Source organism: Watersipora subatra, chromosome 5, assembly GCF_963576615.1.
Source record: "Watersipora subatra chromosome 5, tzWatSuba1.1, whole genome shotgun sequence".
NCBI lineage: Eukaryota > Metazoa > Bryozoa > Gymnolaemata > Cheilostomatida > Watersiporidae > Watersipora > Watersipora subatra.
Genome location: NC_088712.1, coordinates 55113001 through 55257179, shown reverse-complemented (window position 1 = coordinate 55257179; position 144179 = coordinate 55113001). Strand labels below are relative to the sequence as shown.

At 34.0% G+C, this 144179-nt stretch overlaps 8 protein-coding genes across 8 annotated transcripts; 5 read left to right on the top strand and 3 right to left on the bottom strand.

The window, feature by feature from the left end:
- Positions 1 to 4740: 4740 nt before the first annotated feature.
- LOC137397487 (acid-sensing ion channel 1C-like) lies at positions 4741 to 19590 on the bottom strand. The gene is made up of 12 exons (XM_068083779.1): positions 19564 to 19590; positions 18790 to 18899; positions 18551 to 18680; positions 16780 to 16931; positions 14677 to 14858; positions 11444 to 11580; positions 10946 to 11044; positions 10457 to 10628; positions 9017 to 9079; positions 8546 to 8686; positions 7182 to 7292; positions 4741 to 4898 (listed from the first exon to the last, which is right to left on the bottom strand). The coding sequence occupies exons 1-12, from the start codon at positions 19588 to 19590 to the stop codon at positions 4741 to 4743; spliced, it is 1482 nt and encodes a 493-aa protein (XP_067939880.1).
- A 14867-nt stretch (positions 19591 to 34457) lies between these two features.
- Positions 34458 to 35456, top strand: LOC137397486 (protein GVQW3-like). Its single transcript, XM_068083777.1, has one exon. It carries the CDS (start codon positions 34458 to 34460, stop codon positions 35454 to 35456), a length of 999 nt encoding a protein of 332 aa, XP_067939878.1.
- A 3649-nt stretch (positions 35457 to 39105) lies between these two features.
- On the top strand, positions 39106 to 64661 carry LOC137397485 (acid-sensing ion channel 1C-like). Its single transcript, XM_068083776.1, has 10 exons — positions 39106 to 39219; positions 41535 to 41680; positions 45747 to 45928; positions 48307 to 48443; positions 50360 to 50458; positions 50775 to 50946; positions 52944 to 53006; positions 53516 to 53653; positions 54121 to 54231; positions 64330 to 64661. The coding sequence occupies exons 1-10, from the start codon at positions 39106 to 39108 to the stop codon at positions 64659 to 64661; spliced, it is 1494 nt and encodes a 497-aa protein (XP_067939877.1).
- A 4075-nt stretch (positions 64662 to 68736) lies between these two features.
- On the bottom strand, positions 68737 to 71328 carry LOC137397484 (cytosolic 5'-nucleotidase 1A-like). Its single transcript, XM_068083775.1, has 4 exons — positions 71286 to 71328; positions 70555 to 70717; positions 69048 to 69189; positions 68737 to 68910 (listed from the first exon to the last, which is right to left on the bottom strand). Exons 1-4 carry the CDS (start codon positions 71326 to 71328, stop codon positions 68737 to 68739), a joined length of 522 nt encoding a protein of 173 aa, XP_067939876.1.
- A 49-nt stretch (positions 71329 to 71377) lies between these two features.
- Positions 71378 to 72199, top strand: LOC137397483 (protein FAM200C-like). Its single transcript, XM_068083773.1, has one exon. It carries the CDS (start codon positions 71378 to 71380, stop codon positions 72197 to 72199), a length of 822 nt encoding a protein of 273 aa, XP_067939874.1.
- A 12379-nt stretch (positions 72200 to 84578) lies between these two features.
- LOC137397482 (octapeptide-repeat protein T2-like) lies at positions 84579 to 90526 on the bottom strand. The gene is made up of 2 exons (XM_068083772.1): positions 90473 to 90526; positions 84579 to 84890 (listed from the first exon to the last, which is right to left on the bottom strand). Exons 1-2 carry the CDS (start codon positions 90524 to 90526, stop codon positions 84579 to 84581), a joined length of 366 nt encoding a protein of 121 aa, XP_067939873.1.
- A 10132-nt stretch (positions 90527 to 100658) lies between these two features.
- On the top strand, positions 100659 to 118137 carry LOC137397481 (uncharacterized). Its single transcript, XM_068083771.1, has 9 exons — positions 100659 to 100697; positions 102134 to 102209; positions 103315 to 103701; positions 114257 to 114418; positions 114566 to 114778; positions 115382 to 115582; positions 115759 to 115795; positions 117308 to 117360; positions 117464 to 118137. The coding sequence occupies exons 1-9, from the start codon at positions 100659 to 100661 to the stop codon at positions 117568 to 117570; spliced, it is 1275 nt and encodes a 424-aa protein (XP_067939872.1). The 3' UTR covers positions 117571 to 118137.
- A 4763-nt stretch (positions 118138 to 122900) lies between these two features.
- Positions 122901 to 124520, top strand: LOC137397480 (piggyBac transposable element-derived protein 4-like). Its single transcript, XM_068083770.1, has one exon. The coding sequence runs from the start codon at positions 122901 to 122903 to the stop codon at positions 124518 to 124520; it is 1620 nt and encodes a 539-aa protein (XP_067939871.1).
- The last annotated feature ends 19659 nt before the right edge of the window (positions 124521 to 144179 follow it).

Here is a 144179-nt window from a genome sequence, read left to right as displayed (position 1 = left end):
CTGTCGCTTAAGCTAGATGTGATATAATTTTATTGTTGATTTGGTATAGAATTAATGAAAGTCAAAGTTGTGTAGCAACAATTATTTTGTAACACGCCCTGAGTATTTTTATGGGTGCGGTGCATACTTTTGCAGACACTTGACTGGTCTCTACCTACATACGTATAACCTCGGTATGAACTTGGTTGGGCTTTCAGGGGCCACAGCTATCTATATTTTTCAATTTTCAATTTAGCTGTGGTAGCTTAAAAAATGCATTTCAAAAATTTGAAAAGCTTCCAAAGGTAAAGTTTTTTTAGAAATGAAAATTGAAACAAGTATTACTATTTTGTATATAAAAGATATCTTTAATTAATGATTTTATGTGCACTTATTAAATAAAAATGCTCATCTCTTTTTGAGCAGCATAAGCTGCTTAGATTTAAATCTGAATTTAGATTTAGATCACTAAAATTACCAATAAAAGGTTGCTTTCGCTCCAACATGGCTTTTGCTGGTAATTTTCATTTTAAGGGGGGTTAATCCAGATAAAAGATGCTCACTCAACACTTCAGTTTGACAAGACTAAATGGTTTTACTTTTTCCAGAAAGTACCACTGACTCTAGCCAGCTTACAAAAGAGGCAGAGGATTGCACAGCTCCCATAAACCTGTAGTAAGGTTAGAAAACAAGCCATCTTTTTAGAAGTACTTGAAGCGAACATAAAATAAAATGGTATAAAATGTGATCTTGATTGAAAACTGCTTTTTGACTGTGTATCCCTATATTAATTCATTAGCTCAGAGTGATAATAAAAAGGAAAAACAAAATTACCTAAATCCCCTAGCATTAAAAAATGGTTTCAGCCTAAATTGTTTCTTTAACTAAAAGGCTTTAAACATTCTGCCACCATTGTCAAAACAGTTTTTTTTAAATGCTACATTCAAAGCAGAATGGAAGATTTAAATAATATTATGTTTTTATATTTCTTTTTAAAGTCTCTATTGGTTTTCAAAGTTGATAAATAAAATTCCAAACAGCATCTTTTTCAATTTTAAACATTTTTTCAATTGCAAATAAAAGTGACGGCATCGAATTTTAATTTACATAATTTTTAACCAATTTTATTTAAAAAAGGTTTTCCTCTACTTTCATTTATCATTGACCAAGCACAAATGTTTCAATGGTAGGTACGCTGGCTTAAAATCAGTAGGTCAATGGTTCAAATCACCGGATTACCATTGGTGGTGTTAAAAACGGCATCCAGTCACAATGCAAAATCTCATCACTTGCCTGTGCTAAATCCCATGCACAAATTGTCACAATATATTTAGTTTCAGAACAAATTTGGTTTGAAACAAAATGACATACATGCAACAGACAGGGAATAAATCTTGGTAATTAAATTTGGTTCTTTAAATTGAAGCTTTTCTGGTACATTTAACATCAAAGGCTTATTTAAGTCGAAACAGACAATACAATACCATGTGTTTTATTCTTTATCTATTCATATTAAAATAATAAACATTGAGTAATGCAAGAGTATGTTACCGTAGTGCTCACAAAATATTGAATCAAACTTGAATCACATTTTGTAGTTTATCTTAAGACCAACAGAATTATTAACTAAGTATAGCACTGATAAAGAGTTAAAAAGAAAATATGGGGACTGAGTATTTAATGTTGAACAAGCTGGTGAAATTAACTGGAAAAAAAGATGAAGCTACACAAAGTAGAGACATGTCACTGAAGCGATACTTCCATGCAACAAACATGAACGTATAAAAACCCAAGCAAACACTGTCAGTAAGAGGAAAAGTGGCTACAAAGATTAGCAGACGTCAACTTTTCAAACTGATTAGATATGCATATGTTTCAAGCAACGTTTTTTGTCTCTGTGGATAATATCATTCCCAACTCTTCTAATTATACAATTAGTTAGAAAGACAAGAGAGCGAGCTTTAGTAGCCGTTTTTCAGACTGGATGCTGTCAGCTACCAAAAAACCCACCCACTCCAAGACTCGAGTGAAAAGGATGTCTGTCAACTTTTTCTTACCTCCTTTAAATACTCGCAATAACGGAACAGATGTTCAGCGGTTGCTAAAATGTTCTGTTTACATTTGGCAAGCAGAACATCATTTTCCATTTGTCAAGTGTACCTGTAAATGGTACCTGTATGTAAAAAAGTACCATTTTTTACCATCTTATGATCTGCCAGGTTATGTTTTCACTTTTGCCATGCTTCTTCTCTTGAGCACAGACACTACAGGCCAAGTGCCAAAACATTGTGTGTAAGTAAAACATGTTAATAAAATTTACTTCATATTAACATTTTACATCTAAATTAAAAGCAAAATTACATAAATTAACATGCTAGGTGCATTATGGGATGCATTGTAAAATAATAGTAATAAGACTATCGCTAAAAAATCTTTGAAAGCCAAACTTTATACCTCGCCTTTAGAACTTAAATTTTTAACTATGAAAAGGAAACAAGTTTGAAAGATCTGCTAATAACGTCCACTAAAGCACAGGTTTCAAGTTGATATTGGTCTACCAATATTACATGTATATACTTTGTACTAAAATAAAGATTATCCTAAATTTAATAGAAGCTGTAGATACATTTAAGAAACATGGTTTTGTGGTAAAAATACAAGGTTTTGCTCACAATGTAATTTTCTTTAGATTGAAATGTCTGCTAAAAGTAGAGTTCATATTTACCCATATATCTACTTCAGTTTGTCATTACATAATCATGTACTATGTACTTATATCTAGTACATATGTATTATGTACCTGTATCTACTTTGCAAAAACATTTTCTTCTTTATTTTGCTATAAATGTGTTACACCAATTTTATTTTATTAATAAACAAAATCATGACTTGTGTTTATCAAGAGCACATTTCGCTGTTGTTCCCTTTCTTGTGTGAATCCATAACATTAATACACAACACTTCTAAAAATAATGTATAAGAAAAACAATGAACTGCTGTATCAGTTCAAGAGTTTGTTCCTATATTTAGTTCTGTCAACCAGATAAAGAAGGGTTTACATAAGCAAATACAAGCTGATTATCTGTTTCTCTTCTAGTGAAAATATTGTAAAAAATAGGAAAGGACACATAGTATATTAGGCATAACTGAAATTACTTCAATCATATTGATTGCAGTACTTCAGATTGATAATATAAATTTAATCTTCTTCAATCAAAACAAATCTAGTTTAAATAAGTAGAATCAAACATTGACTGAAATAAATTTTAGTTTTTTGGTAAAGTAAAAATTCAGGGTGAGTTTAGATTCATATGGCTTTTGATGTATTTTAGAAGAGAAGAGATTTATTTTGGTAAATTTCAGAATATTACGTTACAATTGTAAATTTGACAAATGCCATTTGAGTGAAATTACAAGAAATTGATGAAAGCTAAGTTCTGACCAGCTACCACGATAATATAGCTAGCAGCCTCCCGGTAGAAAATGTGTTTTTTTAAATAAATATAAGCCATCAATGTTTGTTAGTTAGACAGTGAAAATTGTATGTTTATTAGAAATAAACATCAGCGCACAAAAAAAAAAAATTTATTCATATCATTCAACTTGCCAATGTTGAAAAAATTAGGTTTACAGAAATACCTTGAGTTAAGAGCGTCTCATAATACTGGCAACTATAAAAACAGGAACACTCCTAGCAGGTTTTTGCTTTGAGATAAGAGACAAGTTTGAGATACGAACCCCCAAGATGATTTTCTATACTACCACTAGGTAGTTGAGTAATTTAGCAATTGCTTATGAGAACAACATGGCTAAGTCTAAGAATTTCAGTATGGCTCAGTAAGCTCTAAAGTGCCTTTAAAAATATGGCTAAAAAGGAAAGCAAAACCACGTAGGAAAACCAGAAAGATAAAATAAAAAAGAAAAATGAAAATAAAATTAAAAGAAGTTAAATTAAAGTGTAACTTAAAAATAAAACTCATTTCAAGTGGTTGTATTTTATGCAAGTTTTATATATTCATACTGTAGGACGTTCAGGAATAAATAACCACAGGCTAAATAAACTACTAGATGTTATAGTTACTGAAAACAATGGCTACGGCTTAGACGTCTAGAAAACGTCTAGGATATAAAGTGACTGGAGACAAAGCTGACGGCCTCTTGTGATCTTGAGTTCACGGTGAGTGATTAATTGCTCCCCTGAGCAATATAACAGCAAGGTTCATCTAGGTAACATGTAACAAAAATTAAATGTTATATTACGTAGTCTCACAGAAGTGTAGTGTACCTAACATGTCGCCATAAAATCTCCCACACACTTCTGCAGCTGCTGGTGTATGTCTTGAAGATAAAAATTCTATATCGTACTGTTCATAAACATGTTGTATTTTATTGCAAATTATAACAAGCAGCTAGGTGCTTGTTAGTTTACGAACATATATTTAGGAAAATAAAAATATTACAAACATGTTTTTCCTTTGTAATATCTTGTTTAATAAGTTTTTCGAAAAGGTGGAAATATATTTATTTGCATTCAGTAGTTTTATATGGGAACAATTTGATTTGAACTGTGAACTGATATGAACTGATATATGATCTCAGGCACGTAATGCATCAATCCTGTTGAGTTGTCTAAAAGCTGCTTGGCAAAAGGTGAACTTTACAATGATTAAAGTGCTTCATTCGAACTCAGCAAAACATCCGCTCATTTGCAGTGCCAGTCCAAAACCACCTTTTATTTTGTAGAAATGTCTGTTTTGGTCATCAATAAACTATTTTGTTTTCTTTAAAGACAGTAACGGAGTTCCGGGCATTTCTCTTCAGTATCAGTAGCGAGAGCTTGATAAGACCAAATTCTATGAACTCTATAAGGGTTAGGAAACTTGCCCCAAGGCAGATTCCAAGTGTGCCTCCAAGGTTTGCTGCAAAATATATAGTAACTACATGTATATGTACTACCCAGAGTTGCCCAGGTAACAAAAAAGTCTTTGAACAGAAAATAAATTTTTATATAACATTTGCCATTTTAAATTGTAAGTTAAACATCGTGAGATGATTTTTTATGTAGTTGAAATAAGTTACTAAAAAAACAACTGTAAAGGTTTTCAAGCTTTGCCAAACAACAGTAACTTTCAAACTACATGTCATGAGGAAAAGGTGTTATGCAGGCCAACTAACTTAAAAATAAATAAAACACCTGTACAGGTTTTCAAACACTCAAAAATTTAAAATTTCATAACTTGAAAGTAGTGTTTCATTAAAATAAATTTAAGGAAAGCTAAAAATGCAAAAGTGTTTGAATGTAAATGTGAAATCATGAGCGAGTAATGACAAAATATAGTCTATTTTGTTACTATTACAATCCAATGTTATTTGTTTTACAGTTATATGATTTCAGTTCGTGTCAGTGTTGGCATGCAAAAATTAGCATGTCAGTAGGCTAATACCGTAGTCTATAGGTACTAATCATCATCATTAAAAATAGTGCCTAAATACTATGTTAAACCCGGTAACTATAAGTACCTACAATGACTTTAGTGATTTTTGTGGTCACGATATGCATCCCCAAGATAATATAACATTACAATGTACTGCGTAGAGAGGTTTTACCTTCGAGCCATACGTATAACATTAACCCTGAATCTAACTTAAATGAAATTAGTTCACTAAACACATACTTGAAAGAAGTTTTACAATGTATTGTAGTAAACCTTAAACTTTTAACGTTAATTTTTTGATGGCCAAACATTGTAATTTTTCCGGAAACCGGATATAACGTGTCACGAGTACGGATAACTCGCCATGGAAGGTTCAGCGATGTATATATTTTAATAACATATATAGTTGGTATGAAAATCTATATATATATATAAATATATATATGTATATATATATAGATTGATGAAAAAAGTAAATTGCAGAGAACCCAAGTCCTAATTCATAGAAAAATTGGAATTGCCATCATTAGACAGCTTCATTCATGAATCAATTGTCACTATTACTCCTTTGATAGCGATTTAAAAAAGATAAATGAGATTCAAAAGTTGATGCATGAAAACTTATGGCCATAAAACTGTTTCTTATGAAAAGCGCATTTTGGGGCATTTTCAAATAATTACACAATGTCTCACTGACTAATCATTTATGATGGTCTTTTATCAAATCGAAATTCATTATTAAACACGCTTAATAAAGTAATATTTGTTTGCTACTACCTAATAAAAAAACATTGTAAAGGTTATCTAGCTATGAGCTGTTTAAACAAAATCTCTTATTATTTGTATATAGATATATATATAGATATATATTTATGTATTTATATATATATATATATATATATATGTATATGTATACATATATATATATATATATATATATATATATATATATATATATGTATATATATATATATATGTTTATATATATATATATATATATATATATATATATATATATATATATATATATGTATACATATTTATAAATATATGTATACATATATATAAATATATGTATATATACATATATATATGTATTTTGATATATACATATATATATACAAGTATATATATTTATATATATGTTTTTGTATTTATATACATGTATATATATTTGTTGTATAGCTATATCACATAGTATGTATAACTGTATAGCCATTCTTATACGATTTATACTGACTAAAGTGAAAAGAAATTTTATACCTTATGCAAATATATAACTGTATCAGCAGTATAGAAAGAGGTTTATGTACTACTACAATGTGGGCATCCTAACTTGAGATTCATCAAATTAAATCAATTTTTAAATGAACATTCAAAAAATATTTTAATTTAAATAAGTATCTGTCTAACCACATATAAAGTCAGATTTCTAAGTTATTTCCACCTGCAGATTGTACCGTGATCAAAGACGATTTAATAGTAGTCACTGTATTACGTAGAGGCTACTCACACAAAAACCAAGATGCAATTAAAATTAATAATTCATGTTTGTTGTGGACTTTCTGTTAGCTAATTTGTTTTATTACGCGTTGGACTGAACGAGAAAATTTTAAATAAGTGTCAAAAAAACTGTTTAGTAGTTGTTGATGGTGTCAATTCCTAAGTTATGTGCATTTCGATGCAAACATCATCTTGATCGGAAAGTCTTTTCAACTTATCTCTTAGTACAACTTCCCAAGGTACATTTTGCAGACTTTTACTTACCAATCATGTCTATTCCTGTGTAGGCGATGCTTTCTTCAAGGTACTCATATGACATCTCACCATAGTAGATATTAATGATCAAGTAATTTTCTTTCCACTGTTCTATACATTCTTTAAACAAACAGTTAAATTAAAATCATTTTAATGCTGTCTAGTTGCTATCATAAATGCAACTATACAGCCCATGTTAGTATTTTTTTCAATGTTTTGCAAAAGTTTATTCGATTTTATGCCTTCCTTGTTAAAACTTATAATTTTTTTTAATGTTGCTCATATTTCTTTTAGTAAATTTTACTTTGAGTATTTGAAAAGTTCATTTGTGTCTTGTTACTATTTCAACTAATACCATAGTTTAAATTTGATTCTATGGCTAGGATCAGTGATCGATGTCATTTACTCGTGAGTACACATTTTATGGGCAGGGTTTTTGAGTTATTAAGAGTTGCCTACACATACCATCTAAGGTCTGATATTGGATATGTCTTAAGAGTGTGCAATTTAATTTTACAGATTTAGTTATTATGTACAGTGTAAATAGCGAGTTGTAAATATTAGTAAAAAAATTTCAACCCTCAAATACTGACTTATTTCCTGTTGCCAAGCTTTAAGAAAAATATATGAAGCTCTATATGATCAGCATATATAGCTAAAAATGGAAAATTGTTGGCCAAGACATGACTTTATACCACAAAATGGTAATGAACTGCAGTTTCTTATAAAAAGTTTCAATCAAGAACAAATAACATCTCTTAACGCTTGTGTAATTTAACAATAAAATATGTGTTGTTTGTAATGTAATGTTTGTTGACAAGTTATCGCAAATAGGAAATGCTGTGAAAACTTAGCAAAAACTGTTTTATTTTATTTTGAAGTAAGTTTTAAAGATACTTATGTTAAAACTTATTTTTTAGGTTGATTTTATTATTTTGTGGTAGAGCTGTAGTGCCTCAACATATCAAACCACTGATTTTTATTGCACACAAAAGTTTTTAAAAGCAATCCTTTTTATTCCTTTGTCATGTTGAACTTCCTTTTTTTATCCATTGTTGCGACATTGTCAAAAAAATTGCAAGCAAACACATAACTTGGTCAAAGAAAAAAAATCACAAGAACAAATATGTCTCGCACACTGGTAGTAGATGTTTCCTTATAAACAGTTTTAACAGTACAACTCAGCAGCTACATAACTAGTTTGCTCAACATTAGTTAAAAGAAACAGGTATTTTGTAATAATTGTCAGAGTGTTCATAATTGTGCTTTTCTTGTAAACATTCCGGCTGTTACGCCATTTTACACCATGACGAAGTGATCGATACATAAAGTAAACACAGATGTTAGTGTTACTACTGTAGCCCTCTACTCACCAGCATCACAGAGAGTTGACTCTTTGTTCCAATGTGGGCTGGGAAATCTGTTAAAGGACAGGCCAGCGGTGTAGCGAACTTCATGACAAACAGACTTACACTTGCAATTTTGCAGCAGCTCCGCATTTACAGTGAACTCATCTGCACAAAAAGAATAAAGACGCACACTAAATTATGTAGGACATTTTCTTTGAAAGATAAATTGCCACAACAATAAGTATTGTTGCATTAAAACGTTTTATTCTAAATTTTTTTCTAAGAAAACAAATTATTGTTTTTCATTACTAAAATAACTTAAAGCTAACGTTACAATATGCTACTAAGTTGGTAAAAATCTTGTCAACACCGCAAATTTAGAATTTTAAGCGTGAAATGTAAAACAGATGTAAAACAGAAAACAGTTAAATATTTTTACCAAACTCAACTTTTCTCCTTGTGACTATGGCAAAGGTAAATTAAACAGGTACTTACTTTTAGCTGTTATCCCACACTCGATCATCTCTTGAATGGTGCATGTCTCTGAGCCATTTAGTGCTGTCAAGCAGAATGCACAAATATCAATATTAGTACTTTAAGTAAATCCATTACTTTCAAACCAAATTAAACAAAGCAATTTGGCACATTGCCAATTTGGCAATGTGCAAGATGGCATATCATGCAAAATATATATATATATATAATATATATTATATTTTATACCATACTAAACAGACAGCCAGCTCGACCACTGGCATATGACTATGCAAAGGCCAACATCAAAGTTTCGTCAGACTGGACCCCTGATGGAATGGCAGCTAAGCATGCACTGAGCATGTATTTGATACTACAAACTACTATATACTACATGGAGCGTAACTCTGTCTAACAATTATCGTTACAGTATAATTTGGCGTAAAAATCTATGCAACTTATTTTTTCACCTCAAATTTGACTAAATTTGTTATATTTAAGGTATTGAATGGCTATTTGCATTCATGAAATGACATCGCCTTTTTCTTTGACAACCAGAAGCGACTTCACTGGCAAAGCAAACAGCTTTTAATAGAGCCGCTGTGGATGGATTTTTCGCCAAGCTCTCTGACATAATGCTTAGGTATGTTAACCTCTATATGCAATATCACAAACTATGAGTCAAAGGAATTAACATTTTGTTTTGTTAGCTGCAGCAGTTTTTTAATTGTTGTTAATTATTCCAGTTCTGCATTTTGTTTTAAATTATTTTAGCTTTGGGTTTGTGAGTGTAAATGTTTTTGCTGCACAGTTTCATTGAAGGTTGACATCTTGCACATTCTTAGACACAGCTTCGAAGTCAGACAAATACACTGCAATATATATATATTAACACATACAACAAAAATATACTTTGTTTAAAGCTTGTTGTATTACTTATTTCATTGATTATTTAAATAAATCAACTTGTAACATAAAACTTTTCTTTTTGTTAACCAAAAATCTGCTGGCACTGCTTACCCTTGTCATTGGGTAAGTTGTGTTGGTAAAATAATGATTTACTGATAATTAGTCAAAGCAAGAAGGCATACATGTTAAAGTAGGTGCCTATAATGAATAAAGCAACATATTTAACTACCTTCTAAAAGTAACTTAATAGAAAAAAGCTAATATTGTGAGCTCATTCAAGAAAAATCCAAAAAGTGGCACTACTTAACCCACCTTCCCTTATACAGGTTATCTTATTCACTACACACTCTGCCATAACATTCGCTGCACTTTTTCACAAGAAACCAAAAATATGTCCAACTTATCAGTGAGATAGAAAAATCTTAATGTATCTATGATACTTAAATAGCAATAACAGTATTAATCAGGCTACAAGTTATTCAATGCGTGGAAAAAAGAAAAATTTCAAGAAAATCTTATCCGTTATCATAAAATGCATTAGGCTGTACTTACGAGGATCAAATATATCTTTGCATCCACATTTTTTAATAATGTGGGAAACTTTGCATTCACTCTTACACGCTGAATAGGAGTATACTGAGTAGTGATGTAAAGGGTTTGGTAGATTATCAGTATCAAAGCAATCTGCCTGCCCACCATCAGCGTATGGAGGTTTTCGTTTTATCTAAGAGAGACATGCAGTATTATATTACCGAAATGAAGCTTACCAGCCTCTTTTTATAATATTTAGCAGCTAGTTCAGTAGTTCTACCATTACCAAAAGAAATCAAAGCAAACAATCATAACCCTAAAAGTTAATTGCCAAATCATCCTTTTTTGTCTAGTAAGCTTACTTTCATTGCAAAGCCATAAAAGATGGCTTTGGCATTTTAAAGCAAACGTGCTAAATTGTATAAATTTCATTTCAACTATTCATTTTCATACTTTTAAAACTTTTTTTATCAAATTAAAACATTTAATGTTGGAATCATGACACGCTACCTCTTTTCTTTGCACAAGAAACTGAGTTTCTTGGCCTGGAGAGATTCCATAGCTTAGCTCTGTCATAAGGGGAACCTGGGAGGCATCATGTAAGGCAACCTAAAATAAACCCATTTTAAAATACTTATTTACACTTTCATTAAAGAATTGACTTGCAAGCCAACAAGCAGTGCTACAAATTATTAGTGTATATGCTATTCTTAATAAAATATTGATCTTTAAAAATTGTACCATTGTTAGGAGACAGATGATACATGTACTTCAAATTCAGAGCATAATGTTGCCATTCTATATTTTAACACCATTCAGTTTGCAATGAAGTTGCTTTACGAATTGTACCAAAGTTTTGCAGAAGTTTTTTTGCAAAGTGCTGGTTGTTGATTTGGACCAATTATCTTAAAAAAATTGATCAAAAAATAGTGAAAAAAAAATTTTCAGACTCTAGTTGTAAATAAAATATATCCAAAAGATTTAGTTGAAATATTCATCGTTACTTACAGAGAAACCTTCAGAGTAAGAATATGGCCCGATGTAATACTCAGCAACCATTGTGTTCAACACAAAACTTACTCCTCCGCTGTAACCTGGTGTGTGAGTCAGAAAGTTTCCATTATTGTTAAACTGAAAGCAGTAGCCTGAAATATTCAATTGAGTTATTACAGAAATAATTAAACTGTCAGGTTTCAAGAAAATTCCTATAAACTTCTTATTCATAACTCAACTAGTACTCTGTCGGTATAGCGAGTCATTAAGGGTCCTCAGGTAGAATAACTATGTATATAATTATTCTAAAATAAAAGAGATAGTTGATTGGTGTTGTTGTTAGATAGTCGATATGCCATGCTAAAAGCTGTGACTGTGAATCCTACATGATGCAACCTACTTTCCAAACTTCCAACTAGAAGCTATGGAAAAAAACAGGAAAATTTAGCTCTTATTATAGTAATTATTGTATGGCACTACTCAAAGTTCAAATAAACAGGCTTTAATGAGTAAAATGTTCAAACTGTAAACTCTCAATTTTTTTTATAAAAACATCGTCACATTCACTCTATGTTATTATGGTTTAAGATAAAATATAAAAATTGGTGATAAAAAGTATGCGTTTGGGTCACTTTATGCAAGCATGTATTATACACATATATATAAATAAATTAATTAATTAATATATGTATTGCCCTGCTCAAAATTTAATTACAGAGGTCCTACTAATTATTAAAAAAGGTTATTAAATGCTATTATAATTATTAATGTTATTAAAGTGGTTCACTCTTAGCTTTTATCTTAGCCGATATATATGGTCACATAGGTACTTATTTGACATTGTCTATCATTACAGATTAATATATAAAAAAATTATATAAAAGTTATATTTTTTGCAACAATTTGTAAAAGACTTATTCAATACTTTGGTTTTTTGTCGACATTATTAGTTTTGACAGAGTTTATTTACGAACTTATAGCCGTTTGCTTTGGAACGTTTGTTATATAATTATTGCCCCAGAAACTCTGTATGATACGGACACTGTTGCAATCTAACTAAACTTACTCAGGTGTTGGCCAGATAGCAGTCAGAAAGCCTTTGACACTTGAAAGGAATGATGATGAAACTTTAGAGTGGCTTTCTCAAAATAGTTTAGCTATGAAACAAACGCCTTTCAAGACTTATTCAAGTCATTTTCCATGAAGTTTTTTGCTGAAAGCGCTTAAGAAGTTAAGGAGTTCAAGTGAAAAGTATATTTTGAACTTCAACTTGGCAGTGCCTATACCGTGTCCAATTTTACAATTAAACATTTAAATAGTTTAAAACTGGCCCCTTTCTACCTTGAGCTCTTTAATTAAAGATACCCCAAGAAAAGTCAGAAAACACTTTTTTTCTCACAAGATTTTCGTTGTTTGGTTGCATATAATATTTGTTGTGTTTTACTAAGTTTTACTGACAGGCAGTTTGAATACTCTGAAAAAATATCATTCTTCACATTGCAAAAAGTTTAAGCCCATTAGTGACCTATTATAAATCTCTAATGGAAGTTAAAATTTCTACTATTAAAACTGTATTTAAAAGCAAACGTTAAAACAAGTTGGGTGTTTCTTGGCATTAAAAAACAACATGAATTCTAGCGATAGGTTTTTTAGCAAAATACTTCTTTAAATGTTTTACTTGTGGTATAGTCCTAGTCTAGCTGTCTTTTAAAGCCGTGTGTATTACAGACTATAACATGATTGCCTTCCTGTTTTGACTAAAAATACTTATAATGTAGTACTGAAATATTTTATTTAAATCATAAATGCATGTTAAATGCAAAGAAAAACTGAAAAGGGCAAATTAACGTTATGATATCATGTTTTGACTGTGTCATTAGTGTGTAATAGCATTATTGGTTCTATCTACTGGTTGATTTTCAGGTTTACAGATTAGCTGGAGCAAATCCTATTACAATTATTACCTTGGTAAATAAACATTTAAGTTTTTTTAAAGCAGGAGAAAAAACGGAGAAGCCTAGCAGGTATCAATGGCGGAGTGCCAACTTTGCTGCTTTTGTTCTAATATTGACGAATGCTGGTTCACAAAATGTCACAAAATTATTCATTGATTAGATGCCCTGTAAAGCGAAGGCACCATCAAGGCAATTTGAATACTTTGGGAATTATTGCAGCTGTCAAAACTCTCCCAATAGTTTGCGTTGGGAGAGTTTGACAACTCAAACTTTTGACAGTCAAATCTTTGAGTTTAGTTTGACAGCCAAATGAACATGAATGTTGCATAAGTGTCCAGTAAAACAATTAGTTAATCCATTGAAATTCAAAATTAACTCTACAATAACTATTAAACAGTTTATGCTGGAAAGTTTATTGAAGTGTTTGCAAAGTGATATCAATTGTATCATCAAATCAATTCTGACATTAAAAATAATTTTGGAAAATTTAAGACTTATAAACTTTGGGCTGAAACAATCTGTCATTATATGACTCTAATAAATTCTCATACAGTGATTCTGTAGCAACACATGTGTGCATCAGTGTCAAAGCACTGCTCTTAGTTGTCAATTAGATCGTGTTTCCATGGGCGCTATTGTAACCAAATTTATGTGCCCTTTGTCAAGGTTGACGAACCACCTTGGCATTTGTCTATGACTTTAAGAAATCAAACAAAAATGAAGCTATAAAGCAAAATCAGGACAAGACTTATGCACACAAAAGCAACAGAATTGGTTGCCAAGGCCGTTTCTATGGTACAAGAAGGACAAGTCGCACATGCATTACTTGTATTGTAAACAGCAACACTGAAATGCGACAGAGTAAAAGCTATATGGCTGTTTCCATGATAGCATTTCAACGCCATATTGGATGTGTTGCTGCATTATCACTCTAAAGAAACTTAGTGAAAAGAAAATCAAAATGATTTGACAAAGTCTTGGTAAAAATGAAACTGTCATTGTTCTATTCCTTCAGCGATAGCTGGAATAGAATAATTAATTGCTGAGTTCTTTAGTAATTATTTATATTTTTGTGTGCAACATTAGATAATTTAAATTAAATTCTCTGAATGAAGTTTTGTACTTTTAAAACCATGTACTTAGTGAGCTGTTGCTAGAAAGCATGGTAATTCAATTATGCATACAAAAAAATTCAAGTCTGAGCAAGATATTTTATCAACTGCTACCAAGTGAGACTGTATGAGTGCTATTCAAAAATCGTTTGCAACCAACTTATAGGTTTAGCATGCTAACCTGCATCAGTGTCTACGAGGTCTATTATCTGGTCACAAGGCAATGGTTTCCCCTTCACTCCACAATAATTAAAGGTTTCATTCAAACCATGAGCTATGCTTTTTAAGTAAGCCTCCGTTGTTTTTGCTGGATTCCCACTTTCCGTTGTAAGATGTTTAAGTGCTGGGTCACTCCAGTTATACCTGTCAATTTTGTTAATAGTGATATACATATCTGTCATTGTAGTTGAAAATGTTAGCTTTAGCATTTGTGAGATGATATTCTATTTACATAGACATGTCAGTTTTACTATTAAACAAGTTTGGGTCACTCCAGTTGTCTATCAATTTCATTTTTGATAAAAAATCAAAATTCTTGTTATACCGATCAATTATACCGGTAGTAGTGTATTAGCAGCCCTAGTTAAATCCGCCAGTCACCGCAGTGGTAAGGTTTTAGGTCACATCCTTGTATTTCTTCAATGAGTAAATGATACAGTGACCTGAATATTATCTATTACAAATCTTCTTTAGCTTTTAGAATATTCGGTTCATAGTGAAGTGGTTTGGATTCGAGTCCCAGCGAAAACTGGCCGTAGTCTTTAAAAAAGTTGATTTTATATGCCTTGGTGTTACATTCATTGGTAACTTTTTGAACATTTTATTGCATCCATATAATCCTTGCTATACAGCCTGACATTTAAAATATTAGTCCAGATTGACACACGATTTTTAATTGCTTCATTCAGCATATGGTCACTTATAGTGGGAATTGTAAAATAAAACTGTAATACTGGCTACATCGGAAAAAGAAATGGTAATTCACATTAACTGCAGCTACACATGAACTGGGAAAGGTCAACAGAACACTGTTCTTAATGATCATCAATTTTTATGTCATTATTTTGCTGTTTGCTCATATATATATATATATATATATATATATATATATATATATATATATGATGATTATTGCATGGCAATATGAAACTATTAGTAATAAAGTTGTTTTAAACTTAACTTTAACTTTCATTTTTACCCAATTTTATATATATATATATATATAGATCCATAAATAAAAACGTAAGATTTGAACAGAGTGCTCAATGATAAAATCAGAGCAAGATAAAATCAATAAAACAGACTATAACTTTAGATAAAACACTTTATTACTAGTAGTTTCATGCTTGGTAAGAGCAATCCTCAGATGAAGTGTTAGCACCAGTTTTGGTTACTTATATACAGCTGGAACTATGGAAATTACTAAAACTTCATAGCTGGAAGATCTGGATTCACAGAAGCATTAGGTTTTTAAATTGGACAGCAGAAACTTGTTAGCATGTCTGCAGGCGCTGACGAGTTCAGTGCGCTTGCTCAATGAATCAAGGTGTGGCCTGTATATAATATAAAATTTTTCTTGTAGACACAAGATACAGTTTTTAGAGCCATTGGCCAGCGGTATGGACTGCTCCAGTATTCTCCTGTTAATGGAATAGTTAGTGTTTGAATCCTTCAACCGCCATATGTGCTTGCTGAGTTCAATGGCAGTTCTTTTACTTTGTTGTGTAAACAACGCTTTATGATTGTTATAGCGCGTTTTAAATGAAGTTTCTGTTAAGCCAATGTAGTTAGCTTCACCATTGTGAGAGGTGACAGTGGCTTGGTAAATTATCGCAGACTGCAAACATTTCTCCTGTAGTGGGCAGTTGGCTTTCACACGATAGTTGCAAGATTTTGCTGGTGAATTTTTCCTGGTAGATTCAAAAGTTTTTCAAGTCATTTCAAGCGTTTCAAGAGCGTGAAGCAAGATCCCCGCTAAATCCAAGCTCCTCTGGTAAGATTTGCTAAGTCGAGTAACTCTGACTGTAGAAAAAAACTTCAAAAGCTGGAGTAAACAATATTTATTCCTTGTTTAATTATTGTGGTAACAATTCTGGCTTTCTGACATTGATGATATACATGTTGGTTGAAATGCGTAATTAAAAACTCAATTGGCTACATATAGAAAAAATATTGTTATACCTTCATAACTGACTACTAATCATTCTTACGCAAACATCACCTTTTAGCAATGACGTTTGTTATTCATGTCAAAAAAATTATTTTAACACAGCCTGCTACCTACCTGTCTTCAGCATCAAAGTTTTCATTAGCATTATTCAACCAAAGGTCTGTCATCCACATATACACCAAATCTTTTTCTTGCTGTGTAAGGTGTTCCGGAACAATCTGAGATCTTTTCCAATAGTTTCTGTTACAGATTGTAACCGTTGGGAACTGAAACAACATATTCCTCTAGGTAAACAATAACAAAATAATGATTGGCACACTTCCTCACAATCAGCCATCAGCCAATACAACCAATATATTATTATATATAACCAAACTTTTCCAAATTAAAATATTTGTTTATAGTTGTGTGGCAAATTTTTTTCATTTTGTCTACTTGCTTCAAAATGGATAGGCGCAAAGTAATGCATTGATGCTAATTATATACTTAAGGGATATATTCACAAAATGTAGCACAAGTAAAGTTTTCTGTGGTAAAATGAATGCCTATAAACACTCATCAGTCTATAGCAATGAAAAATACTTTGTATATAATTATGTTTAAAATCATAGCATTATCTGACTGCTCTTCAATAAAGCTTTTGCATCAATAATAAATTTCATACAATATTCGTGGTTAAAGTCACCTCCAGGTTTGAAGATTACTCATATGATTTGAATTATCCTTTAACATAGCCTTATTTATCAGAAGACTATATGAATAAATGAAGGAAATTTCATGTTGCCATAGACACAAAATCTTTGTAAAGGATGCCATTTTGAAGCATTCTAGGAGGCCATTTTAGAGAAAAATTCAATTCATAACCCTAAATATTCTGAAAGTTTAGCATGATTTTCTTTTAAAGAACACCAGAACACCAGAGCAATAACCCTAGACTGGTTTCAAAGAATAAAATAGAGTTTTGAAGCCAAATATTTTGCTAATGTGGCAGAAAACACAGAGCACATGAGTGTGAAGTTTGAAAAAATTGGCCAAAATGTGGAAACGCATAGCGTTTGCGAGGACTATCCCACGCATACCCTTACCGACCAAGTGAGATTTATTAATAGTAATATTGAAAGTTGAACTTGTGAGTATTAAATCTAACTTTGTTGTGAGAGCTTTCTGCATTGGGTCTCATGTGTAGGTACTTGACAAAACAGTGTGTATTAATGTAAGTATTTCGGGTGTCTGTATGCACCGAGTTGTGTTTGTTAACTTTTAGAATCTGCTTAAGGTAAGTGCTTGGTGATTATGTCCTAGCATCGCAGTGTGAAACACCAACATAATTCAACATACACATAGTAACTACAATGCAATTAATTAGTTTGCACTGAATATGGAAAATATTTAATAAGTTGCACCATACTTATGTTGATTTGTGCTAGTATATTCTTGGGTGTAGCTGTGCGTGTCTCAAACTAAAAAATTGGAAAAGCTACTAAAGTTGCGCTTGCTAATTATTTGTTCTCCTAATTAAAAGTGTTTTGTCAATGAGTTCGGTGTACATGCACAGCCATAAAAATGCTGTAGCTTTCAAAAGAACATTTTTGTGTTTTTGTCTATTTTATGGTCTCGACCAATACTTCTATAATTGTTGAAGTGCATGTATATAAGGCCGTATTACAGTAAATTTGTCGTTTTTGTTCCATCGGTTAAAAGCTTTGGTAATGCTTTGGACACTGCGATGAGAGCATGTCACCAGATATATATATATAAAGAGCTAAAGTTATTCATAAATATTTGTGACAACTAGCCAGTAACTGTGATATCAATTGAAAAGTGCGTTATATACCAAACAAATAAATTCGTTTAAAAGAAAGAAATAGTTTTAAATATGACTTACTGTTAAGTTGTCAGCATTCTTGAGTTTGATTTTAGTTTTGATGAGTAGTTTTGCAAAATCTTGCAGAAATAAAACTGATGCTATCACAACATAGGTCACTCCACCAGCTATGATAAGACTCCAGAAAAACCTACAAAAACATAGTAGCTTGAAGATTATACAACATATACATGTACTATGTTATATTCGATATATATAATATATTATTTTCAATATAGACATTATCTTTGTAATTTTACAGGAGCGACTCTGGTCTAATGATAACCCACTGGCGCCGTAAAACTGCAAGGCAGCGGTTTGAGCCTCGCAACAGGCTGCCCCATATATGACCCTTGTACATGCAGAAGCCCTGCACAAGATCTTAATTTGCTCCTATGCTCACAACAGTCTCCAATCTTGGTGGTGAAGTTCATCAATACCCGAAATAACCAACTAGCCAGGTTTTTTCATAAAACCTTTTTAGTTTCTAAAATATGCCTGGAAACACGATGCATATGAGCTCAGTAGAAAAAAATTCAAGGATAATATATTTTGCAATCTCATTTCAATTTTTGGAGAATCTTTATTTTAGAGTATATTAGTCAGTGTGACTATGATGTACAAACTTAGCATCGATGGGCCAGATCTTTAAATCTTGTGTAACCATGAAGTAAGTAATGAAGTAAGCGTGTTGTAATCCTTTCAGCAGCAGCTTCAAAAGCTGCTCTACAAATCAATACTTTATATTCTTCCATCATGCTATTCCGAGCACACATTCTCAGCTGATAAACCAATATGTGACAGCGTGAAGTATAGAGTACAAGTCATAAAGACTTGCTTTATTGATCCATCATTGTGGCAACTATTGGTAGGCGCAATCAGTTTGCTTTTAGAATCAGCCTATTAGCTCAATGCTTCAGTTACCCTAGCATTTTGCAAATTCAGATCTAGAGCAGAGCTAAGCAGTTGAGCATTAGTTTGGATAAAATTAGTTTTAGTCGAGACGAATGTTTTCCAATAACTGTTCCAACTACCACTGCGCCTCTAGGTGGAAGAAACATCTTATCCAACCACTTAAATAAATAGTTGCATTAGTCTAAAAAATTGTTTTAAGTATACGTCTGCATAACATCGTATCATAATCAATGTCAAAAAGAGAGAAATATGGATAAACTTACTACAGAGAAAAATTCTATTAATTGTAACATAAAATATTCAATACTAAATTCCCTTGCTCTGTACGGGGCACACTTGCTTAGTTTGAATAATTCCTTCTCTATGAAGCAAATGCTTCATGGTAAATGGTTCATGGTTTTTGTGCACACTTTGACAACCAGAGCGCAACTGCTCCTAATGTAGTAGATGCGATATTGCACTTTCATCTTAGATATTAAAAATATAAAATCACATCATCTGAGTTAAAACATGCCTCTTTTTTGACAGAGCCATGCAACCTCTTTAATGAGCCACGCACACCCTAAATATTAGGCTTGTCCTAAAGTTAGAAATGCACTAAACTAGAACAACATAGCTTGGCAAACTGTTATTTTCGTAGCTTTATTTGTGACTGATGCTTAATCACCGGTAGCTATTACAAACATGACTACAGCATCCAGTAATATAAGTTATGAACAATGAGGAAATAATGCAATATTTCACACAAGCCGACATAAAGAAAAACAATACCAGCATTTCATCTGTACATTATTAGCCACTTTTAAAAAAGTGTCTAGCTAAAATTTATTGCTGAGCAACTTATTAAAAAATAGCATTGAAACTGTGCAAATTTTTCACAAAGATTTTGGTTAAATTTGTCACTGCTATGTCTGTTTTTCACCAAATTTAGCTATTTAACTGAAGCCACCAGTTTTTAATTTAAAAATTCCTAACTTGAAGGCGGTCAAGCAATTTAGCATAATCATTATGGAATTGGGCAGTTAATAATTCTGCAAACTAAGTGTTGAGTTTTTCGTAAATAAAGATTTTTATGGTAAAAAGATAAAGGCAAACATGCCACTACCTAAACTGAGCAGTTAGTAGATATGGCTGTTCATTTTACCTTCAGCTGAAAATTGCTGCATCTTTGTTTACTTCAAGCAATATTCGTAGTTTACCACCTCCTTATCATTTGTATTATATTATGTTTTTGGCATATTTTGTCATGTGCATCCTCTTTTTTAAAAACTTAAAGAGTATAAAATACTAATTTACTTTGTTTCGCACTAGGAAATCATTCGCTTTTTATCAGCCCATTAGAGGTGTAGGACAGCTGAGAAGTAAAATGTCATTTATTACCGTAATTTCTTTACTATTTTTTGCCTCATTGTCTGATTTGCTTAAACTGCTTTGACCCTGTGTAAATAGAGGTAATATATATCTACATATTGTTCCTATACCAATTATTTTGAAAGCAGAATTTAAAACTGAGACTTTGATAGTGCAATAATCAAAAATATTTTAAAGAAGTCAACAAAAAAGTAAAGCCATTTTTCCTTAGCGCGCTAATTTTGCAGAAGCAGTATATTTATGATTACATCATATGGGTTGAGATGAGTTTTATGCACAAAAACAGATGTACTTTTAAACAAATTACTGACACATAAGGTAGGCCTGTTTGATAAAATCATTAAATTTTTACTCTGTTAATAGTGATTAAATATATAGCTTTCGGCCAATCACTGAAGTCTAATAATAAAATATTTTAGTATTAGTTGTCATACGTTAATAACTATGGCGTTTTTTGTTCTCCTAGGTCTCTCTATTAGCTATTTGGTCAATTTTTTCTGCTTACTCATCATGATATGTCTTCTATGGCCTATTTAGATTCTTAAAATTACTCACTCTTAACTATTAAATATTAATCAGAGCTTATAAACCTGTTTTATCAAAGTTGTGTTGATTTATCCAATATACAAACAAGCAATCAAATGAGAAATCAATTTTGTGATAACTGCAGCGTTTGTTGTCAAAAACAAATATTTGCTAGATATAGTAAACCAAATTTGAATTTTGTTAAGTTAAAAAACCTTTTCAAATCCCAGATAATCAATGACTAAAACGGAATGTTAAAATTTTAATTTTAGCTATTTTTTGCATGTGCAAATTACCAAATTAAATTTAAATTGATTTTAAAATTTACACATGTGAATAAATAGCTAAAATAGCAGTTTCTTAAAAATATAATGTGCTGTTATTTAAAATAAAAAAGCAGCACGTTATATTAGTAAAATAGTATAAAAGTAATAAATATGGTTTACGTATGAGTCATATCAAAACACCTTTAGAGCAAATCAATAATTTGTAAAACACTTACATGTAGTTCTGAAATGCCTTCCAGTCTTAATTGACTTCCCATATATCGTAAAATACTCATTTTAGTTATTACATGTATATTTGTTCGCAGAATTTTTCATGCTCACATTAAATAGTCTACTACTAGTTTTAATTTATATTAAAACCTTTATCAAAACTTTTTTTTCTATATAATTTTGCATTTACATCCCCTTTTCAAACCTGTGCACACAAAATTAATATTTGGCAAAGTTTCCTGCTGACTGCTACTAAGAATGGTTTTCAATGTACATGTTATATGTCTAGTCCAAAGCTTCCCAACCTTTTCGATGCAGTTCCCTCCTTATGCTATTTTACAAATTTGATTATCTCCCAATTTTAACTCCCATGATTAAACACAACCGATACAAATTATAATCCCATTATATTGTACGTATCTAAACATATAACAAAATATTGATAATGTTTATACAGCACGCATACAATCCACAATAATACATGACTTTCAGCATGGCGGGAAACTGGTTTATGACTAGGTTAACTTAGTATCCAATCGAAATCTGGGTGGATGTGTTCATATATATCTGGGTTCTGACTAGTAGCTCATTATTAGCAACTAGTGTTATAGATAAAAATAAAATGTTAAATGACGAGACCCAAACTCACACGGCCCTGCAAAACATAAATTAAAAATTTCACAAATCAGACACCTCTCTGTTCCCTCCTTGTATATTCCAAATTCTCCCTGGGGAAAAATTCTTCCCTGGTTGGAAACCTGTGGTCTAGTCGTTGTCCCTTTTTTCATGTGTTTATAGCATATCTCTGATAGTATAATGCTAATATGTAAATATGCAAATAGAAAAATTCTTTGAATATACAGTACAATTCCTATTCACCTTCTTTTTGGTGAAGAGCCATTGATTCTTGTGTGTCTGACTCCATGCATAGAAGTTGCTTCAGTGAAATTCCACCAACTGCTTTCAGACGTTTCTAAACGTTCATCTTCTGTCATCTCTAAGATTTATACAAAAATATTAAACTATTTCACTCTGAGTCTAGCTCTTTAATAACCAACAGAACTCCTGTTCACTTATGGTTGAAAAATCAATATGGCTGCCTCTTATCATTAATATTTGATAACACTAGCAGAAAAGCATTTAGTGTTATATTGACTTTCAACCCTTTGACAGAAGTTGTTCAAACAAGCTAAATTACTGTGCTAAACTTTTTGTCTTCAGCGTTTTAGCAGACAGTTGATAATAACATTACCTCATTGATTCATCCTAGGCTAGCATATTTATGGCAATATATTCTGTTGAGTTTTTATAGCAACAATTAGTTTATTTAGGTAGAAAATACCGCCTGAACTTTGATTGGCTGACATAAGCTTCGATTTTTTTAAACTATTTTTATAGCTTGTTACGGCTAGCCATCTATTCATATAACGACTGCAATTCTACTTTCCATAGCGCTACGCTTAATCACCGTATTAAAAATTTCCAACAGTTATGACTAGCGTCTCTTTTTTAAAAAGTTTTTTCAATAAATTGTTCAATAAAATTATTCTCAATTCAAAATTGAAGGTCATAAACAGTTAGTGATGACTGCAAATAGTTTATATCTGCTAAAGTAAGTGAGGTAGATCGAAGTAGCTGATCGTATGACCCAAGCATTAAAAATCATGGGAAAAGTAGTAATAAAGTTTCTATTCTCTTCTACTTGTAGGCATATGCGTACACTGCCAAGCTTTCATTAGACAGTTTCAACCACTCTTAAACATGGGCTTGCACAAAATTGCAGAAGAAGTTATTAGAAATTATCAGTATTTTTTTATCATTTGTGACTGTTTTTGATGCTTGAGGTGATTGGACTGCCTTGAGTTTTCAAAATTAAAATCAACAAAACCTGATCATTGTTAAGATGCTCAGAAGAAAATGTGTGCCAAATTGATAACATTAGATACAAGGCTGCGTGTCTCTGACATTATTGATATTGACGCATTCATTCAAGTTGCAGTGTTACGCGTCTCTATTATGTAGACGCCCTTGCCAAAGAGCAACTATAGACATCTACAGTGTGAAAGTCAATCTTCATCTTGAAACATCCTGACAGTCAGATCTCGTCAAACATCAGAAACAATCACAAATGATAAAAAACTACTGATACTTTCTGATAAAATCTACGGAAAGTTTATGTGAGCTCATGTTTAAGAGTGGCTGAAACTGTCCATTAGTCTAAGAAATATAATTTCACAAGTACAAATTATTTACTGAATTTTTGCTTATAAGTTAAAGATGATTCGTAATGTGTGTGGGTGTCAATTGTTGTATTTGAGGGTTGTAGAGTAAACAAGGTGAGCTGAACCAAAACTTCAACATCTAGATGAGGCTGACATTTTTTAGAACAAACTTCTATCTCACTGAGTATGGAGTAGCAAAATCTTTGATAAGTTAATTTTGAAAAATGTTGCAAGAGTAGATACAGTTCTTGTTTAGTTATGAGTTTATTAAAATTCTCCTAAAATTATTGCATTATCTTTATTTACGGCAGATTTTCTGTTGGTAATGTTGGTAGCGGTTAGGCAGTTAGCAATATTTGTTGGTAGCATTATGTTACAAAAAAACACATAACATTAGTTTTAGGGTTATCTTATTGTGTTAGTTAAAATTTATGCTAAGATAAGGCATTTTGTGTGCAATATGTAATATAATTGTAGAACATATCATTTTACATTGTTTCAAGTCTCCAAAATTTGTTCAAGTATATATTCTGTATAATTTGCTAGCAACAATTGCTGATTAACATACTATAAAATACATCCTAGCTATCTCTTTACGTAAGTGCTTGATGTGTTGATCAGTTGATCTCAATAATGATCAATCTCAGATTTCTCTAAACGCACTTACTAAAAGTTAAAGCTCGACTGCTTGCTCTCGATTAAAAATTTTAGAGAACTTTGTTTGATATGAATTATTTACCTTTACTGACTGTTACAGACATATATATCTAAACTAGCTATGATTTTAAGACAATAAAAAAATTAATGATCGGAGCCAAAACGTGTAATGATCAACTAAATACAATGGTTCATCTAACACCATATGTTTCACCAAGTTTTCTATTGGTTGAAGCAAGTGGACTAGCTTTCAACAATATGTCTATAGTTTTTTGCAGCTTCTGTATAGCTTACCAATGTGTTGAGTCTTGTAAAAGTCGGTAAATCCTAAACAAGCTGATTCAACTGATTAACTCTCTATCTGCAAGTTTTACCTCAACAGCCAATATAATCTTCACATAGATTTGATGTTGATTGGCAACGCTTCAATATAAAAAAAATTTCATGAAAGTATTTCATCTTCTAGCGAGCTCAAATACACCTGTTTATAAAGGTAGCCATGAATTCACACAATTAGCAGTTATCTGCCCAGCAGTTGAATTGATCAAATTGAAGATGAATATAACACAATTAAAATTAAAGGCAGCTCCCCACACAATGGTTAAGTTTTAACATTTTCTCCTGGTTAAAAAGTTCTTATTTGATAGTAACAAAATATGTGGCATAATTGAATATAGGAGAGCTATGAATCAAATTTAATCATTCAAGAGAAGATAACTCTATATCAAAAAGCTTTGTAATCTAAAAGATTAAATATAACAGCAAATTTAAGCGGAGCTTCTTTAACCCAACTTAATGTCAAGTATGTATGTTAAGCAGTAAATTCATAGAAGTGAAGACAACTGAAAAGCTGAGAGAACTCATTCCATACTGTTTTTGCAAAAGTTTTCCATGTAGCCATTTTATGTTTTTTTGTACATAAATTTTGAATGCCCAACAATGCTCTCATCACAGACTTGCATGCAAAGATGTAAGCAAATGCAACTGTTAAGATTGTTTCCGCCATTCAGTTTGGCATAAACCAATAGGTACACTAAGTTGGAATAAAATTAGAGGTAAATTTTATGCCAGGAAAAATGCTTCGAAAATCGGATCAAAAGGTGCATGATTCAGAAAGATTTAGATTTAAAACAAAATATAGAGAAAAGTGATTAGATAGGACATGAGGCCGACAGAACGGTGGCACTTAGAGAAAAGCGCCACTTAGTGTAAGTAAAAGTCAGAGCTAAACTAAGTGAAGATAGAGAGAGGATACCAAACAGCCTGCATGCACTATTGTCAAGGGAGAAATTTGTTATTTAATTTAATTTATTGTATTTATTTAAAATTTATTATAATAATGAATATAAAAAGTAGGCTAATAATAATAATTTGATATTTAAATAATAATATGAAATGTATCGTTTTTGTGAGTTTCCTTTGAGTGAAATACTACAATGGTTCTATGGTTCTATGTGTAATGGTTAGCCTCTGGACCTTGAGTTCAATTTCTCCCAAGACAAATTTTGACCGCAGACAAAGTGGCACTTCTGCCCCACAAAAATCAGACTGTTGCTATAAAGCAAAATTGAACTAGCAACTCAATCAATGGTGATGGGCACTACTATAGTTATCCTTGCAATTTGTTTTGACAGTAAGGCGTTGCTGTATCGATGAGCCCAAGTATCAAGTATTATTGAGATTATGAGGCCTACTATCTCTTGTAGGCAACTCTCTGCAGGTAATTATCTTATAATTGACAATAACACGCCAGTGGTTTGTTTCTAAGTGTCTGCGAACTCTATTTTCCTTCAAAGGTCAAAATAACAATTATTCTGTCAAGGCTTACTAGCTCAAGCAAAAATAACAATATGCTTAGCCCTATTTGTTACGGCCTTACTAGGTTAAATGAGTACGTATCTGTTAGGCGTGTAGCAGTAGCTCTTACTGTAAACAGGGGCGGCTGAGTTAACTCTCTTCTCTCAGGGCTTTATGGCTTCCTGGCTTGCCACCTCTTTTTGGGTGAATCGTGTTTGTTGAGTCTATCCTCGGCGAGCTGGTTGCTGCTGGCTCCTTGGCTATCTTGGGCTTCTATTAATCCTCCTATCTTGGCTCTTCTTTGCGGTGCCTGGCTCGCTGCCAGCTTCTCCTCGCTCCTGCCTGGCTCGCTGCCAGCTTCTCCTTTGCGGCTCCCCCTTTGCGGTCTGGCTCGCTGCCAGCTTCTCCTCTGCGGCTCCCCCTTTGCCGTCTGGCTCGCTGCCAGCTTCTCCTGCTCTTCCCTTGATTTTGCCCCTCTTTTATACTTGTCCTTGAGCCATTGTCGAATGTCATTGGTTGGTTGTGTTTTACTTGCGGTCTTTGCGTAAGCTTTTGTGTAATTTTTATTTCAGATTCCTTGCGGTGAGCTAAAATTCCTTACTGTGGTTGGGATTCCATGACGACAAGCGAATGAGAAGTGAAAAATATTTCAAGTCCGGTAACAATTTGTACAAAACTGGCCATAACTCAAAAACTAACAATGGCAGCATTATAAAATTAATTTTACAGTAATCCTCGTTCTAAGACGCTACTAGCTAGCTAATTTATATGAAGCAAGAGAAACTATTATCATATTATGCCATTCTTTTTACAACCATTTCGTCAATATTTTCTCATAAAATACAATATCTGAGTTAATGAATAATTATGCTATATTTTTCTACTGCTCTACAATACAACATTTTCTAGACTATAATGATGTTATAAGCTATAACTAAATATATTAAATAAAGTGTTGTAAATGATTCTTTCACTGATGTCTGGTTGCTGATCTGGTGCACGCCAGCTGCTTCTTCGCTCCAACAAATCATAAATTTGGCTGGCTCCTGTAATATTGGCGATATACCTCCATTTTTGCCTGATACTCTGTAGAGTTGTTTGCTTCGCTGAATATCCACTAATAATTGTTGTAACCAGTTAATCTCTTTCATATTAATTGGTGTTGATCAATAATAATCGTGATTTAGTAACCATTTTATGCTGTTTTTCATTCATTAAGCTTTTCATTATAATGATCAGACAACTCCCAATCGAACTGATGTCCCATATATTCACATTGCATCAGCTGTGATGGTTGGACAACTCCCATGCTTAATATTTGTTTCTCCCATGTTTGCTTGTTAATGTAATGCAGTGCTTGCTGCAATGTTTTGAAGCAGTTGTGGTATTAGGTGATCCCACAATTTATTATTTCTTTTGACTTTTGGTCATCTATTGCTTCAAACCCTGACACTATCTAGCTCTAAAGACCAAGTATGACTATAGCATGCATTCATATTAGACAATTGAGAGTATAGTCATACTTCAACTTATGAGCTTAATGCATTCCGAGACTGAGCTCGTATGTCAATTTACTCGCATGTCGGTGCAATTTATTTATATATAGAACAATTAAATACATATTGATTGGTTTCCATACTCTAAAAAAGCAAATAAAACACTTAAAACAATATATTGTAACAAAAAGAACATGTTGGTTATTGTCCTTACGTACTACATGCTTTCAAAAAGCAACAAATAAAAAATAATGCAAGGAAATGTGGTTAATTAAAATGTAAAATTAAATACATACAATAGCAGTTAACACTCGCATTTGCTAGGGAGGGAGATATAAGTTATCCTTCGTTACAACATTTGACTTTGATAAATTTGGATTTTATCAAAGTGTTAAAAGACAAACTTAGAAGCAAACCTAAAAGCAAACTTTCATTCTCAACTAAACGTAATTAAAATTTCTTCGGCGTTCATAGTTTGAAGTTTCTCGCTGGTTAGCGAGAAATTTTTCCTTTTTTTCACTTTCACGACTAGCCGGCCATTTTAAGATAAACCTATCTAAGGACGTTTGCCTTTGTTGCCCTTGCAACATGTTGCGATTAGGACGAACACAGGTGTCGTCGCAAATGGTTAATGCACGACCACTAGCCAGCTTGTCCGAATGTCTATTAAACAGTTTGGATAAATAGCGCCGGCCTTTTCACATAGCATCGTTTCAGTTATGCTGTCACCGGCCAATTGTTTGTCCAATGCCATCAGCGGTCGTGATGATCGCTGCACCTTTTAAAAACTATGGTTAGTCCTTTTGCCAACTAAATGCCCTGAATATAATCCTGTTTGATAATTTTGAATGTATTTCTGTCATATTGCCAAGCTAGCTCAATCACGCATACACATTTCGCATATTTTTCAATAATTATTATTTTTCCGTTTAATATCAATTGTTATCATTTGCTTTTTCTTCGTATTATCTTTCATTTTACTGGCAAACTTTTGGTCTACGTGCAGTACGTTTAATTCTCATAAATCTGCACAGAAAATCGTGCACAAAAAACACGGTACAACAGTATAACCTGAGCAGTTGAAAAATACAGAGTGATGCTGTTCTCATAAAACACCTCCGGCATACTTGGCAACTGACTCAAGTGCTCGTATCTCAAACAAGGCTCGTATGTTAGTGCTAAAACTTGCTTAAAAGCTGGCTCGTATCTCAAGTTTCTCGTACGTTGGAGCACTCGTAAGTTGAAGTATTACTGTAGTAGTGTTTGATATAATGTCAAAGCAAACCTGTTATAGCAACATATAGCTACAATCTCTTGGCTAGAAATTAGTACAGAACAGTTTTTGATTTCAGACACAGTAATTCTCAATTGTGACACTTCGAGTAGCACCTTCATAGATAAACAACTAACCAGGTTCGACATCATAACTGTTTTAGTTTTTCATTTTATCTTTATGTAGCTCGGCAAGCTGGCTGTACAAAAAAATTAATGTGATATACACAAATACTGTAATGTTTTTAATATTCAAGCTATTTATACAGATTTTGCTAAAGAATCTGCTATGAGTTTTTAAAACGTGTCAGCTAAATTTTAATTTTCTGCTCAGTAAGACAAACTTGCCATAAAAATCAAAGCATATTCAACTAATCACATAAATAATCCCTTTTTCATTTAATAAAAAAGTGGTGCATTACAGTGCCATAAAGATATATATTTTATCAAATAAATCAAAAGAATAATAAAAATACGTTTCAAATTTTTGGTGTGTGTGTGTGCGTGTGTGTGTGCGTGTGCGTGCGTGTGTGCGTGTGTGCGTGTGTGTGTGCGTGTGCGTGTGCGTGTGCGTGTGCGTGTGCGTGTGCGTGTGTGTGCATGCGTGCGTGCGTGTGTGTGTGTGCATCCATGCATGTGTGCGTGCGTGAGTGTGCGTGCGTGTGTGCATTCGTGTGTGTGGGTGTGCATGCGCGGGTGTGTGCATGCATTTGTGTGTGCGTGCTTGCGTGCGTGTGTGTATGTCGGTTTGTGCAGCTACATGTATATGTATTACATTTTAAGAATGAAATATTATGCTGAATATAATCTTAAAACCTGCCAATGGCCAAGCAATTATCTTGACAAATAATCTATGCCAGATGCATCGAATTCTTTGGCAATGCGAATATGCGTATCACTCTGTGCAACCCAATGTCAGTTCGTGCTTGCTCTCATGGCTCTCATTAGCAAGTACTCAAATCACTAGCCTAATCAAACTAGCTATTGACAAAGTGTCAGGCTAATGCCAAGTAGCACTCAACTACATTACCTACATGTATCACTGTTTATATGCTGATTTGTAATACCAGTGCAACACCGAAAAACTTGCAAGTAAACATATAAAATAACAACCAAAATCAATCATATAACAAAATTTAGCTCTCAATGCAAAATAATCTACAGTTTTAGCATAAGTTTTGATCTATTTGTGGTTTCTCTACCATAGCTGATCATATTAAACACTGCGCCAACGACATGTTCTGTTGATGAAACATAAAACATTTGTGTTTTCTGCAGTTTGCATTCCATAGAAAAAGGAAATCTGATAGATTGAAAAAAATAGCAAAGTCACGCATCAGCACAGCTCAGACCAAACCAGAGCAGGGATAAAACAAGAAAGGGTTGGTTTATTAACGTTGCATTGCTGTCGGACAGATTTCCTTAGCTATTGACTTAGATATGTATTTCATAAGCCTGCTTCCGCTATTAAGCAGTCACATGATTAGATTATTGAGCATCGCCATGGCTGCAAATGTTAATTTATGCTAAAATATTGATTTTTTTTAAAGTAACACTTCAGGCTTATAGGTTACCACTTGACGTTAAATGCTAAATAGATCTATGTGTCATGGTTTGAGCAGTAGTGACTATAGGCAATAACCTACATGCATGGCCACACTGAATAAGCGCAAGTTTGAAAAGGAAGCCGATTTCAATACAGGTTGAGGTAAATATTTTTACTTTGTTTTATTTAAGTTATTGAGTTGTGTTGGGTACAACCTAAAAATAAACACTTTAGATTAAGGGCTTTCATTATTTGAATAGTATACCCACTTATCCGATTGGGGTTGCGGCCTAATATCAGTGCATGACTTTTGTTATTCTGATTATATAAGTTTTATAAATGCAATAAAGTTGTGACAGCATCTTTTTTGCGCTAAAGTATTACCTTCACAGTTGAGCAGTTGTTATTATATAGCTATCAATACTTAAAAGGGTTACTCTCAAACTTAGCTTGCCGTCGGGACATTTAATAGCATTTTGTATAATTGATTTAATAGATACCAAAGCTTGGAAATGAGTTTATTGCAATATTGTACCTTTCAGCATGACAATTTTAAAGACTTATTAACGAAAAAGCAGAAAGTTTTTTTAAGTGATTTGAAAAAAAAAGAAAAAAAGTCAATTTTAATTTTTGATTCCAAAAATGAAATTTAAAATTGCTGCCAAAAAAATGAAAAAGTGAGAAAGCCGAAATATAATATTTTTATTCTGTGTCTTGGACATCCCTCAAACATACTAAATGAAAAGATTATTATGGCCTTATACTGATCTGCTGCTGATGATAACTTATATTTCCTTTAAGAAGGTTCAACTTGGATCTAAAATAATCAAACAACCGAAATGTCAACTGAAAAAAAGGATGAACATAATGCAAATAGCTGGAAGACATTCACTGAAGAAACGACTCTGCACGGAATTCAATATACCACCAAAGAATCATCTCCAAAGAGACGGTTAGTATAATCTTTAGCTTTTCAACTGACGTTAACAAGTTTCTTATAATGATGGTAAAATGCATAGCGACTAGTTTTGAATTAACTTTGCTTTCTGCAGCTATTTTATAAACTTGCAGAGATTTGCTTTGAAGAAATTATTATTCTAATTATTATTATTCAAAAAGGATGAGATGATTGTTTATGTATATTGAGGCTATTGCTATTTTCAGACTTGTTCATACCAGGATACTTTTGTGAGAGTTTTTTTTGGTAAAATAAGCTATATTTTGAAAAAAATGAGAAAATTTATTTTGTGAAAACAATCAAATAGTTAAAAGCTACCAATAAAACTGAAAAACGCAAAAATCTAAAGATTACCACATGGAAATAGTAAAGTTACAGCAAATAAACATACCAGCCAATCAATCAGCTTCAAGCAGTAGATGCAGCATTCATATGTTGTTGTTACACATATATTAGTAAAATCTTTATTTATTTTATTTATTTTGTTTGCAGCTTCATTTTTAGAAACTTAGTGAGTTTTTCTTCTAGTCGATTATAGATAAAAGATAATATGGCATTCTATTTATAGTGAAGTTAACTCTATCATCAAGTGCATTTATGTTGAGATATCTATTTGAAATTTTTCCGAAAGGAGAAGTCCTTTTTTAAAGAAGCAACTAGCAAACCTATGTAGTGATAACAGTTAATTGAAAACTACTAAAAAGCATCCTAGCATCGGCGCGTCGAATAGCATTTTAGTGTATGAGCCATTGAATTATCAGCCAAAATAAAAGAAACTGAAACTGTTTTCCTATACATTCTGAATGCGTAAAATTGCTACTTATCTATGTAGAGATTAATTGTCAAGATTAAATGTAATAGGTTGTTCAGTTATTAATTGCAATTATAGCAGATCGTTTTTGACGGCGACTAGAAGGACATCAGAATCTAAATATCTCTCAATGCCAAATAGACAAAACACAGAAATATGTACACTGACAGGCATTGATCTAACTTAAGTCTATTTGGAAAACCACTCAACTCTGGATGTTTCCATAGTTATGCTATTAATAATGTTTACTTCATAAACATGGCGTTTAGGATATTTCACTAAAAATAACATAGAAAAAAATCAAAAGCTTTTAAAGATTTGCTCTATGTTATATTTTTACAAGCTGAACGATAGCTACCACTCTTTCTGTTTATAAGCCTTTTAATTTAAAGAATGAGATATAATTCATATATATTCTATTTGCTGAAATGAGTGTTCTTTATTGGGCAGGTTAAATCTTTTATTGCAATTCCTAGTATAAGTTTCAAATCCAACTATTTTCAGTTTAGTGTTGCAGTAACAGTTTTTACATATGCAAGGTTCACTTCAATTATTAAACTATTCACTTGCAATTAATGACATTATTAAAATTTTAGCCAATATGAGGTTCATTTCTCCGAAATTCAGCTTTCTAGAATGACATTTCAATCAACTGAGTACATCGGCCATCAATTGAAGCCATAGAGTAAATGGGTAAATTACAATAAAGATTACGCCGTGACAAAAAGGGTGAGCTGATGGACAACTACTGCCAATAGTAACATAAATTAAACTGCAAGCAGAATATATTTTTAAATAACTCTTTAAAAAGTATATTGAACTGTTCTTGAGCAAGTCCTACAAACAAGTCCTAAAAGTACAGTGCTTAATTATTAATTTTCTTCAGACATAAAACCAAAATTATCTTTCAGAGTAAAACTGAGGAACGCTAAAGCTTTTAAAAGCTTAGCATAGACTGTTTATCGGTGGAAAATAAAAATATAAAACACTGCTTTGATTACGTGAGAATCTTATGTAGCCGTGTATAAACAATTTGACCATTTTGACTCTAATTATGTTTCTGACAAAGCGCAAGTTTGAGCAGAGCCATTAATTTAGCTTGTTATGTAACACAAATACTTTTAAATTGAGCTAAAAATAGTGTAACCTTCCTTAAGGCCTCTACACACTATCGTTCAAATTGACGATTGGCGATTAGCGATGGGCTGTGATGACGTCATTTTGCGTTGAACGGTCAACGCAATCGCTGCTAGCAACAATGTGATGGGCTTTCAACAAGTTAAACTTTGACACCGATGTTTGCAAATATCTGCATATCAACTGGCTTTTTGTGGACAGAATCGAATCCAACTTCAACGGTCAGAAAAATCAATGTCAAAGTCATTTGGCACGCATGGCGAATAAGTATGTATGCGACGAATTAATCGCCAGCTTCGTTGAAGAATTCCCGTGTCTCTATGACTTTAGTTCATCTTCAATTAAAAAACCAAAATCATGAAAATGAATGCTGTTAATCAGATAGCTGTACAGATAAGCAAACAGCTTGGCAATCCTGAAAATGGTAAGTATACAAGTATTGTAAGCAAGTATTGCTTCTAACAGATAATATAAAAATTAATTAAATATCTTATTATGAGTTTGCGCTGTTGCCCGAAGCATATACGAAGGGTGATCATAAAGTTCCCAGAATCGTTTTCCTAGTCAAATATAAGACCATGTGCATTTGTTTTAATTGTTTCATGTTGCTAAGCAGCACGGGATTTCTCTATAGCCAAAGTTTTATGCCTGTCAGAGCAAGCACAGTGAACTTATAGTAGGCAATGTCAAAGTCATTTTTTATCGTTCGTCGGATTTTTCCAAAATGAATGAAGTAGAAGAGCAACGCGTTTGTGTAAAATTTTGTGTAAAACTTGGAAAGTCCGGTGCTGAAACACTCCAAATGTTACGGACAGCTTATGGAGACTCTGGCCTTAAGAAAACAGCCTGTTATGAATGGCACAAAAGATTTAGAGAGGGAAGAACAAGTAATAAAGATGATGACCACATGGGCAGACCGGCAACTTCAAGGACCACAACTGCCACAGACCTTGTGAGACAGCAGGTGATGAGAGATAGGCGATTGACTATACGTGAAATATCAGCAGAAAGTGGGCTTTCTTATGGTACATGTCATTTTGTTCTCACTAAAGATTTAGGCATGAAAATGATCTCTGCAAAGATGGTACCCAAACTGCTCACTGACGACCAAAAAGAAAAAAGAGTTAGCTGTTGCATCGAACTAAAAGATGTGTTAACACAAGATCCTGACTTCATTTCAAAAGTTGTAACTAGGAATGAAAGTTGGGTTTATGGATATGACCCAGAGACCAAATCACAAAGTTCTCAATGGAAATCCCCTGGTTCTCCTAGGCCTAAGAAAGCTAGAATGTCTCGCTCAAATGTAAAAACGCTGATGAGAACATTTTTCGACATCAGAGGTGTGGTACACTCTGAATTTCTGCCACATGGTCAAACTGTGAATCAGCATGTGTACAAAAACATTCTGATAAGACTTAGAGACAGTATCAAAAGGAAACGTCGAGAGTTGTGGCTCTCAGGTGACTGGTACCTACACCATGACAATGCTCCGGCTCACACCTCATTGATGGTACGTCAGTATTTGGCAAAAAATAAGGCGACTGTGCTTAACCATCCCCCTTATTCACCTGATTTAGCACCATGTGGCTTCTACCTATTCCCAAAAATCAAATTGACAATGAAAGGTAAGAGATTTGACGACATACAAACTATTCAAGAAAATGTGACGAGACAACTCCGAAGCCTCACGGAAAGTGATTTCCAGCATTGCATGGATCAATAGAAACACAGATGGAACAAGTGCATAGCAAGCTCAGGCGATTACTTTGAAGGGGACATTTTAAATTAGGTAATTACGATTAACGGTTTTTGTGTACTGAGACAATTCCTAGAACTTTACAATCGCCCCTCGTATATATAATTTGCATAGTATTGTATAATTTATTCTGATACCTCGCTATTTACTTTTATTCATGTATTTAATATTTTGCAGGTATCAGTATCCAAAAACATTAGAAGGATACCCGAAATACATTTGCGTCATATGTGCGCAAAGAAAAACACTCAAAGAAGAGCCGTAGTAGGCAAGCACTGATGGTAACATGGCCACTATGGGAGCATCTTCAATGGCTATGGGATTAAAACAAGAAAAAATGGTAAGTTATTATTTTTATAATTTTTTTATAAGTTTCGGTTTATAAAATTGTGGTAATTGTTTGTGGTTCAATTGTTTTTCAACTTGATTTTAGGACACAAAGTAACTACCAAGTTATGTTCTCGCATCCAATAGAGGCAACCTGTTCTGAAGCAGTTTTAATAGGGAGCAGTGAATGCCCTTTCACCTCAGCCTTAAGAAGCTTTCCTGTTGCTTCATCTGCACATTCATCTTCATCTGCACAATCACCAACAGAACATGATATGCCGCTAACCAAAAAAGGAGGACAGCAGAAAATGCAGAAGATTAGTTTCAGTAAGCATATGTAAAACACTAAAAGTTGTGAAACATGCATAATTTATGGCATTGTTGTAACTGAACTCACATACACATCACTGTCAAGTTTTACAGAATGCAATTTCAAGCCATTTCTAAGACAGTCCAAGACAGGGTTGCTAGGGAAGAAAAAGAAAAGGATATTCATTATAACTTTAAAATTGAGGTTGCAGGAAACCTCAGAAAAACGCCACAATCAAAAGCTCTCAGAACAAAAATAAAAATCCTTGATGCTATAGCGAGTAAAGGAGTTGATGAAGAAGAAGATGGAGATGATGAAGCACGTCCAGTTTCATATTTAGATTTGCTCAACTCTAACTAGATTATTTTATATATTTACCTTATATTTTATAAACAATTATATTTGGGCGTGTTCATAAATAATGATGGGACACTCAGAGTTATATGACGCCAATTACACATGCACATTTGCTCCCATTAAAAAATTATTAAAAAGATGATGCAGTTTTTTTTTGTTTTCAGAAGATATAAAATTTACTGCTTTCAAAATAGTAGATCCGGAGCTATGAACTGCAACATGCGTAAATGGTGAGACATTACGAATGTCAAATGAGTTATACATGTTGTCCTTCATAGCTCCGAAACTACTATTTTAAAGGCGGTAAATTTTATAATTGCTGAACGCCAAGAAAGTTCTGCATCGATTAATTTAAATAATTTTTAATGGGAGCACATGTGTTGCTGGCATCAAATAACTCTAAATGTCTCATCATTATTTATGAACACGCCCATTTATTTAGGCAGTCAACTATATAATATGAACTGTTTTTTAGAAGCTACGCAGATATATAATATTCATTGTCTAGTTTAAAACATGATGCTCAGGATAATCCAGCTTGCCGCTATTGCATTTAAGTAATGCATAAAATGGTTCCTCATATCAACTGCATAAGTTGGTGAAATTCTATGTGTAGTTGTCTAACTTTATGTAAAAGTTTTCCAGAACTTCTTCACATGCCTAGCTCATCATCTGTGTAATTGTATTCTGCTGGCATATAATATGCTAGTTCATGACACTGCAGTAGATTGTGCAGCACGCACAGAACACTCACGATGGTACATACTCTCTCCGGGTGTCCTATTATTGTTAGCTGAAAAACACGCCATCTAGAACTCAGCACACTTGACAAATTACAGCATACCTTGTAAAATCATGTTATCTTTAAGCTAATAACTTAATTTGTTTTCCAAAAACCCAACAAAAACTTTAGGTTATAAAAACTAGCTTACCGAAAGCATTTTCAATTGTTTGCCGAGCCCTAGAGAGTCTGTAATTATACAAATGTTGTTCATTACTTATTGTGCATCCAATGATTGGTCTCATAAGCCTTGTTTTCAATGGGAAAGCTTTGTCACCAAAAAATCAATACGACAATGCATTTGGGTATTCGTCCACCTGTTGATCTCCAAGTATTGGCATAGTACCAGCACATTGACACAAATACTGAACAATTAGGATATATTAATTGTATTAGCAAACATGTATTTGAGATTGCCAATTGAACATTACCGCACATCGCTATCCATTTAACTTTATACATCATTCTCTCATTTCCTATTATACTGTGTTCTTTATACTTGCTATTCATAAGAGCAGTCCCAAAGGAACACGCTTCAAATACACCAGCATCGCTCCTACGTCCAGCCTATCCTACATCAACTAGTGTAAATTTTAAAGTAGCGACACACGCTGTCATTAAGTTGAGAGAGTGAAACCCTTTGTAATTATAATGTTCAGAGTCTGCTGCTGGTGAACATTGCATTTTAATATGTTTGCCATCAATGGCTTGTAGACAGCGAGGAAGTTCCAATATTCTTCAAACCTGAAATAGAAACAAATCAATCCTCTCAATTATACTTTTTTTAATAATAACTTTTGTTATACTTTTCTAATGATAACTTTTGGCTTAATATTAGTTTTTTTACCTACTTACCCTATGGCTGTTCCATTCAAATCATCAAGCGTTGGAGGAGGTTTCAGGCATTATAGTGGCATTAGAGCATCCCACAGGGCATTGCAAGTTTCATGGATAATCTTGATTACAGTCGATTTGCCAATTCTCCAATGATATTTAGTTGCGTTAAATGTGCAGCCTTCTGCCAAGTAGTGCAAAGTAACTGCCAGTCTCATATCATCAGGAATAGATTCTCTAATATGAGTAACCTGCTTTTATATTCTGTAACACAATTTCACATATTTTACATAACATTCCCTTCTATAAACAATATTGCATACCTTAGGCGATTCATAGCCAAGAGTGTTATAAACTCACCCATGCTTGATCTTGTTAAAATATAATCAAACGTGTTTTGTGTCATTCGGTAATACTATTGATGGTGGTAGGCTGGCTTGACACATCCTTTCAATTCAGGAAATAAATTGTAGTATAACCTTTTATTTTGTGTCTTTCTACAATTTATTAAAAGATATTCAGAAAAAAATTTTGTTAGCTCATATGTTAACCTAATGCTGGTTATAGTTCAACATCAGCGCTGTGAGCTCAAGTTGAACCAGTTCTCAAAACATGCTGTTTTCGTGATGCTACAAATATCTGCATAAATATAACAAAACGACTCACGATATCAGGAATGCTTGTTCGGAATTTTTATTGGTTGTTGGTTAGTGAACACCCACGGTTGATCGGCCGTAGTGTGAACACCTAATCGTTAATGATGGGGTCATCACAACCCATCGCTAATCGTCGGTTTAAGCAATAGTGTGTACGGGTCTATAGACCTGGCAATGCCAAATATTTTTCCTTCACGAGTATTGGTTTTGAATATTAAGCAGCGAATTCAATATCTACATGAGCAAAGCATTGCAGTAAAATATTCTAACATTTGTACATCATAACAGTTGTCAAGTCATAAGTTTTAGTTTGCAAACTGATGGTGTTTGTTTAGAATATTCTGGAGTGTGATGGTTCTCATAGGAGTAGGATACTTTACCTCGGCAGCATATCTGTTTCTTAGAGACTACAGCAGGAAGATTGTCAGCACAAAGATCAAAATTAGGAATGCTAAAGAAATGCAGGTATTCTTTTTGTTATGCGCTGAAGAAAGAGATAATATAGGTTAAAATTTGATTGTGCTGTATTTATTGCTTAAAGATATTTTGCATCCAAACGCAAATTGCTGCAAGTGTGTATTAATATGGCGTACTTTAGTTTAACCATTCAGAGTAACACATATTTCAGCACCTCAACTTTTTAAAATTTTATAGAAAGTATTTCAATAATAAATAGTAAGATTTAGCCAAATACTTGCAAATAAATGAACTCAAATTTGAAATTTGCTTAAACCATAATAATTTGTGCTTCTACCTGGTGAATTGACTCTGCTAAAGTGCACATGGCCCAATTTTTAAGTTTTTTCCAATGTGGAATTTTTAAAATATTTGAATTTATAGCTTCCTTCCATTCCAGCAATTTAGTAAAGCAATTTTGTTTTGACACTGAATAAGTTCTAACTAAAATCATTGAAAAATGTTGCAAGTTAATAAAAGGCTTTAATCAAAATATCTTTGGCTGCATTAACTACATGCTTGCGTTGTAGTAAAGCAATTATTTTGGTCAGCATAGTACCCTTTGCTTCTAAATCCATAAAAAAGAACCTTTTCAAACTTTTTAAAAATTTGATTGATTCAAGATTTACTCATGTGGCTGATCATATTTATTTGATCTCTTATTATGTTTTTCCACGTTCTTTGTTATTTATGGCATAAACTTATTTTTTTGTTCTCTTGAACTATGCATTTTTTGCCAAACTGTGAAAAACATTTGCAAACACTGTCTTTCACTGAGAGTATTTTCAAGAAATATAATATATTTATTAATCTCCCATTTTATCTTATCTTTTGATTAGCAATAAGAGTTGTAAACTTATTAAATCTTAAAGTAGCAATACTACCAAACTCCTTAATGTACTTTTATACAATTTAAGGGTGGAGCATCATTGGTTTTTACTAATGTGTGTATTTTTGTTATTTATTCAATAAATACTTAACAAGTTATGAATTAATAACATATAACATGTTCGCTTCAAATGGTCCCAGAAGTGTTATGACTACTTCATTACAGAAACTGGTAAAAAAAGTTATGTGAGGCTGATTCTATAATGCATCTGGCTAGTAATTCTGACTACTTAAATCTACCAAATTCATGAATTTTTGTTTGCTGTTTTTTCACACTTAAATTTAAAGCCTTTTAAAATTTTTTTCAAAATGTGAAGATTTAGAACTTTAGGTTTTACATCAATACATTTTAATTCACATATAAAAAATATGTCGATATATACGGAAGACAGGAAAATTTATGAAGTTAGCTACAACACAATCTTTAAGCCTTAAGCAATACCTTGTAGTATAATATGGCTGGGGATTGCTTTAGATTATTGAACAGTTTGTTGTATCTAAAATATTTTTTAATTCTGAAGCATTATTCATCATTGGAAGTATTTTTTACACCTCATTGTTTTACTTCCATCAGCTCCAATTTTTAGTTTCAACCAAAGAAGCTACATATACATGTCGTATCATTTGATTGCTATTTTTGCCATGCAAATGAGCATACACAGAATTTCCCCAAGTTTTTACTAAGGAAAGTATTTACTAAGGTTCATTCTAGGCTTTGTCAAGAAATTAAGTTAAAAGAGTAAGTGCTACTCTGACTCCCATTCCGTTCAAAGTTTAAGCAGCAGCTGAGAATAGTTTTCTGAAATATTTTTTTTTGTAGAATTTGACTGCCATATAAAATATTGTCCATTTTTATTTTTAAGAATTTTTCTACATTTTTTAGGACTATGTAAATCAGGTTTATGTAGGTTGTTAACCTGGAAGTTAGTGCTGAAACTTCCTGGGTTTTAGCAGTTTCTAAAATTTAATAGTAGCAGCTGTCATAAACCTTTGATCTCATATTCCATTTTCTTGTAAAGTTTGCTGAGAATGTGCGAATAAAGTGCTTTGTTGCTTATTGATTTATAGAGATAAGCTAGAAAAATCATGTTATAATTGTTTGTTACACTTTGATTGTATAAATAGGTGGAACAAAATTTGATAAAGTGATCATCTTCTGAAACAATTTTGCAGGTCTCTTGTCAATGTAACATGATATGGGTATGCATCTTGACTAATCATCTGAATAAATAGCTTTTAAAAAACTGATGGTTTCCTTTCGGCTTAAAGTTTTGCACACACAGATTAGTCTCTACTAATTGAAACTACTCAAACAAGTCTGAAATAATTGCAGACAAAGTATTGTTTACAGAATTTTGCTAAGTGACTATGAAAAAAGGTGAAAGAAAATTTATAAAATGGAACTTTATTTAAAACTTTCCAGTCTGATTTTTTAGTTTCCAACTGTGACCATCTGCAACAAAAACAACTGGAAGTCATCAGCAATATTTTTGCCCTCCATAGACAATAACACTCGAAAAGTAGTCACAGGAGTTATGAAAGACTTATATATAGAAAGAGACCTTCCTCCCCCTCCTGGCACGTGAGAAATACAATTTTGTATAGTAACTTGACTTTTCCTGAACAGTATTACATCGCTGCTGTCATAGGTTGCTTTGATTAATACCAGCATATTTCTAAAGAATTGAGTTCATAAAAACATTTTTATATTCTCTGCTGGTGGGACGTAGCTATAGTCTTACAGCTTGTAGCAGATTTGAGTTGCAAAGTCACTCCACATTGTTTCCAACTTCCTTAAGCAAGGTCATCAATGCAGTAATTTGAAAATTGTTGATATACAAGAATGCAATGCAGAGCCACTTGTACTGTCACAGTGGTTCAAAGTAATAAAATTATAGAGGTTTGGCTACTCTTAAATATTTTGTGCTACATTAGCAAATATCTTGCCCAAAACAAAAATTTTTACTAAAACGAATCAAAAAGTCTCAAATAGAACTTCAATTTTTTACTCTCCTTTTGAGGATGACATAGCAAAAAGGTGATAATAAACATTCAGATAATAGGTAAATGCTAACAATAAAAAAGTGCTGTTGAAGCATTCTCAAATCCATTTTTTTAGTAATGTGTTTATGACAGATACTTTTGACTTGAAAAGGCAACTTTATTTAGATATGGTACACTCGAATCCATGTAACACTGAGTTTACATTTGATATGAGCTGGTTGGTTTAGTTCAGTTGTAGCAAGTTTTAAAGATCTGGTAGTTGAGAAAAAATAATACAGTAATACTTCAACTTACGAGTGCTCCAACGTACAAGAAACTTGAGATACGAGCCAGCTTTTAAGCAAGTTTTGGCACTAACATACTAGCCATGTTTGAGATACGAGCACTTGAGTCAGTTGCCAAGTATGCCGGAGGTGTTTTATGAGAACAGCATCATTCTGTATTTTCCAACTGCTCAGGTTATACTGTCGTACCGTGTTTTTGTGCACGATTTTCTGTGCAGAATTATGTGAATTAAACGTACTGCGCGTAGAACAAAAGTTTGACAGTAAAATGAAAGATAATACAAAGAAAAAGCAAATGATAACAATTGATATTAAACGAAAAAATATTAAAAAATATGCGAAATGTGTATGCGTGATTGAGCTAGCTCGGCAATATGACAGAAATACATTCATAATTATCAAACAGAAGGATTATATTCAGGGCATTTAGTTCGCAAAAAGGACTAACCATAGTTTCTAAACGGTGCAGCGATTTTCAAGACTGCTGGTGGCATTGGACAAACAATTGGCCGGTGACAGCGTAACTGAAACGATGCTATGTGAAAAGGCCGGCGCTATCTATCCAAACTGTTTAATAGACATTCGGACAAGCTGGCTAGTGGTCGTGCATTAACCATTTGCGACGACACCTGTGTTCGTCCTAATCGCAACATGTTGCAAGGGCGACAAAGGCAAACGTCCTTAGATAGGTTTATCTTAAAACGGCCGGCTAGTCGTGAAAGCAAAAAAAAAGGAAAAATTTCTCGCTAACCAGCGAGAAACTTCAAACTATGAACGCCGAAGAAATTTTAATTACGTTTAGTTGAAAATGAAAGTTTGCTTTTAGGTTTGCTTCTAAGTTTGTCTTTTAACACTTTGATAAAATCCAAATTTATCAAAGTCAAATGTTGTAACGAAGGATAACTTATATCTCCCTCCCTAGCAAATGCGAGTGTTAACTGCTATTGTATGTATTTAATTTTACATTTTAATTAATCACATTTCCTTGCATTATTTTTTATTTGTTGCTTTTTGAAAGCATGTAGTACGTAAGGACAATAACCAACATGTTCTTTTTGTTACAATATATTGTTTTGAGTGTTTTATTTGCTTTTTTAGAGTATGGAAATCAATCAATATATATTTAATTGTTCTATATATAAATAAATTGCACCAACATGCGAGTAAATTGACATACGAGCTCAGTCTCGGAACGCATTAAGCTCGTAAGTTGAAGTATGACTGTAATATCTATAACTTCATGAAAGATTCCAAGTAATTATGAGGCACCTAAACCCTTAGAACAGTGACTAGATCCTAGATTATATTGAAGGATGCCTGAATTATGAGCCAAAACAATTCTGTTCAAAAGGCTTTTTATAACAATGTTTTAGTTGCATAAAATATTATCTCTTCTTGTATTACTATGTGACTATTGAGGTAAAATTTTATGACTTTTAGGCCCTTTTTATATTTTTATTGTCATGTAGAATTTAACACTTTTAGTTCAGACAAAAATTGTGGAAAATGTTAAAAAATTATGAAAAGAAGTTATGTAGTTTTTTTGTAAAAATTTTTAAAATTGCATATTTTCAGTATACCTTAAGTAAAATTTAACAAGGCTTGTTACATGCCTGATTCTAAAATCTAAACTTTAAGTTATAAAATTAATGCCTGTAAAAGTGGTGTGATCTAATTAATACCAATCCTGGCATATTAGCAGCAAATCAGCAGTTTCATTTTCATCATAGGAAGTCAGGAAGAGGATCTGGCTTGAATTGCTCTAGTGCCAAAAAAAGATGCACTGTTATATGTGAACCATACTTGTTGGCGAATTAACACCACTCAGCAAAAATCCTGTTAGTCAGATTTTCTCTTTGGCTTAATGCAAGTGTTGAACTACCTGAGAAAGCTATAAAGTGAACTTAAAGAAAAAATAATTTCTGAGCAAGTTTTGTTAATATTTTTATTTTGATGAGACAAAAACAACTTTTCAAATCTTGAAATTGTCTTGCAATTAAAGTTTATGACATGAAATTTTCTCTCGTGTATGATGAAAAAATTTATAAGAATTAGCGAAATTATATCACTAATAAGTCAGAGAAACAAAATGCTGAAACAAATCAACTAGTACAGTCATACCTCAACATACGAGTGCCCCAACATACAAGAGAATCAAGATATGAGCAGCATTTCAAGCAAGCTTCCTTCTTGTGATATGAATAATTTTTGTTATACGAGGTTGTGAATCGATTTTCTATTGTCAGTCTATATCCAAGTTTGCAGATTGCTGCTTTTGAGAACAGCTTCACTTGGCCTTTTCCTCAAATCAGTTTAAAAGAGTTTTTAAATGGTTGACTTGAAGTTGTAGTGATACAAATAAAAAAGTGTCAAACCAGAATATTAACAAATTGGGACAATGAAATTAAACTAAGTTTCGTAGAAAACTAAAACTTAACTTGAATTGTGTGCTTAAGCGCTTCATATAAATTCATTTGAATTAAACTCAACTTTTATGTTACACAACCTCACAAAAGTTTTATGTTCAAAAATTATTTCTGTCAAATTATTTCAACTCTTAAACTCTTACATTAGCAACTCTGCCTGACTCTAAGGTAAAAACTTACAATAGTGTAAAAATTATGTTGCATTCCATCAAAGTTTTTATCAACTAAATATATATTTGTGATTTTTATAGGGTATATACTGAGTTATAACTGTTGAAACACGTTTTTCTATCGTAATATCATGTTTTATGTGTTTCTTTCAGAATATATTAATGGATTATTTTGCATTTACTTATTTTGCATAAGAAATATTGCCTTGAGACATGAGTAAATTGCAATAAGAGCTCAGTATCAGAGCGCATTCGGCTCGTATGGTGATATATGAGTGTATAGGACAAAATAACTAATAACTTTATTTGTTTTTTGTTATGTATAATTAACCTCTTTTATTTATATTGAAAAAAGTATCTTGCCTTCTGGATGTTATGAGCATATACTCAATTGTGCTCAATAATCAAGATTAACTCCTAAATAGCCAATATATGGCAGAACTTTCAAACCAAAATAAATTTTATATGACAAATAATATTTTGGTTGAAACACAAAATGTATTAACAATGGAAGAAGAAGCTTGAAAATACTAAAAAAAGTGCTAAATATCAAAAATGAATGAAAATTAAAAGATAATTTGGTCTTTCAACCAAAATTTTGTTCAAAAGTTTATTTACTTGTGATGAACATGCATCATGATCAATTATTATTTGTAACTCAAGACTGGAGTTACTACACAAGTGAAAATAATAAAAATTTTGCTTAACCAGAGATATTTTAGATTGCACAATGAAGCATTAAAGCAAACTTTTTTGCTTGCAAGGTACAACTGGAGTGATCCTATACTTTTTTGGCTGTCAAAATACACCACCATCAGCACTGAGCGAAATGAAAAAGACATGATGAGAATGTCTCACAAGTTGAATGAAACATTCTTCCTCTGCCAGGTGCGGGGAGTCACTAAACCATGCTCCGAGGTGTTCCAGCCTGAGAGGACTGATGCAGGTTAGACATATTTAAAGATTTTAGACACCAGCACCTCTAAATGTATTTTAGCTTTTTGGTAATCTCTTGCCAAATCAGGCTATTAACAACTTTTGGGGAATTACCAGGTAACATAATAGTAAAAGTAATATGACAAGATAAGCACAGGTTTCATATAAGTATAATGGTAAAATTAGATTATTGAATGATTTAATACAATATAAAATAATTTAACTTTGCTTTCCATGACTATTTGAACTAAGGGAGAAGTTAGTTATTGAACTAAGATTTGGTTAGCCCTGCAGATTTTTAGCTCTGAAAAAGAATAATTTGCAAGGACCATAGAAAACAAACATGTAGGGTGGAACATAATGCCTAACAGCAAATAGATTAAAAGAGAGAGAGAGAGAGAGAGAGAGAGAGAAAGAGAGAGAGAGAGAGAGAGAGAGGGAGGGAGGGAGGGAGGGAGGGAGGGAGAGAGAGAGAGAGAGAGAGAGAGAGAGAGAGAGAGAGAGAGAGAGAGAGAGAGAGAGAGAGAGAGAGAGAGAGAGAGAGAGAGAGAGAGAGAGAGAGAGAGAGAGAGAGAGAGAGAGAGAGAGAGAGAGAGAGAGAGTGATAGATCATGCTGATAAAAACCAAATAGTTTGTTAAATATACTGGCTATTTATTTTTAAAGTAATGGTTAATGTTAGTACTAGAATATGCTTCTGTGTCTTAGCTGAGACTACTATTATAATATATGTATCATAGTAAGTTAGGGTTTGATTTTAATATTTGAAGACCTCAACGGAAGAATGATTAATGTCACAATTGTTCAAACTTGAGATATAGGCAATTTAAAGTTTACAAACCTTTTTTAGAAAGAATCACAACATGTATCATAGAAAACTTTTAGCTATTGGTCAAAAAGGATGTTACCTGTGAATATCATTAACAAAAAAGCAGTAGACTTAATTTGGTGATGCACAACATGGCCTAAGTTGAAACCACTACACAGACATTGATCGTTTTAGTTTAGAAAACTTTGACACCTCTCTACGCATTATTTTTTGTTAGGTAATAATGTTACAATGTTATAACATTCTGATTTTAAATACTATATTGGCGTAAGATATGGGGTTCTATCATTTAAAATTTAACCGAAGAAAATTGAACAAGTCACAATACTACAACAAAAGCTTTTTGACAGTGTCTTAGAAAAACTGCAATATTTTGTTTTGCATTACACTGCACGCTTTTGCACACACTTCTTTTTGTGGCTTATCAGTACTCTTGGAATATTTCCTTTCATTTCTACTGTCTCTGTTTATTGTATCAAACTATTAACCCTTTCACTGCCATCCATGTACAAATTTAGCTAATGGTCTACTGCCAGCCATTTTGTCGAAAGTTGACGATTTAGTTTCATGATATGTATACAATTTTTTTCAGCTTCAGCCTCTAACTAGAACATTTTTGTTATATTTTTTATTTTGCCAACATGTTAGCAAATATTGCTATGCAAAAAATTCAATGTATCTATACTTTTTGAATCGCTAAAGCTATGTGAAGCTACAATTGTTACGAAGCTAAAACGATCTTCTACAATGTTCCTTCTCTTAGCAAACTATTATTTTCATCACCATCAAATTTAGTGCTGCTACTTTAATTATATGTATAATAACAAAACTATGACTCTGAATTGATTATAATGTCATCAACATAAGTATTATCTGTTTTCTAACTCGGAAGGTGCTCACAGAAATTACACAAAAAAATGTTTGTTTTGAAGTTGGAAATTCCCAAACAAGTCATGCATTGCTATTGGCTGAAAGTAATCACGTGACTGAATGATGATTGTTATTGCTTTGTAACCCTTGGACATTGGTCTATTTTTCAAAGAGCTAGTTTATTTAAGCAGGGATAGATCTGGCCCTTGATTATTTTTTCTGAAAGTTTGTCACAAGGCTAAACTTTATGGCCAGAACTATTTAAGGGAAGATAACCCTAAAGTTTTGAGAAAATGTTACATTGATCATTTTTCTGTTGAGATGTTCATTTATACTCTGCGTTAATCAATAAACTCAAAATTTATTTCATATGTTAGCAAATCATGTTCCAATTCATCAGTTTTTTTTATTCAAATAAGTATTTTTCTACCATTAATATGTATTTCATTATTATATAAGTTTCTAAATTTTAGAAATAGTATAATGAAAACATCCAGATTAGCTTACCTAAATTTCAAAAAACTGATAGCTTAAAATTTGAATGAGTTCTTTGCCAAACCTCATGTTTGTTTATTAGTTATATTTCTTAAATGTGACAAGGATAAGTAGAATGGATCTACTTCACATACTGCATACAGTCTCTAGCTTTCTTGACTATGGAGAACAATCAATTGTATGTTTCAATTTTAGGTTTTTGCCATCAGTTTAATAAGAATGGGAGTTTCTACACTCACACCCCTGGTATTAGTGGAGGACTTACAGTTGTAATGGATGCCTTAGTAGATGAATACTTTGTTGGACCGACCTCTTATACTGAAGGGTTTTCAGTGAGTTGAAAGTAGTTTGAAAATATTAACTTTGCAAACTCATTGCCATGGTACTGCAGTTTAGTTTTTTTAAACTCACACTCTTTTTTGAAAAGTTTCCAGCTTTGCTATATCAAATGGTTTAAAAGTTTGCTGTACAAAATAATACGCTAGTCTCTTAGCTGAATTACTATTTTTAGTTACGAAGTCCTTAAAACATTTCGCCAAAATTCAGTGTTCTCTAGTGTCCCATTTTTGTTTTCATTTTGGTAGTTTTTATAAATGCAGTCTGTGTTTTATATAGTTTATTCATAAATTTTGTCTGGTACTACTTCGGTCAATAGTTTTATAGGAGTCAAAAAATTTGATCAATGGGAGGTTTGCTAAATTTTCCCTGTTACTGTTATTATTGCTATTATTTGATTTATAACAACATTATGGATAAAAAGCTACATGGTTAAAGAAAACCTCTTTTGATGTTTATTTATCTGTTTCTCATATGATAACCATATTTAGTTACATAAATTCTCTTTTTTTATCATCGTTTTTACTGCATCTACAATCTGTATCTGTACATCTGTATCTGTAATATTTAATTATCCAGGTATGCTGTACATTATCAAAGGTTTAATATTAGTCATAGTAGATAACTGCAATATTTTGGATTATAATTCCACACATCTTTATAAATATTATTATTGATGAGCTGATCTACTGATATCGTACACTACTGCATGTTCATTATGATTCTTATCCAAAACCTCATTATTCTCTGCTTGCTGCTTTATGTCTATTTTTAGAATCTCTGTGAATATGTTTCATGATGTTATTAAGAAAATTGTTACATTCAGTCTACTACAGTTGATATTTTGTGGCCGCACCAGCAATACATTTACCATAAATCTTAACCATTTACTCATCAATCTCAATAGTAATCCAGTTTCCTTTTAAAAATTGAAGCAGCAAAAAACTTCATTAACCTAAATTATCTAAATACTTAGTTATTATTTGGTTTCCTTCCATTCATTCGGTTTAGACCATCAAGTTTTAGTTCCTTTATTTTGCTCACAAAACTTGAAAATCTTCCATCAATCTTGTGGTATCTTTTTGATAATGTTGGGTGAATTGGTTACATCTCCTGGAGAGTTTCCATTGGTTGACGTTGACTATCCAATTCTAAGTGAAACGTTTTGATGATTCATTCTCGCACTTATGGAAGCCCAGCTCGTATTTCATCATTCAACAAACTTTCGTTGACTCAAATTTGTGGTGAATTACCAACTCTAAAGTGTTTAATATATAGTGTGTGGTGTGTTGGACAAATTGTTGTCTCTGTCTCTGGCTTGTGAGGGGAAAATTATTGAGGTATGAATAATATCAGAACACTATTTTATCAGGTGTATGTGCGTGCGTGCGTGTGTGTAAAGTTTGTAGTATGTAAAGCATGTTGTGTGGCAGTTGGTGTGTGGGGTAGTAAATGGTGTATAGTGTGTTAAGTTATTTGTTTGTGCACATGTGGTTTTTGTTGGGTCAATTATTTTGGAATATTTTGTGTAGCAAGTGTGGCATATGTGTTGTGCAAGTGCGACAAGAAGTATCTGTAGATGTGGGTGTGTTTGCACTACTCACACATGCACTCACACATGTCACACACAGGAGTGTTTGGTGTCTAGCTGTGCATGTGTGCATGTGTGCATGCATGTGTGCGTGTCTACGGTTCCATACACATGTGCCTTAACCTGGTCAACCCAGCTTGGATAAATATAACTAAAATTTTATACAGCCTGAAGATTCTTATGAGCGTAAACCTTTTCTTGAGTGTCGGAGAGGTGTTGGTTGCATGTATCATAGAGTTCATCTCAGCATTCAAAAGTTCGTTTTATGAATACTCTATGGTTTGGCAATTCAATATTTTGCTACAAAATCTTGCTGACTAGGTTGCCGTCCATGATGTCAACCAAGTACCGCTACTTTTGGATCTCAGCTATGGAGTCAAGCCTGGAGAGGTTACGCAATTCATTGTACAAAGAAAGGAGGTGAGTAATTTATCTCAGATTCATAAGCTTCAACTAGAGCTGGCTAAAAAAAGAATCTAAGATTATGCACAAAATTGCTATCGTAAATCACTTCCTACTGGCCAACAAAAGCCAAAGAGTTAGAGTGGTTGGTTAGATTCGCTTTTGCAAACTTTTTAAAAATAAACTTGTTTATAAATAATTGATATTGAATCCCAAGGAGACAGTATCTAGGCGTCTGGTACACCATTTACATAAAATGTATCTACACTTGAGCCAATAAAATGTTTTTCATAAAAAAACATACTTAAACTTTTAACCATTCTGTAATTTTTAGATAAAAAGAGTTCCTCCATATGCTGATGGTGGACAGGCAGATTGCTTTGATGCTGATAACCTACCAAACCCTCTACATTACTACTCAGCCTACTCTTATTCAGCATGTAAGAGTGAGTGCAAAGTTGCACATGTTCTCAATAGATGTGGATGCAGAGACCTCTTTGATCACCGTGAGTAACATATTGAACAGATACAAAATAAAAATATTATTATACTGTATAATTAAGTTTCAAATTAATAAATATATTTAAACTTTACAATAATAGCACCAATATGAAAAGCAATAAAACAATTTGAATTATATTTTGCGAATGAAAATATATAGATGTAAAACTCTCAGACCAAAGGCATATACAAAAAAATTGAAAAACTTGCTAGATAAAATTGTGCATTTTTGGCACAGACTACCGAATAAGTAACAAGTATACTAATTGCGTCTTTGTTATTGTACTTTGGTAGTATTTTAATAATGAGTCATTTTACTACTACCAAGTTTTTAATTTAGTTGCAAAACAGATGAAGATTATTGTGAATATTTGTGCGTTTTGTTTTCAATATAAAAAACTTTTCTATCTAAAAACTGTTTGATAACATATTTAATTTTGGAGGTTGTCCACGACCAAACATGAGCAAAGCAATTGGTTGGGATATTTACGATAAATGCACATGTGCACACAACTCCCGAAAACTATTCATGAAAAATGAGACGAACTCTTGTCTCAAAATTTCATCAATAAATTTAACCATCGTTTTGTAGAGTCATTAAAGTATAATAACGATACAAAACACATATAAGCCTATTTAAATATGTTACCAAGTCTTTGTAAACCGTCGACATTATCTTAAAACTTACCCATCTGATTGGATTATACACAAATAGACAGATTTATTTAGACGAAAACTGTTATTAAAACTTGCTAAGCCTCACTTTTACCAAAGTTAAGACCGGAAATTGAAACGCCGAGCGACAGAGAATAGAATGATTAAGTCGTGCGCATTTCACGAAAAAATAACGTGCACATTTCACCAGTCTATAGCATTGTCGAATTGCCGAAGGTTTCTGTAATTAGCGTAGGAGTATAGAAATCGTTTCTTTTTTGCCGATTTCAAAGTAACTGACATTTTATTCACATTTGAGTACTTTGGTATTCTAACTGATGTCCAATGCAGTGTAAGTAAATGAAATGACGGTGATATTTTTTTCTAACGATTCTTATGAGATTATTACAATATTTAATTATAAGTTTGGATATTCTTCTTGATACTTCTTGATATCGTTAGCTACGGCGTTTTTAAATGTAAACAAAATTGTGCATTGGTTTTCTATTATTACTGTATTACTATATTAATAATATTGGTTATTCTAATAATATCAGTGCATTTTACTTCTAATATTGCATTTCTCCTATTGCAGGGGAAGAGATATAAACATTTAATATTTTCCTTTTATTATTGCTGTTTGTCATGACCAAACACTTTTTTAAATAGATTTTCTAAAACTCTATATAAATATCACTTCTTGATATAATTAGCTATGGCATTTTGAAATGTAAACAAAAGTGTGCATTGGTTTTATATTATTACTATATTAATAATATTAGTTATTCTAATAATATCAGTGCATTTTACTTCTAATATTGGTCAATATTGCAATTCTCCTATTGCAGGGGAGAGATATAAACATATAATCTTTTCCTTTCATTATTGCTGTTTGTTGTATATAATAGCACCCACACCCAGTACATTACAGCTAAAATTGCAGTTATCCTATTGCACTGACGTGCCATTTGACTGCTAATATTGCATTTCTCAACCATCAGTATCCTTTTTTTATCTAATATCACTTTGGTCGTGGGCTGCATGACAGTGGAATTTCTAGTATTAGCTTTGTGGTTTGAAAAAAAAGTTCCAGAATTGATTTGTTTCAGAAGTTTCGTATCCACTTTCGTCATGAAAATTGTTGATTTCTGTAAGTCATTTATTTAAACCATTGAACAATGTGGTCAACTCGTGAGATCTGGAAATAATGCATTTTTAATTTTTTTTCAGAAAATCAAGCTAGGAGCATAAAACTTCAGGGTATTTTCCTAGCAGTAAACTTTTCACCAGCCTTGTATATCTCACAATTTTCTTTCACAGCATCACTTGTTTAATATTTTGATTTCAGCACTGAATGGATCCAGATCATGCTATATTCAAGAGATGCTTGAGTGTTCTGTTCCAGCTGCCAGTATGTACAAAGAGTAACTTTACTCACCGTGCTAGTGTATGTCATTTTATATGTAAACGCAAAACTTTCATTCTATTATTAGATAATTTCCAAGATTTTTCCCAAGGAACCAGCTGTTTGGCCTAGTGTGTATAAAAAACTCTAAAGGTTAACCAATATACAAACAAAATATTAAAAAAATATTATTCTGTTCGAATTTATCTCAACTTTAAGTTAATTTAACTTTTTAGCAAACAGTTGCATAAAAGGGTGACAACACGCGCCCCGCCAGAGTCAAAGAAACATTGATGGAGATCAGCTGATATAATTTAGTGATTCGCTCTAACTCTGCTTAAACCAAATAGAATCTTAGAGAAACGAGTCAAATAACCAGAGAACACTTATTTATGATTTCAAAGGTTACTACTGTATACTAAAATGTAACTTTAATTATCATAATGGCTTCCAATCATCAGTAACAATCTATATAATTTAACCTTTAATTGTACCTTTTGTTGTTTTTTGTTCAGCTGAGTTTTGGATGAATCCAGATAATCTGCACAAATGTAACTGCAGAGCTACATGTAAGGAAGTTCAGTTTACGGCTAGATTGTCCGCTACTGCTTATCCTAGCAAAGGAATGACAGAAATTGATGGATGTGACTCTGGTCTGTATTTAATTTTTTACCCATGTAAAGTCTCAAAAGAAACTGTTTAAACACAAGTATGGCCGACATTGACTTATACGGCTGATAACCAAGCACTCTTTATCTACGCTGTGTAAGAATATGTTACGAGGTGCATGGTATTTTATTTTAATATTGATGTTTTTGAATTTCCAAAAAAGAAAATATTTTATACAAGCCTTTCAGAGTAACCTGTCAATAGTTGTTGAATTGCGAGAACTATATTTTTATCATCATTAATTGCACTGCTTTTATTGAAATGACCACCATGGTTGAACCAGATCATTCTTTCCTATCACTACAATCATCTACCACATGATGACCCTAACAAAAATGTAGTAATAAATGCATTGACTAATTAGCATAACAAGCAATTTAATTTAAAAACTGTGGCAACTCCAATAACTTGAATAGTCTTAAAACTTTGTATAACTTATGTAATATTTCAGAATGCTTTGAGTATTCCAGAAAGAACCTTGCAATGCTGCAAGTAGTTTATGGTGAGATGACATACGAGCTGCTCGAGGAAGATGTCATGTACAAAGGATATGATCTCATAGGTGAATACAAAATTCTCAGTCTGTATAAAGTGAAAAATTTGTTCTCTTCTCAGTTTCCAGTTAATGATAAACCTGTAGTGTGAACTATTAAGTTCATTTAAAAACTAATCTGGTCTACTTCAAATCCTTTTCACCTAAAAACATTATTAACAAAACTCTTAAATCCGTAGAAATTCTTTGGCATATAAATCTTTTATATGAACGTCGAATTTTAAACAATTCACTAGTTCAACAGTCAAATATTTATGACCAACTGATTTCACAAAAGCTACCTTAAAAAAAATGTCAGTAGAGTATAAAATGAAGATAAAGTTCATTTCATGTATACATAGACAATTCTGACCAACCGATGTACAGCTGTCTTCATAGCCATGAAAGTTGGATTGTTTCTGTAGATGCTTATCGATTAACTAAACACACCCTATATTTACTATTAACCACAGTAACACAATAAATACATATACACAGATGGCCTGGATACTCCTTCACGGCATAGTCTACCAATCTTATTCAACTTCATGACTGTAGTTAAAAATATTGATGGACATTTATGTGTATTTGTCTTATTATGTACTATATGTATATAAGCACTGTACCAAAAAACACCAAAACATATTGAAAAGTTGCACAGACGCTCTGCTTCTTGCGAGGCTTTTTCTTGCAGACTCTGATGAAGCAAGCTCGGCCTCCTTCTCCAAGCAGAGTCTGTTTTTTGTTATTAATTGTTTATTAGCTCAGTGGAGTCGAGCCACAAGGACTCAGGTGGAAAGGTGAACCTGTCTAAACACAGGGTCGGGCAGCTCTCACCAAACTAGTTTTGACCTATGCATTACCATAATTTTGAAATTAGAATGAGATTTTCCAGTTTGAACAGCAGTTACTTCATAGATTGAAGATAACGCCGGACAAAAATTATAAAAGGAAGTATTTAGCATTCAGGGAATATATTTGAGTAGCTTGAATATAGTAGTCTATAAATATTAATTATTAACGAAGATCACATGCTGGTTTTCTTAGTGATGTATAAAAAGGCATTTAGTTCTGCTAACCAGGCTCATCCGATTTAGTTATAGTAAACAATGTGTACACAACTTCTTCTACTCACAGAAAATTCAAAGGTAATGTTTCTTGAGATCTTCTTTAAAAATATTTTAGCAATATAATACTAAAAGTTTTAGTTATATAACTCACTGAATACAAAATATAAAGTTTGAACAAAATATTTTAAAAGTTACTCCCTATTTTATATGCTATACACAAATAATAAGAATAAGTTCTTTGTACATTTGCAATTGTATAGGATAAGTTTTACTCAAATTATAAATTTTTGGCTACATGTACATATGTTCATGGTCACATTTTTACCAAAACTCAATGGTCGAGTATTTTTACATGTATAGTAATCCTAATAACTGTAGAAATATAGCTTTGCTGCAGTGAGATGAAAATATCACCCTAAGTGTCACTTGTTTTTATATAAAAACAAACAACTTAAAATGTGGTTTAGGTGATTTATATACTGAAAACATAAAAACAGAGCAAGTTTTTAAAAACAGCTTTTAAGGTAGAACATATAAGGAAACATGTTTTGATAATGTCTTATGTTCAGCAAAAAAAGAAGAAATCTACAAACCAATTAATTTTACTTGACATATGTCTTCTCAGTCGTTATGTCAACCGTGGGTTTGTTTAATTAAGTACTACTTTACCAAGAGCTATTAAAAAGTAATCCTGAACAGTTTCAGAAATAATTGAACTTCAGAAATATGAACCTTATAAACAATATGACTATTTTACAGCGAGTGTTGGAGGTACACTTGGAGTTTGTATTGGAGCCAGTTTCCTCACTCTCATGGAGTTGATAGAGTATGGTCTCATCCGGTTTTCACTACTGATCCAAAAAGGAAATAAAGTTAACAGTAAACCCGTCGTCACTTAATAAAATTAAAACAATAAATTCTTAAGTTGTGAATGGATTCTAATATTTAACCAAACATTTTAATAATTTCATAGTTCCTATATAATAAGTCATTGTCTGTTTACAGCTAATGCTAATTTTGAAGATTGAGTAAACATGTTACTGTATTGGTCATAGTTTTAGCTGTTCATAGCATGTTTGTTATATTGAGCCACAATTAAATCCATGAACAAAATGATTTTTTAAATCTAAATACTAGTTAGTATTCATGGTTTTGGCTGATGCTACTTTGTTTACTAGATGCTATAAAATCTTTTAATCTATTTTGAATTATCGTTTTCATTTTTCTGCAAAAAATTCAACAATTCAGAGCATAATTTTGTGAGTTTCTCGGCCTTTATCTTTACATATTAGAATAAAACAATGTATCAATAAAACTATATGAACAACAGGGCTTTCAATCTAGAAATTGGCTGCCTCAGACTTCGTTATAGCTTCACCATTAAAATGTGAAACTTTTATGATTTTTTCTGTTTCTCAAGATCATTGAGAGAAACTGTGGTCTAGTGGTCTGAAATGCATGACCTAAAATCCACTTCTTAAAAAGGACATTGGCGCTGACCAAAATGACATCTAAACTAAAATTATTCAGCACAATCTGGCATGTCTCTCGTCTTTGAGGTTTCTTTGCTGTTGTGCTCAGATATGACCAGACAAAACCACAGAGTCGATACTTGTGCAATAATGCTCGTAAAACAACAAAACCTCTGCTAGCGATATATATATTAACTTAGCAAATGCTAAACAGACATAATATTTAATCGTCTAAGGATTCTATCACAATCGTCCGCTTTGACCACAATATAGCGACTGAACCTCACAAAAACCTAGAAATAGAAGTTCAGGAAAACATGAAATAAATGATACCAATAAATGCATGATTTTTAATAACATAAAAAGTTAGCTGTTCAACTTGCTCATCACACTCATTCTTTAGTCTATATAATTCTAATGCTAATAATTTCCAATCAAGTTCTTAGTGACTAACTGACAGCACACAATATTATCGTATTAACCGCAGCAGATTACATTACAGTTTGAGATTGGAAAATTATTTGTGTAATTCGGACTAATACCAGATTTTATCTATATTTTTAAGTTGTAAGAATGGACAGAAAAATCACAGTCTCCAAAATATTGACATAAAACATATGTCATGCTTTGTAATTATTATATTGTCTTTCGTTTTTGAATTAGATTATAAAAAATTGTCCGTAAAAAATTCTTATTCATGAAAACAGGACATAATTTAAAAGGTTTAACACAGTATGCTCATAAAAGCTTGAAAAGTGCAGGAACAAAAAAATTTCGTAGATGACCTTTTAATTTTTTCATATGTATAATAAAAGAAATCCTTGCAAGCACACCTCATAATATGTATGTCCAAACCATTGGTCTACTTGTTCAGTCGCTGTATTAACATGATGTATTTTATCAGTGCTTGTGGAATTTGCTTCAAAGCATTTTATATTTTCTTAACCTTTAATAACCATGAGGTGACGACTTGATGGGTGAAAATGCATATTGGTCACTAACAGATGAGCTTTTGTTTCACATTGGCTGATTGTCGGTGTTAAAGTAGGAATACATATCCTGTTTACAAAAATAAGTTCATTATCATAATTTGAAGCTTGCATTTTAATAGTTGGACCACCGACAGGTTTTTAATTTTTTTTTATAAAAAGTATCGCTAAAATGAAACATCATAATTATATTGCCAAAAGTTAATTTAATTTATAATAATTTCAGTTAACCTTAAAAAGACTTGAGGCTCGATTAATTTATCTATAGGCATTATTATGCCCATAGTAATGTCAACTAATGACCGATCTCTAGTTATAAATTGAGAAACTATAGAATAGTCAATCAACTAGGAACGTATGTAAGTTTTTAGTTGTTGCACCAGAAGGGCTGAGGTTGAGGGCTGAAGCAGGTGCTGGCTATGAAGTGTCAGAAAACGCCAAAACATACATGTTTAATCCTACCTTAAGGTGTTTGCTACTTGATTGACAACAAAGATATGTCACCCGAAGTATCCTGGAATTGAGCATGAAACTAGGTTTCTAATTGTAGAGCTTCAACTACTATCTATATTTACTAATAGACAAACCAAGGTGCAAAAGAGTGTGGTTTAAGTATTTGTGTTTTTATGTCTTCTTGCAAAGTTAAAGCCATTGTTAGTACAAGTCGTTACAATAAAATAACAACTTGCAATGCTCAAAAGCAGCCATGGGATAGTAGATATGTTCATGCTGTGCAATTCATAGATGTGTACTGTCATATAACTAGCTTTCTAACTAACACGAGAAAGCCAGATATAGCTTTTTAGCAATGATGACAGCTAAAGGATTAACACGTTATATTACTATTACCACAATATTCTGTGCTCTCTAAAAGTCTTTAGTCACGTTCTGTATCTAAGGCCTTATTCATAAAATGTGTGGCAAGATGTACATTATCTTTTTAACAGACTTGGAAAGTCCAAACACAACACAAATGGTTAAAAGTACAAGATACTGTTAGGCAATACAGACACACGCACACTCATAGGCATGCACATACGTATAATCCTCCGTTATATATAAATTATATATATTATGCATAAGAATTAAAACTGCTTTACCATATCAACCAAATAAGATAATTAAGTTAGACATAGATTTCTTTTAAAGCTCATAGCAAAAGGATAAATACACTATTTTGCTAATTACAAACATATATTACTCATTGAACAATCTTTTTACAATGTTGTTTATATAAAGTTTTATGGAGGAATATTATGGTTGTTAAGTTCTGTACAATAAATTGTGAAGGTGATAACACAATATGAATAGTGACACAAATTGGATTGTGCTAGCTAAAATATGCATTTAGATGCAAGTCTGCAAGAGTTAATACTAATTTATTATCTGAATAACTTACAAACTGGTAAATTTACAAAAGGGTAAACTAAACCAAAGTCTGAAAAGTTGTTACATTTGGAAGCTCAAATGAAACAGGGAAAGAAAGGCAAAAGTTCAGATAAGTTTTGACAGATTTTAAAAAGAGCAACTGTATGCAACTTCTCCCTCCATATTGTTATATATAATATGTATTATTTTAAAAGAATTTGAGCTGATTTACCATGTCAGCCAAAAAGATAATTAAGTTAGACATAGATTTCTTTTAAAGCTAATAGCTTAAGGATTAATACACTATTTTGCTAATTACAAACCTATATTAGTCTTTAAACAATCTTTTTATTCATGCTGTTTATATAAAGTTTTATGGAGGAATATTATGGTTGTTAAGTTCTGTGCAATAAATTGTGAAGTTGAATACACAATATGAATAATGACACAAATTGGATCATGCTAGTTAAGATATGCATATAGATGCATATCTATATGAAAAGCAATAAAACAATTTGAATTATATTTTGCGAATGAAAATATATAGATGTAAAACTCTCAGACCAAAGACATATACAAAAAAATTGAAAAATTTGCTAGATAAAATTGTTCATTTTTGGCACAGACTACCAAATAAGTAACAAGTATTCTAATTGCGTCTTTGTTATTGTACTTTGGTAGTATTTTAATAACGAGTCAATTTGCTATTACCAAGTTTTTAATTTAGTTGCACAACAATTTAGTTGGAGGTTGTCCACGACCAAACATGAGCAAAGCAATTGGTTGGGATATTTATGATAAATGCACATTTATCAAAATCATTGTTCAAACAAATTAGCATGATTGCATTGACGCAAAACATATAATTTTAAAATACGATCAATGAACCTTGAACTGGCCTGTTTTTCGAAACTACTTTACAATCTTCTGAACAGTAAGAATTGCATCAAGCTGTAAAAAACCCTGTTCCCTTAACATTGAATGGCAACATAAAGTTTGTTCTTATAACGAATGTTATTATGCTTTACTATATCTTGTTGTCCTAAATCAACAATAGAGATTAAAATGAACTAGTTCATGTTACCTAAAAATGCATCATCTAGTAGGATTGTGATAGAATACTAAACTCAGTGCGTTTGATAAGCATTACAACGTTTGTCAAACAAAATGGTTGACAGGGGTGATATGAAGTATAGCCCTTTACTGCACTCAAAAAAAGTTTTAAATATAGTGTATTTTATTCTTATCATGATCCTAACATGATACAAACATAGGTTTCTCTACATTGGTAGACTTTAATTAGTACATTCAGACAGACTTATCAACATGATTGAGCAGAAACTTTATTGATTTTAATAATTGCTCTTTATAACTATTTAGTACATGAAATATCATATTTTGCAGCTTTAAAGATTATTAAAATCATTTCTATTTTTCATGAATAAAGATTAAGCTAGTCATTTAATCTAACTTTGAAGGTTTTTCCTTGCAATTCTCTCCTGGCTCCACTCCTTGCATTCACTAACAGCAGAAAGAACTATTATCTTTGTTATCGTTTCTTAACTACGCCTTCAGGAAAGAACGTCCTCTTTGCTATGCCTGTATCACACTGTATCACAGCTTACTACAGCATATCCCATCATACTACAAAATATAGGTTAGTCAATACATAGTTCTATTTTCTCAGTAATGCATCATAACTGCTCTTCTAACACGCTTTATTATACCAACTCAACCTGGATACATTCTTATATATTGTTAAAATAGTTACGGAATAGAATACAACACAGTGGTGTGTAGAGTCACTAACTAAATGCGTCTAACAAACTCAGAGTGTATAGCAGTTTGAGCAAAGTCAATGAACATGATAACACTTACAGTCTAAACCAAGACTTTACCTCTGGTGATCACATGGCTACACGCCGTCAGTCATACTGTTTAATAAAATTGCTAGATACAGGCTTATTGATTTACCTATTTATTAAAACATTAAAATCTTATAATCAAAGTTGTGACTATTTTGAAATATCATATACTCACTGATGTCCAGATGTAAAATGCATTGCAGATGCCTGAAATGGTTGCCTTATTGCCGAATTAGTTCCAGTAGCCGTGCAGTAGTCGTGCAGTAGTCGCGCAGTAGCAGTGTAGCACCAGCGCAGTAGTCGCGCAGTAGCAGCGCAGTAGAAAATGCTACATTCTACCGTATTAGCTAGAGTAGAAATCTCCATATGACACTATACATTCATATCATGTTTTCTGGAAGACCGATTACAGAAATATGTATTGAGTTGAATTTGATGCAACCACAACTTTGATGCAAAATGTGAATACTGCTCAAACGTGAGAATAAATGTGCAAACCAATCCATCACAATGAACAAAATTTTTGAAGTTGAAGTAAGAATCTAATATGTTATTTATTCAAAATATTAACGAGAATACAAAGCATACAACTCCAGTTTCCTGAATTTTGATAGCAACTGACTCCTAATTCTGAAATGATACATTAGTTAAAGGATGAGTTTCATAAATCTAAGGTGGATACTGTAGGCAATCACAGCCAATGCTGTGTATGTAATATAGTTTTACTTTCAGTTTGTGCATACCATTGAGAGCTGTGAGAATGTGGAATAGGCAATGTTCAGTAATGGTGAAATGGCAGTATGGATGCTTGCGGAGCCAGCAGTCTAAGATTATTAACGATACCACCTGCACCAAACATTCACCCTCTGACCGTTTAGCATTAGCGGCACAACTCATTAGCATTAGCATTAGCAACTCACGTTATTTCTGTGTTTTATTGGAGCACGTGATGATTCTCTTGACACTTAAACTGTTACAGTACTAATTGCTATAAAAGTAGTTGGGGCTAAGCAGTAGTCTCAGTTCTTTATGAATACTTCACGTTTTTTTTTGTAACAAACATGAAGTATTCATAACAAACATATCGATGTTTGCTGAATAGCTATATTCATATTATTCAAATGCCATCGATCGAGTAATATAGTAAGACACTTGTACAGCATGTGGAGGATAACTCTGTATTTACTGAGAGGTATTCAACTTAATGAATGCGTGTCACATAACTGATAGATAGGAGTAGACATCTGCTGATAGGGTTTTCTCTAGGCTATGAATTGAGAATATAAAAGCACCTAAATCAATGCAAACTTATAAATAATCTGTAGTATTCTGTCAGTGTCTATCTAATAACCAGACTTATGATTCCCCGTAGCTTTTACCAATGCTTAGATCAGGCAGCTAAAAGGGTCAGCAGTTCTTCTTTGCAGCTTGATTTAGCTAGTTTTAGTGAAGAAGGAATTGCAAGTTATACAACAAAATTACAAGACAGAAAACTGATTTGTATTAAAAATATAACAACATTTTGGCCATCTTACTTTCAAAATACATACCATGAAAAAAGTGTTTTGTGTATTTGAATTAAATTAGGAGAGAAAATAAAATCAACTTTAAAAGTATTCAAACTTTTTCAAACAACTGTTATTTTCAAATTTCATATCATGAGGAAAATTGTTGTGCAGGACAACTAAATTAAAAATAACTCAAAGAACTGTAAAGGTTTTCAAACCATTGTATAGTTAAAAGATTCATACTTTCAGCGACGTATAGGTTTTAATAACGTACAGTGAAAACTCAGTTCTCAAACATAGTTAATTCCAAAAAGTCGCTATGTGTTACCCATTAGGTTAGGTTATGTGTTAGGTTGTTTAGCGTTGCTAACCGAGTTGTGTGAGATCCGAAACAATTTTTCCCATAACACTAAAATTATGTAAAATTTAACCCATTCCAAAATGAGAAAAACTTAGGTAAATTCTGAGTCATACTTCGGTAAACTATTTTTTTCAACATTTCACTCCATAAGCTATACTGTATACTGCATACTATAAATAGAAACGGGTATACATAGATTGTGTTTAAATTTAATAAAAGGTTTTCTATATATGATTTTGGGAAAACAAAAGTAAACATTTTGCATGTTTAGCTTTTAAAACCTCAAAAGTATTAAAGGTTAAAATACAGTACTAAAAAGTGCAAAAATAGATAATGAAACAGCATAAAATGCAGCAGATCTATTACATCAAATATTGTAAGAAAAAACATATAAACAAAAATGGTATGTTTACTATACATCTTCAGAGAAGGCTTCTCCTCCAAAGCCGTTTAGGGTAAACTGACTGGAAGGGTTATCTACCTAGCAAACTCTTTCGGTAAAGGAAACATCGTGCTGCATGGTTCCTCCCTTTTTGTAAAGAGTTTATGAAGGATAAAATGCTTATACGTTTTCATGCGTTCCTAGAACTTTGCTAAGTGCAATGAGCATGCTCCAGTTTATTCGAGAACCGAATTTAGGTTCAAGCTCCGAGGTGAACCAATCTAAAAATATTTGGTGGAAAACCTAAGGCTAAAATAATTAGCACACAGATGGTGTATGTTTTATATGAAAACATGTCTGATCACTATGGGGTTCTAGCTCAGTGGTAGAGCATTTTGATAAAAAAATCGTCAGTCATAGATGTGAAAATCGTCGTGAGTTCAAATCCATCAGAATGCGGAATATTAAGATTTTAAGATCTATAGCTAGAATGCCAGATATATGACACAGACTTACAGACATACAGATATACTTTGAGAAATATATATATCATGTAGATGTAAAATGTCTCATAATTTGTCATTTTTCATCATCTCTCATTCCCTGTCTGCCCAGCTATAGCAATTACTAGGGTCAGTCAACAAGTAGTGGGAATTTGGTGATAACTTTTGTTCTATTTTATTTAGCAATTTAATATTTTCTAGAATTTTATAAATGGGTGTTCTCATCACTTACCCAAAAATTCATCCTTTTAGTGATTCAACTATTGGATATTATTTATATTCCAAATGGCCGTCGAGCTGAAAACATGCTCACTCATAAAGCCAAGAGCTGTTATAAGATTTTTGAGAGCTGAAGGTGTGAAAACAAAAGTTAATCACAGAAAAATGAAACAACAATATGGGGAAAGCTGTATGTCACAAACAAGCTGCTATTGGTGGGTTGATGAATTCAAGAATTGGCGAGAAGACAACCTGTCCTGTAAAGAAGAAGTTGAAATCTGAGAGAACGACATGGTAAGTAATGCTCACAGTATCCTGAGATGGAAAGGATTTTATAACTTGAGATTTCAAGAGTCAAGGTAACACTGTTAACTCTATAAACTACTGTGAGCTCCTGGCTGGGGTGAAGCAAGACATAAGGAACAAGAGCAGAGGCCTCCAGAATGGAGATGTTGTGTTCCACCAGGAGATTGCCCGCCCACATACACTGCTGCCCGTACAATGGCCAAAATTGAGGAACTGGGCTGGGAGGTGTTAGTACACCCTCTTTATAATCCAGATCTAGCACCCAGCAATTTTCAACTTTTTGGATCATTAAAGAACCACCTGAAAGGCAAGCACTTCCCTACTGGTGCAGCCATCATGGAAGCTGTGCGCGAATGGTTTAGAACCCAGCGGCCAGAATTTTATTCTGCAGGAATTGAGAAACTTCCAGAAAGGTAGAACAAGTGCATAGAAAAAGAAAGGGATTATGTTGAAAAATGAACGAAATATTGTAGCTATATCTTATTGTAATAAAATGTTATGACAAAATTCCCACTACTTATTGACTGACCCTCGTATATTTCTCAAATGCAAGGTTCACTTCATATTGGTTTATAAATTATCACACTCGTGATCACTAGTTTGTGAACATGAGCATTAACCACTAAGCTATGCAGTTCTTATCAATCCGCTATTATCAATCAATCCGCTTATCAAACTATATTTTATTTATTAATACAGTGCCACTATGAGTTACGATGCTTCTGTTACAATATATTTTTGCTTTACTTTATCAAAAGATTCTTTTGTGCCTTTGCAACACTTGGGGTAGTTTGTTTGTCTCTGTACTATATTGACACAAATTTCTCCCAAATTCAAACTTTGGCAGTTGGTGTACTGAAGATGCACGCTAAATTAATGCTATTTTTCAGTTGCGTAATATATTTTGTGTTACTATTGACCAAATCAATGAGTCAAATGAAATGACCAAACACATTTTAGTGAGATGCTCTCAGAAAACTATGTTTAGTTCTGTCTTAGGTTTCATGTGAGACTTATCTTCATTTAAGCTAAGCTTCCACTGCTATGTCAAAATGTTAAATATCAAACGAATTCAAAATTAAATGTGAAGAAGATGTCAAAGATATGATTTTGCAATGGAGAATCAAACCGTATTGTAAATTCTTATTCAAAATTTATTTGGCCATAGATTTTCAATTGATACATCATTTTGGGTGCAAAAGCGGAAATGGGTGTATACGCTATGTTGCAACAGCAAGGAATTGTAAGAGCTTTTGTAGTAATAATAGCTAAAAGTAAAATAATAAAAATGTCAGTATACCATTCACCGAAATTTCTCCCACAATGCCTCAAAGAGATATACATTGCTTTCTCTTTCAGTTCAGCGTTATTCATAGAAAATTAATTCAAAATAAGATAATTGATAAAGTTTTAGTTTGACAGCTGAAGTTAAGTAAAATCCATAGTAAAACTTACTTGAAGTATGTGATTGATAAACTAATTTCATTTAAGTTATATTCAAGGTTCATGTTATTTGTCAGTCTCGAAAATAAGAACTCAAATTAAGTACATTGTAATGTTACATTTTATTGCAGATGACAACCAATAAAAACACTAAAAGTTATGGTAGGTATTGTAACTGTAGTTACCAAGGTCAACATATTTTTGGTTACTAATTTTTATTATGTAAAGAACGCAACTAAAATTTTGATGACTTTTACCACAAGGTGTTTGCATTAGATAATTAAAATAGTTTCTATACCATTCTATACAATATTTTTGCCTTGACACGCCAACACTAAAATGCATTAAATTATATAGTTCATAAATAAACCATACCAAAGAATTTTGCATTCTAATCGTAGCAGAACCGGCTTTATTTAGCCGTCCGTCCGTCCGTTGCTAATTATTTTACAATTATAACTAAACGCTTTTACAGTTTTATTTTGCATCTTAATGTATTTTAAGAAAACACATCTGTCAAAATATAAAAATCAAAAGTTACAGTTGTTTGGAAACCTTTACAGTCGCTTTATTTTTTCTCTTTTCTTATTCGAGCTGTACAAAACACTTTTCTCATGATATGAAGTTTAAAAGTTAGAATGGTAACTGTTGTTATACATGTTTGTTGAATGAAAAATAGTTTTTTTTGCAAAGACTTTTATTATCCAGGCTATTATTACTACAAAAGCTCTTACAATTCCTTGCTGTTGCAACATAGCGTATACACACATTTCCGCTTTTGCACCCAAAATGATGTATCAATTAAAAATCTATGACAAAATAAATTTTGAATAAGAATTTACAATACGGTTTGATTCTCCATTGCAAAATCATATCTTTGACATCTTCTTCACATTTAATTTTGAATTCGTTTGATATTTAACATTTTGACATAGCAGTGGAAGCTTAGCTTAAATGAAGATAAGTCTCACATGAAACCTAAGACAGAACTAAACATAGTTTTCTGAGAGCATCTCACCAAAGTGTGTTTGGTCATTTCATTTGACTCATTGATTTGGTCAATAGTAACACAAACTATATTACGCAACTGAAAAATAGCATTAATTTAGCGTGTATCTTCATCTCATTGGGAGGCAAACAAATTTATGACCACCCAATAGTATCAATGTTCTCTTGGAAGGATTTTAGGAATCCTAACATTTCTTAATTGCACGAAACTTCATCAGGTTCATAGAATTGAAACAAACAAATTTGATCAAGTTTTAGGTTTCATTTGAGACTGAACTAGGTAGTACATCCCCATGCTGATTGGTTGATAGAAAACATCTTTAAAATAGCAAATAAAGGTTAATTTCAAGCAGTGAAAATAATAGTTTTAAAGTACCTGCACCGACTGGTTGATCTTCATTTGTCTTTCTATAGTGTTAGGAACCCGCAGTACAAACACAACACCACATCTAAGCTTGCTAGGGGAGAATTGTTAGAGTGAAAATATGGTACCACAAACATGCAGTTGAACTACAGATTCTGTAACAGTGAAACCACACACTGTTTTACTAAAATGGTAGATAAATGTGATTACAGGGACACCCTATGCAAATACAGTCAAACCTCAGCTTAACATGACCTCAACATAAAATTTATAACACATGATGTAAAATCTGGTCGCCTTCAAATAAAAATTAACTTTGTTTATTATTTAATTTAGTATGGAAATTCCATCAAGTAAAACATTAGGGTTTTGGAAGTAAAAAGAAAGAAGCTAGAGATAACCAAAAACCTAAGGCAAAAAAAGAACAAAACTACACAACATATTTCACCTGTTTATCTAATGTATATGTATGTTAGAATGAGTTACAACATGTATCTCCACCACCACCTGTAAGTCTAAACTACATGTATCTCCACTACCACCTGTAAGTCTAAACTACATGTATCTCCACCACCACCTGTAAGTCTAAACTACATGTATCTCCACCACCACCTGTAAGTCTAAACTACACGTATCTCCACAACCACCTGTAAGTCTAAACTACATGTATCTCCACCACCACCTGTAAGTCTAAACTACATGTATCTCCACCACCACCTGTAAGTCTAAACTACATGTATCTCCACCACCACCTGTAAGTCTAAACAACATGTATCTCCACCACCACCTGTAAGTTATCTCCACCACCACCTGTAAGTCTAAACTACATGTATCTCCACCACCACCTGTAAGTTATCTCCACCACCACCTGTAAGTCTAAACTACATGTATCTCCACCACCACCTGTAAGTCTAAACTACATGTATCACCACCACCACCTGTAAGTCTAAACTACATGTATCTCCACCACCACCTGTAAGTCTAAACAACATGTATCTCCACCACCACCTGTAAGTCTAAACTACATGTATCTCCACCACCACCTGTAAGTCTAAACTACATGTATCTCCACCACCACCTGTAAGTCTAAACTACATGTATCTCCACCACCACCTGTAAGTCTAAACTACATGTATCTCCACCACCACCTGTAAGTCTAAACTACATGTATCTCCACCACCACCTGTAAGTCTAAACAACATGTATCTCCACCACCACCTGTAAGTCTAAACTACATGTATCTCCACCACCACCTGTAAGTCTAAACTATCGCAAAATTAACAAATTACTACAAATTAACAATAAAAACTAGAGTTATTTTTTTTAATTTAGTATTTGACGTTATTTATACAATTCATTTCTATAATGCAATTGGTAAATAGCTCAGTAACATGTTAAATGCCATTCAGGAAATATTTCTATTAACTTTGCTCTAACATACACTTTCGCAATTTTCAGTTCTAAGTAACTTCATAAGTTGGGGTTTTAATGTACAGTAAATTTAAATTAAGCATGGGTTGTATTCATACCACAGAAGAAGCTTGCTCATTTCTCATCAACTATACCATGACAGTTGGTCTACGAGAATTTTAGTGAGTGGGCAGCAGTATTGTATGTAGCCTGATTTTTAAAGAAAATATAACATGATATACTAGATTACTAATTTCCCACTAAGACTTAGACATGGAACCTGACCTTGGCTGCAGATATTCTATGTTTCTTAGCGTTTTCTTTGTGCATATGCTGGTCATCAAAGAAGATGTTTGGCTGTATTGCGTTAAGATTTTGGCCATGCAGTGCTTCTGCTAAGAAGTGTATCCTATCTATTCTGATGTTCCATGCTCTCAGAGTCTTTAATAGAAATGCTAGCAAATTATTACCATAACAGTGAAAAGGTTGTTAAGCTATGTATAAACAAGTATTTTCATGATAATCCTTCACTGGCACAGCCTATTAAACTTAGTAACAAGGTGGGTGGGTTGCTTTACCTGTTCATTCAGCTTAGTAACCAAGTGGATGGGCTGTTTTACCTGCTCATTCAACTTAGTAATCAGGTGGGTGGGTTGTTTTGCTGTGCAGGTGCTAGTGAAAACTTTTTCAGCAGCCCTCGTAAAAAATAGTTTTCTGTACCTAAATTACAAGTAAAAATAAGACAACTCTAGCATAAGAATATGCACTATTGCAGCATGAGTGAAAAGATCAGCTCTACCAGTATTGACCTGTAAGATCCTTAATAATCCAACCCATTTTACTACTAATTTTTAATCAGCAAGCAAGTCTATCATGAACACTTGGTTCTAGAGGTGAGGGCTGTTCAAAGTGAGACAAAGATGTTTTAGAGACATCAATCGGCTATAAGCAATGAACATAGATATTTCAATAGATGTAATGCCAACTGATGTAGCCTATAAGCAATGAACATAAACATGCCAACAGATGTAATGTCAATAGATGTAGGCTATAAGTAATAAACATAAAAACATCAATAGACGCAATGCCTATATATGTAGGTTATGAGCAGTGAACATATGTTTATCAATAGATGTAACATCAATACATTTAAGCTGCCATGATTAGGCTAAATATGACAATAGTCAAACAATGCATTTCCTAATGTGTGGGTAGTATAATTGGGTTCAGCATTCGGACTGGTTCCCGGGACTTGAAATAATATGAGCCAGCCTTAAGTAAACTCAAAGGCAAAAGATTGTGGTTATTTATGGGTCAGTAAGTTAGTATCTATAAATGATCTTCAGATATTTGGTTAACATATGTACATGTAGTGTCTACTCATTTTATGAAAAGCCAACTTCATGAAAGTTAGTTTTTACCTTATCATAGTGGAATTGTTTGCTCTATCACAGGAGATACACAATAGAGCTATTTGCTGCCTACCAATTTCAGTGATATGTAACTGACATGGCAATCCATTGAAACATTTTTATCATGCACTCATCATGTTTAATACAAACCAAGTATTATGTTACCATAACTTTAAACAGTAATATGGTTATGGCTATCTCCTTACACAGTTTTTACTGATGTATTGTCAATTTCACTATCTATTGTCAACTCGTGTACCACTAATGTGTGCCATGTACCACAGTTATTGCTAAAACTACCCTATTTCTCCCACAAAACGAGTATGAAATTACAATTGAACATCTAACTGTACCTAATTGTGTACCAGTCTAAATATCTAACTATACCCAATCATGTACCTGTCTGACAAATTCACTCTTCTCAATCATGTACTCATTTGAACACCTCATTGCACCCAATTATGTAACCACAACACAATGATCCTGAAAGACCTGTTATATCATGTATACCCATTTCTCAAGAGAGCAGCAAGCAATGCTTACAAAACCTAGAGGTACTTTGCCGTTTCTGTTGGTCAATGCAGCAGCAATAAACCCAGCTTAGTAGCAATCATCAATATGATTTATATGTTTCCTAGCACCTTGTTTTATCTTACCTCCTCAACAAGCTTACCTCTTTGCCTTTTCATGCGTAAAGAAAGTCTTTAGACATCCAGTCTTATAGTGCACCTTCAACTCGACAGAAAATAACACAGCGTCAAGATTAAACGCTACCGTGAGTTCTTCACTCACGCTGTTTTTAACTCCTTGACTAGAGAGTGCCACCACATTGAACCCTTATGAAAAGAGAAATCTAGGGTCGCAACTAATCATTCAATTCATAGTGTGATTATAGAGCAGTGGTTCTTAACCTGGGGAAAACTCTCCCCAGGGGGAATTGGATGGCCCCTGAAATTGGCCCCTGAAATCCCAAAATTCCCCCAGGGGGAATTTTGGGATTTCAGGGGCGAATTTGGCAGTTTGCCAAAGGGGATTTCAGCGGCACCAATTTTTTTTATAAATAGGTCCACGAGGAGTGAATGAATTTCAGTAGTTTTAACAAAGCCAAGATCTAAAACTGTGGAAAAGGTAAGGATTGCTACACTACATGCATATACATACATGCAATATTAATTGTTCAGTTATCGAGTTGGTCTGCATAAACGTATAACATTTTGACAATTTGCTCTGTAGCCTAACATATCTATGATGTTTTGCTCATGTAGATATTGAACGTATTCAAATATTTGAATTGCATATCCCATATTGTAGGTGTTAGAAATGTCAAAGACAAAAATTGAACATATGATGATTCTTACCTTAACTATGGATTCACTCGTATGAATAAAAGCGGCATCGAAGTACCACAATGTGTTTCGTGCATGAAAGTGCTCGCTAACAACTCCATGAAACCACATCAACTTAAGCAACACTTAAGAAATAAACATGCAGAACACATGGATAAATCAAAGCCGTTCTTTGAAGCTAAAGAGAGAGAACTCAAGCGGGCAAAACTGGATTCCACTGGCAGCTTTCATATCCAGGCACAGGCCATTACCGAGGCGTCCTATGCTCTGTCTTACCGTATCGCCAGAGATAAGAAGCCACACGCTCTTGGTGAAACAATAGTTAAACCTTGTCTGCTGGAGTGTACTAAGATTATTCTCGGAGACACAGCCGCTCAAAAGATAGCTGATTTATCCCTATCAGACCGCACAGCGAAATCGAGTATCGGTAATATGCTTGCGGACATAAAGAGGCAAGTAATTGAAAAGATCAAGTCATCTCTCATGTTCGCCATTCAACTTGATGAGTTCACTGATGTTGTTAGCATTTCACAGCTAATGGTGTTTGCACGCTATGTACACAGAGAGACAATTAAGGAAGAATTTCTGTTCTGCAGTCCTCTAACAGAGACCACCACAGCTGCTGATGTTATGAACCTGGTTTCTGACTTCTTCAGCAAAGAACATCTGAACGGGGGCAAACTAATTGGGGTTTGCACTGATGGTGCTTCTGCCATGCTTGGCTGTCATGCTGGATTTGCACAGTTGGCAAAAGAAAAGAATCTTTTAGTGGTGAGTACCCATTGCTACATTCACAGACAAGCGCTAGCAGCAAAAACTTTTCCTAATGGATTGCAGGAACACATTTCTTCAGTGATTAAAGTAGTAAACTTTATCAAAGGCTCTGCCTCGCCAAGACGTCTCTTCTACAAGTTATGCAATGATATGGATGCTGTGCACTCATCACTGTTTTTCCACCCCAAAGTTCGATAGTTATCAAAGGGTAACATGCTTCTGCGTTTTTTCAATCTACGAGCAGAAGTCAATGAGTTTTTGAAAACTCATAACAAACCCAAACTACTGGCTTCAATGCAGGTGGAAGGCTTCCATCAGTATCTTGCTTACCTGGTTGACATATTTGGTTCAATTAATAAAGTGAACACAAAGATGCAAGGTAGAGACAGAAATGTGCTAATTGTATAACTGATAGTATCAATGCATTCAAGGGCAGGCTCAAATTTTGGGTAGAAAGACTGGCTACTGGGAATGTAAGAATTTCATTTCCAGTTCCGCATTCATTAGTTGACAAGAAAGCTTCTTCCACTTCTTTGCTAACCGACATAAAACATTACTTGAACAGCTTGATAGCAGAGTTTGAGAGACATTTTCCAAAGTTAGATCCAAGGACAGAACAATTGATGACCCTGATTCAAGACCCTTTCAAGTGCAGTCTCCACAAGATTCCGGAACAGCTCCAGGAGTTTTTGGAGCTGACAAACAACTCTGCATTGAAATATGACTTCCAAGGAGTTAGCAAAAGAGCACTTTTGGGTTCAGACCCAAAGATTGTATTCCAACATAAGCCTGGCCGCTTTCAAGATGCTCATACAATTTGCTTCGACATATCTTTGCGAGTCCGCGTTTTCAGCAATGCTAACCATAAAGAGCAAACCTAGAAACCGTCTGGAAGTAGAAGCTGACCTACAGTGTGCCCTATGTACAACAACTCCTAACATCCCAAATCTGGTTAGCTCCAAACAAACACAGAAATCCACTAGTCTGCTGACTGTCTTACAATGATAGATATATTGAGTTTCAATATACATTCATTTTTAATATTCCATGTAAATATGACTGTAATAAATGCAAATATACATGTATATATATGTATATGAGTTATACACATAAATAAAGTTTACTATTTAGTTGCAGTGCATTATTTGAAGGAGTTGGAAGGGGGAAATTTCTGTCTTGAGGTTTGTAAAATGGGGAATGGGGCAAAAAAGGTTAAGAACCACTGTTACAGAGGCTACAGTTTGATTCTGATGCATTTGTTGTCAGTCCTAGATGCAGTTCGGTTTCAAGAGAAGTTTTGCAACGCTGCACCTCACCTTAACTTTACCATAATTTAAAAGCATACTATTAGATTACCAATATGTATTGACAACTATGATATAAATAACCTAATACCACATATAGAGGATGTGGCTTTATTTTTCACCAACTCACAAAAACTTTGGAAAAGTAAATTTAACCTTGTTATGGATGAAGTGATGCTAATTTCACCTATAATTTGTAGTCTTCTTCGAAGGTGCAACATTAATGCCTTCACCTCAGCATTCTTGCTAAACTGTTTTCATACATGTCCAAGTATTAGGCCGAGTTAAACAGGAAACCCCTTTGAGAAAAATTTTTTAACAGACTACATTTATTAATTGTTTTGATAGTGTTGCTTTCAAATTATTAAAGAAAAAATATAGAGCTTCGGAGTTGGAAAACTGTTATTTATGTGGCATAGAAATCATAGCTACATGTACTATGTAGAACAAGATTCTTGAGAGCATTTGCATCATTCATCAAAATGCTTTAAAATCTTCAGTTAAGATTGTGAACCACATCATAGATGAATCTAAAAACAAGATATCAGTTTTAGACCTTTGTGACTTCAAATCAGAGTGAAGATTTGATGATTGAATCAGTGTTTTTTTTTACAGGTACCCATCAATGAAAGCATGGCAACCGTTACAAAAACAACAAAATATTGTTATCAGTTAGTACCATTCTTGGTCACTGTTCTACTGACACCTTCTTACGGGTTCATACAGATCAAATAATGTTAAATTTGAAGGTCAAACAAAAGTCTCATTTCATTAAAGGGTGGCAATGTGTTTTGAACACTTTTCTCAGAGGGATTTTCGATTAGAGGCCTTCAAATAAAGGTGACACTCAAATGAAAACATCAATGTCACAATTGTTCAAAATTGAGATATAGCCATTTTAAAGTTTACAAACTTTTTTTAGAAAGCTTTACAACTTATATCATAGAAACCTTTTAGCTATTGGTTACTAAGAATGTTACCTGGGAATGTGATCAACAAAGAAGCGGTAGACATAATTTGGGGTGGCACAACACGACCTGAGTTAACACCACTACACGAACATTGATCGACTTACTTTGGAAATCATTGACAACTCTACTAAAGTTTTACTAAAGTTTACCGCAGAGACTGGTCGCTGGTTAAACGATATAATCTTATTTTTTCTACATGAATTTTTGCGCGAAATTTGTTTTGAATACCATTGGAGCGACCGACATAACATCGCAACTAAGCCGCATAGACGGAAGAAAACAACTCCCTATAAGTGCAGCTAATTCATCAGGTGCAGTACGTCTTGTGACAAGCTGTTGCATTGCTCGCCTGCTCAACGGGGGAGCAACTCCACAAAATCAACAGTTTGTCAAGACAGGCTGCTGTCAATTGTATTAATTTATTAATCTTTTCAATCTCATCCATGTACAAATTTAGCTATCGTCCTACTGCCAGCCATTTTGTCGGAAATTGCGGATTTTGCTTCATGATATGTATACAAATTTTTTCAACTTGAACATTTATCTACAACATTTTTATTATATATTTTATCTTTGCACACTTGTTAACGAATAGTGCTATAACAAAATTCAATGTGTCTACACTTTTTGCATTGTTAAAGCTATGTGAAGCTACGATCGCCACGAAGTTAAAGCGATACTCAACAATGTTCTTTATTCCTACACAACTATTAATTTCACCACCATTGAAGTCAGTGCTGCTACTTGAATCGTCTGTGTAATCACGAAAATCTGAATCTGAATTAACAATAATGTCATCAACATACGTAATTATCTGTTTTCTAACACTGGCAGCACTTCCTAAAACTTACACAAAAATGTTCATTTTTAGGTTATAAATTCTCAAACAAAAATTTGAATATGCTTTATTATTTAGGGTAATTTTATAGAGAAAGCTGACATAATCAGCATAAGTAATCCTCTGTTTCTAACCTGAGAAGTACTTATGAAAGCCATAATAACACTAAATTATGGCGCCTTACAGTGCCTCACGTTGCGTGTTTGCAACTCGAGTTGTACAACTCGATTTGCCGAGTTGTACAACTCGGCTTGGGTTTTTGATGAACTCGAGTTGTGTTACGCAAAACTAACACGGGTTTGTAAAAAACAAAGTGAGTAATTGGGGTGTCTCATTTGCAGAACATTTACAGAAATTAAATAATAATAATAATTTAGATATTTTTACACATTTAAATTATATATTTTGGCTAAATTTTTCGCATTTATTTATTTCATTTTATTTCAATTATTTCAATTATAAATTTAACGAGACAAACCGCTGTAGACTGTAAGAAGCAAGCTAAAGAGCAATATATTTGGGAACTGGGCTACTTCTTTTTCAAATGAAAAAAGATTTATCTCTCTAGAACCTGACAAGAAACTGAATGATCACTGAAAATGAACGTAGAAATTATTTCAACAGCTTTTAATGATGCACCAAAATAAATTTCATATAGAAAATATAGCTAGAGAAAATTAAATGATCAGATGTTCTCAAGCCGAGTTGTTGAACTCGAGTTGCTGTTAAAAGAACTTGGCCTGGATTTTTGATGAACTCGAGTTGTGTAACTCAAGTTGAACAACTCGAGTTGTACAACTCGAGTTGCAAACTCGGCACACTATAATTCACCATTAGCTGTAGTTTTACAATACATATATACATAGTTTAATTTCATTTAGCTAATGGATGTCTATTGATGTACCATTGTTAATATGACCAGATCTACGGTTATGTTACCGTAATATCAATATATTGCACCTTACTTTTACAAAGTCGCGTTGCGTGCTCACAACTCGAGTTGTGAAAATTGAGTAGTACAACTCGAGCTGTGAACACGCAACGCGAGGCACTGTAAAGCGTCATACTAAATAGTTCAAACACCCAAAAGAAAAAACGATTGTTATAAGTTGGAAATTCACAAACATGTATGCGTTACTACTGGCTGAAAGTAATCACATAACTGGAAAATGGTTGTTGTTGCTGGGTAGCCGTTGGACATAGATCGTTTTTGCAAAGAGCTAGTTTATTTTAAGCATGAATATTTCAGGACCTTGATCATTTTTGCTGAAACTTTGTCACAGAGACTAAACTTTGTGGCCAGAACTATTAGGAGAAGATAAATCTAGAATTTTGAGAAAATGGGACATTGATCGTTCTTCCGTTGAGGTCTTCAAATAGTTTTAACAGTATTAGGCAAAATATACACAACACCACCATTACTACATTACATTCAACTAGATTTCAAAAAAATTTTTGAAAGAAATAGCCAGTAGCTACTAAAGCAACATCACAATGCATATTGATAAGTAACTGTGACTCAAGAAATTAGTCTGTGTAGCTTGCCTTAATTCCAACACAAAGAAACTACTTTAACTCCAACAGACTTCTGATAGTATAAACTTTGATGAGAGCTAAAAATAGACAGACAAAATATCAAGGTCAAGTACGAAGGCATCCAACTCTGAACCAAAAAGGTATACAGGCACTCTTCTTACCACACTGTAAAGCCTTATCCATTTTGTTAGGACATGACGTCAAGAAGAGGGACGCATTGCAGGCTTCTAAATAACGTGGGACAAGAGCTGCTCCTTCTGTGAGACACATTCTTTTAATTTCAAGGAATGGCAATAGATACACATAACACATATTAAGCTAATCATTAAGCAAGACAGTTGATGTTGTCGAAAGATTTTCTATGTAGTTTATTTATCCGGAGGAAGGAAAAGTGTAACACAGGGTTATCCAGCTTTCTAGCTATGACCAAAATGAATCAGTATATTTTAGAGCCATGTTCCATAATCATTCAAAATAGCCTAAAATAGACTCAACCTATCTGTTATGTCATTCAAGTTACATAGAAAATAAAGGGTGCCATATATAATTCACCTGCAACGCTCAATGTTTGCTGACCTATGCATATCTACAAATTAAAAACATGAATTGTTCGTTTCACATGAACAGTGCAGTTGTTTCCTCTGTTTGCTTGGTTTCGTAAAAAGTTGTTCCCATGCTCTTGCATCTTGTTAGTTCTAGTTATTGACCTTGTTTAGTGAGACTTCTTTTGTTATTTGCAGCCATACTATTTTTATAGCCAGGGTGTGCTACAGGGTGTGCTACTCTGTTAACCAACTACCTTAATACTAATGATAAGCTAAATATTTACAAACTACTAAGATCTAAAATATATCAATCGTTTACTACAAATAAAAATATCACTAGTCGAGAATCTCCTAAGATGCCAAGAACACAAACATAGCTCGTGAAAGCACCGAGTTTAACTGATTAGCTATTTTCAAATAATACGAAATGCCTGAACTAGAACATGAACAGCAATTTGGTAAAGCCAATTTTTGTAAAACTCATTGAGAAGCCGATGAAGTTACTTTTGCAGTTCTGAGGATGCTAGAGTTGGTGCTGAGAAAAGAAGACAGAGCTCACCACCGATATAACACAGACTAAGCCGAATAGCAAAACGATGACTAGTCTATGCTATAGCAATGGTGGCCGTCTAGTGTGGGTACAGTTGCTAGCATTCAGTTATAAATGACGGCGCGGCTGCTTGGCCCCCACACTGTCTAGCCGATGAAGAAAGGTTTGTGGTCTCCTAGATAGAAGCACCAAATCTAAGTATGCTATTTAAATGGCTCCTTGCTGCGCACTTCTGCAAAGAACACAGAATACGATGACAAAAGCCAGGCTGTTAATAGAGCCAAAGCATCTGACAAAGGCTGCTGACTAGTAGGGTTACTAATCAAACATACTAACCTAGTCGTCAGTCTCCTCCTTATATACCATGTAGCTAGCTTTGGTTTCTAAGCTCATTTGATTAGCTTTCACTGAAAGCTGATTACTTAGGGTAGTAACAACCAATTGTAGCAAAACACGCTAAAAGAACCAAAATTCAGTAATTAATATCTTTGAATCAATATAGAGGAGTTCATACACCTACAACATTCAGATCAGAGGTGTGGATAATACACCCACAATTATGAAAGCCTAACAAACTGTGTTAAGTTGCAATTGCTGAGCTTACAAACTAGGTATGCACTTAATTTTATTGCATATTTAGTCAATAGGGGTGATTCAACCACAACAATGAATGATGTTGAGAGGCAAAAGTTTTGGACTTGATCAACTGCTATTGTTAAAATCACTAGTGGCTGTCTTATAAAACTGCAAGCCTCAGATGGAAAGAGATGAAACTAACCTACACATTTTATATACTAACAAACAGTTAAAGATTGCATTTGCTGAAATCAGCAAAGCTTCCAATAATGAGTTACCTTTGACACTACGAGTTACCAATTCTCACTAGATAGTCATCGAGAGATTAAACTTTAAAGTGGGTAATAAGGCACAGGGAAAATATACTAGCATGGCGGGAGGAACAAATGGAAAGTGAAAGTAGTGGCTATTATGGAAATACATTATTGCGAAACCATTGAAGTAGATCTATTCAGTGAAATATAGAAATTTAACAGACCCCAGTAAGAGTTGCTGCAGTCACCAACTACCATTTCAACTATTCTATTAATTATAGTTGTTGTGAAAAAACTGAACAGAGTGTGAAGACTTCAATCCTAAACACAGTTTTACAACTCTGGGGAGCCAAGGTAACCATTAACTATTTAGAAATGATTTGAGTACCGATACATATTGAGGTAATATAGTTTTCATCTCCAAGCGTAGACCAGCTAGGTAATTGTGCTGAACCATGAGCATTTCAATTCAAGGCATAGTGATATTGCTTCATATATCATCAAACATATCCACTACAAGTTGATACAAATAAACGCATGATTTTGATAACATGAAAAGTTAGTTGTTCAACTTGCTCATCACACTGGGTTTTCAGTCTATATAACTCTAATGCTATTAACGTTCAGTCAAGTTTTGATGGCTTAACTGACAGCACACAATATTATTGTAATAACTGCTGCAGGATATATTATAAAATGACATTTGAAAATTATTTGGGTAGTTTGGCCAAATATCAGGTTTGATCTATATTTTAAGTTTTAAGAATGCTCAGAAAGATCACATTCTCAAAAGTAATGACCTGAAACATCCGTGATGCTTTGTAAGTATTATAATGCCGTTTGTTTTATGACTAAGTTATAAAAAAAGTGTCTGAAAAAAAATCTTATTCATAAAAACAAGACATAATTTAATAAGTTTATAATAGATGGCTTGCAAAAGCAGGAATTTTTTGTAAAGGAATTTTTAGTTTTTCTATTAGTATAATGGAAGTAATCCTGGCCAAAACACCCCATAATATCCATTTCCAAACCATTGAGCTACTTGTTTAGCTACTGTAGTTACATGATGTATTTTGTCAGTATTTGTAGAGTTTGTTTCAACCTCATTTTATGTTTTCCTGAAATGTTTCATAATCATAAGGGGGCAACTAGATGGGTGAAAATGCATATTGGTCACTAACAGATAAACATTTGTTTCACATTGGCTGAATGCCGGTGGAGAAATAGGAACCCACAGATGTGTATTGCAAAACAATGTACATTATCCCAATCTGAGGCTTGCATTTTAAGAGTTGGGCCACCAACAGGTACATGTAATTTTTTCTATTAAAAAATTAATTGCTAAAAATGAAATATGATAATTGTATTGCCAACAATAATCCTAACTTATAATAATGTCAGTTATACTAAAAAAGACTTAAAGCTTGGATAAGTTATCTATGGGCACTCTCACGTACATAGTAATTTCAACTAATGACTGACCTCTAATTATAATTTAAGAAACTCTAGAAAAATTTATCACCAGGAGCGCAATTAAGTTTCTAGTTGTTGCAGCCTGAGGGTTGGAACAGGTGCTTGTCTATGACATGTCAGAAAATGTTAAACTATGTGTGTTTAATCATACCTTACGGTGTTTGCTACTTGATTGACTGTCACCCAAAGTATCCTGGACTTGAGCATGAAACTAGGTTTCTACATGTAGAGCTTCAACACATAATGTCTACATTTACTAATAGACCAACCAAGAAGCAGTAGAGTGTGAATTGATTATTTGTCTTGTTTGTTTGTTTGCAAAGTTTAAACCACTGAACGTGTCCTTACAATAGAATAACAGCTGTCAATGTTCAAAAACAGTTATTTGATGGTTGATGTGTGCATGCGTTGCAATTCGTAAAAGTGTTCTGTCACAATACTAGCTTTTTAGCTAACATGAGAAAGCCAGATATAGCTTTTGAGCAATGATGACAGCTTAAGGATAAAGGTGTTATATTGTAATTAACAACGTTCTGTGTTTTATAAAAGCTTTTGAGTCATGTTGTGTATCTAAGGCCTTATTCATGAAATGCGTGGCATTATGTACATTTTCCACTCAACAGACTTGAAAAGTAAAAACACAACACAAATGGTGAAAAGTACAAGATACGGCTAGGCAACACAGACACACATACAGTCATAGGCATGCACATACACATAATCCTCAGTTTTATATAAAATATAAAGTATATCATAGAAGAATTGAGACTTACTTACCATATCGGCCAAAAAAGATAATTAAGTTAGACATAACTTCCTTTAAAAGCTAATAGCTTATAGATAAAAACGCTATTTTGCTAGTTAGAAAATTATATTACTTTTAAACAAACTTCCTATTCATGTTTTGTATATAAGGTTTTATGGAGGAAATGTAAGGTAGTTAAGTTCTGTACAATAAATTGTGAAGTTCAAAACACAATATGAATAATGACACAGATTGGATCTTGTTAGTTAAGATATGCATACAGATGCACTTCTACAAGAGTTAGAATAGCTTTATTATGTGAATCACTTACAGACTGGTGAATTTACGGAAAGGTAAACTAAACTACAGTCTGAACAGTTGCTATATTTGGAAGCTTAACTGAAATATGAGAAAAAAGACAGAAGGTAGAATAAGTTTTGACAGATTTTGAAGAAAATCATATGTTCTTGAATTAACTTGTCTAAATTGAATAATAAATTCTTTATTTGTAGAGAGCTGACACCTCATAAAAAACCTGAAAGCTTAATTATTGTAATTTATGGGCTTACATTAAAATCTTTCTAAATTACATGTACAGTTGAGATGTGGTGAGATATGCAGACCAAATGTCACAATGTTTTGCATACATTGTCAATAAGATCATGCTTGCCAGTCCCGTGCCATGTGAGAGATCATCATGAGTAAACAATAATATTGAGAATCATCCAATAGAGTGCTGAGAAGACTACTGTAAGTGCTGTACTGATAGCATGCTTGCCTATGAATCTAACACTCTGAGATTCTCAAGCGAGGTAATCTTTTTCGCTAATGTCCTTATTGTCTAAATAGGCAATTGGTAATTAGCCTTATACAAATGGACAAACACTGATTTTGTTATGCAAATATTATAAAAAAATTTTTACAATAAACAATATCTTGTCCAATTAATAAATATACATGAATATGTCCAGTTTTTGCTTGCCTATGAATCTGACACTCTGAGATTCTCAAGCTAGGGAATCTTTTTTGCTAATACCCTTATTGTCTTAATAGGCAATTGAGTACTTAGCCTTATACAAATAGACAAACACTGATCTTGTTATGCAAATATTATAAGACATTTTTCACAATAAACAAAAATATCTTGTTCAATTATTAATTATACATGAATATGTCCAGTTTTTGCTTGCCTATAAATCTGACACTCTGAGATCCTCATTTGTGAGAATCTTTTTTACTAACATTCTTAGCGTCTAACTAAGACTTCGCAGAGACTAAGCACTTAGCATAAGACAAATGAACAACCATCGATATGATTATGCAAAGATTATACCTCATTTTTTACAATAAACAAAAATGTTTTGTTCCATCATTGAATATACATGAATATGCCCAGTTATTTTTACAAAAATAACTAAAATTTTTACATGTACAAAAATGAACGACGATTGTACTGTAGAATCAAAACCCACTTGACCTTGACTGAGTATTACTTCAACAGCATTGATGATATTTAGTAAAATATCTCAAGTGGTCTCACCATCACAACCAATATATCAGCGCAATGAGACATAAGAATTTAAACTTGAAGGAGCAGATAAGTAAATACTTCATTGATGTGTCTTTGCACCTTCCAACTTCAACAACCAAAATAGTAGAAAATAAATTAGTCAATTGAGACCCCTTATCTTTACTGGAGACAGCCCTAAAATGATGTTGAAAACAACAACTCAAATATAGTTGTCTAACCTTTTTTGTGAGTCTAGTAGTTCAGTCACTGTCATAAAACTTACCATTTCCTCTACTATAAAAAAGCTTTCAACTGGGTTAATTTTATATTAGTAGAAGACAGCTGTGAGTCCCCTAGAAAGCAGAGTTGTTTTCCTCTGTGAGAATGGAATAACCACTACTCTAAGAAATATTTATGCATTCTGATATTATATGGTAACAGCATTTGTCTATATTCTAAAAACCAATCAAAACAAAAGTAAGTGTATTATTTTAGCATTATTTTAACATATAAATCACCTTGTGTCTGGCATAGACAGCAGAACAGTAACAAATTTTACTCTTGAGTAGCTGATAGTAGAAATTGTTTTATTTATTACTATACTTCATTGTAAAAAAGCGGGTTTAGTTAAATACATTCCTGTCAGTTTCATACAGTTTTGGCTGAAGAGAGTGGCATCTGTTTTACTAACATTTTTTGTCTTATTTTTACATTATATTTATGTTAGGAATTATTTTGCAATTCATTATATAATTAGAGTAATAGTAAATCATATAATGGTATTGAATATTATATTACCATATATTACAGCAATTTTATTATATGAATATATATCATACTATATTATAATCTGTAGTATAGTAAAGTAATACTCTACATTGTTACATTGTTCCTCTACACTATTACAATGTGGTGTATTATACCACAGTATGTCATGTTACATGGCTTTGCTTTCAACATATGACACATTACTACATTGATTTAAATTTTTATATTCTAATCTACCTAATTATATTATATCACAAAGTATTGGAATTTAGCGTTGTATACTATTTTATATTATACTACTGAGCCAATAAATTATGTTATAAAAATTGCAGTAAATTAAGCAATAACTAAAACCAATTACATCATGGCTCCAAAACTCTGAAGAAGCGCAAGACAACTTTATTAATATTGCAAGTAGACGCAAAATTTCAAAGATGATTAAAATAAAATATATTTTAAAGAATTTTAAGACACTAATTTTAAAGATGTGTATGAAAAAATGATGAAAAGTAAAAGGTAAAGAAACATACTACAAGAAATCAGGTTGACACCTGCTGTAAAACCTCTAAAGGTAACTGTATCTAACTTTATATTTATGATTAATCTATGTTCTTATAATAAAGTTTCATACATGCTTAATATAATTGTATATAAACAAGCATTTTTATACAAGGCTAGATAGATAGGATGAGAATATGCAATTTAGCAATGAAATATAACTATCATAGCTATATCATGTTGACCTTCTTGCACCAAAAATGATGCAATGAAATGTAACTATAATATAGTTATATGTCATTGCATCATTTTTAGTAAAATAGGATTATATAGATTTTGGGTACATGAATGTGTCATCCGTAAAAAAGTGTTGTTCTGCTTAATCCATCACCTGATAACTATCTATTTACTTAAACTCCAACTTCAATTTTTTCACTACTTCCATTCCACATTTTTAATAAGTGTACAACTTTAATACATCTAATCATACCTCTATCGATATGTAGTACATGTAAAAATACATTGTGAGCTAACCTTTTCTCTTTACAATTTATCCGTACAATTTTGGTGTACACCCTCGTTCTCACTCTCTATTCCTCTCTCCCCTCTCTCTCACTCTCTCCCTTTCTTATCTTCTCTCTCTCCCTCTCTTTCCCTCTCTCTCCCTCTCCCTCTCTCTCTCATGCTCTCCTCTCTCTTTCCCTCTCTCTCCCTTTCCCTCTCTCCCTCTCTTTCTCTCTTCTTTGTCTCTCTCTCTCCCTCTTTTTCTCTGCCTTCCTATCTCTCCTTCCCTCTCTCTTTCTCTCTCCCTCTCTCACTCGTTCACTCTTTCTCCTCTCTCCCTCTCTCCCTCTTGCTCCCTCTCTTTTCCTCTCTTCTTCTTTCCCTCTCTCCTTCTTTTCCTCTCTCCCTCAATCTCCCTCTTTTTTCCTCTCTCTCCCTCTCCCTCTCTCTCTCTCTCTCTTTCTCTCCTCTTTGTCTCTCTCTCTCCCTCCTTTTCTCTGCCTTCTTATCTCTCCTCCCCTCTTTCTCTCTCTCTCTCTCCCTCTCTCACTCGTTCACTTTCTCTCTTTCCTTTTCTCTGCCTTCCTATCTCTCTTCCCCTCTTTCTCTCTCCCTCTCTCACTCGTTCACTCTCTCTCCTTCTCTCCATCTCTCCCTCTCTCCCTCTTGCTCCCTCTCTTTTCCTCTCTCCTTTTTCCCTTTCTCCTTCTTTTCCTCTCTCCCTCACTCTCCCTCTCCCTCTCTCTTCCTTTCTCTCCTTCTTTCCCTTTTTTCTTCCTTTCTCCCCATCTCCTCTCCTCTCTCCTCCTTTCTCCCCCTCATTATATAGCACCCAATTGTTAGAATACGTTAGAATCAAAAAAAGGTTTTAAAGCATCGACTTCAAGTTTAACATAAATGTAAACCAGAGTGAACTGTAGCTATATGAACACTTTTAAATAGTTGCACTAGAGTTTGATATAACTTACTGGTGTTATACACTTACCTGATTGGTAAGAGTTTATGTTGCCATTTCAACATTTTCAATCTATCAAAATCTACATGGTTTTTTGATTGGAGCTCTTTCAGCTCTTCTGGTGCATTGGTTCATCAAATTATAAAGGCCTTCACATATATCTTATATTTTTATTCTTTCTTTATAGGGGTGTTGAGAGGAGATGTTGTAGTTGTGAGCAGCGATAGATACACCCCTACCCAAAAATATAGAGATGGTTTGACACTGAGATGTAAAGACACAACTCATTCATTCCTGGAGAATGATTACCCTAAAAACATAATTAAGTCAAAAACTTTGAAGCCTCATTGTAAGTTGAGTTGCTAAATTTTGAGTCTACTACAACATTTACTAGTTAATGTTTATGATATTTCAATTAAACTGGCGAGTGGAGAATATAAAGTATATGTTTCATTTTATAATTTTAAGTTCAAGTCTTCACACATGCTCCAGGAAAGTAATTATTTTATAATTGTAAATGTCGATTATGAACTACTGTATCACAACCCTAAATCATCACTGACACCGTCTTCCAAAGCAATTGGTAATCCAGTTCCTGCCTACACCTGGAAATGTAGCGAAGGATGCACAGATATTAAAAAAAACAACTAGTTCTTTCTGCTAACTCGCGGAATATTGATCAAGTGGAAACAATCACCCGCACTGCTTCTGTTGAATGTGAGGGAGCAATATCCTAAGAGTTAAAGATAAATGTTGAACATTGATCGCTAAATGATTCACAAAATAGCAACTTACTGGTTGCTGGTTGCAAGCTGGTCTTACTAAACAGTTTCAGTGATGACTTTTACATTAACAGATATTTATTAAATTCATCCTATTACAAACTCCATGCGCTAGATACATACTATAGGCATACTGATGCAATGTATGATTGAGTTCATTTACCAAATTTTAACAATTGTCAGACATTTGATTGTTTTTAAAAGAGATGCTGTCTTTAGTTTGTCTAAAAATATTTGTATAGTTAAATAAAATCAGCAACTTTACAAATTAGAGAAAAAATTCCTTAAAAAATCTATGGTAGCTCTATTCGATAAAAGCCTTAGTTATAGATGTTTTTGCCACAAGTATTGACCTACTTATTAATACATCAAGCATATTATTAGTTCATTTTTACAAAAAAATGTTCGCATCAAAAAGCTTCACGTAAATATTATTTTATAGTCATTGAGCCAGTCACCTGCATATTCAATATCAGGTAGACAGATATAACTGAACTCACATCCACTAGCAAATCGCTTTTTATGACTGAAAAAGGAGCTTCATTCGATGTTATACCAATAATTGTGGTTGGTTTTCTTGCTGTTGCACTTGTTGCACAGTCAGCTGTTTTTGCTGGTGGAGAAAGAAAAATGGTCAGTTTAACTTGCAGGTTTTAATTAAAAGAAGACTCACCAAAAATTAAATTAGTTTGTCAATTCTTTTGCGCTGAAAACTGGCTTTATTGAGTTCTTGTAGGCCATTATGAAAAATATTTATAAAAAGAGAAATTTTTTGAGTATTTTCAATATCAGATTGTCAGATACAGCGCTACTCCTTCCAACTAGTCATTTACTTGTAATGAAAGAAAGACAGGCTTCACCTCCTGTTGCACCAGCATTAGTAGCTGGTATTATTGCTATTGCATTTGTTTCCCGTGCAGCTGTGTTTTGGTAGCGAGCAAAAAAGTCAAACAAAAATTAAATAAGTTTGTTAGTCTTCTAACCAAAAACTTTGTATAAAAAGTTGTTGGGTGCCATTAAAAGTTTTTTTTATATCTGTTGAAGTCAAAATAAGAAAAATGTTATTATTTCATTGTGTTGTTTATTTTTAGATGCAAAAAGGAAAAGCTCAGAATCAAAAAGAATCAGGTGAGCATATAATAGAGACAGATACATTATGAATGAGATACTATCAAGTAAACATAATACAGAGATATGCGTTCTAGACAACACAATTTTTGAGTTCAATATTATATGTAGAGCCAGCCATTGATAACAAAGAAAACTTAGGTGTACCAAACAAAACCGTTTTGCTTTCTACTCTATAGTATTTATAGTAAATATAAAAGTCAACTAAACAATTACACTGAAGATAAATCTATTTAACAAAAACATTTTTGATTCTCACCATGTTTAGATAGTTTTGAGTTTATGTTCGCCATTATTCAAACCTTTCATTGATCATTTACTAGAAAATGCTTTACTGTCACTGTTTGAAACTGGTAACTATTTACATATAAATACCAAAAGGTGTTTATAGCTGTAGTAAAATAGAACATAGCTTTATTTTAGTCAGCCAGCTATAACGGAGAGAGAGAGACTAACTTAGGAACTATACCAACCTCAGGTAAGGTACACTGAAGTAGCTATATCAGTTAATAATCATATGTATGTTTGCTTATACATATAAGTTTTTATAAATCTTTAAGATAATTTTGTGCTCTCTTTCTTACCAGATAGAAGAAACTGCAACTGTGAAACACCTGTCACAGTGAGTCAAGAAAATCATTCATACGCTAGTTTGATATATCAACAACCTTATGCAAATGCAAAAAGAAACTAGCGTGTTTGTAGTAGAACAGCATGACCAAATAATCAGAACTTTTGCTTGATGGATGTAAAAGTCTATAATTATGTGATAGTTTTATTTCACCAGTATTTCACCACTATTTTTGCTATCTCCCAAATGCCACACTTGATCTATTTTTGGCCTTTAATGTTTTTCTATATTAATTTCAAATCAAACTTATGCTAATCTACACCAAAACTCACCAAGTTTTTGCAAAAGGCTTTTTTGATTATGATTGGTAATACTATTGTTTTAACATACCAATGTACTAGTTTTTAAATGCTTAAAAATATTTTGTTAAACACCTATTCTTTAAAAACTAACTTAGGCTATTTTCAACAAACGTATTAAATTATCATTATCATCAATGACAAAAAAACAGCTCGAATGTTTTGATTTATACTTCCTCGTAATGCGCTATATAGCTAAACTATAATACTTTATAGCATATCACTTGCTAATTATATACATGTATGTAGTGTCTATGTCTGTTTAAACATTGCTTGTGTTATATCTGTAGCTAACTTTATTATTAATAAAGCACCATTTCAAAAATGCTTTTGAAATGTTATGGTATTAAAATATCTGAAAAATCGGTAACTTTAACTTAGTTGATCTCGATCTGTTGGAGTACAACCATAGCAGACTTTTCCTAGTTTCTACGTTGATTATCTTTATTTGTGTCAGCCAAATCATAACAGATTTTTCTAGTTTTCTCATTGATGAAAATACTCAATGTATTAAAATAAATTAGACTATGTATGAGATCGGAACAGCTTTAGCAATTGGCGTTAATAAAAACTCATAATAAAATAAAAAATTATTACGCAAAATAATAAAAATTGTTATGAAAGTAGTTTTATATACGTCAGCAGAAGAGAATAAAGATAGTTCCTAAATATGAACAGTCACAATTTTCTTGGAAGAGCGCTGCCAAAAGACATCAACGTTGATGGTACTGTGGTTTTTTAGTCTCAAGTTTTATGATATTTGATTAAATATTTTCTTTAATTTGCTAAAATGCACCTTCTAGTTTTTTGTAAGTTTGTAGGACTGCCTACTGCATTTTATAGCATCATATTTTGTTAACAAACAAACACACAAATTAAATATTAGTCATTGAATACAAACTGCTTGATGGTTTTTTATTTACAAGGCAAAAATTACACAGTGGTAGCAAATTTTTAGCACAAGTTCTTTGCTATCACATTCCAGAAATGTTTAACATAGAAGTGAATAGAACAAATTAAAATATACCAAAACAAAAATCATTACAAAATAGGTTTTCTCCGTGATTAAATTTATTTTTTGTAAATACAGGCAACTTTACATGAAGCCAGTTTACAGATTCACTTTGAGCAAAATATAGCAACGGTGTCTGTGATATTGTCAAATAGAGTGCTCTGCTGGGACATTCTACTGTCACAAATGACACTCCAGCGTCTTATGTGACTATAAGCTAGTTTATGGCACTTTGCTGTCATAAGTTACACTCAGGTGCATGTGTAAACTTCATTTAGTATATGGTTATTTGTGGCATTGTGTAGTTACATAAACACATAACACTAGTTTTTATGTTTACCAACAATACCAAAAATTAATTTTGAGTTGCTTTATGTAAATCTTAACATACTTTTATTACTTTTTTATTTTATCGAGTTAGCGGTATGTTTAATTGAAAAAACCTTAACTTTTTGCCCAAATTGCCAGACTGTGTACTGAACTAAGATTAACAGATTGAAAATTACCAATGTTGAGTTAAACTGAAGTATCAAATAAATTTTTTTTAAATTAAACAACTTGATATAATGAAAAAAAAAAAGAAAAAGAAAAAGAAAGAGATTGAGAGTGAGGGAGACAGAAAGAGAGAGAAAGAGAGAGAGAGAGAAAGGGTAAAAAGATATGGAAAGGGAAAGAAGGAGAGAGAGATGGATAGAGGGAGAGATGGATAGAGGGAGAGAGGGAGAGAGGGAGAGAGGGAGAGATGGATAGAGGGAGAGATGGATAGAGGGAGAGAGGGAGAGAGGGAGAGAGGGAGAGAGGGAGAGAGGGAGAGAGGGAGAGAGGGAGAGAGGGAGAGAGGGAGAGAGGGAGAGAGGGAGAGAGGGAGAGAGGGAGAGAGGGAGAGAGGGAGAGAGGGAGAGAGGGAGAGAGGGAGAGAGGGAGAGAGGGAGAGAGGGAGAGAGGGAGAGAGGGAGAGAGGGAGAGAGGGAGAGAGGGAGAGAGGGAGAGAGGGAGAGAGGGAGAGAGGGAGAGAGGGAGAGAGGGAGAGAGGGAGAGAGGGAGAGAGGGAGAGAGGGAGAGAGGGAGAGAGGGAGAGAGGGAGAGAGGGAGAGAGGGAGAGAGGGAGAGAGGGAGAGAGGGAGAGAGGGAGAGAGGGAGAGAGGGAGAGAGGGAGAGAGGGAGAGAGGGAGAGAGGGAGAGAGGGAGAGAGGGAGAGAGGGAGAGAGGGAGAGAGGGAGAGAGGGAGAGAGGGAGAGAGGGAGAGAGGGAGAGAGGGAGAGAGGGAGAGAGAAAGGGGGAGAGGGAGAGAGGGAGAGAGAAAGGGGGAGAGAGAGACAGAGAGAGTTTCAAGGATCAAAAACTTGACATAGGCCTACTAGCTAAAAGCAAAAAGTGACATTTTTTTGAGTAACCATAAATGTGCAAAAGTTACCAGCATGCTATAGAGCTGTAAAGTCATAGAATCATAAAAAACAAAACCATTGAAATATAAATACCAAGAACAATAAATGCATAAAACCATAAATACAGAAAACTGGTAATACCTAGAGCTATAAATTCACAAAACTATAAATACATTAAACCATAAACACATGGAACCATTAACTAACAGAAACTGAATCTTTGATAACGTTGATGAAGTCTGAGTTTAGAGCAGGTGACATGCCAGAGTTGCACTGGTACAACTAATATTCTGCTACAAGCGAGCAGCCAAAAGCTATGATAGAACCAACTCGCCTGCTCAAGTAAATTGGAAGTTGTTGCAAAAGTTTGAATTTTCTGCATCTGATGCAACAGAACAGCAGCATTATTCACGCCGATAAGCAGAAAGAAATCACTCACTATTTGGGAACAAAGTAGAGTAGCTGTCCAAGCTGGCTTATGGTAGTTTTTGGTGTATTGCCTTAGAACACTTTGAAAACTCTGTGGATGACTAAGCGCTTTAAAGACACTTGCTGCTTTTAGGTCTCAATTCTTGAAGAAGCTATCACAGCAACAAATTATTATGAATTAGCTATGAACCAGTGAGGCTGCCAAAATCTAACGACATTGACAGAATAATTCAAGTAGACTATTTTAGCGGTATCGCCAAGAGACTGTGGCAGCATGAAAAAAGACTGCCCAATTTTGAGATAGACCAAATCAGTAAAGCCACAGAGGCACGGAGACTGGCCCGACTTCTTCGAGATGGCTGAGATAGAAACTGAAAGTAAGACCAAGCAAATTCTCGATTTGGTTGGAAGCGCGATTTTTAGTAGAGCGGCAGGTCAAACGCCAAGTTGGTCACAGAAGACGAACGTTCAGCTGCCGGTCTCAGGCATGAATAAAAAAGCACAGATGAGCCCAGTCACGCAGAGCACCCAGAAGTCTGATACCACGCAATTGGTTATTGTACGTTCCTAACTCTATCACTAGAAATTTCTCTGTCATATGGCCCCCGACCAAAGTGGTATTGGAAAAAAGAAGGGGTACCGCTGGTTGAGAAATGCAATATTAGCAGTCAAATGGCACTGCAGTGCAATAGGAGAACTTCAATGGTAGCTGTGATGGTAACTGTTATGTACTGGATGTTATTATGTACAACAAACAGAAATAATGAAAGGAAAAGATTATATGTTTATATCTCTCTCTTGCAATAGGAGGAATTCAATATTAGAAGTAAAGTGGCAAGCTGTTGTGTAATATACACAATTTAAAAATTGGTTGTGTTGAATGTAGAATGGTTTTGACAGCAATCTGTAACCAAAGTGAGGAAATGGGTCATGATCACAAAAACCATGGTTAAGTCGGGTGAGTGAGATTTAGAGTTATCTACACTAGCAGAAGGAGAAAATTCTCAGTTATTTTTCAAAAAATATTTGATTCCAGCTTGATTACAGCAGATTTTATGGTCAATAAACTGAATGCATGTTTACCATTAGTGTGAAAGCATAGTTGTGAAAAAACTGGTTTTAAAGTTTGAGAAACGAAAACCAATGCACAACTTTGATTACATTTCAAAACGTCCTAGCAACCAATATCAAGAAGTTGTAATATTTATCTAGATTTTTGTATTTATATGCAAAGAGTTATGCTGAATTTAAAAATCTAAACATATTTTAGTTGGTTCTTATAGAAATAGCTGTATATTTATAAAAAAAAGTGTAAGCCTATAATTTAATTCCGCAGATATTAAAAACCGCTTTGCAGTACCGCGATATTGGGCACAGCCATAGTGTCATCAACAAAATATTTAGAAAAATAATAACAGAAACATATTGCACACCTTCGGTCACTATATATTTTGAGCTTATAAATTTGAATGATTATTCTCATAATTACTTCTTATAATAATCTTATCAAATCGAATAATTTTTCTTATAATTGAATATGGTAATCATCTCATAAGAATCGTTAAAAAAATATCATCGTCATTTCCTTCGCTTTCACTGCTTTAGACATCAGTTGGAATACCAAAGTACTCATTATAAGTGTCCAAAATGTCAGTTATCTTTAAAATTAGCAAAAAATAAACAATTACTTGTCAGTACTTCTAAGTTAATTACGAAAACCTTCGGCAATTGGACAGTGCAATAGACTGGTGAAATGTGCACGTTTTTCTTGTGAAATGCGCACGACTTAATGGTTCTACTCTCTATTGCACGGCTTTATCGGTGTTTTGTTGGCCGGTCCTAATTTTGACTAAAAAAGGCTTGTCATGTTTTAAGGGCGATTTTAGGCCAAAATAATTTATGTATTTATGTATTATTTGATCAGATGGGCAAGTTTTAGGATATTGTCGAGAATTTTTAAACACTTGGTAACATATTTAAATAGGTCTATATGTGTTCTGTATCGTTATTATACTTATACGACTCAATACAAAAATGATTAAATTTGTTGATGAGATTTCAGTACAGGGGTTTGGGTACAGCGTTGATGATTAATTTTTGGAAGTTGTGTGCGCATATGCATTTATCATAAAGCTCCCAAACACTCGCTTTGCTCGTGTTTGATTGTTGGACTATATATATTGATAAATTATGTAAATTCATAATGTATATGATGACTATATATTTCTCAGGCAATTTAATGTTATATATTGCATGGTGTACTCAAAGAGTTTGGATGCTTGGGAAGAAGTAGTGTCATAGTGTATCCTTTACAAGAAGCAACACCGACACCATTGAACCAAGCCTGTTTAGCTTTAGCCCGCTTAGCGTCTGCAAAGCTGACACATTCGTGAACATACAGAATCTAAAAAATAGACAGTTCTACAAAACTAACACAATAAACTGTAAATATGTATACCACCCAATATTCAAGTTTAGCAAAGTTTATGAAGATTTTGAAGCTACATTTTCACGTTTACATGTAAGATAAATGTAAGTCAGCCTTAGCTACAGCAACATCAATACCTTTAAGTGATTTCACTAAAGCTTGATATTGTTTACAACTGTCATTTATTGTGAATGATTAATAATATTTATGTTATGGTTAAACTTGTTAATAGAGAATCAGAAATCTGCGCTTGACATTATAGTTTCAGGGTTAAGTTTTCAAACTTGGTATACTAATTTAATAGTTTCATAATAGTAAATATTGAGTATTGAACCGAGCTCAAAAGCATGTGAAAGACAGTTTCAACTTGGTTAACCTAGACACAGTTCTCTGCATCCTCTTTCGATGCTTATCTCAGGTGTAACAGCAAGGCGGCATCTATTCACCGGTTGCTCCTGCCAACACCCGAAAGTGATTTATGAAGTATACCCCACCTTGGTACATGTACTTATGCATTGGAAGCTCTTCAAACTGACAAGGCAGAAAACAGTGGCTTCATTACTATCACCAACTTCTCCAAAACACATGCTAGACGGTCTGTGTCTCTTTTCACTTTAGACGCTTTGGGTGGCTGGGTGGCCTGTGTCCTCCTACTCGCAGGTTTACCTGCTAAAGGGTTGTGGACAGGCTGTCACACTTAAAACAGCTCCTCCTTCACCAGCTCGCAAGGTATTTTTTTCTGTGTTATTCTGTCTTCTATGGTTTCTTCTCTACTGTCATTTAAAGCAGTTGCAGGAAGTTCATTCAGGGACTTGCCGGATTTTGTGGAGCTGATATCATTAAATTATATTGCTATCATCATTTTAAAACATCCAGAGTTACCATTTACTTTTTTACTCAGATTTATTTACTTCTTCAAGCAATAAAGTAATATATTTGGATAAAGGTATTATACAATGCAGAGCACCCTATAGTAAAATAACTGTTCAGATTTTAGCTGTCTCGCGCTCTGATCTCGTTATACTGGGCGATTTTCTTTTATATAGTATGCCTAGAAAGCTTTTTCTTGAGAGTCTGGTGGTCTTGCCAGTTCTAGTTTGTGTCCAATCAACTTATCTTCCTGCTGCCTGCTTCTTTTTTTTGGCATGGTAAATCAGGGAATTTATCGTTATTAGCCCGATAAGGCTGAGCTGTTTTCTTGTCAGTCAGGTGTGGCTTTCATCAGTCAGGCCGCCAAGTCCCCAGATGAGATTGATGTCAACTGACTTCCTTTACATATATTATATTACATTAAGTTATGATCTGTTATGTCATACTACATGGTAGTACAATATATTGTATCATTATGCTATCTTGTTTTACATGTTAGTATGTGCCACTCCATTACATTAACTAATACTAGAAGAGCTAATGAAGATTTTATGGTTGTGTATTATTTGTTCACCTACAATTCATCAACATAGGCGATTGACAGCTCATGTCAGTTTTCAGTTGAACATTTAAAAAATTGAGATGAACCTATGCTAAATTTTCCTTTTTTTATTTTCTGTCATGTTTACTTCACCACCATGTTTACGTTTCTACCTAAACTAAATCATTTTATTCCGCGCTCACTGTAAAACATCTAATTGAATGCCACCCCGGTTTGACCGCCACTTTGAACTTATTTGATCTTAATGAACACATGATAGAAAGTGAATACTAATAATGGCTCAGTTCCATCAATAATAATGAATTCTTTTTATGTTTGTTAGTATTGAAGTCCGTTTTCCAACTCCAAAGCTTTGCGGTTGTTTCGCAAAGCTTGGAATTGCATTGCATTTCACACAATTGCAATTGTGTGAAATGCAACGCGTAAAAGTTTTGCTCTGCTAAAAAATTGTTTGGACACTTATATCGACTATGTCAGCAGCGCAGGAAGATTTTTGAAGTCAGAAGGCGTCGTGGATGGTATTAGACAGCGAGAATATGCTGTTCTATCAAAAGCAACAATCAGAACTATTATTTATCAACAATCGGAGCTAATATTGTTGTTTCAAAAATGTTTAAACTTGTTTTTGCAGGCAATTTAAGTATGCTTCATCTATGCCACTTGTTGTAGAGTATTTATTTGTAGCACTTGATAGATTGTTGATATTGTATCAGTCATAAATTAGCAGGTTTATAGCAAATCATTTGATAGTGTACTTACGCTTGTTTTAACTCAACTTACAATAGATCTACACTCATAACTCATCTTTTATTGCACATAAAAAGGCAGTTTTTGCTACAAACTGTAACTAACATATTAATACATGCAATGAGCTTTTATGTAGCATTGTTAAATATCGTCAAAAACAAAAAGATGCTTTGAAATTTAGAATAAAATAAAAAGTTGAAAGCTCCAAAAAATTGAACAGTAGGGCACAGGCTATAATATCATCTCAAGTTTATTGCTAGCAATAGATATCAACTGGTAGAGCTATTTCCCGGAGTCCCAGTGCATTTTATTTAGGCATTCTTATTCAGGCAAGGTAAGTTGTCAGATTTATTGCATCCAAAAGGAATAATTTCGCTCCATCTGAAGGAGAGTGCAAGATATAGGCGACATTCGCTTTGACAGTAAAAGGGTTAAATTAGTCTTTCAAAAATTTTGATGAGCAATTTGAGAAGTACAATGCTAGTCTTTATTTGAATGCCACCTCTATTTGACCGCTACTATAGGAAAAAGTAGAAAAATGTAGCACCATGACATTCAAATAGAGGCTTTATGGTAACTATAATATATTGTATGGTATTGTATCATACTTTGGTGTACTACATTTAATGACACCAATGTGATGATAATTACTGTCATAAAGTCGGTAGTAAATGATACTAGTAGCACTAAAATTCTGAATAACAACAAGTCGCTTTCATTTATATTATTAGTAATCCCACGACCAAACAAGCGGGAGCGAAGTTTGAGAGTTTTTATGATAAATGCATGTGCACACAACTTACGAAAATTATTAACAACGGCGCAAACCCTTGTTTCAAAATCTCATCAACAAATTTAACCATCGTTTGGTAGTCGTTAAAGTAAAATAACGATACAAAGCACATATAAGCCTATTTAAATATGTTACCAAGTTTTTGTAAATTGTTGACATTCTCTTATAACTTACCAATCTGATCTGATTATACACAAATACACAAATTAATTTGGCCAAAATTCATCACAAAACGCTTGACAAGCTTGGTTTAATAAAAGTGAAGACCGGCAAATGAAACGCCGAGCAACAGAGAATAGAATCATTAAGTCCGTGCGCATTTCGCGAAAAAAAGAACGTGCACATTTCACCAGTCTATAGCATTGTCGAATTGTCAAAGATTTCTGTAATTAACATAGAAGTACAGAAAATTTTTCTTTTTTGCCGATTTCAAAGTAACTGACATTTTGGAAACTTTTGAGTACTTTGGTATTCTAACTGATGTCCAAAGCAGTGAAAGTAAAGGAAATGACGATGATAATTTTTTCTAACGATTCTTATGAGATTATTACAATATTTAATTATAAGTTTAGATGACTATTGAAGTGTAATAGTCACACTAACAACATTGATGGTGGGTAATATGTTACTGCTGTTATTTTTTGTAAATAGTTTCGTTAAATAGATTTTCTAAAAATTTATATAAATATCACAACTTCTTGATATTGTTAGCTATGACGGTTTGAAATGTAAACCAAATTGCGCATTGGTTTTCTATTTTTACTGTATTACCATATTTATAACATTGGTTATTGTAATAATAACAGTGCATTTTACTTCTAGTATTGCATTTATCCTATTGCAGGGGGAGAGATATAAACATAGAATCTTTTCCTTTTATTATTGTTGTTTGTTGTATATTATAACACCCACACCCAGTACATTACAGCTACTATTGCAGTTATCCTTTTGCGCTGCAGTGCCATTTGATTGCTAATATTGCATTTCTCAACCATCAGTACCCTTTATTTTTTTGCCAATATATCTGGCCATCTCTTTGGTCGTGGGCTGTATGACAGTGGAATTTCTAGTTCAGTAATTTTTCAGATATCTAATTTGTACTTCCTCTTTGAAACTTTTAAGATTTAAATTATGAAGAAAAATGTGGTGTGTAATATATAACAAATCTTTTTAAAATAATGAAACATCCTTCGATTCTATATTAATTTTTGTTCATGTGATGCTTTTAAAATGAAGGTTCATAAGCAATCAACATAAGTTTACATGTAAAAACATTTGTGGACACGTTGAGCTTAAATGCCATATACTTTGTTTACATGTAGTTTATCTTGATGTGTTACAGTTGCTATTGTCATGCATTATTCATGGCAGCTAAGTGTCTCTTAATGGGTTTGACACATATCTCTTTTGAGGCCAGTGCATTTTTACGGAAAATCTTTTAAATCTTTATCGTCCTTACACAAAATTTTTACAAGCACTTTCCACAAAATGTAGACATAAGCTAATTGCTGAAATTTTGTACCTTTAGTTATATGAGATTATTTACCATGTTGAGTAATCGAAACAAGTAAGCTTGGGGGTTACATCGGGTCTCATATAGTTATAGTGGCCAACAAAGGTTTTTTGTCTCACATTCAATCATGGGCTTATTGTCAGCATTGACATCGTAATTCATAGGTCTTTTTTAAGCCAAAAACATGATTACCTTATCTCACATCCTAAAGGTCGCATTGCCTGTTGATGTCTCCAAAATTGTTGTATGGTTTATCTGACATCAAACAAATTATCATGAATGTTTTGGCATAGATAGATTATCTTATAGTGTACTGCAGAAACCTGCGTAGAAACCTTTAATTGACATTTTGCTTTCAGCTGCTTTGAACCTATTTATAAAATGAGAAATGTATCAAGCTTTAGTTGGCAATGCTTACTTACCTCGTACAAAGTCACACAAATTGTGTGCTTTGAATGAATCCTTTTTGATCTCATTATATCTCATTGTGTGGAATCAGCATAAGATAATGACAGTTATTCAGTTCATACTAATATAGGCTATAGGCCCGCTAGTAGGATTGTAGTAGAATAATAAACTCAGTGCTTTTGATGAGGGTTAGATTGTTTGACCAACAAAGTGGGTTACAGGGGTGGATTTATTTCTAGGACTTTTTACTGAGCTCAAAGGAATTTTAAATATTCTGCTTTTATATTTATCATGATAATAACATGATACAAACATGCGTTGCTCCACAAAGGTAGACTTTAATTAGTATATATTCAAGAACACTCACCAAAACCAGCAAATAAAAACTCTCTACTAATTCTACAAACAGCTCTTTATAAAAATTAAATTTATGAAACAATATTTTCTGTAGTTTCGAAGTTTATCAAAATTACTTATAATTCATGTAAATAAAGGTTAACCTTATCATTTAATCTAGCTTTAAAAGTTTTCCCTCTTTATTATTTTTTGGTTGGCTACACTCCTTGCATTCACTAGTATCAGTAAAAGTTAGGCCTTTGTTATCGTTTATTGACTGCTCATTCTGGAAAGAGTTTTGTCCTTGCAATATCTGTATCACACTGTATTACAGAATACTACGGCATATCACAACTCATTTTAGCATATCATATCACAGCATATCACAGTTTATTACAGCTTATCACAGCATATTACAGACCATAGGTTAGTAAACATATGTTTTTTAGGTAATATTCATAACTGCTCTTCTACTATGTTTTATTCTACTAACTCAACCTGGGTATGCTCTTATATATTGTTAATCATCTGTACCTTGTAAGGTAATTTAAGTTTTATACACTGTGAATCCAATTTATATTTCATGGAATAAAATATAAACCGATTTTATACGGGATTGCATGCTCCAGATGTCTAACAGTTTCAAATTTTCTACCATTTGTTTACAGTCAATAAACATAATATTTTATAGTATACACTATCACTTTATCTCTGGTGATCATATGATTTACTATCGTCATATATATTTAAAATTTTTAGATACAGACTTGTCGAATTACTGATTTTATACAAATACCAAAATTTTATCATTATTAATTTATTGGTTTAACATTGAACAAACATGCCCGTATAAATATTGCCTACCAGAACTGTTTCCTACCTGTAGTGACCATAAATAGAAATCATTGAATACACTTAAACTGTTATAAACAATAGTTGAGACAAAATAGTATTTTATTTGATGATGTAAGCCCAAAGAAAACTGACAAATGGGAAACTTTGAAAAGTGCCAATGAATCATAATATTTTTAGAAAATCTTTTGGTTGAAAGAAGGCTAGTAAATATCCCTAGTGAACATAAATAAGATTTACAGACTAAAAAAATATAAAGTTTGAACTTTTTACTCGCAATGGAAAAAGATATTTTAAAAATTACCTAAATTGACTTTGCATATTGAGTTGATAATATGTACAAGTTCTTAAAAACTTGAGAATGAATATTAAACTTAACTAAAAAATTTTCACAAGCTTTTGTAAATTATGTTGTCTGTATAAAATAGTGTGTAAACTGGAACACGCTCTTGACACTTAAAAATGATTAGTCATTTAAGTTTTCACAGCATCAATGGAGATTCAATATGATATATGTGCAGAAATACATAGCAGGCAGTAAAGAGGGGCGTATATACATGTATATTTAACACCCATACATCTAATACACACATATACTCCTAATACACATATACATCTAATACACATATACATATAATACACATACATCTAATACACATATATATCTAATACACACATATATATAATACAAATATACATCTAATACGCATGTGCATCTAATACACATGTACATCTAATATGCATGCACATCTAAAGTACATATACAGTTAATACACATATAGATATCCAATACAAGTATACATCTAATACACATAATACCTAATGTACATATACATGTACATCTAAACTACTTTTTGAAGTGATACTTTGTTATTTTATGCTAAGTAGACTTGAAGCATTTAGGCTGACTTCATATATTGTGGAGACTTGATATCTCTGTAGTGAGGGACAGTGATCCTTGTCATGAGAGGTCATAACTGCTGCTGCAGGGCTCAATCTAAACTGGGGCAGATAGTCCATACATTTACAATCAGACTGGCTCCATGCTCTTCACATTCCATACATCAAGCTCTGTTACTGACTCATTCATCATTAAAGATTTATTATTACTGACTCTAGTGGGAACCACAAACAGATCTTGCAAAACAGTCAACGTGTGCAATTTATAGCTGTTTGTTTGTATTGCTTTTTTTGCCAAACCACAAATTTTGTGATTAGTGAAAGATGCTGGAGAGTAGAACAGTGGTCTATCAATACACATTTTTGGTCATTTCACAATCTCACAATGTTTACTATTCACCTTCCTTCTTCATATTTAGACTGTCTAGTGTCTACAATTCCAACTCATTTTCAGTCAAATTACTATACAAAGTCTAATCTGCAAGACAGCTACAGTAAACAGTCTCATAGTAATACTCTCATAAACTAATTACTTGTAAAGGTATCCAAATGAACATGATTCTCTATGTCAATGCAGAGGAACCTGAAGTACCTGTAATCAACAAATAAGTGTGATTCTTAACTCACATAATCTTGAATTCAAACTGTTTTGTTTCCATTGCAAGCTGCTTTTATTTATTGTTTACTTTTAATAAATATAAAAAGGTTTTAGTTTAATTAAATACAGAGTGATTTCATCAAATTTTTGTCTGATGGTCAGTTTAGTTGCAGTATCAGTGCAACAGCAGTCATAACATGCATCAGCTATGCAGTATGCAGAGTAAATACACTGTACTTTTTCTACTGCGCAGTATGCATTATGCAGTATATGTGCAGTACAGCTAGTTTTAATGAGCAATAAGAAGAATTAGAGCAGAGGGTTTGTTTACTGCAGAGGATGCAGTGATGAAAGCAGTAAAATTGATGTTAGTCTGTATTCTACAGTGTTAAATCCAGTAGGAACTTTTATATTTCACTATAAATACATTCACATCATATTTCTGGGAAAACTTTTCAAACGATTAATTATTGAGTTGACTTTGATGCAACCACAACACCATTGCAAGATGATTATGAGTGGGTAAACAAATTGAGCATGATCTATATTAGTATGTTGTATATAATGAAAATGAAAATATATTATGGTTTTTATACATAATGCTAATGATAATAAGTAGCTTAAATCCCTAACTGTTTCAGAATGATTATCACGACTGACTCAATTCTAAAGCGATATGGAAGCTAGAGCTTTAAGCTTAATAAGTCTAAGGTAAATACTGCAGGTAATTAAGGCCAGCACTACAGATTAGCACTACAGATTACTACGCTAATTTAAGCTTTTAAACACCATTGATAGTGGTGAGAACATAGGATGGGTAATCTTCATTAATGGTAAAATTACACTACAGATGCTTGCAAAGTTAGGAGTGTAATTTGACCCACGCTACCACCTGCAGTATTATTTTATTGGAACACATGATGATCTTCTTGGCAGCTGAGACTGCCAGCAAACTATTGTTTTAAAATCAGTTGAGGTTATGCAATAGTGCCAGTTGTATTGTTGGCAAAAAATAAGTCAGTGCTTACCTTATAACAAACAAGTTTGATGTTTGTTGAAAGGTTCTGTTGGATCTATTCATTGGTCATCGATAGAGTCATATAGTAAGGCAGCTGAACAGCACATGTAGGTTAATTCTAAGGTTGAGATGCGTACAACTTAATAAATGCTGTTACGCAACTGATAACATGTCACATAACATTTATGGGCAAATCAGACATTTATTCAGTAGAATAATTGCTAACTCGCTGACTGCATGCATTTGAAGCAGCTGAAATGCTAACGATCATGTGTATGACCAACCAACTATGACTGTTACTTCAGTCGGAGCATGCTACCATCAAACAAGAGCTGCTTCATCTGGCTGTGCACCCTGTTATTTTGAAAACAAAAGCTATACAGAGAAAAGCTGCTTGCTCTGACTCTGTTGCAGTTCTTCTTCAATGAAATCTTCACATGCGACCTTTCTTCAAGTGCAAGCCATTGCTACTGTACAAAAGGAGCTGTCGGTAAAAAGCTACCAGCTAACATGCTCAGGGTTGTTTGAGTTGTAGTTGTTGAAATTAAGTTAGCAGAAGGTCATTTCATTTGCTTTCAATCTGAGTTATGTGGGTATAAACAAGATCCCTAAATTTGTTAAAAATATTTCGTTCTTGAATCGGCCTATATGCGGGTATATACAGCAATTATTAACAATAGTAGGCCTACTAGATTCTGAAACTCTCAGAGCTACACAACTACTTCATAGTGAAACTATCATATTTAAACCTTTAATTGTAAATTTATAACTAAGATTCACATGTATTAGGTGAAGAGACACAAACTACTTCAGTATAGCTTCTCATTAGACAGTTCCATGGTAGTTCATAGTCTAGTGTCTTACTTCATTCACTTTACATACAAATATTGCTGAATGCTAACTCGGTGTTTTAGATTTTCTATAATTACATTCATTAAGCTACAGTAAAAGTTCCACATTAGAAGTTATTGAGCTTTTCATGCGCTTGTAGGCAATATATGATAGTGATGTGGCATGTTTCTCTGCTACTCGTTACATTGCTAACAGGAACGCAAGGTAAGAATTTATTAAAATAGATCAAGGGTACTCTTTATTGTTTATGAGTAAAAATCAGCACCATGAGTTATTCTTCTCTTTTTGTATTAACCTATTTTTAGACCCAGCTTTTTGTAAAATATATATTTAATTGATCGCAACATTAGTGTGATTATAAACCTTAGTAGTGCTGACTCTTAAGCTAATTTTCTTCCTGTAGTTTTTTGTTTACTATAAATTAATTATCATTAGCCATTAATTAAATTCTGTCATCGTAACAGTAATAAACTTAATAACATAATTTATTGCTGGTATAATTTGAACAAATCACTAGTATGTAGCATAATGAACATAACACGCATCATGTGAACTTCATTTATGTATTAATTTAAATGATAACAAATATGATGTATTAAAGAAACACTTAATTTCTAGATAAACTATTAAAGTCAATGATTGCTTTAAACTGTAAACTCTCTTTGGTCAGGCTTTCATTTGTTACATTAAATAAAGCAGTTCAGGTTATCCTCACTTGCCAATACAATTTAATATGTTTGTAGGAAATGAAGTTGAATTGTCTGTAGATTCTACAGGGTATCCTTCAGTTTACAAAGATGAGTTAATAACTCTAACATGTACTGCTAGTGGAGAGACAGATGTTACTGCTATCTACCTGGTTAAAGGTGCCAGAGTAGAAGACGATAGGTCTGGTTGTGCAATCGATAGTATTGATAAAACATGGTTACCTTATAATGCTCTGAACATACCAGGATTTTCTAGAATAGATGAAGCTTACTGTATAGCTGCTGCAGCTGGTGCGCCCCCATTTATCTTCTCTGTAACAAGAACCGTATCAGATGACTTACTCGGTTATAACTTTAAATGTTTCGCTGATTTCACATCAATTCGTGTGAACTCTACATCATTTTCTATCTCAACTATTAATGGTAAGTTATTATGTTAGTATGTTGCTATCACCTAGACAGACTAACAATCATCTGATATATTGCTACGATATCAATTTTGATAAGATCAACATATGATTTAAAACATCAGACAGTGAAAGCTGGAAAAGAATTTGTAGAAGCTGTAAAAGAAAATATGGCTATAAAGTATTTTTGTATAAAAAATCATACCTATAAATCTACTTTTTTTTGGCTAGTAGCATTTATAATGCATGTCAAAAGCCTCAGATCTCACAATTACATTCACTTTAGTTAGTTTTTTTAGCTAATTTTCTTTAGCTAATTTACAGATTTTACACTGGTTCACTGCTTGATAAAATTGGATAAACTATATATTTTGAGAGTTACTGTAACATTAGCTATTATTTTGAGTGTTATGGTATCACTAGCCATTATTTGGAGTGTTACTGTATTACTAGCCATTATTTAAAGTATTACTGTATCAGTAGCCATTATATAAAGTACTAATGTATCAGTAGCAATTATTTTAGTGTTACCAGTCTGTCAAGAACAGGAAATCTTTTGAGCTACTGTAAGAGTTTTTTGCCAACCGTTTTCTTATCCACTCCAATATAACAAAAGCATTAGCCAACAGCAGAAATTTCGCTACCTTCCAAGTACCAACTCATAAGTAATAGCATGAGTATTTCTGTGTTTTGTTTCTGGTCATCGCACTCTCTGTTTGCTCACTGAATGCATAGCCAGTATTTATAAACATGTAGTTGTTAGCTCTTCCTATAGTCCCAATTAAGTTGTCTTTGCTGTAATAGGTCGACAGAAATTATATGAACCTTTTCTTCAACACAGGTGATCTTATTAAGGCCAGACTGGCTTCCTCTACATTTCTTCATTAATTAAAATGTTTTGCTTTTCAGTTAAGATATCCACGATAGGCTTTCTCTTCTACAAATGCTAAAATAGATAGGTAGGCCTATCTATTGAATATATAGAATGAATTTCAGAAAATACTAGCACAGCTATTTTATTTAAATGTATTCTATATTCATGTGTTACTGATACATGGATACATGTATTTACTAGCATATTAATCTTCAACAATAGTTTATTATTATCAGAAATGTCCAACAATAGATGATACAAGTATGATCATAATTTTAACCATAGTCATCAATAACTGAAGATTTTCATGAATCTAAAATATGGAATATTTTAGTGAAACCTGATAATCTTGTAATGAACAGTCCTGATAAGATAGTTGAAGGAAAAGAATTCACTTTCAACTGTACATCGACTGGAGAGAGTCCTCACTCTGCATATAACTATGGTTAGTAATATAGTGCCCTGAGTAGAACTGGTACTATACATGAAGGCAATAGATTAGCTGAGTGTTTTCAAGTAGCAAACAGTTGCAGTGATATATATATATATATATATTTATCTGGGAGAAAGAGACTACTCATAACACCACTGCAAATTGGCTGAAGAGGCTTAAAGAGAACCATCAACACACTGTGGCTCAGCAAGGACTCACCATCAGCAAAAAGGACATCAAGTGCAGAGTGCAGCGTATGAAGAACTGGGCAGCACCTGGCCATGACATGATTCAAGCCTTCTGGTTGAAGAAATTGACATCACTTCACACTAGAATGGCTAAGCAGATGGAATGCCTAATAGAACAAGGTGACCATCCAGAATGGCTGACCAAAGGATGAACTGTACTTCTGATAAAAGATCCAAAGCAGGGGCCGATTCCCAAAAACTATCGACCAATAAGGTGCGTGCCCACCACCTGGAAACTGCTCTCAGGAATAGTTGCAGACAAGCTGGAAGAGCACATGAGTCACTATATGACCAGTGCTCAGAAAGGAATTGGGCGCAACACCCGAGGAGCTAAACATCAGTTACTGGTGGATCGGATGGTCTGTCAAGACAGCAGGAGAAGGCAAACCAATCTTGCCATGGCTTGGATGGACTACAAAAAGGCCTATGACTCAATTCCCCATAGTTGGATACTTGAGTGCCTCAGTATGTACAATGTTCACCCTGCTCTTGTGGCATTCATCAAGATGTCAATGACCAAATGGAAGACGGAACTGGAGGCTAATGGCAAAAAGCTGGCGAGTGTACAAATTAAGCGAGGCATCTATCAAGGTGACTCCTTATCACTGCTGCTCTTCTGCATATGCCTAAACCCTCTAAGCAATATGCTGGAGGAGACTCAATATGGGTACCAGTTTAAGAGTGGCACCAAGATAAACCACCTCTTCTACATGGATGACATCAAGCTGTACGCTAACAAAGAAAGGGACACTGATTCGCTAATACACCTCACTTAGGTATACAGCCAGGACATCGGAATGACCTTTGGTATTGAGAAATGTGGAAGGCTAATTCTTAAGAAAGGCCATTCTATGCTCACAGATGGCCTAAGAATGCCAAATGGTACTATCAAAGATATAGAAGAAGGGTACAAGTACTTGGAGATTATGCAAAGCAACATCAACCACGAAGCCGAGGTACGTCACAAAGCCATTACAGAATACAAGAAACGCCTTCGGCAGGTCTTACGGAGCCAGCTCAATGACAAGAACCAAATTATGGCAATAAATACCTACGCACTGCCAGTAATAAGATATCCAGCAGGCATAATAAAGTGGACTGAGGAAACCATCAAAGAAACAGATATAGCAACTCGTAAACTGCTGACCATGCATGGAGCACTCCACCCAAAATCTGATACTACTAGATTGTATCTTGATAGGAAAGATAGCGGTAGGGGACTCAAAAGTGTACAGCAGACAGTGAAAGAGGAGGAGCAAAGCATCAAAGCATATGCAGCCTCCATGACCATCTCAGATAAGTTGCTAGCTGAATTTCAATCGGCTGCTCTTACAACGGACCTACGCCCTGATGATGAGGAAACTGACTGGCACACGAAACCTCTTCATGGTGCTTACCACCAACAAATATCTAAGGTTGGCGATCTTCACTACACATATATGTGGCTGAACAAAGGAAACCTAACGACCAATACAGAGTCGCTAATCATGGCAGCCCAGGAGCAAGTGCTCCCAACAAGGCAACTCCAAACGAAAATCTATCACACTAGAGACGATCCTAGATGCAGACTGTGCAAAGATGCACCTGAGACCATCCAACACATCATCAGTGGATGCAGGCAGCTAGTAGGGAACGCATACACTGAGCGGCATAATCATGTCGCAGGTATTGTGTATAGAAGTCTATGTGACGAGTATGGCCTTAATAAACCACAACACTGGTGGGAAACTCCTGGTAAGGTGAATGAAAATGACCGAGCTAAGATCCTCTGGGACTTCTACATCCAAACTGACAAGCATGTCCTAGCAAACCAACCAGATATAGTGGTGGTAGACAAGGAGAACAAGAGGGCTACTATAATAGATATAGCAGTACCCAATGACTACAATATAGCCAGCAAAGAAAAAGAAAAGGTAGAGAAATATCTCCCTCTTGGAGAAGAAATTGAAAAATGCTGGAATGTAAGAACAACTGTAATCCCAGTAGTCATTGGGGCACTGGGCGCAATAACACCGGCGCATAAAATGTGGCTTGCCCAAATACCAACCAACAACAATCAACTCAGGTGAGTTGCAGAAAAGTGCGCTAATGGAAACAGCTAAGATCTTGAGGCGAGTGCTCAAACTCCAAGGTCTCTGGTAGGAGACCCGAGTTAGAGCAGAATTTACCACCCATACGGGGTATCCGGGGTGAGGAAACAATTTTTTATATGTATATATATATATGTGTACATATATATATTAAATATATATACGTGTACATATATATATATATTAAATATATATACGTGTACATATATATATATAGCTACATTATATATATATATATATAAAAATTATTTTCTCACCCCGGTTAACCCGCATGGGTGTTAGTTTCTGCTCTAACTCGGGTCTCCCACCAGAGACCTGGGAGTTTGAGCACTCGCCTCAAGATCTTAGCTGTTCCCAATAGTGCACTTTTCTGCAACTCATCTGAGTTGTTTGCTGTCGGTATCTGGGCAAGCCACATTTTATGTGCCGGTGTTATTGCACCCAGTGCCCCAATGGCTACTGGAATTACCATTGTTCTTACATCCCAGCATTTTTCAATCTCTTCTCCAAGAGGGAGATATTTCTCTACCTTTTATTTTTCTTTGCTGGCTATATTGTAGTCATTGGGTACTGCTATATCTATTATAGTAGCTCTCTTGTTCTCCTTGTCCACCACCACTATATCTGGTTGGTTTGCCAGGACATGCTTGTCAGTCCGGATGTAAAAGTCCCAGAGGATTTTAGCGCGGTCATTTTCATTCACCTTACCAGGAGCTTCCCACCAGTGTTGTGGTTTATTAAGGCCATACTCGTCACATAGACTTCTATACACAACACATGCGACATTATTATGCTGCTCAGTGTATGCGTTTCCTGCTAGCTGCTTGCATCCACTGATGATGTGTTGGATGGTCTCAGGTGCATCTTTGCACAGTCTGCATCTAGGATCGTCTCTAGTGTGATAGATGTTTGTCTGGAGTTGCCTTGTTGGGAGCACATGCTCCTGGGCTGCCATGATTAGCGACTCTGTATTGGTCGTTAGGTTTCCTTTGTTCAGCCACATATATGTCTGGTGAAGATCGCCAACCTTAAATATTTGTCAGTGGTAAGCACCATGAAGAGGTTTCATGAGCCAGTCAATTTCCTCATCATCAGGGTAAAGGTCCATTGTAAGAGCAGCCGATTGAAATTCAGCTAGCAACTTATCTGAAGTGGCCATGGAGGCTGCATAGGCTTTGATGCTTTGTTCTTCCGCTTTCACTTTCTGCTGTACACTTTTGAGTCCCCTACCGCCATCTTTCCTATCGAGATACAATCTAGTAGTATCAGATTTTGGGTGGAGGGCTCCAGGTATGGTCAGCAGTTTACGAGTTGCTATATCTGTTTCCTTGATGGCTTCTTCAGTCCAATTTATTATGCCTGCTGAATATCTTCTTACTGGCAGTGCGTAGGTATTTATTGCCATGACTTGGTTCTTGGCATTAAGCTGGTTCCGTAGGACCTGCCGAAGGCGTTTCTTGTATTCGGTAATGGCTTTGTGACGTACTTCGGCTTCGTGGTTGATGTTACTTTGCATAATCCCCAAGTACTTGTACCCTTCTTCTATATCTTTGATGGTACCATTTGGCATTCTTAGGCCATCTGTGAGCATTGAATGGTCTTTCTTAAGAATTAGCCTTCCACATTTCTCAATACCGAAGGTCATTCCGATGTCCTGGCTGTATACCTAAGTGAGGTGTATTAGCGAATCAGTGTCCCTTTCTTTGTTAGCGTACAGCTTGATGTCATTCATGTGAAAGAGGTGGTTTATCTTGGTGCCACTCTTAAACTGGTACCCATATTGAGTCTCCTCCAGCATATTGCTTAGAGGGTTTAGGCATATGCAAAAGAGCAGCGGTGATAAGGAGACACCTTGATAGATGCCTCGCTTAATTTTTACACTCGCCAGCTTTTTGCCATTAGCCTCCAGTTCCGTCTTTCATTTGGTCTTTGACATCTTGATGAATGCCACAAGAGCAGGGTGAACATGGTACATACTGAGGCACTCAAGTATTCAACTATGGGGAATTGAGTCATAGGCCTTTTTGAAGTCGATCCAAACCATGGCAAGATTGGTATGCCTTCTCCTGCTGTCTTGACAGACCATCCAATCCACCAGTAACTGATGTTTAGCTCCTCGGGTGTTGCGCCTAATTCATTTCTGAGCACTGGTCATATAGTGACTCATGTGCTCTTCCAGTTTGTCTACAACTCTTTCTGAGAGCAGTTTCCAGGTGGTGGGCAAGCACATTATTGGTCGATAGTTTTGGGGAATCGGCCCCTGCTTTGGATCTTTTATCAGAAGTACAGTTTGTCCTTTGGTCAGCCATTTCGGATGGTCGCCTTCTTCTATTAGGCATTCCATTTGCTTACCATTTCTACTGTGAAGTGATGTCAATTTCTTCAACCAGAAGGCTTGAATCATGTCATGGCTAGGTGCTGCCCAGTTCTTCATACGCTGTACTCTGCACTTGATGTCCACTTCGCTGATGGTGAGTCCTTGCTGAGCCACAGCAATATATATATATACATATATACAAAAAAAAATTGTTTCCTCACTCCGAATACCCTGTATGGGTGGTAAATTCTGCTCTAACTCGGGTCTCCTACCAGAGACCTTGGAGTTTGAGCACTCGCCTCAAGATCTTAGCTGTTCCCAATAGCGCACTTATATGCGCACAATATATATATATATGCAATTTATTTGACAAATACATATATATATATATATACAGTGGTGATACAAATTATGGAACCGCCTCTAATTTTCGTTACATAGCAATGAATTCTGAGTTGTGTTGGTTTTTTCTACAATCAAAATTATACATAACTATAAAAAATTATATATCATTTGAATCATCAAAATGTTGGCTTTTTGATAAACATAAATTAAAACCACATCGTATTTTCTATAACAATCTTATTAGAGGTTTACTGAAAGCTGTCAGAGAGTTACTGTGCAGTTGTTATTTTTATTAAATAGTGTCTGACCAAAAGTCATAAAATAACATATTTATTTTCTTTGAAATGGCTTTTATTGTGAATTATTTTAAAGACAAGGTATAGTAGCTTTGAAAAGAGCTGTTTTGGTCCTTTAGATGATCAATACATGGTTGGCCAGCCTTTGTTGTCAATCACTGCTCAGCAGCGCCTGGGCATACTATCTGTCAGTGTCTGAAGCTCTTCAGGTGTAACTATTCGATGCCAGGATTGCAAAATAAGCTCCATCACTATTCCTTTATTTGTTGGTTTGTCTTTAGTTACGATATTGCCTCTTCAGCTCCACAAATTTTCAATTGGGTTAAGGTCTAAGTGACTGAGAAGGCCAAGTCAGAGTGTTAACGTTATTGTCAGCAAACCACTTCTTTACTCTTCTGGCTGTGTGGCATGGAGCATTATCTTGCTGAAACAGCCACTCTCTATCAAACAGACTTCTAGCAGATGGTATCATCACACTTTGTAGTACTCCACAATGTTTTTTTGCATTCATCATACCATCAACGAAATCTAATCTACCAGGACCAGCAGCCTAGAAACAACCCCACACCATTACTGAGGTGGGATGCTTTATCGTAGGTAAAATACATTCTGGTTTAAACTCTTCACCAGGTCTCCTTCTTACATAATTGTTGCCAGAGTGATTTTGAACAGTAAATGTGCTCTCATCGCTGAATAATACTGCTCTCCAGTCTTCTGGTGACAAATTCACATGATCTTTTGCCCATTGTAGACGAGCGTTTTTTGCCGAGATGATAACGAAGGTTTTCTACGAGCTTTACAGCCTCGTAAGCCATTATCTCTCAATGATTTGCAAACAGTTGACGGTGCTAACTCTGTACCTGTTGATTCTTTTAACTCACTGGCTAGCAGAGGACTGGTTAGATGTCTATCAACCAAGAAAGGTCTTACTAGACGTCTGGTCACTTGATCTGTTGCTAGCTTTTCCTTCCCCTACCAGCCCTTTCTTCAACAGTTTCCTTCCATCTGCAGATTGTTGTAAATACACCTTTCTTAGAGCAATCTACCCTACCTCCTTTGCAATTTCCCTTTGCGATTTCCCTTGCTGATGAAGGTGAACTATTACAGCACGCTTTTCTTTCGTGAGATGTTGAGGCATGATGATGAAGTTATTAGAATGACTTTTACTGAGAGCAGAAAAACTTTTCAATACTACTTGGGTTACATTGTGTAATGCAGAACATCTCACTCAATGCAATTGTTGTCTTAGATGATTGTTAAACTGAGCAGATCAAAGAATTTGGAATTTCTAGACATCATTCACCAGACTACTATTTTGGAAAAAAATGACTTGTTTTGGGACACCCTGACTAGTTGCACTTTTAACAGCACTAGCGATGGAATTATGTTTGGATGCAGAAAAAAATTAAACAATGCGACAGCTGATAAAATCTCCTTTCTAATGATATATAACTTTGCATATCTGGACTGAATATAACTAATATGAGAGCCATTATAGTGCATTGTTTACTAAAACTCAAAGGCGGTTCCATAATTTGTATCACCACTGTATATAATGTATATATATATATATATGTATATGTATATATATAAATATATATATATAGATATAAATATAGATATATATGTATATATATATATATATATATATATATATAAATTGTTTCCTCACCCCGGACACCCCGTATGGGTGGTAAATTCTGCTCTAACTCGGGTCTCCTACCAGAGACCTGGGAGTTTGAGCACTCGTTTCAAGATCTTAGCTTTTCCCAATAGCGCACTTTTCTGCAACTCACCTGAGTTGATTGTTGTTGGTATTTGGGCAAGCCACATTTTATGCGCCTGTGTTATTGCGTCCAGTGCCCCAATGACTACTGGGATTACGGTTGTTCTTACATTCCAGCATTTTTCAATTTCTTCTCCAAGAGGGAGATATTTTTCTACCTTTTCTTTTTCTTTGCTGGCTATATTGTAGTCATTGGGTACTGCTATATCTATTATAGTAGCCCTCTTGTTCTCCTTGTCTACCACCACTATATCTGGTTGGTTTGCTAGGACATGCTTGTCAGTTTGGATGTAGAAGTCCCAGAGGATCTTAGCGCGGTCATTTTCATTGACCTTACCAGGAGCTTCCCACCAGTGTTGTGGTTTATTAAGGCCATACTCATCACATAGACTTCTATACACAATACCTGCGACATGATTATGCCGCTCAGTGTATGCGTTCCCTGCTAGCTGTCTGCATCCATTGATGATGTGTTGGATGATATATATAGATATATGATATATATATATATATATATATATATATGCATTTTATTTGATAAATGCATTCAACAAATTTGCATAAGATTTGTTCATTGCTTCGATCATTGCTCGGATGATAAGCTAACAAATTTAGTTTTGTTCAGTTGAATGCAATTTATTTGATAAATGATTATACTGGGAAAAAAGCAAATAAAAATGCTAGTAAAGTTTGACCGTAAGCATCTATGCGAATACATTAACTGCAGACGTGTTTGCGGATGGGTGCGCAAGTGTGCGGGCGTGTGAGCATGTGTGCACGCAGATGTGCAGGTGTGCAGGCATGCGAGTGGGTGTGTGGGAGTACAGGTGGGCGTGTGTAAATGTGTGTTTGTTTCATCAATTAGTCAAGACATAACATTTAGCAATAAATACCTAAATATAGTTAAAATATTGATTGAAGAAAAAAAATACAAGCCCAGTTCATATTAAGGTATGACAAAGCCAACTTCTGCAGTAGCTAGTCAATGCACTGGGTTTGCAGAATCTGGTCAATTTTAGCAAACAAATTGACATATTTGGCATATTTTATCGAAATTCAAGTTTTGTGCAGTTAGTAGGCTGGACTTGATGAATTTAGACTTAGCAAATGGTTCTTGAAATTTTTCTAAAGCTACTAAATGTTGACACTTTTGTAAGTCTACTATAAGACTGTTTCATTCTAATGGGACTTTATCTGTATTTAGTTGTTTTTTGATTGGAACCAGTACAAAATATTGCTAATGATCACTTAGTCAAAACTTCAGTATTACAGTAAGAATCATTTTTTACTTCATAATTATGATACTATGATACTATGATACTATGATACTAAGTAAATTATATACTGTATAAGTTTATCGACAGACCACACAAAAAGCTGAACAAACAAGTGTTGAGGTGAAGTCAGTGGTGATTTATCAAAGATTATGTGCGACGCTTTTGTAGTATTATATTTACTTAAATTGTCAAACTGAGCGTTTATCTATGACTCTAAGCAGTAACTAACTCTAAAGTTAATAAATAATTTGTACATTAGTTTCATAACATTTCTGGGTAAAAAGTTTGAGCGTTTATTTATCAGGCTCAACATAGATCTTATCTGCTTATTTAGCTTATCAATGTGTGTTTCCTATATCAGAACTTTCTCTGTTCAAAGGAATTTCTAAGAATTATTAAGAACAAAGATGTTTTATAATGCTTTACATCAAATAATTTTATAGTTTTCTCTAATTTAATGTTGCTTTAATAATTTCTCATTACATTGTATGTTGTTTTGTCCATGTTTACAGCTAGTTTATTTGTTTTACACTGTTGTTCAATTATTTTAGTTTATTATTTACTATATACTATATATATTTACTATTTACTATCAATAATAAATTTAGAATTATGTAAAAGCCTAAGGAATGCCACGATATATATTTCACATGTTATACAGTTTAGTATAAATTTTACCAGTTTTTTATGTTCTAAGTAGTTTTTATGCAGTAAAGAGAGGTCAATGAAAAGTGAATCGACTCCAATTTGTGAATAAGTATCTGGGGGTATATAATGCCAAATGCCTTACTAAATCAGAAAAATATCCCTAGTACTGTTCTACCATTGGCAAGCTTATAGTGCCATTAGTTCATGGCACTATAAGAACCTTTATGGGTACATTATTGTTCTACTTTTCTTTACAGAAGTATTAAAAGGGAATATAGTGGTTGAGAGCACCAATAAATACACACCTACTGAAGATGATCGAGAAGGGTTAACCCTAAGATGTAAGGATATAACTCATTTAGCTCTGGCGAATGTCTATCCTGATATCATCATCAAGTCTGAAAAGAAGATACCTCAGTGTAAGTTGAGTTGAGTAATATTGAGTCTATCACAACTTTCACTAAATCATGTTAACTTGCTGATCTATAATAGGAAGTCAGTGTTTGATGTCTTAGTTGTAGGTATAAGTAACCAAACTTACTAAGTTAATGGCTCTATAATTGTAGATATTGACTATGAAGTAATACCCACTGTTTTGCACCAAGACCCTAAATCACCACTGACACTGTCATGCAATGTGATAGGAAATCCAACTCCTTCTTACACATGGACATGTAGTAAAGGATGTACAGACACTGCAACTTACCAACTGGTCATTCCTGCAAACTCGCGGGAGAATGGTCAGCTAGAGAGAGTTAGATGCACTGCTTCTATTGAATGTGAGAGACTTATATTGTTAGAAATTAAGTAAATGTCAGACCTGAACATTGAAATGATTTGTTTGCCACACAAATATCAACTTGAAGCTTGTTATGTTAAGCAGTTTTAGTATCAGCTTCAGTACTATGAACGTTGAAATAAAATTTATGCTACAAAAATAACAACTTGAGACTGATTTTATGGAAGAATTTCAGTAACATCTTTAATATCAAAAACATTTATGAAATGTCCTGTTACAATTTTGTTACACTGAAATTTTACTATAATGACACCAACATGGTGTATTCAGTCACTGGGTTGAATAATTGTCTGTAAAAATCTGTACATTGATTACTTTCTAAAGTTATACATGCTTTAGTTTAATTAAAAACTTGTATCATGATTTTATTAAAATTAGTTTATTTTTAAGTCAGCAAGGCAGCTCTAGAATATGTGAAAATTAAATTGAAAAGCTAATTGGATATAATTTTTACCTCTAGGTTTGTTTGTTACCAACATTCAGCTACCAACTAAAGCATTTAGTCTCTTATTAACTTTTTCATAGCTGAAACACATGCAAAGATGTAGTAAAATGAAATCTGTACTCCAACTTTAATTTGTAGTCCTTGAGCCAATTACCAATATATATAACATTCTATGGACAAAAGCAGCTGGACTACCATCTACAACCCAAGCTTTATTGGTTACAGAACGAAAAGCTTCATCTGCTGTTTTATCAGGAAGTGTAGCTGGTGTTCTTGCTGTTTCACTTGTTGCACTGATTTCACAGTCAGCTGTCTTTTGTTGGTGGAAAAAAAGAGCTGGTAAGTTGTGACTTACATTTTTCAATTGAATAAAACATATTAAACTAGTTAGACAGTTTTCTGTGCCATAAAACCTATATATTGAATTGTTAAGAGTCATTATGGAATTATTTATAATTGACACTGTCAAAAAAATAAAAAGTTGTTCATGTTTTATTGTGGTTGATTATTTTCAGATGAACAATGGAAGAGCTTAGAATCACGAAGAATCGGGTAAATATAATAAAGATAAATACGTTGTAGACAATAAAAGTTTCATTCAATTTATGTTAGTACAGTCGACATTGTCAATGTATGTACGGGTGTGCGCATTTATTTGTGTGCGTGCATGCATGTGTGCGCGTGTGCATGTGGGTGTGTGCGTGGATGTGCGTGTGCATGTAGGTGTGCGTGTGCGTGTGCGTGTGCGTGTGCATGTGCGTATGCGTGTGCTTGTCTGTGTTTGTAGTTTCTGTATATATATATATATATAAATCTTGATTTTTGTCTGTCTGTTATTCTGTCTGTGTCTATTTCCCAGTTAAACTGGGAAAGTTTTTGCAAAAAAAAATCATTTCTCTGCTGGATTTGAACTTGCTACATTCAAATCGCAAGTATAGTAACAAACACACGTAATCACAAGGCTAAGCAGTTTGTATTGGCAGCACCAATCATATACTTTATATCATTAATAAAGTTATCAAATAATACAATTCTCCCTGAGGTTACGATGCCCTTGTTATAAAATTGTTTTGCCTTTCTTTATGAAAAACAATGTTTTTTGTCCTCACATAACAATGAAAAAAAAATTTTCATTTTTTTCTGCCGTACAATATCTACCAAAAATTTATTTTACAGTTCAAATCTAGCAACCGTGATTACAGCAAAAAACAAAATTGCTAATATGCTATTCACTGATGTATCTTCCACAACACCTGAATGAGATAGGCTGCTCGCTATCTCAGTTCAACCTTATTAGTTATATGTAAGCTATAGTGAAAGCAAAACCAAAAACCCATGAAAAACTTGAAGTTTAGTTTAGTAAAATACATACTAAAACTGACCTTCAAGTATGTGTTTAGTAAGCCAAGCTCATTTTGGCTAAATTCAACATTTATGTTTTGTTTGTGTCCAAAGTAAGAATCCCCCACGGATGTACAGCATGTAGTACATTGCAATGTTACCTTTTTTGGAAAGTATAACTTTTAATTACACTGGAGCTGCTGTAGGTAGCTCTAGTTTCTAATGCTAACATATTTGTGTTGCTAATATGTGATATACATGTATACGTACAGTTTGTATACAACAATTTGATGATTTTATACCCGGGGTCGTTTGCATTAAATATTTGCTATGGGTTTTTTAATTATTCTATACAAAACTTTTGCTCTATTATGCCAACACTGCAATGAAATTAAATAATATAATTGCATATCAAATAATTTTTATTGTCACTGTAGCAAAGCAGACTTTATTTATCTTTTACTTGCTAATTATTTTATATTTAAATTTATCACCTATGCAGTATGTTTTATTTTGTCTCTTATGTTATTTGAACTGCACAAATGAATTTTTTCATGGTCTTAAGATTGAGTTAAAATGGTAACTGTTGTTATATGTTAAATAGAAATAAATCTTTTGTGAAAATGATTTTTTATTGCTCTGGTAATTAGCTTGTCATTCACCTAGTTACATGTAAACAAATTGTTAATGTCTGTAGTAACATAGAATGTCTTTCTATTTTAGGAAAGCATTTATAGCTGACACAGAAATTAACTTGGGAGCTTTACCAGCCTCAGGTAACGAACAGGGAACTAGCTAGACATGTTAATCATTGTATGTTTACATAACAGGTTCTTTTGTAAAATCGGCAAGATAATCTTGAGCTCTTGATTTTACCAGATACAAGAGATGACAACTACGAAGCACTGATTCCAGAGAGCCACAGAGACCATCCATATGATAGTTTGATGCATGTAACACCATATGAAAATATAAAAAGGAACTAGAATGTTCTTGGTATAACAGCACAACCAGAAAGTTTGTTAGCTTTCTACTGTAACTATTTCGAAAAGCACAATACTTAATTTCTCTTGCTTCTAAAGACCCATTGTTATATTATTTGATAATCAAACTAATGCTAATCACCTTTTTTGAGTATTTTTATAGTATTCACCAAGTTTGTACAGAAAACTGTAATGCTATGAGTGCTAGTATTATCCCTAATTTTACAATTTTCCACCATTTTTATACCTATAAAAATGTTTTAAACACAACTTTTTTTTAAATTAATTTCATGCTATCATTTTCAGTCTGATAGATATTATAACCACTACCATCAATAATAAGGAACTAGTTATAGAGTTGTTACCATGTCAGCTGCAGCGTTTCACTGTATGTCAGGAGCTACAACACTGTACTTTGTCTTGTAACTGCATATGTTTAGTGTTTCTGCCTGTTTGAGCATTGCACCTGTGAGACCTGTGTCAAGGGGGAAATTTAAAATATTTAAATAATAATTGTTGTTGTTTTTGTGAGTTTTTTTCTTATGTAATAATATTATGGTTCTATGGTTCTATGGTTCTAAGGTTTTAGGGTTCTAGGGTTCTAGGTGTAATGGTCAGCCTCTGGACCTTGAGTTCAATTTCTCCCAAGACAAATTTCGACCGCAGAAAAAGTGACACTTCTGCCCCCAAAAATCAGACTGCTGCTATAGGGCCAAATTGAAATAACAACTCAATCAATGGAGATGGGCACTCCTATAGTTCTCCTTGCAATTTGTTTTGACAGTAGCTCCTATTGCAATGATGAGCTCAAGTATCAAAGTTCAACACAAGTGGTATTCAGATTGCAAGGCCTACTACTGCTTGTAGGCAATTATTTAATAAACAGCAAGAATGGGCCAGTGGTTTGTGTTCATGTGTCTGTAAACTCTATTTTCTTTAGAAGATAAAAAATAACAGTAATTTTGTGACTTACATTCTGTGGGATTTCTGTCAATACTAACTAGCCAAAGCAAGAATAACAATACAGTTGTATAATTAACCCTATTAGTTATGGCCTTTCTAGGTTCAAAAGTTACGTGTCTGCAAGGCATGTAGTGACACGTCATGTAGTGCTGGCTCCTTCTGCTGACAGAGGCCTAAATGAATTCTCTTCTTTCAGGGCTTTGTAGTTTTCCTGGCTTCCTACCTCTTGGGGTAAATTGTATCTGCTGTATGTTTTTCCTCTTCAATGGGTTGATCATCTGCAGGCTATTTGCTGCAGGCTCCTATGGCTTATATTAGCCTCTCTCTATGCAGCCCTTTTGCTGCTTGGCTCGCTGCCAAGTTACTGTCTCTGGCTCGCTGTCAGTTGCGTTCTGACTTTCTCTGGCTCCCTGCCATTTTCACTCTGCCTGGCTTGCTGCCAGCTCCTCCTTATATACTTATTCTCGGATCATTGACAAGTCTCATTGGCTGCCTGAGTTCATTCTTGCGCACCTCACAAAATTCTTGTAATGTATATTTTTAGTAACTTTGATGTCAGCATTCTTTTCTGACAGCTGATGTCTGACGTCATCTTTTTGGGATTCCATGATGGCGTGTGGAATCCCAATAAGCTAACGAATCAATAAGCTAAAAGGCTAAGAAAACAATACTTACAAGATTGGCCATAGCCTAAAAACCGTCAATAGCTGATTAAAAAAAAGGTTTTTGCTATAATACTCATTCTGAGACAGCTACATGTACAGTTATCTATCTAACATAAGGCAAACGAGATATTCATATTTCATGTGATGTATTCTATAGTCATTACATAAATTTTTTTGTTTTTCATAACATTGAAATTCATGCGCAATTATATTATGATTTCACAAAGTCATTTTATCTATAACTAGCTGCATTTCCCGTGTTCGGGAACAGATTTTTGTAAAGCAATAGTTTTATTGAGAGTTGTCTTTCATACTGTAAAAAAAACTCCAAATATGCAATCTACTGAAATTTTTGGGCTGATCAGACTGCATACGCATATGCAGCCGTACATGTCAATGTTGTTAGAGAGAGCAATGGAAATATGCAATGTGTTTTACAGCTAGTCTACAATGCAACAGTCTCGAACCACTCCACTCGGAGTTGTCCTAATTTTGTACATAGAACTGATAATGAAATTGATATTTCTAGGCAAACTGAAATGCTTTAAAGTGGCAGTATTGAAAAGTTTTACATATTTTTAAAAAATCAAGAAAATATTTTGCTATTGCACTGCTAAGCTATTGCCAGCATTTATTGAATTGAGACTTCTACATGCTTAAAACACTAATCCTGGCTCACCAGTTCTTCGTCTATAGCCTGCGTTTTGACATGGTACATACAAACTGTGCAGCAGTAATGTGGTTGCGTTGATAAAATTTATTATCAACAAAATCTACTATATATATTACATATATGGCCTCCCGCTTTTCCAACGTAAGGCATTAAATCTGAAGCATTTTTGGACAATCGTCCCATAGAAAAATTTGGCCTATATCGTGTTGCAGAACTCCCGTCAAATGCGAAGTTTTCTGCCTATACACACCGCCTGGTAGCAGCTGCTGTAGTTAGTGCATTTTGCTATTGTCGCCGTTTCTTCTGCTCTGAAAATTCAGCTCGCCAAGCAGCTGTTGTAGCTAGTGCATCATGTTCTTGTCACCGCTGCATCTGCTCAGAGGTTTCTGCACGTCTGGCAGCTGTAGCGGCTACTCTGAGCTGTTTGAGTTGCTGCTGGGTTGGCTCAGCACTCTCTGCACTTCTAGCAGCTGCAGCATCTATTCTGGCCTGCTGTCAATGTACCTGTATTTGTTCAGCGGTTTCTGCTCTTCTAGCAGCTGCTATTCTGTTTCGTTGTAGGCGTAGCTGTGTTTGCTCTGCAGTTTCTGCTCACCTAGCTGCTGATTTGCGAATTCGGTCTCTTTCTCTACGGGAAGCAATCTGTGTTTGTAGGCAGTAGGCTTTTTGGGAGGCATTGTACTGCTTCAAGCTTTTCTAAAAGTAAATGAAATTGTGTGCTTTTTTGTAATATACGCTGTTCGCTTTCTTCTCACCGCCGCCTATCGCAACGCTCGGAGTGCCTGTGCAAGTTCTGTAGTAGCTGTAGTTCTGTAGTACTTGTAGCTGAAAAAAAAAAGAAATGTAACTCAGCGGCAGAAGGAAATGAACATGTTTGCTATCACAAACAGTAGCAAACCCAACGGTTTCTTCCCTTTCACTGACTTTCAGTAGACTCGTTTATGCATTTTTTTATGGTCAACCGCCGTAGACACATGTTAGCAACTTTCCCAGCAATTGCTAGTAACTGAATTCTATTATTCGTTGAAAATATAACCAACAATCTTTAAAACTTTTAAGGTAGTGACTGTGTTGTCCTAAGATTTTTCTATAAAATTAGCCTAAAGTTAAATTCTAAATATTTATTTGAGAATTTTGAGAAACAAAAAATGAAGGTTTTTTGTGCAAGTTCATTAAATGCGTCTGAGTTAGAAAACAAATAACTACTTACGTTGATGACTTTATTGCCTATTTAGCTTTTTGTGATTACACAGACAACTAAAATATCAAAAGCAGCATTGACTCTGATGGTGGTGAAAGTAATGGTTTTGTAAGAATAAAGAACATTGCATGGAATTGTTTTAGCTTTGTAGCTTCACATCGCTTTATCAATGCACAAAGTATAGATACAATAAATTATCTTGCATTACAGTGCTTGTTAACATGTTGGCAAAATGAAATTTATAACCAAAACAAACATTCTAGATGGAGTTTGAAATTGAAAAAAATATTGTATACATATGAAGCAATATCGGCAAAGTGGCTGGCAGTAGCTCGATAGCTAAATTTGTACATGGACGCAAGTGAAAGGATAATGTATTGGAAATGTGGCAATTCATAGACAATACAACATTAAATAAGAAGTACTTACCTTTTTGGTGCTGAAATTTAGTAGATGAGAACCACATTTTTTCCAGTGACCGCAAGAAACAAATGTTTACGTTACCTTCTCGGTACACGTTGGCAGTAAATATTAATTAGATGTAAATTAGTATTCATTAGTTTATTTTGTTTAATGAGTAGTACATTTTCATTGCCGTATAGGCACCTTTGTATAAGCCGCAGAACTCAGAACGGTGCTTTTTAACACGGCAGCAACTTTGCTGTTTAAAACGGGACAGTGTCGTTGGGCACTGTTCGCTAAAGCCTGGTTCCCATATCGATTGCGAGACTATGGCGGTAAATGCGCAGCAAAACGCTTGCGACGCTATGCACGGCGGGATCTGTTCACATAGAAGCAACATCGTTAATAATATCGTGAACATAATTGTGTAATCAAACAAAATGTTCGCTCGCCATGCCATTCCTATAATGGTGACCTTAAGCCGCACAGTGCAATTTGGGAAGGTTTTGCCTGCGCTCATTTGCAAAATTTGAACAGCGTTAAACTATTGCGATGCCGCCGGCAACTACCAGCGGTCCTCGGCAGTACCCGACGCATACGTTCCCATTTCATTGCTAATAGCCTGCAAGCTGTCGCCGGTGCTTTGCAACGTATATGGGAACCAGGCTTTAGGCTGTGTTTGCTGCTAAGAGTGTGCTGCTTAGGGCACTGTTTGCTGAGGCGCGCTAACTCAAGATCATCTGATTTTTGCGTTAAGAGTGAATGAATAGCAACGTAGAGGCCTGTACTAACTGGAGATTCCCAATAATGCGCCCTAGCAGTGAAAGAAAATACCACAGAATAGCCGCAACCTTATATAGGCCGCATAGCTCACAAACCATCGGCAAAAAGTAGTGGCTAATAGTCTGAAAAGTACGGTACTCGATAAGGTGAACACATACACACACAGACAACGATTGTCGTTTATATAGTAGATAAATGATGTAATAAGCTATATATATGTATATATATATATATATAGTGTATATATATATACATATATATATTGTATATATATATACAATATATATACATGTATATATATAAATATATATAAATATATATATATATAAATATATATAAATATATATATATATATATATATATATATATATTGTAAAGGCCTGGCCCCGGTAGCTGAGCCAGCTTTACTGTACTAACAGGTAGGTGCAGCCTGAACTCTGGGCATCCCCTTTGCCGAGCCTGCCTGACACACTTGATGGTCAGATCAGTCCGTGGCAGTTACCCAACCTCAGGCTCACTCAGAACCCCAATGCAGCCTGCTTTCTGAGTCCCTATCATTTACTACTATAGTTACTACCACCGAAATATCTTCTATCGCGAACTACTACTAACGAAACAAAACTAAAACTACTATCGAAGCAAAAAAATGGCAAGTCAAACAAAACGACCGCGTCGAAAAATTGCTTCTAGAACCAACTACGAGGAAGATATTGCTGATTATGTGATTGAAACTGATGAATCTTGTTCCAGTGAAAGCGTTATTGATGTCAATGATTTCGATGTAAAGTCAGAAACCGGTAGCGATTGTGATGAATCTGAACGTGCCGACAGTCATGATCTAACTACTAGTAGTGCTACATTGTGGGAGAGTGTGAACGATCTAGATGCCGACTCAGTCACTCTGAATAGTTTTACTGGAACAAGTGGGCCTGTTTTCAATCCTGTTGAAGACACTGAACCTGTACAGTATTTTGACAAGTTTTTTGCCCCTCTTACTGAAAGTGGACAGTCTCTGTGGAAGCTCATAGTAATTGAAACAAATAAATATTACCAGTATTATTTGTCACAGAACCACACAATCAAAGCAAATAGTAAAGTCAAGCTATGGAAAGACATTGATGTAAAAACTATGCGGGCTTTTATTGGCATACTATTGAACATGAGCCTTGTGCGTAAGCATTCATTTCACTCATACTGGGATACCACTCATTTCCCACAGGCCACGCAAGTGTTTAGAAAAACATTCAAACTGGAAACATTTAAACTCATTCTACATTTCTTTCATGTCTCAGACCGTAACAAAGAACCAAAACGGCGTTCTCCTGCGCATGACCAAATATACAAATTTCGTCCAATGTTTGACCATCTGAATGCTACATGGTCCCAGCAGTACAAACCGCCATGTACAATATCAATTGATGAGTCTATTGTTGGATTCAAGGGTCACCATAACCTGGTCAAGTACATACGAATAAAGAAACACCACCAATGGGGTCCAAAAGAATATAACCTTTGCGATGCAAAAACATGCTACTGTTTCCGAACCCTCTATCACACGAGTGGAATGCCTACATCAGTTCATGGCCAGCCTTACAAAGTGTGTGAAACGTTGATGTCTGGCCTTTTTGAGAGAAATCACCATCTCGTTGTAGACAATTATTACACCAGTGTTCCGCTCTGTGAAGAAATGTTGAAAAAAGGCCTGTATGTCACAGGCATAATTCAGGCCAAATGTAAAGGACTTCCACAGGAAATGAAACATAAACTAAAACAGAAAGAAGACATTATTGCATGCAGAAAAGTGGGCATGCTAGCGATAAACTGGATGGATCGTAAACAGGCACAATTACTAACCACTCATGCATCTGCTAAACAAGTGGAAGTGGTGCGACGACGATTCGGTGACACCCGAACTATCTCCCAGGTGGTGCAGGAATACAACGCAGGAATGGGTTGCATTGATATGAGGGATCAGATGGCAGATGCGTATGCAGCAGAGTTTCGAACAGTAAAATGCTTGAAAAAAGTATTGTTTCACTTGATTGACCGAACTCTCACAAATGCATACATATGTTACAAGAAAAATTCAAATAGGACTGACAAACCAATGACTCATCACCAATTTATTATCGATGTTGTCGAAAGTTTGATTGGCGACTACAAGGAGCCACACAGTCAAATTGGAAGACCAAGTTTTGGCACACCTGCAAGCAGAATAACTGATAGACACTTTCTTGAAAGCATTCCAGATAAAAAGCGAAAATAATGTGAAGTATGTGCTAGCAACTGAAGTGATGGAAACTACAAAGGCACCAGAATTACGACATGGTGCAATGACTATCGGGTTGGGTTATGCAGAGGTGACTGCTTCAAGAAATATTACATGTAGTGACTTCTATATGTGTTAGTTACATGTATTTTAAATTTCATGTAGTTATTCCTGTAAATAAAAAAGTTATGACGTTTTATGTATCCTTATGTACAAATTGTTAGTCGTTTTGCAAATAAATTCCCTCTGTACACAAAGGTTTATTAAATTAATATACTTGCGAAAGAGTTAAGCCTCTCATGGTTTTCAGCAGTGCCCCTAGAGGGTCAGGTGTAGTCCAGGCCACTACGGCTTGCTGTCCGAGAGCCTGCTTCTCTTCGGCTTGCTCGAATTTTTCCGGCTGAACTGCCCTCATACCGGATCTCATCGGGTGGGTCTGCCTAGGAGTCATGTCAGGCCGTATCTGTAGATACTCCTTTCCCGCTCTATGGCTGCCTCTAGGTTGGGGGTGGGTACTGCCAATATGTGTCTTTGTAGGTATATGTTTCCTAGCAACCCGCAGAAAGTTTCCACCGCCATCTCCTCCTCCATGCGATCAGATAGTTCCTCGAACGCAATACTCGTGAGTTTTTTCTATTCGAGTGGCATGCTCAAATAGATAAGTGTGTTGTTCTTTTCTCAGGCCCTGTAGCTCAGTTCTGACTTCCTTGGGTGTCATGACAAACCTCGCTCGGAGGTTGTTAAATACCGCCTGCAACGTCTGTCTATGTTCACATTCCTTGGCCTGCTCTCTGAGCCTTCCTCGGATGTGTAGTAGGGCGGATCTGGCTCCCCAGTCATTTGCGATGGCTACATCATTGAACTGCCTGATCAAAGCCTCCACATCACCGCTTCCATCGTATTCAGGAATCTTGAATGTCTCTCTGGGTAACAAGGGTCCCTGATTTTTCTGCACCTTTTGGTTCACAACCATTCTCTCCAGCGTGTTCGTCAGTCTCTTTAGACCATCTAGTCCTTTCCATTGGAGGACTTCCGGATGTTCTGCACTGCGAGTGCGTCTGGCCATGATTGCGCCTTGTTAGTCTTTCTTTTGTGGGTTCATATCAATCCCACTGCTGCCGCCAGTGTAAAGGCCTAGCCCCGGTGGCTGAGCCAGATTTACTGTAATAACAGGCAGGTGCAGCCTAAACTCTGGGCCTCCCCTTTGCCGGGCCTGCCTGACACACTTGATAGTCAGATCAGTGTGTGGCGGTTACTCAACCTCAGGCTCACTCGGAACCCCAATGCAGCCTGCCTTCTGAGTCCCTATCGTTGGCTAGTCTAGGTCCCGGAATAGCTCGCCTAGGGCCTGATCTCCTATGCTATTGCATATCCGATCAGGTCTAGTCGTAGCGTAGACCATCTCCTAGCCTTCCCTAAGTATCTCTCAGGCAGTTCTATCCAAAGTCAGACCAGTCCTGGCTGATATGTCACCTTCAAGTCACCCAGGCAGGCATAAATATAATCAGTTTGTTTGAGTAAGCTTTCAGTCTATTTATTATCTATAAGCATGAACATGTGTACGATAGCATAAAGCTCTCAACAATCCCACTGAGGTGACTTGTGCCCCTCCTTATATACTGGCACTCTCCGCCTACTTCTACTCTTGCCCATAAAAGGAGCACAATGAATCTTATATAATAATACATGGTTTAATTAAGGCATGCCCGCGTGACAGGCTTGGATATAAAATATTACATAACAAAGACAAGACGAGGAAGGCGTATATAAAGTTATAATAATAGGACACAGATATTGGTTGATGGTGCCACTCTAACGATGGCATAGATAAGTATAAATGTTCAGTCTTCCACAATATAAAAGTGTTGTAAATACTCGATCGGTTGATGGTTTGATGTATATGTGTCCCTGCTTGTGCTTGTTGTCACTCTGCAAAATAAAATTGGGTAGTTCTTGTGATGTATTGTTCTCCTTCTTATGTAGCGGTGACAACTATAATTGATTCGTAGGTGGTTACACATCTCCTTCGTGCGTAATGGTGATAATCATAATTGGGAGTACATCTATCATGCTTGTTAATGCCTCTCATCAGTTGTAATGATTAAATGGCTCATATGCTTGATATTTTTACCAGCAAATCATTTACTACACTGTTTGCAGCAGCTGGGTGGCAATGCTTTAAAGGTACCATTATGCTGTCCTAGTAACGCTCCAATGCTTCTAACACTGATGCATTCTTAGCTCTGTAGTTTTTCACGCTGACCTGTCAGCGCTTCAATCATTGATGCATTCCTAGCTGTCATATCTAATGTCATATCTGATGCATTCTTAGCTCTGTAGTTTCTCACGCTGACCTACTTTCCGATCTCCACTGGCTCTCACGTTGACTCCCAAGCTGGCCTGTCAGTGCTTCCAACACTGATGCATTCTTAGTCTTGTAGTTTTTAACGCTCTTATTTTAGCGTTGAAATTCTTACGATGCCAATCTCAGCGTGATTGCTGTTTTCTCGTAAGCTGTTCGCGGCAGATTCTAACTTTCACCGTTTCCAACTCTGACACATGCCAGATGACTACCAGCATATTTTAGTAATTGAAGTTTTTTAAAATAAGCAATTTTTAACATTGATGATCTTAATCCCTTTGAGTGCTATCGCAGCAAATAATATTCTTATTTACCTGACAAAAGTTTTTCCTATCTGATGCATTCAACATAAAATAAGAAGCTTGTTTTATTGTTTTAATGTCTACCGTTGCTGATTAATTTCAAATGTGAAAAGGAAAAACTTAGAATCAGGAAGAATCAAGTGAGCTAGGCATCAATAGCGTAGAAAGCTCAAGTGTAACAAACTACACTGTTTTACTTCCTAGGTAACTGTAGACATTACAATCATTTACAAATTCTTTAAATTAATTTTTGACAATGGTACTGACTGTTACTACTTTCAAATAGTTTAGAGTTTATATATAATATAATATTATATATAATGGTAGCCAAAATTTTCACTTATCATTTACTAGGGGGTGTTCTATCATCACTGTTTATACATTGTAACAATTTACATGATAATAACATAAAGTGTATGTATCCAGTAACTTGGTTTTTGTATACTTTGGACCACCAGCTAAAACATACACAGAGATTAAATTAGAGACAAGGGATGACAACTATAAATCACTTACTTCATGGAGTCAAGGAGATTATCCTTGACTCATATGCTTTTTATAGAATAAAATATAAATAGTATAAAGGGATTTGTCGCTGTGATGTCATGGAATGTCTTTATATTTTAGTCAACCAGCTATTATAGCAGCCACAAGTATTAACTTAGAAACTGTGCGAGCCTCGGGTAAGGTACGCTGAAGTAGATCTACCATTTAATCATTGTATGTTTGTTTGTATGCATATACACCCTTTTCATATTTATATTATAACTTTATGCACTCTGTCTTGCAAGACAAAAAAAATATACAGTCAAACATGGATAACTCGAACTTCACATGACCAAGCGAAAGTGTTCAAATTATCAGAGCGTTCAAGTTATCAGAGCACTGTCACAAGTCCATGTATTTACTTATTTATTAGTAGATACATGTACATATACATACTATAATATAAATCAAAAGCACAAATGGCTTGTTTCAAATTAAATGCTTCTAATGTAAAGTTTAAAATGTTTTTATCAAAAAGTATAGAGATGTTTTTCTCACTTGAGATTGGTTTGTTGTTTGAGGTGATGTTATTGCCAGGACATTTTTAGATTGACATTGGCAAAACTTGATCGTTGTTGAAACGCTCAAAAGAAAAGACATCTTTTTTTAGCGTTTTACCCACGATCAATTTTGCCGATTTTTTTTTAAGTTTTTGCAAAGATTACCTCACTTTACTTGGGATTCGTTAAGAACATTAAGAACAACACTCCGAGGCAGTTCAATTAGAAGTTTTACGAGGTTTTACGGTACATTGTATATCACTCACGCTTTTTGAATGGATACTTATTAAATGTACACACGTATTTTGTCTTTAGGTCAAACGATGAACAGTTTTTTCAGCTAAGACAACATATACGTTTAATCACAACAACTGTTAAGACGTTTTAAACATTCAACATTCCGACGTTGATTCAACACGGAATCAACGCTGGAAAACTATTCATCGTTTGACCTAAACACAGAATACATGTACGTTCATTAAGTATCTATTCAAAAAGCGTGAGTAATAGCGTGATATACAATGTACCGTAAAACCTCGTAAAACTTCTAATTGAACTGCCTCGGAGTGTTGCTCTTAACGAATACCACTCTCCTTGCTTCCGAAGGGCGATCGCTAAGCGGATATTTGGTATAAATCAAATTTCACCAAACCTTTAGAAAAGTCGCTGACAAAAATATTTTGCCGATGGTGGTAATAACGATGCTTATGAATTACGAAAAGTTGATGTTTACCTCTATGACTTGGAATAAAGTGATTTTCTAAAGCGATAACAACCGTTTCGGTAGCCGTTGGGCAAAAGGCAGTTCGAGTTAGCAGTGTTGAGTTTGAGTTATCTATAGCAATTTATCATTACGTGGGAACGGACCAAAGAAACCGTTCGAGTTAACCATGTGTTCGAGCTATCCGTGGGCGAGGTATCCATGTTTGACTGTATTTACAAGTTACTATTTGTATGCATGTTTGCTGATTCATATAATTCTTTTATTAACCTTTAAGATAATTTTGTGCTCTCTTCTTACCAGATAAAAGAGATGGTAACTATGAATCACCTGTCACAGCGAGTCAAGAAGATCATTTATATGCTGGTGTGATGCATCAGCAACCTCATGTGTATGTAAAAAGGAACAAACACGCCTGTAGCAGAACGGGGCTACCAAAAAGTCAGAATGTTTGCTTGATGGATGTACATGTCGATATGCGATTATTTTGACATGGCTAGTTGCTTGCTTTTTTCCCAAATGCTGCACTTGATTTATTTTTGCATTAAACATTTTCTGCCATATTAATCTCAAATTGAACCTGTGCTAATCTAAACGTTTTTGTATGTTTTTAGGAGCTGCACAAAGTTTTAGTGAAAAGCTTACTTGGTTATGGTCGCTAATATTACCCTACAGGATGAAAATATTCGATGGTTATAAAAATGCGCGACTTCGCGAACAGTCCATTCCGCGAATTATTAAATTTCGCAAAAAGTTAGTTTTATTTTTAATCACAAGGGAGAATAACTACTGCCTCAAAATTAAAAACTAACCACTATAGGCATCAATACTAAACGTATTGAAGTTCCAAAACCTGTTTGAAATCATCGCTGGGGCTTTGAGTTAACCCCATTGCCAATGCATAACATTTGTTTACAAAATTATTCAAGGTTGTCACAAGGTATGCAGAATAGCGTCATTGCAAAAATAGCTGCTGAGCAGAAGTACTAAAGGTAGCCGAGTTTCAAAACTTCTTTAAAATCATCGCCGGGTCTTCGAGTTTTATTGCCATTGCATCGAACTTCTTTACAAAATTATTCAAGGTTTCCACAAGTTGTTCGGCATGGATCCGTCATCGCAAAAATCTTTCCTACAGTCTTTTGACGTTGAAATCAACTCCATCAATCTCTAATACCGTAGTTGAGGACGATAATGATTCTGATCTAAAAATTATGGAATGTATTTGATTTGCGGTGCAGATACGTTTTTCCATAATTAACTGCGTTAGTTAATTCTTTTGTTTAAAAACTGATCGCTTTCATTAAATGCTTCAGCTATCGTTATTTGTACTTCCTTAAAACTTATTAATATTTGTTCTTTTTTGTGTTTACTGCAGATTGAGAATGAAATATAACCTATTCTGATTACGAAAACTAGAAACAAGTAGTAATATTCATCAAGGCAGGAATATTGTCAGAGAAGCAACCAGTCAGCCTAGACCCCTTCATCAACAACAACTCATTGATATCGCTGCAGCAAACATGATTATATTATATATTTCATTTTATGTATATATATATATATTATAATTTATTACTAACTTGAGTGCACAAATAAAATATTTTGAATAGAAATATTATTTTACAAACGATGAATGGAGTAAATATAAACAGTTGGGTCCATATGGCGGTTGTCTAGCAATAAAATTAAACTGGTACTCTTGATAAGTGAATACTAGCATATAATGGTGCTCTCTGACTAGTTATTTTGGTAACAGCAGCTCTATATTGCTGTCACTGTCTTGGATAGATGTTAAAGGCGATTATCTTGTTATTACATGGCTGGTAAGGAAGTTATCATCAGAACTCTCTTCGTGGCTTACTATTGCAAAGTTTTGCCGGTTGGCTGCCGATTGTGCTCGTAAAGGCGTTTTTGTTCCTCTTTTAAAACAGATATATTCTTATCGCTAGCAGCTGCGGTCACTTCTACTTCAATTTCAAGACTTCTTTGAATGATTGGTGATCTTCTAAGAATGACATCTACTACCCTTGCAGTCATTGTGCCTCCGTGTATGATGAAAAATCTCTCTCACACACTAAAACAAATAACGAAGCGGTAGGGATGGAAAAAATAAATATTGCGTTTTACCGAAGAACTAAAGTAAAATTCAATTAGTTTAGTAAATGGTTTAGAGAAAACTTATTATTTACCACAAATTGTTGGTTCATCAAAAGCCTCCGAATCGATGAATATTCGTGAAAACCTGCAAACCTCTGAACGCAGCAAAAAAGTTATAGCTTAGCACGATCGACTCGTAGTTGTAAGCTAAATAGAAACCGAAATACGCAATGTCGCATGCGTAGGGTTAACTCTATTGCTAGCCACAATAGAGTTAACTCTTCATAGTGAGTGACAGTGTTCACCCGCGAATAAATTAATCCGCGAATATGCTTGAAATGGCAATTTTCGCGAAATTTAACTCCGCGAATAAATTCATCCTGTAGGGTATTGTTTTTAACACACAAAATTTCTAATTATTTAATACGTAAAAGTATTTTGTTAAACTCTTTTACCTAAAAAACAAACTTATGCTATTATCAACAAAATCATAAAAATTATAACCTTTATCATCAGTAACAGGAAAACCACTGGAATATTTTGAATTACAATTCCGTGTAATGCACTATATGGCTAAAACTATAATACTTTACACGCTATCACTTGCTTTTCAGATACAGTTACATAGTGTCTGTGCCTGTTGAAACATTGCCTGTGTTGTATATGTAGCTAATCCTAAGGTACTTTGTCAGGTCAGGTGATTATAACTGCCATCGGGTAACCATAAAACCTGTACGACACGTTACATTGGTCGAGCAGTCAGTGACTATACTGACTACCATTCCCTCGGGCCGGATGGGTAAGGCTAGGCATTTTAACGTTTCAAAAAGAAAGTAATACAATTGTTCACATAAAAAACACTGACCTTCACTGCAATTTAGCAATTGAACTTTACGAAAAGTCGAAAATAAAAGTTTGCAAAAACGCAAAAAAAGCATGGAGTTTCATAGAATTAATAGGATTCATCGACCTTTAAAAAATATGTACTTTAGCGTGTGCATACGCTATATGATATATGATAATGTGTTTAATTAATACACTTTTTATAGTCAGAGCTCAAGATTCAAGATTAAAAACTTGCATACGCAGTCTTCACGAGTTCACATTTATGTATCAGGATGCGAAATCTTAATTCCAAGATTTTAATAGCTATAGTCAGACATTCCAAATTCAAAAATTTACTTTATCAAATAAGCCAATTCTTTCTGTAAACATTTCCAGCTTTTTTGATGCATAAGGTAATGGCATTTTGACCATTTTCAACCATAAGTTTCCACATTGTTTCACTTTAGTTTGATACACTTTACTACCCTTGTTTATTCTGCTTATGGTTTAGTAGTCTGTGTCATAAGTTGGACAATCTTATTCCATTAAAAAAACGAATTACTTTGTTGAAATCTTTCCGGTTATAATGCTACACCGATTCACCACATGATTTAAGCTTTTACAGATATGTAACTTATTCTTCTATACTCCTTCTCTACAGAGGTGTTAAGAAGAAATATAGTGGTTTAGAGCACTAATAAATACAAACCAACTAAAGAGGATAAAAAACTACAGAATTAGAGTAGAATTAGAGTTAGAGAATATCTATGTTGATATAATCAATAAGTGTGAAGGTAAAAAGCCCCACTGTAAGCTAGTTAGTATTGCAGCTGCTATAATTTTGACTAAAACATGTTTGGGTGATTTCAGTTAGACTGCTAATAGAAAATAACATAACCTATGTTTGACATCATAGTTTTGGTTTTAAGTTTTCAAACCTGGTATACTAAATGAATGGTTTTATAATTGTAGATACTGAGTATCAAACCAAGTCCTGAGAATATAAAAGACAACTTCACCTTGATTAGCATAAACACAGTCTCTGCATCCTCCTTCAATGTTTCTCTTAAGTGTAATAGCATGGCGGCTTCTGTTCACTGGTAGCTGTGGCAACCTCTCGAAAGCGGTTTATAAAGTATTTCCCTTCTTAGTACATACGTATATGGGGTGCTTTAAACTGACGGCTAAGAAAATGGCCCTCGTTGCTATCATCAGCTTCTCTAACACATACGTCAGATGGTCTGTCTCTCCGCGCTTCTTGTGCTCTTGGTGGCTGAGTGGGCTGTGTTTGTCTACTCGCAAATGTACCAGCTAGAGGCTTAAAAGCAGGCTGCCGCATTTAAGGCTGCTCCACCTCCACTAGCCTGCAAGTTTTCCTGCTCTGTGTCATTAGATCTTCTTTGGTTTCTTCTCTGCTTTCCTTTAAGGTAGTTGTTGGAAGCCCATTGAGAGACTTTTTGTATTGTGTGGAGCTGAAATATGAAAATATCTTACAGCATTTATTAGCATAAGAAGTTTTGCGATAACCCTTTACTTATTCACTCAGAACCAGCTGCTTCTTTAATAATGTATATATAAAAATCTGTCACCTGTTGTCGTCGTCGTTGCCGTCACCTGTCAAGCAATTAAAATCTAGGAACGGACGATTGCATCCACAGGTTTGTGAGCTCACATATTTAACTACAAGGCTATGTCGTTCTTATAATCTTCCTTGCTCTTACCATATACATACCCTGTATCCTTTTTGTGATTGCACCCGCTAATTGGGCATTTTTTATTTATTATTGATATTACCTTTTGCATTAATAATTTTTGGAAGTTTTTCGAAAGCTAAGTTTTTCCTGCCACTACTTTTTTATATGTCATTTTCAAATGATTCATTTCAACTGTGTCATCACAATACTATTTCTAGTTTTTCCTAAGGTTCGATTGCTAAATCTATAAACGTTAAATACTTCTCATGTGGGCAATTGTATTATCTTGAGTGAGAATAGCATCAACAATCTATCTTTGCCCCGTCAGACAAAGTACAAGACAAAAAAAGTCTGATATGTCATTTTTTTCCGTTTGTGCAAGAATCATCATATTCAAGATGTTGGTGGATAGCTTCTGCTGCAACAGTAACATTTTCATATGCACGCTTCTCTGTGCTAATTTTTATTAATAATTCAACAAAAATGTAAAACCTTTCACAGTTGTTGTGTTGTTTCCCTTAATTGATTTGAACTGCATGAAACACTTTTCTCATAATATGAGATTTGAATGTTAGAATGATAACTGTTTTTATTTGTTAAATAAAACTAATTTTTTGCTCAAGGATTTTTCACTACCATTCTTAAAAATAGGCAATCAGTAACTCATGCTAGTTTTCAGTGTACTACTAATCAAGCCGAGAGAAAAACCATGCTAATGTTTTTTACAATTTTTATTTTCTGCCATGTTCACTTCAATGTCGTGTTTACTTTTTTACAACTTTTTCACATCATATTATACTGCACTTGCCTATACTATAGTGCATTGCATTATACTTTGGTATAATATATTTTATCACACTAATGGGAAATTAAATGTTTTCATAAATTTGGTAATCAATTAAACTATTAGCAAAGCCAATTTCAGGCCGAGTCTAAAAATCTGAATGGCAAAAAGGTCTCTTAATTTATATTTTTAGTGGCTCAATAATTTCATAAATATCTAATTCAAACTTACTCTTTAAATATCATAACATTCATTTTATGAAGATAATCATGGTGTAATATAACCAGTCTTTTTAAAAAATAAAACATCATTTAATTTTAGTATTTTTATTTATTTGATGTTCTCAAAATAAAGGTTTATATACACTCAAAACATAATTATGCATGCATAACCATATTTAGACATGCAGAGAGTAAAACGCATATACTTTAGATACACATAGTTTTTCTTGTTGTTTTACCATTGCTGCTGTCATGCATTTAAGAGTTATCAGAAAGCAAAGATTTTTTATTCTACGAAAATTTTCAGCTTACATTTCATACAAAGTTTTCATTAATATTATCAAGGAAATACTAGGTTTAGCCAACATTTTGAAATCATGAGAGCAAACAAGAATAGAGGCAGTTTTTGTAAAATATCCAGCAAAAACAGCTATAGCTTTATTAAATTACACCAAAATCACTTTTTGAAAATGGATTCTCTAAAAGTGTTCATGCAACATCCTTTTAATAGAACGCAAGTTTCTACTGCTAGATTTTAAACATATCACTTTCAAGAACAGTAATTTTTTACGGGCAAATATGTATAAAGGTTAACTTGCAACAAAATTGACATTACAGTTATGTAGTATTAAAAGGTTCACCATGGTTTAATCTATTGTCTTGTAGGTGCAAAATATGTGGAAATGTAATAGCATGCTCTTAAAAGCTAAAAAACGAACAATTAAAAAATGGCCGTAAGTTAGAATACCTTATTTTGATGATGTACTGAACTCGGCATGGTTATTGCTTTGACCACTGGTGTGTATTGGAGGATGTCACTAATAGGCTTCAAAAATATTATATCCAAGAATAGGTAATTTTTACAGGCAGTTTCCTAAGTTACTGATTTTCCCAAAACAAGAAAATTTTTACTGGTACATACCACCACATGTATGCATAAGATGATTGCTTTCATTTTAAAAGAACTTGTCAAAAGTGGATACACATTGCATAAAAGCAACGCAGCCTTTTTCAGTATTTACGAAACCTGCTTTGGCTTTTTTATAAGATATTATTTGCCATATTGGGTAATTCAAACAAATTACCTCGGCAGCTACATTAGGTATTGTGTAATAGTGGTGGCCAACAAAAGTTTTTTCGTCTTGTATTCATGCAATAGCTAATTATCAGCATTAACATTGTAATTCTTATGTCTGTCTTTATCTGAAAACACGATTGCTTTATATCACAGCCTAAAGGTTGCATTGCCTTTTTTGTCTCCAAAACTGTTGTGTGGTTTATCCAACATCAAAAGAATTATCATGATTGCATTGGGATAAATAGATATAGCAATATAATGCTGTGTTGAAATTTTGTAGAAACTTTTAATTGACAATTTGCTCTCAACTGTTTTAAAACTAATAAAAAGATTAAATCAAATGTATCAAGCCGTGGTTGGCAATTTTTTATTACCTCTTACATGGCTGCACAAATTATGTTCTTAAAATGAATGCCTTTTGGTCTAATTATATTTTATTGTGTCAAATCAACAATGAAAACTGACAATGAACTAGCCCATCATACTAGCGTAGGTCAGCTAGTAATTATAGTTGAATACTAAACTCAGTTAAGTTGATAAACACTAGATTGTTTGATAAACAAAGTGGGTAACAGGACTGGATATATTTATAGGTTTTTTGCAATGAACTTAAATGGGTTGCAAATATAGTGTATTTTATATTTATCATGATAAATACAAAATACAAGTTCACACTCGCCCAACGAGTGTTAACTTCCACTGGTATACATTAAAGAACACTCATAAACACCAGCAAAGGGAAACTCTTTACTAGTTTTAAAAATCTGCTCCTGACAACAATTAAGTTTATGAAACATCATTTTATGGAGATTCAAAGTTGATAAAAATAATTTCTATTTCGTTTGAATAAATATTATTATAGTCAGGCATACTAGTCAGTTAAATACTGCCTTTTATAATAATTAATTTGATGAAGTATCTTTATCTGCAGCTTTGAAGTTTGTAGTACAGTTGGCCCTGCTATTTTCTGTGTATAAAAACAAATCTAGTCATTTAATCTAACTTTCAAAGTTTTCTCTCGTTATCCTTCCCTGGTTAGCTACACTCCTTGCATTCACTAATATCAGTAAAGGTTAGGCCTTTGCTATCATTTCTTGACTGCGTTTTAGGAAAGAACTTCCTCCTCGCTATACCTGTATCACACTGTATTAACACATACTACAGCATATTACAGTTTATTACAGCGTATCCCATCATACCGCATCATATCACAGCATATGACATCATATCACAGCGTATTACAGAGAATAGGTGAGTAAACATACTTTAATGTTTTTGGTAATACTTAATAATTGTTTTTCTAACATGTTTTATTGTACCGGCGCAACACAGACAAGCCTTTATATATTGCTAATTTTCTGTATCTTGTGAGGTCATGTAAGTTTCATACACTGTTCACTTAATTGAGATTCTGCGGAATTGAATATAAACCAATTGTACATGGGAAAATGGTTGAACACAGACCATAAACTTGATATATTTTACAGTTTACACTAGCAATTTACCTCTGGTGTTCACATGGTTTCGCGCCTTCATTCATTTTTTTGTAAAATGTCTTGATACAGATTTGCTGAATCACATATTTATTAAAAACACTAAAATCTTATAATCACCATTGTGACTATTGTGAAAAGGATTATAGCTACCAATAAGTACTCAATGATACCAAGGTGTTAAATGCTATGTGGCTGTGTTAAACCTTTGCGTGGCTGTTAGTTTAATTACACCGTACTGTCCTGAGCAAGCAAAACGCTCTATCTTGATCTTTATAAATTGCTCAGAACAAGCACAAACGCTTTTTAGTTGAGCCTGGCATCAGTATCAGCAGCATTTCAATTATTTGTTTGATTTGTTATGGTGAGATATTCAAAAATCTTTACTAAAAAAATTGTTTGTGAAAATTCAAAATCAAAGAAGTTATTTCACTTAGGGCGTTTTGATTGCCTAAATTGACACTTTACTATGCGGGCACTAGACAATCAAAAAGCCCTATCTGCTGTGATAGGGCGTTTTGATTGCTTAAGTGGACTGGTTTCTCATTGTTAGTTTGCCACAAGGCAATTTGCTATGACTGGATTATCAAGGGACTACAAGTTTCAATCCTGATATTAATTCAGTCAGCAAAAGGGTAAACGTTTCAATTCTTGTTAATAATCCAGTCAACACAATAATGAAAGCCATTTGATAACCATCATTCAGCTCAAAAGTTAAGAGATGATCAAAGACCTAAGTCTCATTCAAACCTGATATTATAAAATGAAAGGAGTAAGTAAAATATTGGTTTTATTATGATCAAACGCTTTTATTGAAAATAATTTTAAACAAACAATTGAGTGCAATAATGTCAGTATTTTAAGAAAGCAACACCTTTCCATGGACATGTAATTAAAACAAACTTCTCATCAAATCTCAGAGTCAGAATTTACGATCTAGACTTATGTCGCTTAGAGATCGTCTGGTCATAATAAATATATTATGATAAAAATATAGCAATAGCATTGAGCACTTAAAAGTGCACTAGCTCGTAAAAGCTGCCTTTGATACAACCAATTATATCTGCTTCAGTTTTGCTTCCCATTGTTTGTATACTATACGATTACATAATGCTGCTCATCATGCCCAATTTTGTGTAAGCTCAGGCCAATCAAAAGGCTCTATCTGCAGATAGGGCGTTTTGATTGCCACTTTATGTGTGGTAAGTGTTCACTATGTTTTGCACATGGTGAAAAGTGCTATTTTTGGTGGTCTCAGCAGTATAAAATTCGGGACATGCTAGATCTCAACCTAATTTACAAATAATCACAAAAAGTGAATTTTGAAAAAATTGTCAGATAGGGCGTTTTGCTTGCTTAGGGCAGCGTAGTTTAAGCAGAGCGCAGCTGCTGCTTCTGCTGCTGCTGCGCTGCAGCAGAAGCAGCAGCTACGCTGAGCAGCAGCCTTTTCTACTTGGCAGTATGCAGTATCTGCATCCAGAACTGCACAGAATGCACTGATGGAAATGCCATGCCGGAATTGTAACTACTGTGTATTTTACAATGTGAGTTTAAGTAGGAACTTTAATATTACACTATTAACACATTACCATCATATTTTTGGAAGAACCATCAGAGAATTATAATAACTATAATAAGCAAATCGTAATATACATATAGTTAAAATGAAAATCTGCTTTGTTTTTATGCATAATGTTAATTATAACCGCAATGAGCAAGTTTTAGGCCTATATAGTTATAATGTTAATATAATACAATTTTTATACATAATGCTTATGAGAGTACAAAGCATAAAACTCTATTTTTGTTAGAAAGATGATAACATCCGACTCTTAGTTCAAAGATGATATGTAAGTTAAAGCATAAGTTTGCTATCTTCAAGCTGGATACTGTAGGCAATCAAAGCCAATGCTGTTTATGTAATTCAGTTTTATTTTCAACTTTTTAATACCATCCAAAGCTGTGAGAACTTTGAATAGGCAATGTTCAGTAATGGTGAAATTGCTGTGCAGATGTTTGCATAGCCAGCAGTCTAAGATTATCCACGCTACCACTTGCCCGCAAAATACATATGAAAGGAAAAAACTGTCGAACTGTAGCCGCTTCTGTAAGCTTAGTACAAAACATTTCTGTTTAGTGGGTAGCTGTAGGCCTATGGCTAATCTATGGCTTTACTACTTAATCGAAAGGAAACATATGTTTGCACTGAGCCAACGGAAAACATTTTTGCATTTCACTTTGAGCTTAGTTTCATTTTTCAAAAACGTTTTATTATATCTATGCTCTCTATTATGAAAAGGACAAAAAGTCTGAACTGATTCTGCAGCACATATGGTGCCTTTCGATTCCATCAGATGATGTAGAATTCTACGCTAATTAATTCGGCCAAATGTTATGACATAATATGCTCCCATATGTCAAATACTTGGATTTACTGAATATTTGTTTCAATAAATAAATTTATGCAATAGCAAAAGATTTAATGATAGTAGAGTAGTATGTATATGTGTATGTTATTATTAATATTTTAATTAAAATTATCCTTTTTGTAATGTCAAACTCAGGATAAAAAATGGAGTTATTGAGTTTAGACTGAGCCAAAATCCCATGCAGTATTCTGCCTAATTGCAACCATTATTAAAAACAGTGTAAGAGATTAGTTTCCATTAATGGATAAATCAGACATTTATTTGGTAAAATTTCTTTAACTGTATGTAACTTGCGTAAAATGCTAGCAATCGTGTGTATGATCAATCAACCATGACTGTTATTGAGGTCATAGCTTGCGATTATCTAACAAGAGTTGCTTCATTTGGGTGTACACTCTCTTTTCGTGGAAACAAAGGCTGGACAAAAAGGCTGCATGCACTAGTTCCGTCGCATTTCTTCTTCAATGACTGTTCAGATGCGGTTTTTTCTTCAAGGGCAAGCCATTGCTACTGCACAAAAAACTGTCAGTAAAAGGCAGCTAGCTGCATGATTAGCATGGTTTGAGCTGTAGTTGCTGAAATTAAGTTAGCATAATAGTATTTTATTGCTTTCTATCAGAGTCATGCGCATATAAACCAGGCCTCCTAAGTTTGGTCAGAAAAATCATTTTTAGAATTGGCTTACATGCGGGAATATACGGTAACTATTAACATTAGCTGAAGTGACTGAAAGGAAGCTTTCATAATGGGAGAGTTATCTGCACTTACAACAGGGGTGCAAAACTCCTAAACTAGCATTGTCTACTAAGTTGGTGAAGATGACCACTGAGTAGAGTGCTATGTTCTCAGTTGTTTTTCTTTGAGAACTGCTGATAGTTATTACTACTCACAGAAAACATAGCAGGTTCTCAAATATTCTGGAACTCTCTGAGCTACCCAATTACGTCATAGTTAATCTATTACAATTTAACCGTTACTCATAAAAATATAACTAACATTGACATATATTAAGTAAGGCGACACAAAATATTTCAATATAGTTTCTCATCAAACTGTTTCATCGTAGTTCATTGGCTAGTGTCTTGCTTCATTTATTTTACATACACATAGTACTAAGTGTTAATTGGGTATCCTACTTACTTTTTTAAACTAAAAGTTCTACAGTGAAATGAAATTAATGAGCTTATCATGTTTTTGTAGGCAAGACATGCTAGTACAGTGGGATGTTCTTCTGGTACTTGTTACATTGCTAACAGGAATGCAAGGTAAGAATTTTGTTTTAATTTATGATTTGCAACTAAAAGTAATTATTACTTCCCTCTTAAAATACACAAAGTGTTAGTTTTAGTTTTTATGATTAAAAATCAACATCATGAGTTATCATAATTTTTATTTTATAACCTCAACTTTTCACGTAAAATATGTATATAATTGATCAGAAATTCAGTGCAAATATTAGGCTTGGTAGTACTGAATTTAACGCTTATTTTTTTCATGTAGCTTTGTTTTTACTATAAAATAATTATATGTGGTCATTAAATACATGTATATATTTTTGCATCATAACAGTAATAAATTTTATTAGCGTAATTGATGAATAGTATAACTTAAACAGATTACTTGTATGTAAAGTGTTGAACATAACACGCATTTTGTGAACCTTTATTTCTGTATTAATTTAATTGTTAATAAACATGATTTATTAAAGGAATACCAAGTTTCAAATAAAGCATTACAAAAAAAAATGTTCTGCAAATTTTCTTATCTCAGTCGTTTATTTATCATGGTAAATAGAGCAGTTCACGTTGCCCTTATTTATCAATACATAATGCTGACACCACTGTGTTTATAGGAAGAGAAGTTACATTGTCTGTAAATTCTACAGGATATCCTTTATTCTACAGAGATGAACCAATAACGCTAACGTGTACCGTTGGTGGAAATACAGATATTACTGGTGTTTGCCTGGTTAATGGTGCCGATATAAGAGATGATAAGATTAGTTGTCGATTTGATGATATTGATAAGATATGGAAAGCTAATAATGGTCTGAACATACCAGGATTTTCTAGAATAGATAGAGCTCATTGTGAAGCTGCTGCAGATGCTGCTCCTCCCTTCATTTTCTCCGTAATAGGAACAATATCAGATGACTTGCTTGGTGCTAACTTTAAATGTTTTGCTTCCTTCGCAAGAACTCTACTTCTATTGAACTCTACATCATTTTCTATCTCAAATATTAATGGTAAGTTAAGTATACTGGTATAACAGTATAAACTAGAGAGACTAACAGCCAACTGATACAAAGTTATGATATGAATTGATACAAGATCAACATAAGATAAAAGCATCAGACACTATGAGCTGTAGAAGAATTTGAATGAAGTGTTATGAATATTTCTTACAACAATAGCATGGCTGATAAATTATTAACTGTATTCTGCTGACAGCAGCCTAACTAAATAGTACTCTTATGTTGTAGGAGCATAGTACCTGCTCATACAACATTGGGGAAAACTAAATGTAATCAATAGCTATTACTTTGAGTGTTACTGTATCACTAGCTATTATTCAGAGTGCTACTGTATCAGGAGTTATTATTTTGAGTGTTACTGTATCACTAGCTATTATTCAGAGTGTTACTGTATCACTAGCTATTATTCAGAGTGTTACTGTATCACTAGCTATTATTCAGAGTGTTACTGTATCACCAGCTATTATTCAGAGTGTTACTGTATCACTAGCTACTATTCAGTGTTACTGTATCACCAGCTACTATTTTGAGTGTTACTGTATCACTAGCTATTATTCAGAGTGTTACTGTATCACTAGCTGTTATTCAGAGTGTTACTGTATCACTAGCTATTATTCAGAGTGTTACTGTATCACTAGCTATTATTCAGAGTGTTACTGTATCACTAGTCATTATTTAGAGTGTTACCATGTCACTCGCTATTACTTTGAGTGTTACTAAATCACTAGCCATTTTAGTGCCACTGTATCACTAGCCATTATTAAGATTGTTATTCTAAGAGGACGAACAGTTTCAAGTTGACCTGTTTTTTAAAATTCAGTAGGTCTTATTGAAACCCTACTGATTTCATCTACACAGCTGCATTGATTAAAAACGTGTAGCCATTTGAAATATTAACAACTCGCTTTTTCTTCCACCAACACAAAAATAGCAATATAATTTTGGGATATAAAAAAGAATTGCTAAATAATACTAGCTCAGTCACTAAAGTCAGAGCAACATGCATTTATTAGCATACGAATATTCAACAATTGTTTGCTATCATCAGGCATCTTCATTAATTATGAACTCTATTATGAACATAACTTTAACCATAGTCAGCAATAATTAAATATTCCTGACTGTAAAATACTTACTATTTCAGAGAAACCTGGTAATCTTGTAATGAACAGACCAGATAAGATAGAGGAGGGAAAAGAGTTCACATTCAACTGTACATCAACTGGAGGGAGTCCTGACTCTGTGTATGACTATGGTTAGTAATGCAGTGTACTGAGTAGAGCTTTTAATATACAAGGAAATTATCACAGTTGTATATTCACCTACAGTGAGGTTGTCCTGTTCTGAGAGTCTGTGCACACAGCGTCATTAGGTTGAGTACGACTAGAATAACTTAGTGGCCCTCTGTAGAGTGACGCTATGCTTTACCTGTTTTCATCATATGCATATAAGACACCCTGCCGCCATATGTAATATTTTGCTGACATATGTGACACTCCGCTGCCATATGTGACACTCTGCTGCCATATGTGACTCCCTGTTGCCATATGTAATACTTTGCTGTTCTATGTGAGACCCTTTCAGTTAACAGATATAAAGTAAGAGATCAAGCAGAACAACAGAATACTGCTTCACTTCAGCATATAGCATCTACCAGTTTTTTACTGGTGACAGGCTCATTGACAAAGACATTCTCTAAAATATACAACTGGCAAAAACTATGTCATAAAATACAAATATACAACATCAAGCAGTTTAAGAAAGCTATAATTAGGAAATCATCAAAACTGCTTCTGTATCCCATGACCAAACACGAGCGAAACGATTGTTTGGGAGCTTTATGATAAATGCATATGCGCACACAAATTCCAAAAATTATTCATCAATGTTGTACCTAAACCCTTGAACCGAAATCTCATCAACAAATTTAACCATTTTTGTATGGAGTCGTTTAAGTATAATAATGATACAAAACCCATATAAACCTATTTAAATGTGTTATCAAGATTTTAAAAATTTTTGACAATATCCTAAAACTTACCCGTCTGATCGGATAATACATAACTAAAGAAATTAATTTGGCCTAAAATCACCATTAAAACCTGACAAGCCTTTTTTAATCCAAATTAAGACCGGCCGACGAAACGCCAATAAAGTCGTGCGACAAAGAGTAGAGCCATTAATCGTGCGCATTTCACGAGAGAAACGTGCACATTTCACCAGTCTATGGCATTGTCCAACTGCAAACGGTTTCTGTGATAAACGTAAAAGTACTGAAAAGTAATCTTTTCCGTACTTTTTCTTATAAAGGTTTGGTCGGCATCTTATAGGTGACAGTGAAGTAGAAAAT

What these genes read in the sequence shown, in the direction of transcription:
- LOC137397487 (XM_068083779.1), bottom strand. Translation starts at nt 19,590, where the DNA reads ATGTTTCTTCCACCTAGAGGCGCAGTG. An exon ending in TTCCACCTAGAGGCGCAGTG is followed by an intron (nt 18,900 to 19,563) that starts GTAGTTGGAACA and finishes GATCTTGTGCAG; the next exon opens with GGCTTCTGCATGTACAAGGG. An exon ending in CCTCGTAGACACTGATGCAG is followed by an intron (nt 11,581 to 14,676) that starts GTTAGCATGCTA and finishes TGAATATTTCAG; the next exon opens with GCTACTGCTTTCAGTTTAAC.
- LOC137397486 (XM_068083777.1), top strand. Translation starts at nt 34,458, where the DNA reads ATGAATGAAGTAGAAGAGCAACGCGTTTGTGTAAAATTTTGTGTAAAA.
- LOC137397485 (XM_068083776.1), top strand. Translation starts at nt 39,106, where the DNA reads ATGGTTCTCATAGGAGTAGGATACTTTACCTCGGCAGCATATCTGTTT. An exon ending in CTTCCTCCCCCTCCTGGCAC is followed by an intron (nt 41,681 to 45,746) that starts GTGAGAAATACA and finishes TTTGCTTGCAAG; the next exon opens with GTACAACTGGAGTGATCCTA. An exon ending in CAGAGACCTCTTTGATCACC is followed by an intron (nt 50,947 to 52,943) that starts GTGAGTAACATA and finishes TTTTGATTTCAG; the next exon opens with CACTGAATGGATCCAGATCA.
- LOC137397484 (XM_068083775.1), bottom strand. Translation starts at nt 71,328, where the DNA reads ATGGAGTTGTTAGCGAGCACTTTCATGCACGAAACACATTGTG. An exon ending in CATGCACGAAACACATTGTG is followed by an intron (nt 70,718 to 71,285) that starts GTACTTCGATGC and finishes TCTTTTCATAAG; the next exon opens with GGTTCAATGTGGTGGCACTC. An exon ending in TTACTAAGCTGAATGAACAG is followed by an intron (nt 68,911 to 69,047) that starts GTAAAGCAACCC and finishes TTTCTATTAAAG; the next exon opens with ACTCTGAGAGCATGGAACAT.
- LOC137397483 (XM_068083773.1), top strand. Translation starts at nt 71,378, where the DNA reads ATGGATAAATCAAAGCCGTTCTTTGAAGCTAAAGAGAGAGAACTCAAG.
- LOC137397482 (XM_068083772.1), bottom strand. Translation starts at nt 90,526, where the DNA reads ATGTCACCTGCTCTAAACTCAGACTTCATCAACGTTATCAAAGATTCA. An exon ending in TTATCAAAGATTCAGTTTCT is followed by an intron (nt 84,891 to 90,472) that starts GTTAGTTAATGG and finishes CTATATAATGAG; the next exon opens with GGGGAGAAAGGAGGAGAGAG.
- LOC137397481 (XM_068083771.1), top strand. Translation starts at nt 100,659, where the DNA reads ATGATTCTCTATGTCAATGCAGAGGAACCTGAAGTACCT. An exon ending in TTGGTGGAAAAAAAGAGCTG is followed by an intron (nt 115,583 to 115,758) that starts GTAAGTTGTGAC and finishes GATTATTTTCAG; the next exon opens with ATGAACAATGGAAGAGCTTA. An exon ending in GGGAGCTTTACCAGCCTCAG is followed by an intron (nt 117,361 to 117,463) that starts GTAACGAACAGG and finishes TGATTTTACCAG; the next exon opens with ATACAAGAGATGACAACTAC.
- LOC137397480 (XM_068083770.1), top strand. Translation starts at nt 122,901, where the DNA reads ATGGCAAGTCAAACAAAACGACCGCGTCGAAAAATTGCTTCTAGAACC.